This window comes from Amphiura filiformis, chromosome 6 (genome assembly GCF_039555335.1).
Source record: "Amphiura filiformis chromosome 6, Afil_fr2py, whole genome shotgun sequence".
In the NCBI taxonomy this organism is placed as follows: domain Eukaryota; kingdom Metazoa; phylum Echinodermata; class Ophiuroidea; order Amphilepidida; family Amphiuridae; genus Amphiura; species Amphiura filiformis.
Window position 1 is genome coordinate 20,802,309 of NC_092633.1, and position 144,179 is coordinate 20,946,487.

General features: G+C 36.8%; 5 protein-coding genes and 1 long non-coding RNA gene across 8 annotated transcripts; 4 read left to right on the plus strand and 2 right to left on the minus strand.

The window, feature by feature from the left end:
- Positions 1-7,595: 7,595 nt before the first annotated feature.
- Positions 7,596-22,440, plus strand: LOC140154402 (hyalin-like). The gene is made up of 7 exons (XM_072176970.1): positions 7,596-7,728; positions 8,554-8,793; positions 12,629-12,868; positions 14,045-14,284; positions 15,244-15,372; positions 21,155-21,427; positions 22,301-22,440. The coding sequence occupies exons 1-7, from the start codon at positions 7,596-7,598 to the stop codon at positions 22,438-22,440; spliced, it is 1,395 nt and encodes a 464-aa protein (XP_072033071.1).
- A 154-nt stretch (positions 22,441-22,594) lies between these two features.
- On the plus strand, positions 22,595-29,103 carry LOC140154226 (uncharacterized). Its single transcript, XR_011859270.1, has 4 exons — positions 22,595-22,677; positions 23,591-23,842; positions 26,033-26,278; positions 29,007-29,103. It is a non-coding gene; the product is annotated as an uncharacterized lncRNA (long non-coding RNA).
- A 2,878-nt stretch (positions 29,104-31,981) lies between these two features.
- Positions 31,982-52,300, plus strand: LOC140154404 (uncharacterized). The gene is made up of 14 exons (XM_072176971.1): positions 31,982-32,144; positions 34,751-35,038; positions 35,183-35,386; positions 35,946-36,191; positions 36,826-36,960; positions 37,744-37,995; positions 42,777-42,971; positions 44,301-44,786; positions 46,804-47,046; positions 47,288-47,437; positions 47,639-47,926; positions 48,915-49,123; positions 50,974-51,213; positions 51,897-52,300. The coding sequence occupies exons 1-12, from the start codon at positions 31,982-31,984 to the stop codon at positions 49,067-49,069; spliced, it is 2,805 nt and encodes a 934-aa protein (XP_072033072.1). The 3' UTR covers positions 49,070-49,123; positions 50,974-51,213; positions 51,897-52,300.
- Positions 52,301-54,933: 2,633 nt separating this feature from the next.
- LOC140155133 (carboxypeptidase B-like) lies at positions 54,934-68,447 on the minus strand. Its single transcript, XM_072177847.1, has 10 exons — positions 68,270-68,447; positions 67,211-67,292; positions 66,746-66,982; positions 63,317-63,418; positions 62,951-63,058; positions 61,936-62,043; positions 60,522-60,618; positions 58,306-58,520; positions 57,941-58,025; positions 54,934-57,519 (listed from the first exon to the last, which is right to left on the minus strand). Exons 1-10 carry the CDS (start codon positions 68,365-68,367, stop codon positions 57,326-57,328), a joined length of 1,326 nt encoding a protein of 441 aa, XP_072033948.1. The 5' UTR covers positions 68,368-68,447; the 3' UTR covers positions 54,934-57,325.
- Positions 68,448-69,960: 1,513 nt separating this feature from the next.
- Positions 69,961-90,034, plus strand: LOC140155134 (carboxypeptidase B-like). Its single transcript, XM_072177848.1, has 10 exons — positions 69,961-70,049; positions 70,236-70,317; positions 75,373-75,606; positions 76,564-76,665; positions 77,299-77,403; positions 77,546-77,659; positions 80,834-80,924; positions 81,369-81,583; positions 81,909-81,993; positions 89,620-90,034. Exons 1-10 carry the CDS (start codon positions 69,961-69,963, stop codon positions 89,808-89,810), a joined length of 1,308 nt encoding a protein of 435 aa, XP_072033949.1. The 3' UTR covers positions 89,811-90,034.
- Positions 90,035-94,430: 4,396 nt separating this feature from the next.
- LOC140155135 (nuclear pore complex protein Nup50-like) lies at positions 94,431-111,657 on the minus strand. 3 transcript variants are annotated; one of them, XM_072177850.1, is made up of 8 exons: positions 111,541-111,657; positions 106,934-107,045; positions 105,690-105,782; positions 104,170-104,917; positions 102,979-103,069; positions 102,330-102,445; positions 101,498-101,651; positions 94,431-96,607 (listed from the first exon to the last, which is right to left on the minus strand). In XM_072177850.1, exons 2-8 carry the CDS (start codon positions 107,003-107,005, stop codon positions 96,502-96,504), a joined length of 1,380 nt encoding a protein of 459 aa, XP_072033951.1. In that variant the 5' UTR covers positions 107,006-107,045; positions 111,541-111,657; the 3' UTR covers positions 94,431-96,501. The 3 variants fall into 3 exon arrangements, with proteins under 3 accessions (XP_072033951.1, XP_072033952.1, XP_072033953.1); XM_072177851.1 differs by having other exon boundaries at positions 111,557-111,623; XM_072177852.1 differs by lacking the exon at positions 111,541-111,657 and adding an exon at positions 108,235-108,502.
- Positions 111,658-144,179: the final 32,522 nt, after the last annotated feature.

Genomic DNA, 144,179 nt, shown 5'->3' on the forward strand with positions numbered 1-144,179 from the left:
CCTGAGGTTTGGAGAAGGCCAGTGACTCTAAGATCAGACGGAATATGGGGAATATCGTTGTAGTGGCGGGTTATGGGACTGTCATGGTTGTTTTTGCTCACTTTGATAAAGTATTTTTGTACGAAACGTCAGTGTATAATTTTATATTATAACATCGTTGAACAACACCATTTTGTTCAATTACTTTTCACTTTTTACCATGCGATGTTACGTGGGACTCTTAACTTTTTTCTGCACCAAATAACGAGATTTATATATTTTCTAAGTTTAATAATTTATTTAATTTAAAAAGAAAAACGCCAAGTGTTCAAACTTTAAAGCTCTTTTCTCTCTTTCTCGAAACAGCGATTTTGATTTCAAGTTGGATCATTTTACCAAATCAGGGCCGAATTAGGCTGTTTAGCTTAATCATGTGAAGTGACCTCTTAGCTCTTGAATTGATATCACACTGATCAGACTGATCTTTATGTTATTACAGTGAGGCCCACATACAATGTTCAACACAAAGTGAACGATGTTATAACTTGGAGGGCTAACAAACCAACACCGCCAAATTCGACTGACGTGTGTACAACGTGGGAAACTATGAGGAAATTGAACACTCGTTGTCTGATCATGCATGTGTTTATGGTTCGGATAGCGGTTACTTTCCAGATCTCGTTCCGCTTGGGTTTATTGAATACACTCTATATATAGTCATCAATATGTCGTTTCCAGTCCCTGAACTATTGGGTTCAGCTATTAATTTTTGTAATAATTCTTTTACCCCATGCAGCTGATTGGGGTGGTTACGGGTCGTTAAAACAACTAACCGCGAAATGAGGATATCGAACTAGTTTGCCCCGCAGGGCTTAAAAGAACCACAAACCGCGAAATATGGATATCCAACTAGTTTGCCCCTCGAAAAAAAAAAAAAAATCACTCATCGCGAAATAGTTTGCCCCGCAGGGCTACAAAGAACCATTAACCGCGAAAGATGGATATCCAACTAGTTCGCCTCGCATAGCTACAAAGAACCACTTACTGCGCAATATTTTTTTACCTCAAAAAAAGAATTAATATCTACCAAAAAACGTTTCAAAACGTAAAAAGGGCCACAGTTTAAAAATCTTTCCTGTGTGGCTTTTCACCCTTTTTAAACTTGGTCCCATTCAGTAAAGTAGTAATATGAAGAACGAGTCCTAATTTCTACATGCAACAATTAGGTTTAAGACTGTTCGAAAGCTGTACAATATGACGAAGGCTATGTATTATCAACTTCATTTGAAGGTTTATATTTTATTATCTTGCGTGTTCATAAAGAGTAGTAGAGTATTATATACTTAGCAAATTGACTGTCTGTCAACCTGCTATATATAGGCCCTACATCTGTACATAGGCGCAGAATCGCACAAGACGATGAAGAATTTAACAAAGTGAGTATTTGCTACTTTTGCTTAAATCAAAATACATTATAACGTCTTTACGGACGAACATTAATTCATTTACTCTACAAAATGAACACTGACAACTAAGAAAAGAAACAAGTAGCCTAAAGATGACTTCGTATGGGTCTTTAGATACTTTCATAAATGGGACCAAGTTTAAAAAAGGGTGAAAAGCCACACAGGAAAGATTTTTTAAACTGTGGCCCTTTTTTACGTTTTGAAACGTTTTTTGGTAGATAGCCTGTGCCCATGGTGCCGGAGTCTGTGTGCTAGGGCCGTAGACTTATTTCAAGTCACGGGAAACCGTAAGAATACTAGTAGGCCTATATAAATCGCAGTGGTTATCCCGGCCCGTGAGGGGGGGGGGGTGTAATTTTCCCAAGGCGTGCCAAAAAAAATTGCTTGCTTCCCTTCTCGGCCTGCCAAAAAATCTTCGCCTCCCCCTCCTTTGCACATGCCAAATGTTTTAAAATTGCCATTAAAATTGCCATGTAAAGGGACGGCATATTCGTACTATTTAATAGAGCTATTTTATGACTATTAGGCCTATGTGACTATTTTTGCATTTTTCTCACAAACTAATAACACACTGGTAAGGAACTGCATTGGCTTCATGTGTTCCAATGAATTGTTGTTTAACTTATGTTGATTGTATATAAATGTAATAATGATAGGCCTATTGCTCCGTCATATTTATCTGAACTTCTTTCAAATTATGTTCCCACTCGTACTCTTCGATCTTGAAACATGCAACTTCTACAAAATAAGAGCACATGAGTCATTTGAAATTGCAGCTCCAATGCACGTCTATGGAATGAACTGCCTATATATTTTAGAACTGCTAAAAATGTAACTATGTTTAAAAAGATGTTTTAACTCATCTTATGTCGGGGTTTGCTCAGGGAAATTTGAAAATGCCACCAAATAGTGAAAAACTGTATAAAATGTCTAACTTTTGTGTTGATTTGCAAAATAAAACATAGAAAAGTGATTATTTAGCAGTAATCAACCATTAAACAATCAATTCTAGCATTAATTTTAGGCCTGCGATCCAAGATTCTGGCCATAGGCCTAGTTCTTTACAGGTGGACACGGAAAATCACGGAATCGTCCAATTTGCACCACGGATTTTAGATTTTGTAACACCATGAAGACTTATACAGTGGAAGGGTCTAAATATTTAATATATTATTAACAATTATTATTGAGGTGCGCATGGATAGATAATATCATCATCAAAGTAATTGTATTTTCTGGCCTGGCAACCAAGTACTTTCATGCTTTTTCTAATCAACAATCACTTAATTGATATTGCTTTTACGTTGGTTCTATTTGAAAAAAAAAGAGCATCAGGTATTAACAAGTGCCAGGTGTAACACGAGCGATGAAATATACCACTTAAATGGAGATGCAGAAGAGTATTAGAATCATAGCTTTCATCTTATGCTATCTTGAGGTAAGCGCCACGTTTTTACTGTTTATTTTAAATATTATTCTTATGGATAATGATGGATTGTGAATACATGCTTTGATGTGCAATGTTTCAGAAACCCATATATACTTTCTGTTCGTTAGCTATGATTTCGTACTTAATAATTTCCTACACAGGCTTCATTATACTCAAGAATGTTTTTAAGTTGTATTGCTCCAGCGGTTTTGATATGAGAAGCAAAAACGTCAATAAAATAACAATGCCCCATAGGATAGTACATACAGAAGTATGTACTATCCTATGGGGCATTGTTATAGACGTTTTTGATTCTCATGTCAAAACGTTTGGAATTTTGGTGTTTTGTCTTTCTGTCTCCCATGCAACAATCTCAGTTGTTTTAAAATGTTGTCATAGTAGCCACAAGTATATACAGGGTGAGTAAAAAAAAGTGCAACAGAGCAAAGAATCGATATTTATGCAAGAACCAAGTCAAACTTTCCCATTATTGAAAACTTTTATAAATGCCACACTCCAAAGTCACCTTCTATGAAAATATGGAGTGAATCGCGACAACCGTTTAACTTTTATAAGTCATTTTGCTGCGATACCCAATTTCGTTATTTGTCCACGAGATACCATGTATTTTGAATGAGAGCACACAATGCACGGTAAAGGCATTAGCTCTGAAACTGAAATCAACTTAAAAATAGGTTGATTTTTGAGTTATTTTAATTTCTTTTTTTCTGTTCAAACAAACTTGCTAACATTACTTTAAGTCCTGCATACCTAACTCGACTCCAACTCCAGTTTTTTCATCCCAAAATGTCCAACTTACTAGATATTTTGTAATTCACTCCACTTCAATTTGCGCGCATTTTATTTTGACATTTGAAAAAACCCGCCTACAAATTTGTACGTTTTTAATTGAGAATAAACATCTTTAAAGTAAAGGTAAAATGAAAATAACAACAAAAATGTTTCTTTTCCTTAAAAATGACCAAGGGCAATAACAATTTGGGTGCTCCATTTAATTTCAATGCAAAATGGCAGTTGTTCCAAATCTACCTTACACAGAGATTGACATTCAAAGTTTCGATGTCTCTTGGACAAACATTAAAATTGGGTATCGCTATGAAATGTGTCATAAAAACAAAACGGTAAGTGCTAATTCCTTTATTTCTTCACACAATGTTACTGAAGAATATATCATATATAAAATGTTTTCAAACCTAAAAGGTTCAACTTGGTTCTTTAATAAAAATGGATTCTTTTCTCTATTGCACTTTTTTTGACTCACCCTGTAGATACTCTATAATGTAATACATATTATATGAAGTGTACGCATTCATTAAGGTAATCAACTATTTTGAACTGTTACAATTTGGTAGTTCACAGCATCTTGCGAATGGTAGTGAGCTTTGGCAAAAATTACATTGATCATTTCATAGCGAGTGTGTAGAAGAATTCAAATATCACAGATATAGGTCCTGTTGTTCTTGAGTTATGTTGTAAAGAGGGCTGAAACAACAACACTTTTGTAAAACGTACATAACTTATTCACAACAATAAATCAAGCAAGTTTTCAAAGTATATGAGCTGTAGAATGAACTTAAAGTCTTATTTTTCAATAGTATATTGATTTTGATAAATGAAATCGATTTTTTGGCTGCATCGACCAACAATAGATCGCGTAGCCTTAAAACCAACTAGAGCAATTATCGTAAAAGATACAAAAATATACTACAGAAGAGACTCTTGTTTCGAAATGGGAACAGACGTACTAATTGTTTTTTAAATACTTAATTTTACAGATAATACTTGGCGTAGGAATATTGCACTATGAGTTTTAGGTAACAGAAACAGATATCCAAAATGAGACATCATCAACTCTTCAGGAATTTAGTTACCCATCTATCTGTTTATTTACTAATACCTCCAATAATATTTGGTTTTAAAAACTGCACTAAGTTTGGGCTCAGGGAACCGTTACCTGAAGTTAAAAGAAGCAGGTATAGACTGTTACCTAATGTGCACCTTGATCGGCACGAGATTTGCAGCATTTCTTCCGTGTACCAACTTCATAATTGCTTGGCACTTTGCCAAAAACAGATAGGATGTGTTTCATTTACGTTCAACAAGGACAGCAAAACATGTCAATTGAACAGTGCTACATCTGCGAGCTTTCCAGACGATGTTATGAAACAAACTACAGAGTCTAAATATCTTTACTATGAATCTGTCTTAACCGAAAAGGTGTTATTAAAGGTAATACTTTTAATACTTGTAATTTACAAGAAAAGGTACTTAAGAGTAGTTAATAAAAAAACACATTCATTAAAAGTACAAAAGAAGAAAAAAATACAGGGATTAATTTAATTTTCCAATGCGTAACGGTAACACACCATCCACCAATGCCCACACCCACATCTCCACTTCATCCATAGAATTAAACATGGCCACACAACATCCTCCAATGCCCACACCCATATCCCTAATTCATCCATAGAATTAAACATGGCCACACAACATCCACCAATGCCCACACCCACACCCACATCCCTACTTCATCCATAGAATTAAACATGGCCGCACACCATCCACCAATGCCCACACCCACATCCCCCACTTCATTCATTGAGTTTAACATGACCACACAACATCCACCAATGCCCACACCCACATCCCTAGTTCATCCATAGAATTAAACATGGCCGCACACAATCCACCAATGCCCACACCCACATCCCTACTTCATCCATAGAATTAAACATGGCCACACACCATCCACCAATGCCCACACCCACATCTCCACTTCATCCATAGAATTAAACATGGCCACACAACATCCTCCAATGCCCACACCCATGTCCCTAATTCATCCATAGAATTAAACATGGCCACACAACATCCACCAATGCCCACACCCACACCCACATCCCTACTTCATCCATAGAATTAAACATGGCCACACACCATCCACCAATGCCCACACCCACATCCCCCACTTCATTCATTGAGTTTAACATGACCACACAACATCCACCAATGCCCACACTCCCACTTCATCCATAGAGTTAAACATGGCCACACAACATCCACCAATGCCCACACCCACATCCCTACTTCATCCATAGAATTAAACATGGCCACACAACATCCACCAATGCCCACACCCACATCCCTACTTCATCCATAGAGTTAAACATGGCCACACACCATCCACCAATGCCCACACCCACATCCCTACTTCATCCATAGAATTAAACATGGCCACACAACATCCACCAATGCCCACGCCCACATCCCTACTTCATCCATAGAGTTAAACATGGCCACACAACATCCACCAATGCCCACACCCACATCCCCACTTCATTCATTGAGTTTAACATGACCACACAACATCCACCAATGCTCACACTCCCACTTCATCCATAGAGTTAAACATGGTCACACAACATCCACCAATGCCCACACCCACATCCCTACTTCATCAATAGAGTTAAACATGGCCACACACCATCCACCAATGCCCACACCCACATCCCTACTTCATCCATAGAGTTAAACATGGCCACACAACATCCACCAATGCCCATACCCACATCCCTACTTCATCCATAGAATTAAACATGGCCACACACCATCCACCAATGCCCACACCCATTTTTACAAAAGAAGAAAAAAATACAGGGATTAATTTAATTTTCCAATGCGTAACGGTAAGGCACCAGAACCAAATTTGTTCGATCTTTGGATCGACTGTCAATAATGCTACGATGTTTGTTATTAATGAACTAACAACTAATTAATGGGAATTAGTTAAACTAATTAATGAGAATTAATTAAACTAATTAATGAGAATTAATTAAACTAATTAATGAGAATTAATTAAACTAATTAAACTAATTAATTAAACTAATTAATGAGAATTAATTATGCTAAATTTATATTGATCAATATCAATACATATTAAGATTCATATGTTATCACATTTAATAATAGCCAATTAATTAATTTCATAAGTAATAAGGATCGACCTTGCATCGATGATCGATAGAAAGATCTAATTTATTTCTATTGCCTAATGTAATTCTTTCTTATTAGAATTATCTTTTACATATCTCCAGCAATAACATCCTACAACAATTACGTTTTTATTTGCAGCAACGAACCAATGCGTCATTGTATGATCCATGGGACTGTTGGCAATTTGGTATCTCCCAAAAATGGGCGCACCAGCCTTGTTGTAAGTGTAGAAAGTGATAAGGATATTAATTTAAGTGTTAATATAACAACAATAATGCTCATTCAAATTAAAGAATATTACGAATTTTTAGCAGTGATGATAATAACTACTTAGTAAACCTGTTATGACATTTGGAAGATATGCTATCTTTGCGAACCGCTTGGGCTGCGTTATAAGAGCTTCTGCCTCAATAATCCCAATCACGATGTACTTGGAGGTGTTTAATATCCAAGATCAAATAAACATGTAACACAACAGGACCATCTAGTCATCTGATTCCTGCAACACGCACTAAGACTGTTTAATAACTGTCTTTGTTTTATATGTAATGTGCTTTTGGATAAAATTCTTACGTTTCTTGTAATATATTCTTATAGACAATTATCCTGCGCTCATCTGTCTTAACAACGTCACTATAGTAGCAGATATCGGCCAATCAGGACGCAGCAACATACCATGGCCATCATTTGACATCCAGAACAATGCAATGTATGACTACGAGGTCTTCTGCTCTCCCGGACAGGACCATTTCTTTGTGATCGGAATAAATCAAGTTACTTGCTACGCAAAAGACTCATTTATCAAATCTGACCCATGTGATTTTGTTGTTGAAATCATAGGTAAGTTTGATTTTGAAATTCAACTCTTCGACTAAAGCTTCACCTGGAAAAGAATAACGCAGTGTGTTAAGCACTATCTAATCATAATTGAAATAAGATGTTGGTATTTTGTAAGGCACAACGTCTAATTTGGTCATATAGCGCTATCGGCGTGCCTCGTTAGGTACCGATGACTCTTTCCGTCGTACTCCGAACATTTGTATAGTGCGTTCGTTTTTATTTAAATGAAAAACCGCTAACAAAAATGCAAATGTTAAATATTATGATTGATACAATGTATTACATCTCCAGGGTGTGGTAGAAAGAGTCATCGGTACCTAACCGGGTACTGATAGCGTTAGAGGATCAAATTAGACGCGGTGCCTAAGAAGTACATGTGTGCTATAATGAAACACAGAGATAAAAAGACTAGTTCACATATGAAATTCTGACAACTAGACAGAAAATGCAGTACTGCGCAGGTCGGTAACCAATCACGTCGCGATAATGGCCTGACGTCAAATGCGATTTAGTCTCTGTCTTTCATTATAACATAGTCTGGAAGTGATAAGATCGTAAGCCAGGTGGAAAGATAGTCAATGCTGAAGACTTTTGTTTGTACGGACTGACAGCAACGCAATGTTTTCTTGTACTTTCCCTTCTTTGATTGTTTATCCAACCGACAACCAACAACAAAATGTTAATATATTCCTACACATTTTTATCATTTATTCACTGATAGTACATTTAAAACCATGCGATTTGTAAACGAAGCTTAATTAGCCTATTAATTTCGCCATATAGGGCTTATAATTACATAATAATATACTTTTAAATCTTTTGTAGATGACCAGCCACCGGTTATCCAGTGTCCTCCTAACATTACACTTTTAACTGATCCCGGTAACGCGACATCTTTACATGAATGGGCACTACTAGACGTATATGACAATTCGAATTATGCATCTACGACCTGTTCTTCCTCGATGATTTCATATTTTCCTCTTCGACAGACAGAGGTCATGTGTTCTGCGTTAGATAATTCAAGCAACGTTGCAATATGTAACTTTTACATTGATGTTATAGGTAAGGAGCATGGGTTGATTAATAATTCGGAAATCCAAAATGACTTTCGCTATTCGTGGGATCATTCTTTATGCTTATTTCAGGGACAAAACAGAATCTACAATACAAAACTTGTCCCAGTGGTAAAGATCTCCAACCCATCTCGAAATAATAGAATGGGAAAGCCTAATATTTGTTTCAGTAGTATAGTGTATGTCATAGTGTAAACCTAATATGGAGACCAAAGGGCATCGGTGAGGATGAAATTCACGAATAATCTAGAACAGTATGGGAGCGACGTAGCCTCGTTGGTTTAGTTTTTCCGTGTTTTATGCTTACTACATGCACAAGTAGGCAAGCAAATTATAATAGGATACTGTTATAAAACAAATAACATCTACACAACCCCTAAAAGGACCGCCCCTCAATATAAGCACTATCATGGACAAATCATTATGTTTCACCTCCTTTGTCAACCAAATGGACGGCAATAACTCTTATAGTGCGGGATATATACCACAAATTGCCTCAGTCACACTAAATACCACACAAAGTCATTTTTATGTAACTCATTGACCCTTTTGTGCCTCTAGCTATAATGACAGCCTAGGGAACTGTCAACTCAAATCATTTTTTGATCAATTCTCTTCAGGAAGTGAAACCTAATGTATAATAATGACACATTGTGGCCCCAGTTGCCCATGTTGACCATTCCCTAACAGCCTTTAAACCTGTACGTAACTCTACCTCTAATTGTACCTCGAAGAATTTCCGATGTATTCTATTGTATTCTATTGATGCTCTTCTTGGATATAATCCAATCTCCCAGAGATTGATAACAGCAAGATTCCAGACCCAGTCAGGTGCCATAACAGTAATGCAAGTTTATGCACCAAATACTGCTGACAAAGAAGAACTTGTAGACGAATTCTACGACCAGTTACAGACAGCTATGGACAACACCCCTAAAAAAGACATTCTGATAGTTATGGGGGATCTAAATGCAAAAGTAGGCACATACTACACACAATGGAAACAGGTAATTGGACAGCATGGATTTGGAGAAGCAAATGCCAGAGGAGAGAAACTCCTCAACTTCTGTGCAGCAAACGATCTTGTTATCACCAATACCATGTTCAAACAGACCAAGAGTAGTCGTCAATGGACGTGGGAATCACCGAATCAGAAAACACACAATAAAATTGACTACATAATGATCAACAGCAAATGGAAAACCTCCATCAACAACTCAAGAAGTTTTCCCAGTGCAGATGTTGGGTCTGACCACCAACTGGTTATAGCAAACCTACGGCTCAGATTCAAGACAAAAGCAAGACCAAATTATCCCAAACGATACAATGTTCAAAAGCTCAAAGACACTATTACTCAAAACTCCTATGAAGTTGAAATTGGAGGAAAATTCTCCCCATTGCTGGATGATGCTGACACAGATGTAGAAACTCTATGGGAAGGCATAAAAACAGCCTTCAACGAGACATCTAAGAAGGTTCTTGGCAACAGAAAGGCCCAGCATCAAGACCCATGGATTAGTGAGGAGGTTCTCCAATTAAGCGACGAGCGAAAGCAGGTTAAGATAGAAAAAATTACAGATTCCACCAAGAGAGCTCGGTATAATTTCCTCAACAGAGAAATTAAAAGGAAGACTAAAGGATGCAAAGATAAGTGGATCAAAGATCTATGTAAAAAGGTGGATAACGCACACCAAGCGGCAAAATCCAAGGAGGTTTATGCAACTATTAAGAAGATCACAAGGAAATCAAGTATCAAAATGCAAACAGTGAGGAGCAAAGATGGACAAGTCCTGACTGATTTATCTGACGTGAAAGATAGATGGAAAGAGAATTACGAGGAGCTGTATAATAATAAAAACTATGTCAATGTGGATGCAAGTCAAATACCCCAGATGTCTAAGCTGGAAAATGAACCAGACATCCTAAGAGATGAAGTGACTAGTGCTGTTAAGAAGTTAACAGATGGAAAGGCACCGGGTTATGATAGTATAACAGCGGAAGAACTGAAAGCATCTGGAGAAACTGGCATAGATATTCTCTATAGACTCTGTAATCAAATTTGGAAGGAGGAAGTCTTCCCAGCTGACTGGGGTAGAGCAATTATTAATCCCATCTTTAAGAAGAAAGACAAACTTGACTGTGGCAACTACAGGGGCATAAGCCTACTGAGCCATGCAGGAAAGGTATTTGCTCTAATTCTCCAACGTAGAATCATAAAGAGGACAGAAGAAATTCTGTCAGAGTCCCAGGCAGGCTTCAGACCGGGAAGATCAACAACAGATCAACTGTTCACCCTCAGACAGATAGCAGAGAAAGACCTTGAGAAGAAGAAAAGCCTATTCTGTTGTTACATCGACTTTGAAAAGGCATTCGATACAGTGTGGCAGGAAGGTCTTTGGAAAGCGATGCAGTTCTTTGGATACTCAAACAAGCACATACAACTTCTTCAAGCACTGTATAATCAGTCTACAAGTGCAGTCAGGGTGAACGGGGAACTGACAGAGTGGTTTAGAACAACGGTGGGAGTACGTCAGGGCTGTGTACTGTCCCCACAACTCTTCAACATCCTCCTGGAAATCGTAATGCTATACGCAACTAATGACACTACAATTGGCGTCAACATACAAGGACACCTGATAAATAATCTTCGCTTTGCAGATGATATTGTGCTGATAGCCGAAAATGAAAGAGATCTGCAAACACTGACCAACAAAGTGAACCTAAACAGCTCAAATTTCGGCTTGAAGATTAACATCGCCAAGACAGAGGTACAAGTTATCAGCAAGCAACCACAGGACCTAAACATCAACATCAATGGGGTGAAACTTCTTCAGGTAGACAAGTTCATATACCTTGGAGGTACCATTACTCAGAGGGGAACATGCTCAGAAGATATCAGGCACAGAATTGGAAAGGCGCTTGGGGCGATTCAAAGTCTCAACAAAATCTGGCATGCTAAAGACATCACTTGCTCAACAAAAATCGAACTCTACAAAGTACTTGTCCTGTCCATCCTTATGTATGGCTCAGAAACATGGACACTGAAAAAGATTTTTTGAAATGATCTGCCTCAGGAAAATCATGGGTGTCACCAGACTAGACAAAATCAGGAACACCGTCATCAGAGAAAGCCTAGGTCTGAAGGAGACGATAATTGACATAGTGACCACAAAAAGACTGAAATACTTTGGCCATGTCAATCGGATGCAACCATCAAGATACCCAAACATTCTCCTGACCTCCAATATCCATGGTGACAGACCACGTGGAAGACCAGCCAAGAAATGGACAGATTGTGTAAAGGCAGACTGTGCTACTAGAAACCTGAGCTCCCTGGCTGAAGCTACCAGTCTATCACGTGATCGGAGGATCTGGCAAGCCATCCTGAAACAGAAGCCATCACACATTCCCAAAATGGTGTGGACGGCTTAGGTCAAGGTCAAGGTAGGTCTATTGTTGTGTCTCATTAACAAAGCTAATCATTCCTTCTTCATTCTATATGTGTACATCCATATCAAAACGATGCACTTGTCGGCTGCTACATGTGTCTCTTTTTACATAATTGCTGGGAATAAATACCAGACTCATCCTTAAATTTGAGGCAACTTAAAATTATCCCCAAGTCATATGGTTTAGGAATCAGAGAACATTTCTAAACCACATGACTTTGGGATGATTTGATGCAACCTCTACTTGAAGTGAGTTTGGTATTCACTTCTAGCTATAATGTGGAAAGAGACACATGTAGCAGCTGACAAGTGCATCCTGTTGATATGGATGTACACATATGAACTTACCTTGTTCTTTTTTCTTGTTTATCTCAGATCAAGAAAGTCCGGACATTATTTGTCCTGATAACCAGACCCTTGTTACGGATGTAAATTTGCCTGTTGCTACTGTTGTGTGGAATACCAGTGTATCAGACAATTCTGGGTACCTTCCAACTGTTGTATGTATACCATCAAATGGAAGTTCATTTCCGATCGGTAAAACAATCGTCAACTGTACAGCGATCGATTTTGCTGGAAATACTAACGACTGCAACTTTAGCATAACCGTCATAGGTAAATTTGAACATAGGCAATGGTGGCGCTAGGATTTTTTTTTTCGGGGGCATGGGGGAGGGGAAAAGTGAATGGGGGGCAAAATAAACCAATTTTACGCAAAATTGATACAAAAAGTGAAAATATCTGTAACTTGCGTTGTTACTGGGGGCCCTCCCCCATGCCCCCATAGCCGCCACTGTCTATTAGTGGTGGTGGTGGTGTATGTTATGATTCAACCAGTCGTAGAAACAATTACTATGAGTATAAAAACATTGGACTGACCAATAAGCAATTGAACTTCATCTGGCAACTCCAAACATGTACAAGTATATATCCGGTGTAGATCGTTAGTTGGATATCATCATCAATCATCAATATTCCTCGCTGATTGACACGGGACTATCAGTACCGGATAATATCATTTATGTAGTTGCCAAATGAAGTTAAATGAGATTGGACAAACGTGACGTGTCATGTCAAAAGGAGACACTTTTGGGCAGGTTATTTTAAGGGTTTTATATATCTTAAATATAGAGATATTTTGCTCCACAACGCCGTTTTCCCCAACTAAATCGGGCATTCCAAAGCAAAGATATTGGTTTCGTAAGTTATGGTATTATAAAATTGGAAATTGAGATATCGGCGTTTAGAAATATTACTACAATGTTGAGAGTACGAATTACCTTGAAAAATTTCTCCAAAATACAAGATGCCAGTTATATTTCGGTCTGAAAGTCTCAGACAATATTTTAAACATTAATAATATCACAAATTCGCAACATACCCAAAGTGTGAAAAAATCACCCCGGGCAGATTTTTGGCTGTTTCCCCATTTACGATCCTACCCAAAAGTGTCTCCTTTTGACATGACACGTCACAAATACTCCCAATTGAAACAGTCGATCAGTTCAGTATTTTACTCATGATTCCAATTAGCTGTATACAGCAGTAGCACTAGCAGCAGCTGTAACGGTAACGGTAGTAAATGTAAGAAGTAAAAGAAGTAGTAGTATGTAGTTTTAGAAGAAACAGTTGCAGAAGTAGTAGCAATAAAAGTGGGTAATACAGTAGCTTATTCATCAGCAATCTATGCTTTAATCATAAAACTTCTCACGTCACTGACCCAAGATTGCAGAAGATCTTGGGCCAGTGGCCAGTACAATCTGTTCTCTCCTATATTTGCTATATTTTCAGACTTGGAGGAGCCAATACTTACATGCCCCAATCAATCAATTGCAATTTATGATAATGCCATATCAATAATCGCATCTTGGCCATTGCCACAAGCATGGGACAACACGGGCATGGTAGGAGATGTCTTATGTTCGGCTGCAAATTCTACAGTGTTTTCGTTGGGTTGGACGGCGATAACTTGTAACGCAACTGATGGATATGATAACACTGGATTATGTGAATTTCTTATGTATATACATAGTAAGTTTATGGGAATATTTTTAAGCGGTTAGGACCAGAATATAGTTTTGTCGTTGCGTTTCGAGAAACGAAGCGAATTTTTGGCTGCGGCAAAATTGTGCAAGCTAATCGCAACGAAAAACAAACTTTTCTGTCAATAAACCAAATACGCATGTACCCGCAAAAATGTCAGATCATCTACTGGCCCTTATCGTGTTTTTTTTGTGTCCCTCTGTGTTTCATACAACCAGATTTTTAATATTATTTAGGCACAACATATAGTTTGGGACTATGGCGCTATCGGTGCCCAGATGGTACCGATGGTTCTTCTATCTTTCGCTATTGCATACTAAATTTTGAATAGTGCTTTTGTTTTGTATTTAAATACAACCCTATGCGAATGTTTTTAGGCTATTATGCTTGATGCAATCTATTACATCACCGGGGTATGCTGAGGACCTAAATTGGCACCGATATTGTGACGCCTTACCATAATTACTAAAATGCGTTTTTTAAGTAAATATTTTTTCTTAGCTTTATTTTGCCTTGTTTTAGCTGTTGTTTTGTTGTTGTTAACTAATTATTGTTTTAATACTTAAAAAAGAAAAGAAAAGCGCAGTGATTTAAAGTGCGCTACGCACAGGCACAACGCCTAGACGTTGATCCACAAGCCTCAGCACACTTTACAGGTTGTCGCTGACCACTATTGCCCCACATCATTCCATAAACCATTTAACAACAATTCAGGGACTTTGCTGCTTCAAGAGCGCACACCCTAGACATTCCACAAATTAATAACCTTCGCAACCAGGATCAGCTCCCCGAGGTCCAGATGAATTTAAAGCTAACTCAATTTTTCCACGAGAGGGTACTAGGCATCGCCAGGGTTCGAACCCGCAACCTCTCGCACCATAGTCGAACGCCTTATCGATTGAGCTAACTTGACTGATATTTTTTTGTTTTTGTTTTAATACTTACAGACCCTATGACATGCTGGGACATAATGGTAGCTGAACCAGAATTTCCTAATGGAATCTATCGAATTGATCCAACCAAACCCGGAGATGATATTGATGCATTTGACGTATTTTGTCTTCTTAATGAAACAGGTTAGTATGAATTGAGATTGTGTTGCTTTAGATCCTGATTGGAATGTGCAATAACTATTTTTTCTGAGAAATGTTGATTTTATCAAACGTAACTTGTCACCTGCACCTGCCTCATATCAATTTGTATAAGCGCTCTTTAGCAAAGTCATAGTTCATTGAATTTACAACCGTATGACAAAACATGCGAAAATTATAACTTTTTGCACAAGATTTGCAATTTAAAGAGAATTGGCTATTGCTCATTCTGGTGCTTTTTCATTTAATGACATACAATTTGAAAAATATTGTAAGGAACACTTGAGGTTTTGACTTTTAAAACCTACATTTTGGTTAAAAATGTGCTTGGATAGGTAGTTTTCAACATATTTTCCACATTCGCCTTAATTGCTATAACATTGAATTGATTTATCTGTTGACCTAGTAATGAAAATGTTTTTAGGGGGAAGTGTTAGCCTTCGTTTGATGTAAAAAAATCTGATTGGATGAAGGGAACACTTGAGGTTTCAACAAAAACAATCAAATAGGCCAAATTTTCAGGTAGAAGCTGCACAGCTTTTACATTGCTATGCACTTTTAAGTTCGTAAATCAAAGACTGTGTGGAGACAATTCACTGCTTCTTGTTCTCTGCTTGTACCTTTGTCTTCTTCAAACAACATAATGAAAAGCTTGTTTCCAAATCATGTTAAGACCACTACCACGTGTGTCTCATTTACTTGTGTGATACAATCACAATTACTTTGACAAGTTTGACATTGAGTTGTACCATCAACAAGCCATTATTTACCACAACAATGCTACTTAACAATATGTACACTATTGTTCTCATTTGGGAATCAAAGGCCTCACACGTTATTGTTACTGTGCATCCGTCCACTGTTTGCTTTGTAATGGTGCATCCAAAACAATATTTATGCATGACGGTTGACAATAAGAATGCGTGCTTCATTATGAATCAAAATATAATATCATTCAAAATGATAGCTCAAGATTAGCCCATCAAGAAGGAATCTAGGCAGCCCAACCACCCGAACACTGGGATCCTAACACCCAAGGAATAAGACGAGGAAGCCGAGAGCAATGAACGTTCGCTTTGCCCTGGATGCATGTAGAATTCCTTTGACGGATTGGTCAAAAAATAACCCAAATAGATAGAAAATGGATCTATAAATGTCTGTTTTAGTGTGCATTCGCGTGTATATGTAGCATCATTACATCATTATATGCACATTTAAATACACAATGCCATAGGTTCCTGTGTAGTATTCGTATTACACGAGCTTTGGATGTCGACGTTTTCCCATGACGCAGTGCGTATTTTGGCCTCTCCCCTGCAACCGCTGGCGGCGCATCGTACTGTGAATAGCGAGAATTATGATCTACTCTCTAAATGTAAAAGAGTGAAAACCACTCTGAATTTCAGAGTGAATGTAAGTTAGCTCTAAAAGAGTGGGTTTTAGCTCTAAAAGAGTGAAAACAGTACACATAATTTCACTCGCGATTTCGAGTGAGCCTCACTCGCTCAAAAGTGGCGCAAAATCTCACTCTTTCTTGGAGTGAAACTGTCAGCAAATCAGAAGCGCCGAAAATCGGCCGATGTTTGTTGAACTTGTGTTACAAAATGGCGAACAGTTTGTGAATGAATGGCGAAAAGAAAGTGGATTTGATGAAGAAATAGACAGCATACTCAATAGTGATTACATTTATGTGTAGGTCATAACTCGTAGCAAGTATACACTTGGTCTGGAGACAACGGCAGCAGTAAGCTTAAGTCATATGTGAGCAATTTGTTACCGGCCCAGTGCCGGTTTACATGTACGCATATGTAAGCTTATGTAGATTACGCCGCATCACGCTTCTCCAGACTGTGACCGTAAACATGGTATTTGCCAAGTGTTATGTCCTACACCTAAGTGTACTCACCATTGAACAGTTTGACTATTAGCTTCACTAAATCCATAGTTTTTTCATCATTCATCCCACACTGAAGTTCGACACATTGTGTATGTGCTTAAGCTTTAGACCAGTTCAATATTCCTAGACCGGGCCCTACCCTAACCTGGGGCCTAGCCTCACAACAATTTAAAGCACATAGTAGCTGTTATGAACTGCTGTGATATTCTTGTATATAAAATAGGCCTAAATGAATAAATAAATAAATAAATAAATGCTCTTTTCTGATTCACTCTTTTCCGGAGTGATTTTTTTCACTCTTTCTTGAGAGCGAGCTTCACTCTAAAAGAGTTGTCACTCAGATGGCTCTTTGAAAGAGTTAGATTTCACTCTTTTTGAGTGATTTTTTCACTCTTTCACATTTAGAGAGTATGATAGCCAACACGTGATTGAAAGATCAGTCTTGGAAAGTACAAAGATATCGCGTTTTAGAACGGTGATCTATAAACAGAATAATAGATAAACACGTTGGGAAACACATCACGAAACACATGAAGTAAACTCATCACGATTAATGTACTCTCTAAATGTAAAAGAGTGAAAAACCACTCTGAATTTCAGAGTGAATTTAAGTTAGCTCTAAAAGAGTGGGTTTTAGCTCTAAAAGAGTGAAAACAGTACACATAATTATTTCACTCGCGATTTCGAGTGAGCCTCACTCGCTCAAGAGTGGCGCAAAATCTCACTCTTTCTTGGAGTGAACTGTCAGCCAATCAGAAGCGCCGAAAATCGGCCGAAGTTTGTTGAACGTAACAAAATGGCGAACAGTGTGTGAATGAATGGCGAAAAGAAAGCGAATTTGATGAAGAAATAGACAGCATACTCAATAGTGATTACATTTATGTGTAGGTCATAACTCGTTGCAAGTATACACTTGGTCTGGAGACAACGGCGCACAGTGGGCCAGAATCGCCTCAAAGTGTGCCAAAATTATAAACGGACAATCAAACGTTTACAAACACGGTAAAATAAATATACTAGGGGTTTTTGAGGCTGCAGAATTCAATGGAGGCATTTTTTAAAATGTATGACGTCATCAAAATGCTGAACGGTGATTGGTCGATTATTTTTACAACAGTATTTCAAATGATATATGTTAAAATTTTAATTGAAAAAGCAAAATAGGGGTTCCAAGGGGTGCGAAATTCAATGATGACATTTTGGAAAGCGTATGACGTCATTAATATGCTGAAATGTGATTGGTCAATTATTCCTCCCACAGTTATTCAAATGGCTGTGTAGGAATTATTATAAAACTTCCAAATCAGGGGTTTTAAGGACTCCGGAATCCAATAGAGCCATTTTCCAAGGCATATGACGTCATTAAAATACCGAGCCGTGATTGGCTAATTAGTCTTACAACAGGAATTCAAATGTCCGATTGGAAAAGTATTATCAAATAGCATATTTAAAGGTTATACGGGCTGCAAAATTCACTGACGGCATTTTCTAGTACGTATGACATCAATAAAATGCTGACATTTTAATTGTTTAATATAAGGAAACAAACAACCAGCCAAACTAAATATGTGGGGGGTTGATTTCTCTTCCACAATTTGCATGCCATTCTTCCTGCCGGAAATCAAAACGTCGCCATTGTCTTTAAACGTAATTTTGCCCCTAATTTGCAACCCATCAATGTTTCTCAAAATACACAATGATACTGGGCGCTTTCGTCTGTGGTAAAAGCCATCAATTGCTTTACCAAAATTGGCGAAAAGGCACCCCAAAAGGCAAGCACATACGTCAATGGGAGACCCCACCCTGGATGTTACAACTTATTAACCCTCAACACCATCACAAACGACACTAAAATGATGTAATCTGATTTAATTTGTAATTTTGCATTATAAACAAATGATCAGTGATGATACAGTTAGGCCATGTAATTTTGTCGTTCGCTATGCCCATTACTGAAATGTTAATTGGATTTTTTTTAAAGTAGACGTTATACCAAATCTAGATGTCACGTTTAAAATTGGCAGACCATGGGGTTTTTGTGTCTTGAAATTCTATAATTTATATGAATGTTCAAAGCAGAATAAAAATGTGCATGTAATATATGAATGTACGTTTCAATCAAAAGGCTAATGAGGTCAGAATAGGCCTACTCTAATTCCCTGATATTCATTATTTAAAAAAGAAACGACCACAACTTTATCACATGTCCTTAATAACAGCACAAAGCTCAGGGTTTTTCATGAAACTGTGATATTGAGCTACTTTCATAAAATTGTTTTAAGATATCATTATCATGATTTAAAAAGTCACAAAACTAATCCAAACTGTGTGTGTTTTAGCAAAGAGTTTTCACATTGAATGTATAGGCCTATTTAAATGTTATCTGGAAGTTCAATTCTATGGTTAATGCGTAAAACATCCATACATACATGATATGATGGATTTAAGCAGCATAAATAATATCCTTGATAATGATGATATTATTTTGCTTCAATTATCTTGATCAATGATGTGTTAAAATATTGAGACCTTATACTATTTCTTAGGGCATAGAAATAGTGAAAACCGCAAATTCCCCAGGGTATGTAAGCAATATGAGGGCGCTATGCACATGACACGATAAACCCGTACGCTATCCATCAAAATCAGCTGAAAAGTGAGCAAATAGGGTACATTGGATTGACCCTGGAATGCAGGCTGGCAAATATTTGCAAACAAAATTGCCATCAACATAGTTCTAAGACTTGTCTGCAAATGATAAAATTAATTTTTGTACAGGAATCGACAGGAATCCAAACTAAATTTCTATTTTTCCCAAAAATGCACATTTTTACCGTATTTCACCAAATTAGCCTCCTCATTACTCCTGATTAATACAATTATTTATATTTTGACTTTAATTATCTGGTTTGACTACTATTAGGTATGACATATGCACAATGGCAAGACAACAGTTTCTCATTTACTAACGTTACATTAGTTGTTTTCAAAATTCACACTTTTACCATTTTAAGAGAAAATATGGCACTTTTGGGTCAAATTCATGACTGAACGACACTTATGGAATCCATCGAAACATAAATTATGGGCCAAACAATATACTTCAGAATGTTTTCTTTCTAATACAACTGAAAAAATAGGAAATTCCACTTTCACCAATTTTGAATTTTGGCACACTTTGATTCCGCCCTGGCCCACTGTGCGGCGGCAGCAAGCTTAAGTCATATGTGAGCAGTTTGTTACCGGCCCAGTGCCGGCTTACATGTACGCATATGTAAGCTTATGTAGGTTACGCCGCATCACGCTTCTCCAGACTGTGACCGTAAACATGGTATTTGCCAAGTGTTATGTCCTACACCTAAGTGTACTCACCATTGAACAGTTTGACTATTAGCTTCACTAAATCCATAGTTTTTCATCATTCACCCAGCACACTGAGGTTCGACACATTGTGTATGTGCTTAAGCTTTAGACCAGTTCAATATTCCTAGACCGGGACCTACCCTAACCTGGGGCCAGCCTCACAACAATTTAAAGCACATAGTAGCTGTTATGAACTGCTGTGATATTCTTGTATATAAAATAGGCCTAAATGAATAAATAAATAAATAAATGCGCTTTTCTGATTCACTCTTTTCCGGAGTGAATTTTTTCACTCTTTCTTGAGAGTGAGCTTCACTATAAAAGAGTTGTCACTCAGATGGCTCTTTGAAAGAGTGAGATTTCACTCTTTTTGAGTGATTTTTCACTCTTTCACATTTAGAGAGTAGGTCCTTTCACAAAAATATCACATGGAGTTTTACGCAAGTAACATTATTAACACGGCTATTTGGCTAAAGTAATGATATTTTCATAAATTGTTTTACATAGGTGCAACTGTGATTTATCATGACACACCGATGGGTAATTACAGCAGACATGGTACTGTTGTCAAAGACATTAATTATCAGTTTGCCATGAACCAGATTGTTGCACTCATAGATGTGTCTCATAAATGCCGTCAGTTCGTAAACATGGACACTTATTATACTACGATGAATCATAGATATTCTGTCAAACAGTGGATGCAGCGCTCAGGACATTGGATGCGTAATTGGGGCACTCCTACTGGTGTCTACGGATGTACTTGTAGCCTTAAAAAGGGTAGGTTGTTTTGGGAGACGATATAAAAGTAGGTAAACGCAGTAAGCCTAATAATTGTACAGGCTGTATCAAAATGATTGGTACCCATTAGTTTCCTTTGATTATATATAGACTAGGCTGCCATGCCAAAATGCAACACAATATCCACTTAATTTGTTGATTAATGTTATGAGAGGTTATAAAACTATACATTCTGGTCATTTCAACTTGTCAGCTTCTACCTGAAAAATTCTGTATTTGGAAGAGGCAGGCTTTTCAATAACCATCAAAACATATGGGTACCAATCATTTTGATACATCCTGTAGATATAGTATTAATTACACAATTTTAACAGACGAAGTGATTGAACGGGATCAATAGTGGCGCAATCATAAAACGTCATAGTAAAAACGGAGGTCTTTCATTTTTATAGCACTTACATAATTATTAAGTATTATTGCAAACAGTGAAATGTTAATGTTTTCCTCTTGTCAAATAGGGATATTTCAGTGTTATCAAATAAAGTATATGGTATTGTTAAAAAAACTCAGGGGTTGTATTTCTCTGGTCTTGTGCCTATTGTTTCGCATTGTTGCTTGAATATTAAAGGAGTGAATACGTGAATTTTAAAAACATATCAGTTACGCCACAAAGGAGTGAAAACAGTGAAATGTTTTGACAGGGAATTGCTTCTTTCTATTTCTAGAAATCTTGCTTTAACGACAGAATCAGCATACGTAGCTAGACTGGCTTGTGCATTTTGCATAGTGACTGTGTCATGGATGTTTCCATGGACGCAAGCGAGTTTCATGCGTACTGGTAAGCAAACATGAAACAGACAAATATCATTTTATATATATTCTGATATTCGCTTGTATTTCACAATTATATAGCGTGCTCACACCCAGGTTATGTTTGTAATGGTGATCACCGGCAGTATATTTGGCAGACTGACGAGGGGTACCTCACGGACAAGCTAACATTACCAGTTAGAAAATTACATATACAAGGCAAGTTATATTACCATCTGTAATCTATTTTAATTTATAAAATCCTCTAAAATATTAAATAGGTTACCAGTGAAAAACAAACTTTTAATATTGTACAGTATTCGATGTCACACGACAGCTTTGAGTGAAACAGATAATTTTATATCTCCTGAATTCGTCTTTTGCTTCTTTGTAAATAGATGTTAGCGCTCCTCCAAGGGAAGTGAAATTTCGTGTTGGACCTCTTGAGTGTTTCGGAAATCTGGAAACGCTTGGTGCAGGTAAATTCAACTATTATGTAATGCTGTAACATTTCTATACAGTATAGAGGCCAGCCTCATGAAATTTTCGTGTCGTTGGACAGATGTTTCAAATAGATAAATCATATATCAAAATGTTCAAAAGAGTCTGAAGAATCTTTTCTGCTATGTTGTCAATTTTGTAACCCGCGAGTTCTATTCCGTTCCCGTGGCAACGGTCACCCTTTTGAGGATTTTTGTCACTGAGTGTTTTACCCAAAAATGGAACCGATAAACCCAGATATTTCATTTTTCGTCAATCCTAATACCAATCAAATTCCACGTGTGCTTACAGAATATAGCATACAAATAATGTAGCTAAGAATTGTGGTGGTAAAATCATACACGAAAACAATATTATTGTTGCAAAAGTGACAATAAAGTGGTAGCCCCTATTACAGGGGAATTTTGTGAATACGTAAGCTTACAGAATGAAATCAACGCAAGCTGCATACAGATTAATTATTATAATGACCTGTTCATAATATGCAGTCAAATCAAGAGCGAAATCGGGACATGCAGCGGTAATTTATGGCCTCTTGTCACAAAAATCTGCATGCTCACTAAACGTGAACAAAATTGAAACAATTGCAAAGTACAGTTTTGTATGAGATATGAGGTTAAAAATACTAAAATAGTAAACCACAGAGTATAATCTTTACGATGAACTATGATTTTTTAATGTTTATTGTTTTTAAAAAAAGAATTGTTTTAGGCGGCTACGCGCAGCAAATTTTAGGGCACACAAAAAAACTATGCGTAACCTTCGTACACGTTGTAGTTATACAATACACTGTGTTGTCGAATTTTGCTTCACCTCGATGTTCTTACACATTATCGGACATGCATGCTTTGTTCGCATCATACTTTTAAACAAATATTTTGTTTTATCCAGACGAAGAGCCTCCAAATTTAATATGCTATGATGAAATAATGTCAACTCGTTCCCACCATTATAAAAACCAGGCGGCGTATGCATTATTTTGGAACTTTCCTGAAATTTCTGACAATTCGGGTCAAATTACTCGTCTCACATGTGACCCAGCAAACCATGCAAGGCCGCAGATTGGCACGTGGATATCGACGTGTAGTGCATATGACGATGCTGGGAATGTTGGGACGTGCAATATAACTTTACGGGTCCAAGGTAAGAATATACTCTCCCGACGAAATGTCTTTCCGCAGTAACAATTGTTGAATTATTAGTAAATAATACTAACTTGAAATCATCTATAATATTCTTATGATCTCATGAAAAACCTGTACCAAATCCCCAGAGGAAAAGTGACGGCGCTGTGCTTAATAAGCTAATTATGACGTCAGTCCTTGACGACCACCATAACAACAGATGTCACCCGGGGTATTTGAACTCTTTTTTTAAACATGTGATGCATAACAAATGATCAAGGTTATGAATTGTGATACTAGAGGAATAAAGGTATCCCCGATTACAACGGATTAGTAATTTTTATGCGATTATGTTATTTGCCAAGATCCAAAAGAGACAACATCCATTCAGTTAATATCATGCAGCCTCACTACAGGGATTTCATATCTAGCAGCGCATTATAGTTTGATTTCGACTTCCAAAATTGTTCAGTTTTAACATCAGATCAGGCCGGCTCAAAATGCCAAAAATTACCGATCACCAGAAGGGAATAATAGAAGTATATCATAGTGAGGAAAATATAACCGTGAAATTGTAAGATTATTGAATGTTGACGAGGAATCTGTTCGATATAATTTGAGGAAAAAAGGAGATTCGTGGCTCAATGGACACTCACCCGAAATCTGGACGGCCGAAAAACAACAACACCAAGATAATAATAACAACCGAACCCAAATAACGTTTGAATCAAATATTGTTGATGATGACCAGCAGTGCAGTCGGGATAACTGCAAGTCGATCATGATAACTTTTTGATAGCAAGAGGGCATTGACGTCATAATGAGCCTCATTGAACAGCGCCGCCACTTTTTTCAATTACTGTGTAATTTACCGCAAAATACGGATATTTTTTCCTTCTTTATTTTTGTAATAAATGAGGGTTCCAGGTTCCTGCAATTATGACTATTAATGATTAAAGGGTTTATATTTTAGTGACAGGTTATCCAGGGTTGTCAAAACCCGAACAAATCAAATCAAAACAAAAATAGCTAGTTCCACCAGGGCACTCCCCAGCAAACACAAAACGTTTTCGACATCATTCGCAAAAGGTTATAAAAGGTTGTCAGAAAACGTTTAAATGTCGGGTTATATAAAGAGTACATTAATGGTATAAAACGTTCATAACATTAAAAAACATTTGTTGGTAATTTACTGCACAGCAAATACAAATGTTTTACAAAAAACATTTAAATGTCGGGTTATATAAATGGTATAAACACGTTTTAATAATATTCCAAAAACATTTTTGAAAACTTGGTGCAAATCATTCTAAACAGAATGTTATTTTGGGGTTGAAAAAATATTTTGCAAAAAATGTTTGCGCAAAATATTTACAATAACGTTTTTAAAATGTTTTCATGACCTTTATATAACCCGACATTTAAATGTTATTAAAATGTTTTGTAAAAAACATTCTAAGAACATTTCTTTGTTTGCCTGGTGCAAATATTTTAACATAATGTTATTTAAGTGTGGACAAAATATTTGGCCAAAAATGTTTGCAAAAATAGTTTACAATGACATTTCGAAAACATTTTACAAATATTTTTGTAGTGTGTTTTCATACAAAACGTTTTAAAACGATTTCATAACCTTTATATAACCCGACATTTTAATGTTATTAAAACGTTTTTACCTAAACCAAAACCCAAAATATAACTTATTTAAAACGTTTTAAAAACGTTTTTGTGTTTGCTGGGTCATCAAGGTGCTCGACTTAAATGGTGCGAGAAGTTGCGGGATCGAATCGCCCTTATAAAAGCTCCTAAAATCCTGAAAGAAAAAATACACATAGGTTTCTACTATTTTTCGAACTAATTCTGACCTTAAAGTAATCGCTAACAGCCCTCGGTACCTCGCGTGCAGGGAGATGTTGCGGTCATCGGGTTTAGTGGTTATGGAATAGGAAAAGTAGGAATAGTTTGATATGGGACCGTAGTGGTCAGCGACAACCCAACCTGTAAAGTGTGTTGAGGTTTGTGGAGCAATGTCTAGGTGTTTGTGCCTTTGCGTAGCGCACTTTTAATCACTGTGATTTTTTATACAGTAATTCGAGTGATATAATAGTCTCTCTCATACTTGATTTGATGTCTCCCTTAAAAGCAGTTACTGCTGTCCATTCTTGATAAAATCTAAATATGCTAATTAGAGAATGTGATTTGGTTTTAGACTTACACGGACCGCAGATAACCTGTCCACCGAATATTAATGTCCCCACCGATTATGGACATGGAACAACAATCGTTAATTGGACGGAACCACGATATTACTTCGAAAATAGTGGTGTTCCAGTAAATATTACGTGTACGCTGCCATCGGGCTACGGTTTCCCTCCTGGAACTACGACGGGTTCTTGCAGTGGAACTGATCCATCTGGCAACGTGGGAGCATGCTCATTCACTGTCATTGTATATTGTATGTATCTTGAAGCTAGCATTGGCCATAAGAGTCATAACTATAAAACTCAATTTAGCCGCGCTGAAATTAATTTCACATCCCTGTAATTAATTTCGGCGTGGAGAAGTTCTCAACCAATCAAAAAAGTACATTATTAGAGTCACGCGGTAGCCGTGACCAGCAAGTTTTTAAAAAAAAGACTGTTAAAGAAGACTAATAAGATGCTCCCGCGAGACTATATTTACACCTACCATTAAAACACTTGACTTCTATTGTTCTATGATATTTTTCGCTGGGTACAAAGTGTATCTAAAACCATGTTTAATGTTATTTAGAGTCCCAAATGTAATATCTTGACCACTCATTAATTCAAAAAGGGACACCAATCCTACAGGCAACCATTGTTTAATAATAAACAAACACTTTTGCTTCATTTCACCCGGTATTTCATAGCGAAAATTAGTGGAAAATAATGCTGATCCAGAATTTTTGGACAAGGCTACAGCACTAGCGGGCAATCACCTACACACTACTTTTTCAGATTTACTTCCAATTATACTCTAGCATTTTCTGAGATACCCTACACACTAAAAATTCTGAGCCCCATTCGCCAAAAAATCAAGTTTTTCACAATTCTTTTGTTCTTTCCGGACGATGCACCCATTCATATAATAAATAATGTACTTCGACACAGCAATTTATAGCGGAGTCCTGTAGCTCAATCGAGTTTCGGCGTTCGACTCCGGATCCGGGGATCCGAGTTCGAAACCCGATGACCAACTGTTTTTTTCAATATTGTATTAAACAATACTTTTATTGTCATTAATCAAGGATAACACAATTTTAATCATCCAGTGCTATTGTGATATTATTTTTTTTTATCAAAGCAAGATGTTTGATTCTCAGGTTTATTATTTATTATATTAAGGGCCTATTTAAAAAAAAAACCTATAGTGCAGCCGCTTGCAGAACAAATAATAAAAGAAATCTCTTTATTACTTTCTTTATTTATTTAAATCTGAACAACACAACAATCTGAATAACACAAGAAACTAGATCAGGTTACCAATATTTTCTCATTTAAATAAAGTTCTGTCCTACCACGGGCGATTCGCATGATAGTAGGACAATAAAACATGTAATATGTATGAATGGTTGTTGAATCGATCTAGAGACCTGTCCCTCTGTCATCTTCAGCTATCGTAGAACTGTATTCCTACATGACTGTCATTTCAATTGTTATACCGTTCCGGTTGGTTTGTTGCATACACTCTATAGGTGTGAAACATTGTTCCACTAATATGGAAGGCCAGCAGGGACAAAAACGTATCCAAAAAGAGACAACCAAATATGGAAGGCCATTAAAGTCATACGTAAAGACAAATTAGCAAAGCGGCAAAAATACACAAAGGCCTATTGAAAGGAGGGACTGTCCCCACCACAGACACACAGAACAACTTGGCACAGCCTATAGGAATGTGCAACAAGATTTTCCACAGGGCTGCAAAGAACCACAAGCCGCGAAATTTTGATAGCCAACAAGCTTAATCTATTTAATTAACCCTCGATAGAGAGCAGGGCTTGAAGAATGAGGGAAATTAAAATCACAAACCGCGAAAGACCGCCAACAACCGCCGCTCAATAGGGATGTCAAACTACTAGATTGTCCCACATGGTTACAAAGAACCACAAACCGCGAATTTTGGATATCCACCTAAATTGCCCCGCGGGGCTACAAAGAAGTATGGTTATCCAACAAGCTTAAGCTATAAATTACCCCCCAGAGAGACTGCAGGGCTTGAAGAATGAGGAAATTAAAACCACAAATCGCGAAAGACCGCCAACAACCGCCGCTCAATAGGGATGTCAAACTATACATTGAAAATGAATTTTGCCGAACTAAAACACTGGCCGCGGCGAAATTCACCTGGCCATTAGAGTCATAACCAGCTCATTTTTGACGCGGCGAAATTAATTTCACCACGCTGGAAATAATTTATCCACGTGCTGAAATTTTCAGCCAATCAAAATAGTGGTTTGCACACTGTGACCAATAGACAGACACGCTCAAAGTGTGAGAATTAATTTTGCCGAGCTGAAATTCTGAATTTCACTGCGGTTAAATTAATTTATTAAATTATATGTGAGTTATGATTCGGATGGCCAGGTCAATTTCAGCGCGGTAAAATTCAGAATTTCTCCACGCCAAAATTCGTAATTTGGCCGGGCTGAAATTGAGAATTTTGCCGAGGCAAAATTCGAATTTTGCATCTGTGAAATTAATTTTCAAATTTTCAGCTTGCCTTTTGATTGGGTCCAGGCAACAAGAAACTATTTTGATTGGTCAAGAATTTCAAGAATTTCAGCGGAGAAATATTTAGCTAGTTATGACTCTAATGGCCATTAAAAATATATAACATTTTATCTATCATACGATGATCAGCCACTATTACAGGAGTTTTTTTAACTGTTCGGCGTGACCAGTTCTTGCCATTTTGGGGCATTCTTTTAATTGCTGATTAGAAATATCCCGAGAAACCCGCCAATACAGAAATGCACCAATAACGTTGCAAATGTATAATACTAATAGTATGTCATTGGCAGCCTATCAGGTCAGTCAGGTATTTTCAGATAAAATGATTTCTATGTATTGTACATTTCTATAGCAAAAAATATTTGTGGTATCATAAGAAGCTTTGTAAAATGAGTAAAATTTCTTCTTTCAAATCTATGGGTCAAATTTCAGATCGTCAACAAACGTGTTTTACATTGAAAAAATCTTTGGAGCGCGAATTTCCTGGTCAACAACCCGAAGACGGATTGTTTGAAATAGACCCCGCAGGGCTACAAAGAACCACAAACCGCGAAATATGGATATCCAACCAGTTTAAAAGACAAATTAGCCACCGATAGAGGCCAGGGCCTGAACAAGTAGAGAAATTAAAACCACAAACCGCGAAAGAACGCCAAAAACCGCAGCTCACTAGGGATATCCAACTAGATTGGCCCGCAGGGCTACAAAGAACCACAAATCGCGAAATTTGGATATCCAACAAATTAAAACCACAAACTGCGAAAGACAACCAACAACCGCCGCTCAATAGAAACATCCAGCTATATTGCCCCGCAGGGCTTCACAAACCACACACTGTGAAGTATAGTTATCCAACAAGCTTAAACTATAAATTAACCCCGATAGAGGGTAGGGCATCAAGAATGAGGGAAATCAAAACCACAAACCGCGAAAGACCGCCAACAACCGCCGCTTAATAGGGAAATCCAACTAGATCTATAAATCTAAATAACTATCAACTGTGAAATTTGGATATCCAACTAGTTTGCCCCGCAGGGCTACAAAGAACCACACACCGCGAAGTTTAGTTATCCAACAAGCTTAAACTATAAATTAACCCCCGTTTGAGGGCAGGGCATGAAGAATGAGGGAAAATAAAACTACAAACCGCGAAAGACCGCCAACAACCGCCGCTTAATAGGAAATCCAACTAGATTGCCCGCAGGGCTACAAAGAACTATCAACCGAGAAATTGGGATATTCAACTAGATTGCTTGCAGGGCTACAAAGAACCACACACCGCGAAGTATAGTTATCCAACGAGCTTAAACTATAAATTAACCCCCGATAGAGGGTAGGGCATGAAGAATGAGGGAAATTAAAACTACAAACCGCGAAAGACCGCCAACAACCACCGCTTAATAGGAAATCCAACTAGATTGCCCCGCAGGGCTACAAAAACCACAATCATTAAAACATAATTATCTTGCTAAGTCGTGGCACTTAGACGCTTCCGTAGTATAAGCCTTGCTACATAGTTTCAATTTGAAGTAAATCGGACTGACTCTGTGTCTCGCTGGCATCGTCAACATTGGGTATGTGTTGTTCATATTTACATTTTCTTAGTTGCCTTGAATAACTAAAGTATATTAAAATGTATATGTATCCCTATTAACATTACAGTCACGCAGTAGCAGTGACCAGCAAGTTTTCAAAATAAACGGCTGATAAAGTTTTATTAAATTATTTACTGTCATAAATCAAGGATACATAATTTCAAGCATCTATTTTTCGTTTTATTCGTTTTATGGAGTACTTCGTAACCCGATTACTTTCCAAGCTTAGAGCTGCTTGGCTACATTCATAAAAGAAAGAAAATCCACCAAAAAACGTTGACAACGTAAAAGAAAGCAGCAAGTTTAAAAAGCCCCACCTCGGCTCACTTTTTGAAACTTGGTCCCATTTTGAATATCAACAGCAAATTGGTGTTTTTAACGTTTAAACAATAGCATCATTGCCATTAACATGCCTACTTGTTATTCGTTTAATTCAATCATTGGTCATGAACTTAATAATTATTATAAAACAAAACATATATAGGATATTGGCCAAGAACAACATATTAACCTTTCTGATCGTTCCAGAATGCTAACAACTTAATATCGCATCGGCACATTAAAGATACATAACACTTCTGGAAATGTTTTAAGTTGATAATTATGACAAAGATTAAATCAGTATCTTTTACAAATGGGACCAAGTTTCAAAAAGTGAGCCGAGGTGGGGGCTTTTTAAACTTGCTGCTTTCTTTACGTTGTCAACGTTTTTTTGGTGGATATGTTGTAACCAATAAAACAACACGCTCTAACTTTGAAAATGAATTTTGCCGAACTAAAACACTGGCCGCGGCGAAATTCACCTGGCCATTAGAGTCATAACCAGCTCATTTTTGACGCGGCGAAATTAATTTCACCACGCTGGAAATAATTTATCCACGTGCTGAAATTTTCAGCCAATCAAAATAGTGGATTGCACACTGTGACCAATAGACAGACACGCTCAAAGTTTGAGAATTAATTTTGCCGAGCTGAAATTCTGAATTTCACTGCGGTTAAATTAATTTATTAAATTATATGTGAGTTATGATTCGGATGGCCAGGTCAATTTCAGCGCGGTAAAATTCAGAATTTCTCCACGCCAAAATTCGTAATTTGGCCGGGCTGAAATTGAGAATTTTGCCGAGGCAAAATTCCGAATTTTGCATCTGTGAAATTAATTTTCAAATTTTCAGCTTGCCTTTTGATTGGGTCCAGGCAACAAGAAACTATTTTGATTGGTCAAGAATTTCAGCGCGGTGAAATTAATTTCGGCGCCGCTGAAATTCAGAATTTCTCCACGCCAAAATTCGTAATTTGGCCGGGCTGAAATTGAGAATTTTGCCGAGGCAAAATTCCGAATTTTGCATCTGTGAAATTAATTTTCAAATTTTCAGCTTGCCTTTTGATTGGGTCCAGGCAACAAGAAACTATTTTGATTGGTCAAGAATTTCAGCGGCGCCGAATTTCAGCGGAGAAATATTTAGCTAGTTATGACTCTAATGGCCATTAAAAATATATAACATTTTATCTATCATACGATGATCAGCCACTATTACAGGAGTTTTTAACTGTTCGGCGTGACCAGTTCTTGCCATTTTGGGGCATTCTTTTAATTGCTGATTAGAAATATCCCGAGAAACCCGCCAATACAGAAATGCACCAATAACGTTGCAAATGTATAATACTAATAGTATGTCATTGGCAGCCTATCAGGTCAGTCAGGTATTTTCAGATAAAATGATTTCAATGTATTGTACATTTCTATAAAAAAAATATTTGTGGTATCATAAGAAGCTTTGTAAAATGAGTAAAATTTCTTCTTTCAAATCTATGGGTCAAATTTCAGATCGTCAACAAACGTGTTTTACATTGAAAAAATCTTTGGAGCGCGAATTTCCTGGTCAACAACCCGAAGACGGATTGTTTGAAATAGACCCCACAGGACCGAATGGAGTTGTACCACCATTCTTAGCATATTGCATCATGTCAACGGGTAAATATTATATTTGTAATTAAATAATTAACTGAATAAATATTGTGATGCGTAGTGCGTACCCTAAGAACTTAATTTTGTTTACATTTAAAGCTACCGTATGTTATGAAAGACAGGAATCCCCTTACATCATGCTTATGTAATCACAATAACAAAGTATGTCATGACTATTCTTGATTGGGAGATCCCCAAAATGTAAACGGAGATGATATCATTTGTGGAATGTTAGGTTAGGAAAAAATCAGACAGTGACAATAAGGTAATGTGGGAATTCCTATGCAGATTGCATCATGTTGCTATGTTGTTAAGGCGGGTGACTTTCTCGAGCACAATGATTCTGTCCAGTCCGTCATCATTGTCTTGAAATCTTCTATCTTCAATCCTGTGTCTTTCTTAAGGATATTAATGTAGGTATAAAGAGCCGGTCTTACATGCTTCTTTCTCCCATGCTTCGGTATCCAACCGCCTAGTTTGAATACTGGCTCTCCACTTCTAGAGCAATGTCCTGCATATCTTGTTCTTCTCTCCTTGATCTTATCACTGATATTTGAGAGATCACCATATAATACAAACATGTGTGATGTATTGCTTGACAGTTAGAACCGTTCTCAATATGCGGGTATAGCAACCATCTAAACTCTTTTGCATTTTTTGATGAGATAGTCCACGCTTCGCAAGGATCGACTCGACTGTCGCAACAAAAATTCGAAGCTAAAATCGCATGGGTAGAGTTGACTTCCATATTTTTATAAGCTTCCTTCAAGCCCCCAAGCTGCTTGACGTCCTTTTCTATACTCTCCATCCAGGCAGTGAAATATAAGCTCTTCTTCCTTTCCATCAATGGGCATTCTCATAGCAAAATGAAGAACCACTACAAACAGGTATAGGGCTAGGGTGTCTCCTTGAAGAACGCCAGCCAAGATGTCAAATATTTCTAGGTAAAAGAACTTTGGCTCTGGTGTTGTACATTTTCCCAATACTATCAACAATCAGTTTGGATATACCATAGACCTGCATAATATTCAGCATCTGGATACGATGGATTATGTCAAAGACTTTCTTGAAGTCTATAAATGTGATTATTGCAGGCAGGTTGCTTGCATTCAACCATCGTAATTGCAAGTATGTGCCCAATTGTCGGTCTCCCAACCCCAAAGCCATTCTGATGTATATGCAGGTGCTTGTCTAATTCTGGCCTTATTCTGTTCAGAATCGGTCTGTTGTGGGTTTTGACAACTAGAGCACAGAGCTCAGAGCTATAGAGGCTCGGTAGCTGCCCCAAGCTGAGATCTCCCGATTTTGGGGATTGGAACAGATTTAAGAATGGACCACTGGTCTGATTTCTTCCCTTTAGGAGTGCATCATTGCAGACGTCTAATACAATACCATCTCCACCACAACTCTTTCTGTCAACAAGTGAGGCCTTATCCTTTTCTTATTCATCCTGGTCAAATGGCTCAACTTTGATGTTAATGTTAAAATCATAGGATTGGATGTGCATCCTCTATTTCAGGGGGACTTCCAAAAAGGTTCCTAAAGTGGTCAAAACAATTTGACACTCGTTCCTCTTGCGTGTTGCCCTTCAGCTGGCCCTTCCTGCATGCTTTTCGGCCCGTAACGTATAGTATTCTGGGGCTTGACATGGGTTAGGCCCCGGTGCTTAATCTTGCCGATTAACTCTGCGGCGTCTCGGAGCATTTCGATGGCTCTCCTGCGGCTTACAGTTTCAAGCCGCAGCACGCTGACGAATTAATAATTATAGTGTAGCCATATCCCTGGTTGCGAATTCGCGAACAGTTATGGGCATCGAATTCGCAACATCTTGCCATCTTGTTGTTCTGCGGCGCGGTTTGTCATTCATTACTCGAAACCTTTATATTAATGTTTATTGTAGTACTTACTTGAGTTTACTCACCGTGAGCAATTTGCGGATCAGTCGATATAATCCACCATTCATCAACGCACTTAAGTGTTATAAGCCGGTTGCGAGAAATGCATGAGTTGGGCCGATCAACCCGATGAACGGGTGACTGAACATGGCTTTTCATCGAGCAGACACACATTTCGTTTGTACATATCGCAACAGTATTTTATAAATCTCAGCATAGGTGCATCGGGTCTGCTGCTTAGGTTCCGGGCACGCCGAAGAGTTAATCGGCGAGATTAAGCACCCAGGCCTTACAATGTAATGGGATCTCAATACCCGCCTCAGACTCTCCGAAACACTGGCCAGATATGGGATGGTAACACAGCCCTTGACTTGTTGTTCAGAGTCACTATTGCGAACATGCCGTTTGGCATTGGTTTTGTTGGCAGCTGTGTCCATTTGTCGATCCTGTTGATTTCATGGTCAAGGTCCTCCTCCTTTGTAACAATTGAGGAAGCTCTGTCAACGAGGGTATGTAACACACCCAGTTTGTGCTGCAAGGGGTGATGGGAGGCAAGATTCAAGTATTGATTGGTGTGTGTAGGATTGTGATATCTGAAAAGACAATGAGCCTTTCTCTTCGCGTTTGACCATGACGCCAAGCATAATAATGTATACTAGTACATGGCATAGAACTTAGCATTATACGTTGAAAAAGTTATTTTTACTTAATTTACAGGTGACACGATTTTAAATCACACTACATCAGTTTTTGAGATCAGCGGTCCCGGTCCAGAATTCGAAGACGTCATTCTTAACTATAATAATGCCAACTTGACGGCAATGAAAGCTTTGACAGCAACATCGCGATTGTGTAGGCAGTATATAAAAGTGGAAAGTGCAAATTCGCGAGTATTTGATGATAATAAGGAGCCTCTGAAATGGTGGGTGTCGGCAAATTATGAAAATATGACAAATTGGGATGGACCAACCGGTACCATTGGATGCTCATGTGGCATAACGCAAAGTGAGTATTGTTTTGCTGCTAATCAAAATGATCCTGTGATAATGATGTTGTAATATGCACCATTACCTAATGAATTATTTTTTTCATGTAACGAAAATATTTGCTGAAATTTATTATAACTAGTACATTGCTATTACTTTCTAGGTTGTAATAACTCTGAATTGTTGTGCAATAGTGACATTGTCAACAATGGATATTATTCTGATGGAGGTTATCTGGCAGACAAGTCTACTTTACCAATTTTATCAGTTCATATTGGAGACATTTCAGCTAGTGGTCAAATTGTACGCCTGACACTCGGATCCTTGGAATGCATTGGTTCTTCTTCATCAGCCGTCGAAGCACAAGGTATAAAAATATCAAAACATCAGAGATCATTGGCAAAAAGTGCAATATGAACGGGCGAATGATATGCCAAAATCCAATTTCAACTGCTGACAACAATTTTTACTTAAAAGTTCAAAGGATAGATATTGCAAATTAACTTCAAAGGATACATATTATCCATCTGGGTTCAACCGGTAATGTAAAGTCTGACCTGATTTGTTGAAAATCTTGACGTCCAATTTCTGTGTTGTATTCGTCTATGATGCAGACTTGATGAATGGTATACAAATAATGACTGTTTATGAATGCAATGGTGACTTGATGAATGGTATACAAATAATGAATGTTTATGAATGCAATGGTAAGAATATTTTCATGAGTTGAAAAATGGAATGTTCCATTCAACGAAACGAAGCTGAGTTGAATGGAATATTCCATTTTTGCTGTTCATATTTAATCGATATCAGGTTGAAAATGGGAACTCACATCAACTTGCTGCCTGCGATGCGACCCTTTTGATGGAAAAGGATCTATTGCCCTTAACATTAATTTAATCAGTTTTTTTCTTTATTTTCCATAGACATAATAAGACCTGTTTTAACCTGCACGGCAGATACAGTCGTAAAGGTTGGTGACATCGATACCTCAACAGCCAGGATTTGGTGGCCCTTTGTGGACTTCTCTGACGATAGCAATTACGTTGCTAAAATTCTGTGTGATCCACCATTAATGTCAGATTTCACCACTGATCCGACTCATGTCATCTGTGCAGCAAAGGATAATCGTGGACACGCTCAGGAATGCGGCTTGAATGTTCACTATGCTTGTAACGTTGTTTCTGTTCTTTCAATTTTCTTTAACATGCGTTAGTTAAAATATTTATTTATTTATTTATTGTATTCAATTTAATCTTTCTTTAGACACTGTAGCTTCCTAAAAACAAGATAGTACAATATATTTAAATCATAATAATCATGATTAAGTGATGTTTAGCTATTAAAGTAAAATTAAATTAAGAGCCTAAAAGTTTTTGAAAAAAAAACACACGACCGAATAAGAATTTAATTATTTCGATCGAAATAATAGTTGATGTTCAGAACATTGTACGTACATGGCGTGCGGTAAGGTAGTGGCTTAGATTGGTGACATGCGCTGTTTTAAAAATAGCGGTTTTCTTTGTATTGCCTCTTCTGTTCGGATCAAATTTAAACGTGAAAATATCTTACAGTAAAACTAACATTATGAAGAGAAAGACAATTCTATTTCTTATGCAAACGTTATCATTTTAACTCCAATAATTCATAGTGGGAATGGTAAGATATCATTGTAAATGTTTGTCACAATCATGCCAATACAATAAAATCGAACGGTTAAGAAAATGCAAAACAAAAAAAAAACCCAAAAACGAATGTCTTGATAATGCTAGGAACCATGGTAACCTACATGTCTATATCCTTCAGATTCTTACACGTGTCATGAGATTAAAATCCAGCATCCCGATGCACAGAGTGGTATCTATCAGATTAATCCTAGAGGACCTGATGACAATGAGATCGTACCAATCGATGTATATTGCGATTTATCCTCCGATATGGGTAAGAAATATTAATCAATTCATTTAAATATTGGTCAAATAAAGTGGGCATTGGTGAATCCAATGAACGAGGACACAAAACACATCAAGGATCAATAAATGATGCAATAGGATACATTGATATGAACAATAGGAAAGAAAAAGAGCAAGATACACCAACTTGATGTGGGAAAACAAGTAAAATACAGACTAGACACTATGCAGGGGGGCACATTCGCATTAGAAGTAGGCAAATCTAAGGCAAACAGAAGTGCTAAACCTGCAAAAACAACAAGGATCAACTAGAACAAGTGATGAAAATCACTGTGCATAGTAGGCACAAAACAGGCAAAGTTCGATGGCCAAAAATTGCGAATTCCAGAGCCCACAGAAGTGTCAGGAAAAAGTACAAAAGTACACTGGAAGTGATGAAAATCACTATGAACATATAACAGACAAAAACAACCGACGTTTCGAGCAGATAAACTGCTCTTCTTCGGGAACAGACAACAAAATATAAAAGTAACCAACGAAAACTACATGCTGTAGTTTAAAAACAAATTCAAGTCAAAAACTGAAGGCAAGTTCAAATAGAACTCAGTAGCAAACAAGACAACAAACTCAGAGCAAAATAAGCTGCAACTTCACTACAGAGAAATATAGTTTCTTACTTTCAAAAGTAGAATAGATCACTTATAACATACAGTATTGCCCTCCTGCACTCACGTATTGGAGGATCTTTTTGTATGCTTGACACAAAAATAATACGTTTTATAAGTCTGTTGATTATTCGTTATCATTGTAGGAAAAACTATTTTGAACCAAACACTGACCGAAGAAAGCCACATACTTACTGCCGTGTATCAGAATGACTTGGCACAAGTTCTAGCCGTTATTGACCGTTCTGAACATTGCCGACAACTACTCCAAATGGAATGCGATGGGAGTTATGTAGGGCAAAGAGCGGAGAGGTTTTGGATATCTAGATCTAATAACACCATGTATAATTGGGGTACACCAACAGGAACAAGGGGTTGTCCGTGTGGACTTATAGAAGGTTAGCAATATTTGAAAAGTAATGAATGTCATTCGATTTTAGTAGTACGGATTATGCTTATATGGCATACAGAATGAATGAAATGACAGGCATTAAGAACATGTGCTAGCGAAGTATCAGAGCAATCACGAATTTTGAGTTCCTGCGAATCAGATAACGTTAATTGGATTTAAACACACTTAAGTGAAAAATGGATTATCTAAGCTTCAGTTAGTAAGGCTTTGTTTTACAGCGGTAATGGCAGGCATATGACGCGTGTAAATATATGTGAGTGCCCCCATAACATGCAAATAGTACACATTATCATGTGAATATTCCAAAGGGTTCCCTTACCTAAATCATTAGCCTTCAAATAGCCTTCACAAAGCGGTCGCCAATAGTGGTCATCATAGCGGTCGAATGCCATATGACCGCTAAAGTTATTATAGCGGTCATATAGTATTCTGTAGTGAAAAATTAGCCTTCCTATTCGAATACCCTTCGACTACCCTTCGTATGAGGCGAATTATGCTAACTAATGGTCGACCACTAGTGGACCAGTAAGCCGAATGCTATACTTATGGTCGACCAGTAAGCCGAATACTAATAGTGACCAGTAGTATTAGCGGTCGACCACTAGTGGACCAGTAGGCCAAATGCTATACTAGTGGTCGACCAGTAAACCGAATATTAGTGGTCGACCATTAATAACAGGACCGTGCAGTAAATGCTATACTACATGTAGCATAGGATACATGTAAGCTGAATAGGGGTTTGCGTACATGTTTGCCGGCAAATGAGGACACACACAAGATGAAGACACACACAAGACTTACCTCCAACCCAGGACAGTCCTCAGTTCAAACTGCTACGCTAAATGCATATAGTGAAAAATCCCCCATTTTAGTCCACAGTTAGGTGATGAAAACACGATACACACGTCCGTGGTTAGATAGCAATACACACTGTCCTCAGTTGGCGGCAAACACACACAGGGGTGGTGGGGCTTATGTGTTTACGGACAAACAAGGACACGCACATGACATTTCACATTTAAACCGTGGACCAATGGGAGACCTTCCTCAGTTTCGGAGGTCTGCAAACGTATAATGCATTTGTGAGATACCTGACGTGTATTAAATATACCGTCCGCAGTTGCTTAGGTAAAATTGCATCTCATACACGTACACACCCCTACTCACACAAAATCGGCGAAATTGAGTGCATTTTATAAGTTAGCGTTTGTATAGTCCTATTCCCCCGTGGCCATATTTGGAATAACACCGGCAGGGGTGGTGTGTGTGTATTGATCAGGGTTTTCCTAATGCCAAATGAGGCCACACACCAGATTTCTTTAGAAACAAGGACCTATACATGCCATGGGGGATATTGTACGGGTGAAGGGGGCACATACCCCCACTGCCACCCTTCTGCATCATGCAAGCATGACAGATGTGCTGATGCAGTACCCTAGATACAAATTTTAATCAACGTTCTAATCTTCTGACAATATATATCATTCCAAGCAATTAAAAAAAACATTGCCAGCCAGAGGCTGTATGATATGGAGTAACTCATACGTATACAATACATTCCTCCATGAAAATCTTCAGCAAGTAGCGCTATTTTTAACTGGGAAATATTAGCTGCATAATTATGTGAGGTACAATATGTAAATGTAATAATTATTATTAAAGGGGCATTTCGTGATCCACAGCCTCATCCCCCCACTTTTCTCAAAAAAAGTTGAGATTTTTATATCACTGGAAACCTCTGGTTACATAATGTTTATGTACAAAATATTTCTTGCAGATTAATTCGTTTAGCAAAGATATCGTAAAATTTGAATTTCGTTCTGGTGCACCAGAACGAAATTACAACGTATTGTCTATGGAGCAGTGTAATACACATAATCATGCATAACTCGCAAACGCAATATCGGAATCAACTGAAATTTTGGGAATATGCTTTTTTCGTGGATATGTACTGAAAAATGTCATAAAAAGAGGATGCTAGGATCACGAAATACTCCTTTAATATGCCTCAATATAATCTCCTCCTTGCACTAGACAATGCTTATTTCAAGAAACTGCCAACATGTCAACAACTTTATACATACAAAATTTACATTAAATATATTTTAAGCTTACCTATATCCATGCATGTAGCATTTTCGTTTGCACACAATTAGGCCTACTATAATGGATCACATAATTGTTAATTGTCAAGCAACATCCCAATAATTTGTACAACAATTAATGCCTGTAATGCAGCTAAAAACATCCAAAAACAAGAATCCCATATCATCTCTGCATTCACACCAATTCAAAATGGCAGTTATAAATATATTCCCATCATGCTCCAGTCCTTGACCCTGGGGTCGACCATTCAGGAATGTTAGTTGAAGGGTAATATACTTAGAAAATTTTCCTTCTTGTTAAGAATACTAAGCCACTTGGTCTGAATGGTAGTTAAGGGATGGGTTTATATGTGTGTAAATGGAGGAGAAATGGGAGGATTTTGGCATGTTTGCTGTGATTGTTTGCCTAGCAATATTGATCACAAGTACACAATTGATGGTGCATATCAAGGACCAAACTCTATAGTTTTATATTTGAGCACGATCACTTCTGTATTAAAATGGTCATGGGAAATTATGTAAATCGGCTTTTATATTTGATGTTGCATATCGGCTCACGCACTTTTTTTTTGTACCCAGTATTTCACAAAGTCCCTGTACTCTGATGACCCTATGACTTTTTGCTGGTATGTTGAGCACTTTAAACAATTAATTATAGTACTTACCTCATACTTTAGGAACATGCGTATGCCTTAATGTATGTCGACCATGTCAACAACCCAGTGTAGTTTTACATGGTTGGAAAAGTCTATTTCCTTTCGCTATTTTGCCAATCATAATTCATAAATTGTCCAACTTTTTTGAAAAAAAGAGTTTAGCAACTATTCCGCCAGCAAGGAAACACAAATTTATGTGTATCCAGTGCGTCCTTTACGTTTAAATAGTTCAGTGTATTGTCAAGTTGTGCCTCTATACGCCATATTTGCGGAATTGATGATACGAGCTGATACGGAATTTTTGAACCCAAATTTCTTGAAATATACATTACCTTTTTAACTTCTCGCCACGAAATTGGATTCATAAGAAGGTCAAATACAAGCCTTCCATTATGGCTGGTATCATCATCTCGATTGGTGTCTTGTGTTAGTATTATTCCATATTTTGCTGGTAGAAGTTCAATGAAACCCTCCATAATTCACGACTACTGTCACTTGTGTTATAAACTCGATGTGTTTACTACATTGTCGCTCGGGTCCGCGACTAATCGCAGGGACCGGTCTATCATTAGCTATTCTATACACTTTTCAATAGCCTTATTGTGATGTGTGGGAGTTTTAAAAGCCGAGCCATGAACAAAATATAATGCGAGCACCCGGGGGGGGCATCAACTTTAGAGGTGACGGTATGTGCCTGTCAATATATGCCCCTCTTTTGAAGGCGACTATACCCGATGACCAGGCACCTTCAGTTTTCAAAATATTATACCCAATGACCCCTTTTTCATTTTGATTGTACATAATGACCCTTTTTTTAAATAAAAAAACCCAACGTTTTGTACTGATATGCGCCTACTTTGCTATGCTTGTATGCACAACAATTATCTACCCTACCCATCAATTCTAAAGTTGAGTGCCCTGGGGCGAGATGCATACTGCGGGCCAATGAACAATGAGATAGTGGCTTTTCTGATATCGCTTTGAGGAACTGTTGAAGTATAAATCAGCCAACGAGTAGGTGTGTCCAAATTGCACATCTTGAATTGAGACCAAGACATGCTGTTATTTCAATTGTTATACCGTTCCGGTTGGTTTATTACCTACCATTGCCTACGAGATGCAGTTCTAAGGTGACAGAGGGACAGGTCTGCAATTCGATTCCACAACCATTCATACCTTTCATCTGTTTTATTGTATTCATTGCTCCGTGGTACCTTACGGGTACCTGAATTTTATTTGAATGAAGATGACTCTGTCATGCTCGACGTCATATTGCATAATTTCTATAGAGTATATGCAATAAACCAACCAGAACAGTATAACAATTGAAATAATAGGCAGTTCTAAGAAGAATATAACGTCACAATTCTGTATTATTATTCAAGGTTGTAACGTGTGTCTATGCTGTCATGTAGGCCTACCTGGCAACAGACACGCCCCCGGTACAAACAGATGAAATTTGTAGAAAAGCGTGATTATGACAAAAAACATTTAAAAATGATACTTTGAGGTATTGTTTTTTAAATTTTTGTATGGCAGATCATACATACACATGTGCTGAGGTAAAAAAGGTAAAAATTTTGTTTTTGACCCCTGACTCACCTGTCATTCCAAACAACCCCTTAAACACTATGAATAGTAAGAGGAAGGGTAGTTTAGTGGTCCTTACTATTCAAGAAAATCTTACACTAATGGTCGTACTACTATTCGAGGGTCTTGAATAGTAATGACCACTATCAATACAGTATTATTAGAGTTCGAATGGTAGATGAATAGTTATGAAAGGGTATCTTAGCCTTCCTGTTTGGTAAGGGTTCTAAACAAAATTACGCGTGTCGGTGTTGTTGTGGAGTTAGATAATGTAACAGATACTATACTGAATATCTCAGCAAAGAACAAGTCTCGAAGAACAAACGGCTGGACTATTTGAGAAACACGCTTTTCCCTGGGAATTATTTCGACACTGAAGATGAAATAATGTCAATCAATACTTATTTAATCAACAGCTGCTTGCTACAATAACGACACATTTTGTAATTGTGACATTGATGAAGTAACTCCGGGTATGTTAAATGACAGTGGGTATATAACAGATAAAGATACATTACCTGTACTCATGATTGATATTAGGAGTGATCTGTCTATAGATGATTTTATATTGGGACCTGTGGAATGTAATGGAGCAGCCTCAGAAATACAAGGTATGTAATAGATATTGAATTGGTTTTAAGGGATGGGGTATTAACGTTTGGACAATATTTATTGTGGGACATTTAGAGAATAAACGATAGGAATTTTTATTTTGCCTATCCTCTACCGTGTGATAGACGACAGACGATTTTGAGTAGTGGATGCCGGCTACTACTCAAAATATTGGACCTGCCTGTCGTCTATCATAGGTAGAGGATAGGCAAAATAAAAATTCCTATCGTTTATTCTCATTCTTAGTCAGTTAAATATTATTTTAATAACTGTAAACAATTTTAAAAGCAAAAACTAAGTTACCGTCATAAAACTCCCTCATTATAAAATGAACGAAACTTGTTTACAACTTCACGTATTCTGTTGCGCGTACTGCTAGCGCGTTCGCGTATTCCGCACTATTCTACGCATCCAGCGCGATACATACGCGCACCTCTACACGCGTGTTACGCATTATCAAGACGCATGATGACGTGGGGTCGTCTACGGCCTGATAGACGGCACCCGAAATCATTCGATTGTCCAATTAGAAATGTGTCTACGAACTAGACCATTCCTACTGACTAAGAATAGAGCACATCAGACATATCGAATTGTATTCTGAATACGAAGAATGTCCTGATGATATCAAATAATTTTGATTTTTTGAATTTCGCAATGTAATACACATTTTATGGCAAATGATTAAAATTGATATTTTCGATATTTAACAGTACTCGAAGTAAACTTTATAAATCTGATGATATGTACTTTAAAAAATGTATGTAGGTGGGATGAAAAGCCGACGATCAATTGAAAATTTTGACCTTTCGTATTGAAGATATATGGACTTTTTCCCCAAAACACACAAAAAAAATAGGTCTTTGGGAAAAAAATCCATATCTTCAATATGAAAGGTCAAAATTTTCAGTTGATCATCGGCTTTTCCTCCAAGCTACATACACTTTAAGAATATATCATTAGATTTATAAAATTTACTTCGAGGACTGTATATATCAAAAATATGAAAAATATCAAATTTTAATAATTTGTCGTAAGATTTGTATTATATCGTGAATTTCAAAAAATGAAAATTATTTGATATCAGAAAGATATTCTCCGTATTCAGAATGCAATTCGATATGTCTGATGTGCTCTCATGTCCCACAAAAATACTGTCGAAACGCTCAAAACGCTCATTCCCGATCCCTTAACGTATTTTTCTGTTTTCTTTCCTTTATTATTTGCCCCTCTTGTCCAAGTCAATGTGATGACACGGCGATTATGCAACATTGTGATTCAGCAAATGCATTAAAAATCTCTTAATTGTTAAATTATGACTCTTACAGGTGGACGAGTTCCAGGACCAGACCTTACTCTCGGGTGGAATCTTGACACTTATCGTGCGTCAACAGGTGACGCAGGCAATAATGTATTTTTAGTGCACAACAAAGGTTTTCCTCACGATGGCGTTGTTACTCAATGGCGATTTGTAGCGACTTCAACCAACTCCTTCAAAGGCATTATATTCCGGCATATTCCTGGTACATCAGGTCATATTTGGGAAATAGTTGGCATTAATGATATACCAGGCACTGATGTTTACAAAGTAAACACGTATGACGTACCACTAGAAGAACGCATTCACGTAAAGCAAGGCGACTGCTTTGGATTTCACTTTCCAACGCCAGTAGTTTGGATGGACCACAATAATAATGACATCACAGGTGTCCGGTACAACGCAATTTCTCCATTAAACATAAGAAAGGGTTCAAGACTACATATAAGCCGTGGTACGGCTAGAGCATATTCACTACAACTAACTGTCAAGAGTGGTAAATACTGTGTTCTTATCTTCTAATTATAAGTAGTAGCCAATCATGAGCTAGTTAAAATCGAGCCAGGTCATTAGTATTCATATCTATATAATCCATTTTTTAAATCTCCATAAAAAAAAAACCTAGTTGATACAAAGAAAATATAAACACGTATTCATATAAAGTTATCGAAGACATAAATACTAAATATTATAATAACTAAAAGACAAGACAAAGAACATTCCTGGTTTAAAGATTAGTACGCGTAAATCTTTGGATCTAGACCAACTGAACAACAAGGTAACCGTATAAAAGTGCTATTGGAGTAACGCTCACAGGCTGACGTGCCTGTCTATTTGTTTTATTATTTTGGATCTATAGTAATACTAATAATATTAGAGAAGTTGTGATTTCCAAACGCCGTGATCGTACGACCGTCTATCGATTCAATATTACTCTCCTGTATCGAAGCGAGGTCACGTATTTAGCCTGTTTTGAAGATTTAGCACGTATAAATTGAACGTGGAGACAACGTTGAAAATGCACAATATGTGTCCATTTAACAAGGTATTACAGAAAGGCAACGATAATGAACATACGAAGGAAAGTCTTACTAATTATGCGACCTTTTTGTTTGTAAGAAAAATTACAATAAAGTAACAGTGAGGTGTGAAAATTTAATTTTATTCATACGCGATGTTCATACGTACAGATTGTCCATTGAAATGCGTGTGAGATTGGCCGTATTAGTATTCATATCTATATAATCCATTTTTTAAATCTCCATAAAAAAAACCTAGTTGATACAAAGAAAATATAAACACGTATTCATATAAAGTTATCGAAGACATAAATACTAAATATTATAATAACTAAAAGACAAGACAAAGAACATTCCTGGTTTAAAGATTAGTACGCGTAAATCTTTGGATCTAGACCAACTGAACAACAAGGTAACCGTATAAAAGTGCTATTGGAGTAACGCTCACAGGCTGACGTGCCTGTCTATTTGTTTTATTATTTTGGATCTATAGTAATACTAATAATATTAGAGAAGTTGTGATTTCCAAACGCCGTGATCGTACGACCGTCTATCGATTCAATATTACTCTCCTGTATCGAAGCGAGGTCACGTATTTAGCCTGTTTTGAAGATTTAGCACGTATAAATTGAACGTGGAGACAACGTTGAAAATGCACAATATGTGTCCATTTAACAAGGTATTACAGAAAGGCAACAATAATGAACATACGAAGGAAAGTCTTACTAATTATGCGACCTTTTGTTTGTAAGAAAAATTACAATAAAGTAACAGTGAGGTGTGAAAATTTAATTTTATTCATACGCGATGTTCATACGTACAGATTGTCCATTGAAATGCGTGTGAGATTGGCCGTATAAAAATTAGATTGTGATTTGCCTTTTTGACACAAACGCACGATATATACGCACTGTTCACGTTGAAATTGTGTACGGCGTCACGACGCGTCGCGACGGTTCATGCAAACGCGCCGCGCCTAATTTTCACCACGAAAAAGGAAAGTCGTGATACATGGACGAAGTGGTCCTTAATCTACCAATATATTTGTTTTTGGTAACCATAATATTTGGGAAGCACTGAAATACAATTAATTTTAAGCAGCATGTTAACCTTGGTTTTTAGTCAAAATCACTGCGCTTTTTTTAAATCACCGGCAGCTGTATTCATAAACATAAGACCTGGAGACCACTAAATTTCAAGTGCTTCGGCCTCTTTTGACCAGAAAAGATGTTAGTCTTTGTTCCAGCCGCCTTGTTCTCCTTCATGACGAAGGAGCACAATCCAGCTTGGAACCGAGACTAGCAATATCTATGCACGTTTTGAACGCCGTATAAACGCAGGGTCTAATAGAGAGAAAAAAAGGTAAAGAGAAATTGGGTGACACCGTGGTACCTATATACACGCAGCGTCGATTTTCCTGTATTTCATATAAACGAAAAACAACTATATTGGTCCATTTTACTCACTAACAATGCACTATTGTTTCGTTCCTAGTCAATAAGCCACCGGTATTATCATGTCCAGCAGAGGTAACCGAGACTGCAGCAATTGGTGCAAACTCGGCATTTGTATATTGGAGTTACAAGGAAGTATCAGATGATTATGAATCAGTGACACATTTAACGTGTGATCCTGCGTGGGGCTCTGAGTTCCACATAGGACAAACAAATGTCACATGTACTGCCATTGACGACCACGATAACCAAGTGTCTTGTACATTCCCTGTTAATGTTCTGTGTAAGTATATACCGATTTATGCGGATCCTTTTTACTGTTTACAGGAATTAATTTAATAATCAATTTTGAAACAAATTCACGTTTACCATGTTAATATCTATTCTTGATTTTTTTCAGTTAACACAGACCATTTCTTAAGTTTCATGAAAGAGAAAAGGGATATTGTTTATGTAAATGTTGCTATAAACAGCAAGAGTGTAATAATAGCGAGTGTTGCATGTGTGTTTTCGTTCTCATTCAGATTATCCAATATCATGTTATACCTGGAAACAGACTCTAGAACGTGAATTTCCCAATCAACAACCCGAAGATGGCGTGTATGACATAGAGCCTTTGGGAGCAGACGGAAATCCGCTACCTCTATTCAATGTCTTTTGCAACATGACAACAGGTGAGATCATTATGAGGAAAACAATTTTGTTGAATAGATATATTGAGCATTTTGTCACTTTTATAATAAGCAATTTATTTACACACAAAAATATCATCTGTACTGTCTTCATTTATTCTTTGAATTGGTGAACTGGTACTAGTAGTAGTATACTTCTTCGATTTTCATACTAGCATTTCATCTGATTTGTGTATTTAATAGGATTTACAATTTTTCATCACGATTCTGAGGATGAGCACAGCCTGGTTGGTCCTGTTCCAGGTAATATGGATATAACCCCTACATACGACAACACTATCACCGAAATGACCGCGTTGATTCAGACTTCGCAGTTATGTCATCAATATATTGAGCTGAAAAGTTATAATTCTAGAGTGTTCGATGAAGAAAAGCAGCCATTGAAATGGTGGGTTTCAGTGGACGAAGAACAAATGACAAACTGGGCTTCACCTACCGGAATATATGGCTGTTATTGTGGGATTACAGGAAGTGAGTTTAGTTTTTAGAGTAATTTATTATATTTCCCTGCAAAAGGGAAGACTCGAACAGGCACAAAGGCCTGCAGACTGGGAATCTGTTTTCACATATCACCTAAAAGAACACAATAATTGTGTTATTTATTATATTTCGCAAAAAGCACAGGCAAATCCCAATAGTGTTGGAACAGCACTAAATTAACTGGACACCACACAGGAATTAACGATAATAAGGTAGAATAATGGACAACATGGTCTGTTTAAGGGGTGGGGTATATGAACGTTTGGACAGCATTTATTGTGGGACATTAGAGCACATTAGACATATCGAATTGCATTCTGAATACGAAGAATGTCCTTCTGATATCAATTTTTTTTTTAAATTTGCAATGTAATAAACATTTTATGGCAAATGATTAAAATTGTTATTTTGACATTTAACGGTACTCGAATTAAACTTTATAAATCTGATGATTTATACTTAAAGTGTATATAGGTGGGATGAATCAATTCCCCAAAACACCAAAAATAAAAACGGCTTTTTGGAAAAAATCCGTATCTTCAATATGAAAGGTCAACATTTTCAATTGATCGTCGGCTTTCTGCCAGCTACATACACTTTAAGAATATATCATTAGATTTATAAAATTTACTTTGAGGACTGTTATATATCAAAAATATCATATTATATCGTGAATTTCAAAAAATGAAAATTATTTGATATCAGAAAGACATTCTTCGTATTCAGAATGTAATTCGATATGTCTGATGTGCTCTCATGTCCCACAAAACTTTATGTCGAAACGCTCAAAACGCTCATTCCAGATCCCTTAAAGAAACATAAACAACCAAACTCTCAGAGGCACTGGGTGAAACTTAAAAGAACCTGCATGTGAACAGTAGTTGTGATTTTCAGCTCATACGGAATACATAATTGTTTAAATGTAGCTAGAAATAAAAGTTCGGATGGTACAAGCTAAAACTCTTGTGATATTTTGCAGATTGCACATATCCAAATGCGTCATGCAATAGCGATAACTACGATGATGAATGGTATACCGATGACGGTTACCTGACAGATAAATCTACACTACCATTACTACTCAATCAGTGCATATTGGAGATATTGCAGAGGCAACCAAAGAAGTACGCTTGAAAATTGGGCCTCTAATGTGCATCGGCTCTACATCACCATACGTTAATAAACTAGGTATAATATAAATATTGTTCTTTGTACTTAATGTGCACGATTTATCATTGATTTCTTTTCTACATAATTGTTCATTTCTTATTACGACCTACTCTTTATGGTAGCATTTTGATTTATTTAATTTTTCAATAAAGATCACGCCTGGTATTAAAGGGTCACCGGCAATCACAACACTATGCCTTGTATGTAAGAAAAATAATTATCAAGCACGAATGACGTGGTTTTATTTAAGGAGGCTGTGTACTCTCAGACATGCATGTAGTAAAAGGGCAATAACTTTGTAATTATTCGAGCAAGACATATAAAAGTATACATTTTTATGAAGGCAAGACATCAATCAATCAATCTTAACATAAATACAGATTTGGGGTAAAAACAACAATTATGAAGAAAATCACAAAAAAGTAAGTTTTTGGCAATATTTGTTAGGTACATCATAACAAAAAACACTCTTTCCAAAATATTTTATTTTGTTTTTAGCTCAATCTTGAGGCTCCATTCCAAAAACGGTTTTTTAAAATTTTTGATATTGGCCTTATTTTTGAGATATTGACCATATAAGGCATCAAATCGAACTTTTTAAAATTCACAAACGCCTATTTGCACAAAATGATGCCTAAAATCGGAAATAGACCAGAATATAAAAAAATGAGAAAACCGTTTCTTGAGTCGATCATGCTTTTTACGATGATCATATTTGCTTACCTATAGATGCTGTATTTATTGAGTTATCGTGTACCTAAATCGTCATTTTACCGAGAAAATGAACATTGAAATAATGGCCGTTGAAGTTTAAAGTGGTCACATTTTGCACTTTCATCGAATCTCGCAGGGGAATGCGGAAGTTTTTATTCTTCTACCTTACATTACATAAACATCGGGTAAATCCACGGCCCCTGAGAAGTTTGAGCGAAATCCATTCATAACTTGATATTTAAATCGGGGAAAGAACTTGAAAAAACCCACATTTTATCAGCTAAAACGGAGCCATTTGACCACTAGGATTTTGTGCTTCCGTGGTGTTTCCACAAGATGCGCCGCGCATGCAGATAAGCGTCGCGTATGCGTAGCGTATTTGTGCGTTAACAAATTGCGCGATACGCAACGCGATGCGTTGTTGCGCGCGTGTACCCTGCTGGTACAACAAAGATTTTCTTTCCTTTTCAATTTCAAACACGAGTGGAATAGTGAAATAAAATCCTTAAAATATTGCAGATGGAGTTTACAAATCTGGATTTTCATTCCTTGTATTTATAAAAAACATAACAAAGTACAAACATATCAAAAAAACTCAATTTTGCGAAAGAAACAATGTCTAGAGTACACAGCTGCCTTAAAACAAACTCATGGTGACGAAAAACAACCGAATAAAAACAGTCGACTCTCAACACGCGATATTCAAAACTCACGCGTCGAAATTGTCCAAGTGCAATGACGTAATGGTTGTCGTCAGCCTTCACTGTATTTTTGAGACGTCCTTGCACTCGACAATTTCGGCGTCCGGCAATTTTGAATATCGCGTGCTGAGAGAAGGATGTTTTTATTCGGGTTTTTTCGTCACCATGGCATCCCTTGAATTCGTCATCCATGGCATCCCTTGAATTTAGTAGCCTCTGAGCACTACTGGCTTCGACCGAATGTTATAAATAAATTTAAAAAAATTTTGTTTTAAAAAACCACCACATGATTCGTGCTTGATAATTATTTTTCTTAATCTTACATACAAGGCATAATGTTGTGATTGCCGGTGACTTCCTTTAAATATTTCTGTAATGACACATTCTCATAGGTCCATGATGATGATAATTGATTGTATTTTATTTTAAAAATATTATACCTTTTGCTTAAAGATAACGAGCCACCAGTCATAGCATGTCCATCAGATATAACCAAGTCGACGGAATCTGGTTCTAACGGAACGTTCGTTCGATGGAACTACCAAGACATATCCGATGATTATGATGTAACCCGTTTAACGTGTAATCCAGAATGGGGTTCAGAGTTCGTCATAGGAGACACAGATGTTACTTGTTACGCATTTGACGAGCAAGGCAATACTGCAACTTGCTCATTTTCTGTCCAAGTCGTGTGTAAGTTTATGTAGTATTTGAAATAAATAATGGCCAATCGGATAGTCAAATCCCGGAGTCAAATATAGACCCTCGCTCCTTTTTTAAAAAGGGCGATTGCAATCTAAAGGACAAGGCGCTAAAACCGCAAAACTTGCAGCTTTGACAACTACCGTATATAAACCATGAAACGGATTATTATTAACGAGTAGATTTATCATAGACACAGTATCCAGGATAAACTGGACCATGAAATACGAGAAAATAGCCCTTTTACTTAGGCTTTCTCTATATGCGATGCACAACCTTAGGGGGTTAAGTCCACCTAAATTTATTGTGTAAAAAAGAAGCCGTTTGCAAAGTTGGAAAGACCTATTCTTAAAAAGACCCATTGTTAAAAGATAGGTCTGGCCTACTGAACGGTATAAAAATTGAAATGGCAGCCATGCTGGAGGACAGTTCTAAGATAACTTAAGTTCTAAGATAACTTAAGAGTATTATGTTTATACTTTATAAGTATGTTTGTCAAAAGATTCAGTTCAGAAAAAATTGGGTGAACATGCGTATGAGTGATTACTTTTTTAAACATACATATTTTTGTTACTCTAGGACATAAGAAAAATTTACAATATTGTAAGTATTCTATGTCGAGCATAGACAGTATGTGGCAAGTATTATATACTTTATTTTATTTTGTGTTGTAGGAGGACCGATCTGACAATTACATGACACCGTGCTGATACTAGTAGCAACCCACCTGAAGATCCAGCCTAAAACATTATTTGATTCTTTGGCATATCAAAAATGATAATTTATTTGTATGTTGAAAAGATGTCACAAGCAATATGATACTTAGGTCACTTCCGATATGCGATTAAGACATGATAATTAAACAAGGAGAATTGTGTCGTGTAAAGAGAGACAGTGAGCTTATCATTCGCCAGGTGCAAACGACGAATTTCAGCAGTAACTGTCATAAGCAAATCACTGTAGCAAACAAAGCATTAAGTTAAGTTCCGATAGTTTGTGAAATTGGGTAGTGCATAATGTAATTTTTTGTTGCAGCACTTTCATTCAAAGCATATTACTCGGGGAGCTAGAGGCACCTCCTGTGCACCCCCCCAGGACTAAACCAAACCAACTTTTTTAGGTTCCTGAGATGACCCCAAAACAGAATCAGGATGTTCCCAAAAATATAAACTGGCCCCAAGTGGGTTTTTCCAAGATGGCGTCCAAAATGACCCCCAAATGCAGGTAATCACTATAAAAGACCATATATGAATACTTTTTCTGAATCAAACTAACTTTTCTAGCTTAATTAAAGAGCCCAACATGAACTCAAGTTGATATAAAGGATAAAACGTTCAAAAAGTCAGTGTATTTTCAAAATGGCGCCCAAAATGGCTGCCGAATGCAGGTAATCACTGTAAATGACCATATATGAGTACTATTTCTTAATCAAACTAACCTTTTTAGCTTAATTAAAGAGCCCATCATAAACTCAAGTTGATATAAAGAAACAGAATTCCCAACAGTCAGTATATTTTCAAAATGGCGCCCAAAATGGCCACCAAATACTGAAAAAAGACTGTAAGTTATCATATAACGGGATTTTTTCTGAACCAAAAATAAATTTTTGGCTTGATTTAGGGTCTAATGTACTTCTAAGATAAGATAAAGGGAAAAAGCATCCCAGCCATCAGTGTCCTTTGATAGCACCTAAAGTGGCCGCCGAAATTGGCACCAATACTAAAAATGAATAAAAATTCTCAAATATTAATGCTTATTCAGTCAAATATAAACTCAAACTTGAGACATCTTTGACCCTGAATGAAAAAAAAAACCAATTCAAATATATAGCAAATATTGTTTCCTCCCTATTACATCACTAATGATATAAATAAATAAATGGGAGTTTCCTATAGCGGATGTATACTTTTCTCACTATTGCACAGGTTAGCATCAGCAATGACATAAGTAAATAAATGGACATTTTCTAAAGCGAGTGTCCACCGCTTTCTTCTCACAAACATTTAAACCTGTTAAAAATGAATATATAGCAAGTATTCTTTTCTCACTATTGAAGAGGTTAACATAGATAATGACATAAATAAATAATGGACATTTTCTATAGCAGGTGTCTACGCTTTCTACTCACGAACGTGTAAAGCCGGTGACGGGTCAGCCATTGCTGAGGCTGAGGGTGGCAAGCAGTTCCTGTCTTCCTCCGAGTGCTCCAGTGTGGCTTTCTGGCCTGGGAGGGTAAGGGGACGGCTGACAGGGTGGCGTCTGGGCCTGAAGTGATTCCCACTCTGGTTCTGAGAACTGCGGGAGTGGGTTGGGGGGGAGGTTGCCGGTGTGGTCCCATGTTTCAAGAAGGGGACGGGCACTCTCCAAGCGGCTGCCGGCCTGTCTCTCTCCTCCCTGTTCTCTCCGGGATCATGGAGAAGTTGGTCAACGGGGCTGTGTGGAGACATTTCGGCAATCAGAGGCTGATGTCTAGACGGCAGTTTGGTTTCAGAGCTGTCCACTCGACATCAGATGCACTCGCTTATGTTTCCCAGCGTCTCACCAGCGCCTTGGGCAGCAGGGGAGAGGCTTGTGTTGTCTGCCTGGACGTCAGCAAAGCATTCGACCGAGTTTGGCACCCTGGGCTCCTGGGGAGGCTCTCTGCTCTTGGCTTCTCTGGAGGGCTGTTGGTATGGTTGGCTGACTGCCTCTCGGGCCACTCCGTGAAAGTAGTGCTGAAAGCGGTACTGGTGTCCCGCGGGGTCCGTCCTTGGTTCTCTCCTGTTTGTAATGTTCATTGGTGTCGTCTCTCGGAGGCTGACAAATGGTTCCATCTTGTATGCCGACGGTATTGCCCTGATGACCTTTATCGAGTCTAGAGAGGACATACAAGCTGCTGCTGTATCTCTCGGCAGGGACCTACTGAAGATCGAGGTGTGAGCCTCTGCATGGGACGTGCTTTTTGGCCGTGGCAGCTGGATGCCATTCCATCGCGGTTTCCGGCCGCGGAGATTCTGCTGGTAGTCATCCTGGCCTCCAATTCCTTGGTGTAGGGCTCCCGGAGGCGGATGGTGTTGGACGCCTTGGTCTCGCCCTCGGCAGGGATTTGTCTTGGAATCCTGTTGTGACTAGGATGGCAGGGGCGGTGGCCCGGCCGGCGCGCTAGTCTCCTCCTTCGTGCTGCGCCCTGCTTGGTGCCGGCTAGGCTGGGGGAGCATGGTTTTAAGAGTGTGGTCAGATCTGGGATAGTCTGTGTTACAGACCGTGTACCTGTATTATCCATAGGGAGAGAAACTACTGGGAACCACACACTCTCGGAAACCACAGTGGGCACTTTATGTCATTATTTATGTTAACCTCTTCAATAGTGAGAAAAGAATACTTGCTATATATTCATTTTTCACAGGTTTAAATGTTTGTGAGTAGAAAGCGGTGGACACTCGCTTTAGAAAATGTATATTTATTTACATTATGTCATTGCTGATGCTAACCTGTGCAATAGCGAGAAAAGTATACACCCGCTATTATAGGAAACTTATTTTTATTTATTTATATCATCAGTGATGTAAAATTTGAATTGGTTTTTTTTATTCACGGACAAAGATGTCTCAAGTTTGACTTTATATTTGACTGACTAAGCATTAATATTTGAGAATTTTTAGTCATTTTTAGTATTGGTGCCAATGTCGGCGGCCACTTTAGGTGCTATCACAGAAGGATACTGATGGTTGGGATGCCAAAGTTATAGTTTGGTTCAGAAAAATCCTGTTATATGATAATTTATAGTCTTTTTTCAGTATTTAGAGCCATTTTGGGCGCCATTTTGAAAATATACTGACTGTTGGGTATTCCTTTTCTTTATATCAAATTGAGTTTTTGCTGGGCTCTTTAATTAAGCTAAAAAGGTTAGTTTGATTCAGAAATAGTATTTATATATGGTCATTTATAGTGATTACCTGCATTTGGCGGCCATTTTGGGCGCCATTTTGAAAATACACTGACTTTTGAGACGTTTTATCCTTTATATCAACTTGAGTTTATGTTGGGCTCTTTAATTAAGCTAGAAAAGTTAGTTTGATTCAGAAAAAGTATTCATATATGGTCTTTTATAGTGATTACCTGCATTTGGGGCCATTTTGGACGCCATCTTGGAAAAACCCACTTGGGGCCAGTTTATATTTTTGGGAACATCCTGATTCTGTTTTGGGGTCATCTCAGGAACCTAAAAAAGTTGGTTTGGTTTAGTCCTGGGGGGGATGCACATGAGGTGCCTCTAGCTCCCCGAGTATATAGGCATAGCTATACCTCGAATTACGCGGTTTTAATCAGTAAACGTTTGCTTTTCCGTAGACACTGGGCTATTTCAGTTGAAATCTACAAGCCTCCCCTGGCTATGGAAGATATAACCTTAATCTTCCACACAGTGAGTGTGAATTTCAAACGGAGTTACCTGAATGGGTGACCCCATTGAAATCTACACCTCCTGTGTGGGAGATTACGGTTATGCCTTCCATAAGAGATGTGTGGTTTACAACTGGCATGGCCCAATGTAAATGCAGAGTCGAAGATGCTACATCATTTCTTAATTATCAATAAAAAGCACACATGGTAAGTATCAGGATCACAAATAGGTTTCCAACTTTCCATATTCAACTTTTTCAAGCGTAGTTAGATATATCCTTATTATATTATAGAGGTTGCGATTTCCAAACGCCGTGATTGCACGCCCGTCTAGCTATCAAAAATCACGTATTTCCGCACGTACAACTCGACACGAATGTGCGAACAACGTAAAAAATGCACAAAGTTTTCTGTCCTTTTACAATATACGAAGGAAAGTCTAACTATTAATATGGTCCATTCTGTTCTTAAGAAATCTTTTTAACAGTGAGGTGTGAAAAGTTGACTTCATTCATTTGTGTGTTGCATACGTAGATTGTCAATTGAAATGCGTGATATCGACTGTATAGAAAAAGAGATTGCGATTTGCATCTTTAATGGAAACGTATTGAGTAAACGCACGAAGGACTCTTAAATGAACAGTTTTGTACGGCGTCAAGCGGTTTAGGCAATGTGACCAATTATCCGGCAAAAAAGTATCTTTTTGAAAATAAACGCATGTAGTAGTCCTTAATCTACCGACTTATCGAGGGTTCAGAACCAGAAAGCCGTAACTCGCTATGACCAGCTTTCACCAAATGAGCACAAAGTTGGCTACTTGCTATGGTCGTCAAATTTCAATATTTCTTCAACAACAATGTCCTTTGTTTTCTATTGAATTTTGTCATGGTTAATAATGTTAATGGACTGTATCTTCTATAGTGTCCTGGCGACTTTATGTTCATTTTGTGGGAGCAGGTGATTGTGAGTTGAGGCTTTCTGGCTTTCAATCATCGCTGTTTGGGTTTTTTGACAACCTTAATATTCGGGAAGTACATGTTCGTTGAACAATTAATTTTAAGCGTCATATTAACCTTGGTTTATAGTCATAATCAAAAGCATGCTGTAATGAAGTAGGCATAAGACCCGGAGACCATTAGGTTTCTCGTTTGTCACCCTCTTGTGACCAGATCAGATCCAGCTTGGAACCGAGACTAGCGATATGTAACCACGTATTGAACGCCGTATAAACGCACGGTCCGCGCAGGACGCATGAACATCGCAATCTCTCTTTTATACGTATAACACTAAATATAACGTTTGCCTACTAACAAATAAATAAAACTACGGTACGGTATTAAAACTATTTTTTTTTAAAAATTCAATGCTTAAGTATGGTCATAAAAGTTGGTGAGTGAATATTTAATATTTTTAAAGCTAATTGTTCATGTTTCTTACACAATTCGTGATGAGTCTTTGCTGTCTGTCTACGTTTTTATAATCCATGGAAAATTGATGGTCAGATAAGATTGCGAACGTCTCACTCAAGGTCATGTTTGAAGGTGAGTTGCCCTAATAATAATATAATAGTTGACTCCAGTGACAGCTTCAAAATAACTGTCTTCAGGCTTCACATGCAGCGTCTTTCTTGCAGTTTTAATTATTCCCAGCTTTGGTGGTGATGGCTTTCATACGACAGAGACCATACCGCGAAAATTGCAAAGAAGCGCTATCCGTTAATCCATTAAACGCCTATTTCATCTACTACTTTGTTAGCAACAACCTTAACAGCAGCGTAGCATTCCTCTCCCGTTGGAATGATTTGATCTTCAGGTAGGAGAAACCCGTATCTGCCTCTATCACGCAGTTCAACACAAAATGAATATTTAGCTTTGAGTACAGCATATGACCAGTCTATACTGAATCCAGATGCCTCATCTAAATAAAGAAACAAATCGAAAAATGATTTAATTAAGAGGAAGTCCTAAGTATGCTAAGTGAACATGAATGGAGCTGGATATGTAAAATACCGTATTTCACTTCGGTATGAAAAGGAAAAGTGCACATCATTGTAATATTTGTTTTAACCCATTGTTCCATTATTGAACCGATTTTTGGTTACTTTTAAGAATATTTTGTGAACGTTGAACAAAACGCAGTGGTTTACAATAAAATAAAAATATATACAAAATTATATAAAAGCCGTTGTAATGTCATAAATATTACCGACTTTATTACAAACCATGTTGTTAAATGTTTGTTACATAGATGTTTGTGATTTTACTTTTCTGTAACTTGATTTTTCATTAAACCTTTAAACCTTTAAAAATAACTTTAGTGTACAGTAAAGTTAACCTACATAGCGTGGTGGCAGCAGCTCCTGCTCTGAAATCAGTACCATGCACTGTCTTGATAGCTTGTACAGCTGCTTCTGCTAATGCTAACTATAGAAGAAACATAAAGATTAGTGTAAAATTCATTGTCATTCTGTTAGTCATACCAGCAACCGCAGTCGCGATCGACGCACTTGCATAACCGGCGGTTTAACCACGTTCTATTGTTTCAAAAAGTGCACATTTTTCCTAGATAAATTCTCTTACTCTCAAAAGGTGGACTTACCCTCCTAAAATTTACTTTTTCGCCTTAATGGACATTTTAGTCGATTTGATGTGTCGGACACCCCCACGCCCCTGGCTACACCCTTGGACTTGCCCATCAACTTACTTGGTCCGCTGCATCACTTGGTGGAGGTGCCTGTGCTGAATACGACCATGGTGCCATCCAAGCTTGGGAGTAACTGTGCCAGTCAATAAATACAGCAAAATCCTGGGTTTTGGTTAGATTCCTTGTGAAATCAACCACGCCTTGAATTTCAACCTCGGATGCAGGACCAGTGCCTCTGTAAGTTTCATTACATGGCTTTTTACTCGCACGAACTCCTTAGGTGATTAAAATGATAAGTGATACTATGATTAATATACAGTGCACAACTTATAAGTTCCCCCTTATGCTTTTTAAAATAAATCGAAAATTATTTAACGAAATGTAAAACTGTAAAAAGTTATGAGTAACCTTATTTGTTTTACAAATCTGGGCCAATTTGTAGTGTCACACATCATTGCGTTTGGCCACAATGGTTCATTATGTAAAAAAAGAGGGAGTTTTAAAAGTTGCACCTGAGTCCATAGGAGCATAGATTTTAGGAGTCAATTGTCAAACAATACAGTATGTTAGGCCTGTCCATGTGTTTGTAATGGAAATAAAACTTAAAGTCTAGATGTTTAGTAGTGGATGTGTCCACCTGCACTGTTGACAAGTGCATTGCAACGTCGCCGCATGCTGGTCCATGTTGTTGTTCAATAGATGTTGGATTGCTCGGGTTTGCTCTTGCAGTGTTGTGTTTTCATTGATAAGGTGGTCAACATGGTCCCAACTGAAATTTTGTTCTCAATTTTCGAATTGCATTAGGTGCAACTCCCATACGACGAGCAATTTCTTTCACCGGTACATTTTCATCCAGCAAACCTATTGCTCGACCGCGAAGAAATTCGGGCAAACGCGGCATTATTAAAATGTGACTTTTCACATGTGATGAACTACTGGCGATGTGGTCTATTCTCACTGCAGTACATATTCCTTCCATCTCAGACATTAATCATTAAAAAGAAAAGAATAAAACACCTGCTTTGCTTTTCAAGAAGAAGAAGAATACCAAAGATTAAGTTTTCTTTTACAAACACATGAATATCCCTGGCCTACTGTATTGTTTGAGAATTGAGTCCTATGGACTCAGATGCAACTTTAACACTGTTTAAAACGGTCTCCTTTTTTTACATAATGAACCATTGTGACTGAACGCAATGACGTGTGACGCTAAAATTTGGTCCACATGTGTAAAACAAATAAGGCTACCCAATTTTTCGTCAAATAGTTTTCGATATATTAAAAAAAATATGTAGGGGGGAACTTATAAGTTGTGCACCCTATAGTTGAAGCTATTAAAGCGAAAAGAGCTTTGGTGTGGGTTATGATATCTAATTGTCAATCACGTCAACCTCACTCACGTCATGATAGTTGAAACCAGTATGATCTTTTGAAAATGATATTTAAAAAAAATAGGAACCATATCAGCAAAGAGATTCATTTAGTAGGATTGTTGTGATCATATACTGGTTAATTTTGTTAGCCAAATCCAAAAGTTATTACTCACGGAACTTTGCTTTCGCTATCTTGTCTGATGGCTTGGTCACAGATGAACTAGTCAACTGCCTTTCCCGCGAAACTTGGTTGCTAATGACGCATCCTTATTACCCGGAACGTGATGTTGATTTTAGCAGTGGGTCATACATGATCTAAGAAGTATGCACCCTCGTCTCGTTTGAGTGAGTTCTTGCCTTTTTTTCTGATTTGGATGGCCTACCTGACACTACTTAAGAAGGCATTTGAGTCGCTATCCAGTACTTTGGCCCCCTCCCAGTCGATGACATTAGCAACCAAGTTTCACGGGATGGCACAAAATTAACCAGTTTGGGAACCACATCCCTTTACAACAATACAGGTCGTTATTATACTGTCACGATTTCCGCATACTGACGGAGTGACGTGACGAGTACTATCAACTGCCTTATAATGTATAGATCGGTATATGCCTAGGTGTGCAACGCAAAAAACGGAATTCTAGTAAAATACTACAAACAAATCGATGGCTCCCTCTATAGTCATTGTTTTACCAGGGGACATTTTATAATCGGGGCTCGTCATTATGGGAGAATGACGCAGAAGATTTTTCCAAACTACCACAAAGAAGGTGATAAAAGTGGTTTGCCGTTATTGTTGCTGGTGGTGTAGATAGTGCTGTTGGTTTTGATGTCTAAATATACGAGCAAAATACCACAATATTGTGTATCTGGGTATATTATAAATATTTCTTTAATCCTTACCGCCCCATTCGTAAGGCCAATTTCTGTTGCCATCAGTGCCTTTGCAAAATGGATTCCAAGTTGGTGATCGCGTTTTTCTCCATAGCCTATTTTTAGACTGTAAGTAGCAAAAAATACGTCGTATAAATATAATGTATGTAGAATTGCAATCTATCCGAAAAAATGACACATTTTAGAAACAAAAGATCGATGAAGCTCGTGACGTAGCTGGTTTCGTTATGCTGGTTTCATACTTTCTGATCTGCCGCTTGAATTCAATTCACAGCGGTGCTGCCGCCGCGGCAAAGCGGTGGAGTGATCGATATATTGGCTCGCCGCTGGTCACCGCTATCGTTCACTGCGCAGTGAAGTAAAATCATATTCAGAGCGGCAAAGCGGCAAGCGGCAGGAAAGAATGAAACCAGCATTACACGGTTGATCCCCCCTTCTACCGTTGTGTTAAACGAAATGGGAATTGGTCAAAACTTACATATTTCTTAGAATAGAATTATGAGCAACGTTATCGTTATCGACATAGACCCCTTCCTAACGTATATAGCAACCTTCGTCATGATCTTTAAAAGGGTCAGTGTGAAATTTGAAACATTTATATTGAATCTTTAAAAGTAATAATGATAAGTACATAAAAGTAATTTCTAAAATTTAAACTGAGTTTCAGCACAATAAATTCACCTAACCTTGAATTATCGATTTGTGAGACACATCTTCGTCAGACGAAGGCCTATGTATGATGTTGTGCTGGAATTGCCTTTTTTTTTACTATTGGCGACTTTTGGTCAAATGAGGGCGTTGTATACAAATGGCAATTTCAGACCTTGATCGCGATTTAGTTCTGGTGATTTTTTCTTGAAATTACATTAACATTCGTGTACAAAAAATATACATTTCCAGAAAAGAAATGGCGCATCGATTCTAACTGGTATAGCAGATTCCTTATAAAATGAGTATTTTTTTAGAAAAGCGCCAAATTTGCTTTGTCACCTTAACAACTGAACCTAAATTTAAAATCAACCAACACTGCATATTTATGTTACAACTCGTTTTGTTTTGTTTTTGATTTTGACCACAATTTTGGATATTTTAAGGTATAAAAATAGTACAAAGTCCTAATTCAAAAATTTGAGAAAGAATTAACCATTTTTCTCTTTAGAACATAGACATGCAGTTTACATGGATTCGGAATTCTAAGGTAAGTTGTTATTTGGCACTTTTCTTAAAAACCTTTTCTCAAATACAATACAGAACAATGTCTAATATTTCCCACTTGGAGTGATCGTTCCTGTTCCCGTCCCCTTAAACAGCCGATTAGATATGTTTAATATCACTAGAAATTTGCAGCTGACTTTTCAAAAATATTCGTACTTTATGGTTCTAACATAAATGTTTAATAATTATATCATGTATACTGACTAACCCAGGTGTATGCATAGCCATCAACATTGAGCGAAGGTACGATGTAGAAATCTAAATTGTGTAAAATTCTCTGGACATCTGGCTCTCCGTTTCTGAAGTCATAAATAAGCTGCAATTAAACAGATAAAGCAGGTATGAAAGCGAATAATGAAACAGAGTCGACAGTAGATACTGCAGTCCATCACATGCACATCCTACAAATATTACAATACCGGCCATTTATTAGGTACATCTTTGTTTATTTCACACTCACACTCTCTCCATTCCCCTCTTCATCGCCCCTCCCGCTCACTCTCCCGTCTTCCTCAGTCTCATATGTATTCTGTGATACTGGAAAATGTTGAGGATAGCCTATACTATAATGAGGAACATGGGGAGGAGGAGAGATGCAATATCCAACGATCTTAATATTGATCTCGGAATTGATCATATCAATTAGGTTTCACTACCTGAAGAGAATTGATCAAAAAATTGAATTCCCTCCTGAGGTTGGTATCTGTCAATGAGTTGCATGACCAGATTACTAGGCTGTCATTATAGCTAAATGCAGTATATGGCACAAAATGGGTCAATGAGTTACATGAAAAATGTGTGGTATTTAGTTTTCCTGAGGCAATTTGTGGTTCAATGTTGATCCCTCACTACAAATTACCGTCGATTTGGTTGGAGGTGAGACGTGATCAATTGTGTTCAGGCAGTGAAACCTAATGTCAATGATTCTGAGGATTTGAACCAACTGACTTTTGCTAATGTCCAACAATTCTTGGAAAATGATTTATCATCTTCCTCTTATAAGAGGAAGATGATAAACGACCTTTCCTTTCTATGTGCTAGCAACATACATGTCATATCGTACAAGTTCATTGAAAAATATAAGGTGATTATGAGCTTGTGCGTAGATCATAATCTGTCACATATGTTTTCTTTCTCAGTGATTGTCTGCATTTGGGGGATTCATGTGAATGATGAAAAGGGGGATGAAAATTAGTTTGCTACATTTTAAAAATGTTAAATACCTGTTTTGCTAAGAACAATACCGTAGCCGGTGCAATCCATTCCCTGGCATGAATTCCACCTTCAAACCAAACCGACTTTTTGTTCTTCCGACCGTTGGGCACTGAAATCTGGTGATTAAAATACAATAGGAACATTATCGAATTTTTGTATTTACATCTTCATTTTAGTTACAGAAAATAAAAAAAGAAGTTGTTTGCTCTGGGTGCCGGGGATTCGAACCCTAGACTCCTCGGATGCGCTGACCTAGTCGGCGACACTTCGCCATTACATGGGTCTTTCGCTGACAACGAAAGCGGGCCTGTAGGCATTATTGTATTATTCATTTACTGTTGTAAATTCGTTTTACATTAATATGTTAGTATTACCTTCACACCTGCAACTTGTCTGCCTTCATATGACTTTGCAACCACAAATTCCTCTACAATATCACTATGTTCAGAGGAAATGTCTTTGACCCATTGACGAATCTATTAGGAAGACAACAGAAGGGCAAATGCAATGACACTTGTAAAATAACTTAAAGCAGAAAGAAGGCAAAATGAGGTTTAACTGGTGGGCAAATAATACATGCACAGTACAATTTTGTCAGGATTAGCTCTGACAAAACTATTGTATGGACTGTTGACGACACTGAAAAGAGATCTTCAACCATAGAAGTCAATCTCTTGTTCTTACAGATTTTGTATTTAAAAAGGATGTCCATAATTATCTACTGAAGAAATATTATGTTAGGGATGCCTATTTTGAAAAGAATCGTGTGCAAATTGGACAACGTCAGTTTAATATCTAAACATCTATTGTTTTGTTGTTTTACTAATCACACTGTACGATTTTGAACAGTCCTTTTCTTTATGCATTAAATATGTTAAACAATGTTAAAATGAGGCTTATAAAATAATGAAGTAGCTTTGCGCGCTATATATTACTATTAGGATATTCCAATGTCATACTTTAGCTATTATAAATGCATTTACATCATGAGGATTTCATTTATCATGATTCTAACGACAAGCACAAAATACAGTAGAATTCTGTTTACAAGCATATATGCCTCTAAACGAGGGGTTTTTTGACGAAAGAGACGAGGGCAGACACTATCCACAAAAACATTGTTTGGAGTTTGAACAGCTATAGGGTCCACAACTTATAAGTTCCCCCAAAATACTTTTCAAAATAAATCGAAAAATATTTGACGAATTGCAAACCTGTAAAAAAGTATGGGTAGCCTTATTTGTTTTACATATGTGGACAAAATAATAGCGTCACAGGTCATTGCGTTCAGTCACAAGGGTTCATTATGTAAAAAGGAGACCGTTTTAAACAGTGTTAAAAGTTGCATCTTAGTCCATAGGAGTCAGCTCTCAAACAATACAGTAGGCCAGGTCTATTCATGTGTTTGTTAAAGAAAACCTGACTGCTATGGACTCAGGTGCAATTTTAAAACGGCCTCTTTTCTTACACAATTAACCATTGTGACTGAACCTAATGAAGTGTGGCGCTATAAATTGGTCCACATGTGTAAAACAAATAAGGCTATACATACCTTTTTCTATTTTTACATTTCGTAAAATATTTTTTGACTTTTTAAAAAGTATTAGGGGGAACTTATAAGTTGTGGACCCTATATATTACTGATTCGGGCACCTGTACAAACACGTATTATTGTAAGGCTAATCTATTGTTATGTTTTGGGGAGGGTATTTGCCTTTCACCACTTCTGTCAAATAAAAAACCTCGGTTATCATGTTTATAGGCATATATGCTTGTAGACCGAATTCTACGGTAGTAGATTAATACAGTAAATGATGGTAACAAAAGTCCATGACTCATCCGAATATGAATGAAAGATATATAATGAAAGGTACAGTATATGCATTATGTCATAGTTTTATTTTTGTCTATTTAAAATTTGGAATTTTTAGCTGCGGGTATAGCAGCTCTATAAGTCACCATTTCTCTCCGTTAGTCCGTCCGTTAGTCTGTTAGTCCGTCCGTTAGTAACAAACGCTAAAAAATGCTGTTACGTGAACATCGTTTGTCGCATGGCTATGGTACTTGGTGAGGGGGAGGGCCTATACCGGCCCCATACTGGAAAAGAGTTTCGTCCCGAAATATGCTTATTAGGTCATTAAAGGGGCATTACACGATTTTCAACAATTTCTAAAAAATGCTGTTACATCAACATCGTTTGTCGCATGGCTATGGTACTTGGCGAGGGGGAGGGCCTATACCGGCCCCATACTGGAAAAGAGTTTTGTCCCGCTAATTAGGTCATTAAAGGGGCATTACACGATTTTCAACAATTTTCTGCATTTTTGAAATTTAGATTTTTTGGATGCAAATACTCTTCTGGCATTATTTGCATCAACATCGTTTGTCGCATGGCTATGGTACTGGTGCTGAGGAAATTTGGGAAAAGTGGGGAAAATGAGGGAAATTGAGGGGAATGGGGGAAATTAAGGGCAATTTTGGGGGAATTAAGGGAAATTCAGGGAAATTCAGGTGAATTAATTGAAATTGTGGGCAAATAAAGGAAATTGAGGGGAATTGGAGAAAATTGAGGGGAAATAAGGGAAATTTGGAAAAATTGAAGAGAATTAAGGGAAATTGAGGGAAATTCAGGTGAATTACGGAAATTGACAAGAAATAAGGAAATTTGGGAAAATAGAGGAAGTTAAGGAAATTTGGAAAAATGAGGGGAAAGTGGGGGAAATTCGGAACATTGAGGGAAGTTAAGGGAAATTGAAGAGAATTAAGGGAATTTGAGGAAATTCAGGTGAATTAAGGAAATTGACAAGAATTAAGGAAATTTGGGGAAATTGAAGGAATGGGGAAATTAAGGGCAATTTTGGGAAAATTAAGGGAAATTCAGGTGAATTAATTGAAATTGTGGGCAATTAAGGGAAATTGACAAGAATTAAGGGAAATTTGGGGAAATTGAGGGAAATGGGGGAAATTAAGGGTAATTTTTGGAAAATTAAGGGAAATTGAGGTGAATTAATTGAAATTGTGGCCAATTAAGGGAAATTGAGGAGAATTGGGGGAAAATTGAGGGGAGTTAAGGGAAATTTGGGAAAATAGAGGGAAGTTAAGGGAACTTTGGGAAAATGAGGGGAAATTGAGGGAAGTTAAGGGAAATTGAAGAGAATTAAGGGAAATTGAGGGAAATTCAGGTGAATTAAGTCGGTTTCCGAACACTTGCGATGTCAAGACGCTTTTTCTGAAAATCGTTTGGACATCAAAAGTGTCCGAAATCGGTTTCGAACACTTTCGATGTCAAGACGCTTTTTCCCGAAAATCGTTTGGACATCAAAAGTGTCCGAAATCGGTTTCGAACACTTTTGATGTCAAGACGCTTTTCCCGAAAATCGTTTGGACATCAAAAGTGTCCGAAATCGGTTTCGAACACTTTTGATGTCAAGACGCTTTTTTCCCGAAAATCGTTTGGACATCAAAAGTGTCGAAATCGGTTTCGAACACTTTTGATGTCAAGACGCTTTTTTCCCGAAAATCGTTTGGACATCAAAAGTGTCCGAAATCGGTTTCCGAACACAATTTTTCAAATTTTGATTTTTTTTTTGGTGTGGATGGAAATACCATTTCTGGCATTATTTTAAGATGAGCGCCCTCAAAGGTTAAGCTCACAGAGGGGTTACAGGTCAAAATAGGGGTCAAACTTAAACCTGCTTCAAAGACACCATAACTGCAAAATTGAATTCCTTGTCCCGCAGCGACCGCTACGGTTACCAACGGTCCTTGTTTAAAAAGTGGAGGGACAAACAAATATCACAAACCTCTTCATAAGTATGATAAATTCCGTAATCAAAACTAATATCTTTGGATATTGCATCTCTCCTTCTCCTCATATTCTTCATTTGACTTTCAATAATATCCTCAACATTTTCCAGCATCACTGAATAGATCATGTCCCGCTCTTGAAGTAAAGACTCAAATTGACCAATGGAATGAAATGGAAGCATAATATCAACGGGTTGAATTGTCGTTGGGTTGGTCCAGAAGTCGGCTCCCATCTAATAAAGAAAGTGTCATAAAAACACAAACGTATTATGAGTGAAAATATATTTCTACTGTCCATATTCGTCTTTAATTGCAATTTCATGTCAACTTTTAACTATTTTATATTATAATTCATTATTTCAGAAACAGTTTTGCACATATAAAACTTACACACATAACATAATATAAACAAAAACAAGACACAACAAAGCAAAAAATGCAAACAAGAAAAATAAAATTACCTTTTCTTCTAGACGTCCCATAATACCATTTAACCATTGCACATCGGATTCATTTTTAGCGTCAATTCGCAAAACCTGAAAACTGAATAGACAATATATTATTTATTATTATCATTTTTATTCTTATTATTAATTATTATTAGTGTTATTATTATTATTATTATTATTATTATTATTATTATTATTATTATTATTATTATTATTATGATTATTATTATTTTTATTATTATTATTAGTGTTGTGTTGAGAATCTGTGCTTTCACGAAGTCGTGCGAAGTTTAAAATTTAGCCCCAAGATGATCTTCGATTTTATTAGTTTCGGTTTTGACAATAAATCGGGATATAAACTCCATGTCAAAGTTAGTGGCGATTGAAATCAAGGTTTACTCTTAACCATATTGAGAACTGTAATAGCCTACTGCTACGGATTTTGTTCAACCTCGATTTTAATTTTTCAAAACCAGCCTTCTAGCTCTACCTCTTGTCTGGCAAACATAGTCCAAAGGTCCCTTAAACGTAATATAGTATTCAACACTCAATCAGCTCAAAGTCAATAATATTATTAGGCCCAGGCCCGTACGCAGGGGGGGTGCGACCGCACCTCCCCAAATTTGCAAAAGTATACAAAAAGTCGCAAAATTTAAGAATTTGCGAGCGAAGCGAGCAAAAAAATCAGGTTTTTTACGTTTTTGGGGTTTTTTTTGGTCAAAATGGTCCAAATTTGGGAAAGAAAGTCCACTTTCCACAAAATCGCCCCCCCTTGGAAAATAAAGTCCACTTTTTCAAAATCAGCACCCCCCCAAATAAAATCCTGCGTACGGGCCTGATTAGGCCTATACGTAATATAAATGTAAAGATTCTTCCCTGCATGAAACTATAACACTAACAACTTTTCTTTCATGATTTTCGAAAACACACACACCCCCACACCCTCACACACACATAAATAGGGCCTATAGTATATAATACCGTGTAGGCTAGTATATTGTAATATATATCATGCTAGAATATAAATTTATTACTACCGATTGCTATATACTATTAACTATCTACACATACCTTTCCTGAGTTGAAGTATACCTGCTTCTACAGAGTCCTACCAAAAGTATTAATATGGTCGAATGTAAAATACAGCGAAATGTGTTCACTCGAGACATTTTGAGAGTTGGATACTATTTAGTTCAGTTCATCGACAGTAGGCCTACCCTGGGCTACAGTACCAACTTGGTTTTTCTTCTTTTCACTGTGCATATATTGTAAATGAGTCAGCAATAATCTGTACTATTACAATGGCTTGTCGTCATATGTAAGTAAACAAACTAGTATGTCAAAACTCAAAGGCCAAACAAATCACAATAACTAAAGGGTAGACGAGGTATATTGTTGGTCGAAGCATCCAAAAAACATTGTCTAAATTAATTACTGAAAAGTAACACCTTGATGTTCTACTAATCATATACTTTGAAAACTTGATTTATCGTTGTGAATGAATTATGTACGTTTTACAAAAGTGTTGTTGTTTCAGTCCTCTTTACAACATGACTCAAAAACCATATGACCACAGGACCTACAAAAGTATATCTGTGATATTTGAATTCTACACACTCGCTATGAAATGATCAATTCGATTTTTGCCAAAGCTCATAGGCCTACCATCGCACGATGGTGTGAACTACCAAATCGCAACAGTTTAGTTGCTAACCTTAAGGGATCGGATAGCGACGTTTGCACAATTTTTTTTCGGGGGGGGGGCATGAGAGGACATCAGACACACCAAATTGCATTAAGAGGAATATCCTTATGATGGCAAATAATTTTGATTTCTTGAAATTCGCGATATAACACAATTTTTTAACCACATTTTAAGGGCTCGGTCACCATCGCACACCTTTGCATAGTTTTTTTGGATCAATTTTTATAGTTCTTTTGGGAAAAATGTATACCTTCAATACGGTAGGAAAAGTCAAAACTTTCAAGCTAGCTACATACACTTTGGTTAAATAATTGGTAAACGACGTTATATTGCACCTTAGTAGGCTTAGTTAGTCAAATAACTGAATAACAAACGTGAAAATAACAACCAACTAAAACGTTGCTGACTACTTAAAAGTCCTATTTTCACTAATCAAAGAAATCGTCACCAAAGTAATGCAAGGTCGAAATTGATTTTTTTTGTATGAACGTATAAAAACACGAAAAACACGTTAAAATTCTTGGGTGTATTGTTTGACATTCATAACTTGTTGTTCTTGAGTTATGTTGTAAAGAGGGTTGAAACAACAACACTTTTGTAAAACGTATATAACTCATTAACAACAATAAATCCAGTTTTCAAGGTATATGATTTGTAGAATGAACTTTTGCAAAACAGCAATTTCGATTTTTTGACTGCTTCGACCAAAAATACCTAGTCTAAGTACTTCCAACTTAAATTGATGTATTTAAACACAAACATTTGTTTACCCTTCCACCTTATTTCATGTACCAATTCACGACATATGACCAGCAACAGGAGTAGTGGTGTAATTTTGCTCAAACTTTAATATAACCAGTTGATCATTTTATGCGAAGTTAAAAATGGACATTAAAAATTAACAAATTAGTCGGTGGGCCAATTTGTTACAAAAGAAAACTACTATGAATGATCTGCGCACGATCACAACTTTTGGCTCTCAGTTGCAAGATATTACTGATAAGTACAGCTGACAAGATCTCATAGGCATTTGAGCCTTCACTGCGAACGGTACAACATGAGCATGATGAGGTGCTACCTTGTATTGTTTCTCTCATTGGCAGCAGTTACTGCTTACACTTTTTCACCATCAGAACGACATTATGGGTAAGTGAAGACTAGAATTTAGTTGATATTGTACACTACGAATATTTAAGTGCTGTATTTGAGAAAGATAATTGGAGCCTCTATTTTTAACATAGCACCTAACCAATTTATTAGTGAATCACTTTGTTTAAAAACTTGTTAAATTAAGTGGGTTATCTTTTCTGTTTTCTTTTTGAATTATTATAGTTCTCAGGTGCTAAGAATAACACCTCAGAATGAAGCCGATTTAGAGTGGCTGCGAGACTTTGAACGTAATTATGAAAACGCGGTGAGTACTGAGTACATTTATCTCATTGGCAACTTATCGTGTTTTGGACTATGCTAAATTTAGCTATATACCAAAAGAAATATGATTGTAAATGTTTATTGTTTTTATTTTGGTATGATGTAAATTTTGAAGCAGTCGTTTTTTTAAACATTAAAACAAATTGCAACTGGTTTAAAGTAGGCTTATATGTTTGCTAACACTTGTTTGTACATTGCTGGTGCAATGAAATAGATTCGATAAATGTGACTTATTGACGCTCATAGATACAACAAAGTGCAAAAGACATTTTGTGGATAAACACTGCCCATCGTGATGCAGAAATGTCTTTTGCACTTTCCGCCCAGCAAACACGAAAATGTTATTAAAACATTTATTCAAAACGTTCTGATAACATTTAAATGTTGGGTTACATAATGGTCATGAAAACGTTTTTGAAACGTTTTGTAAAATATTTTGGACAAACATTTTTGCAAAATAAAATAGATTCGATAAATGTGACTTATTGACGCTCATAGATACAACAAAGTGCAAAAGACATTTTGTGGATAAACACTGCCCATCGTGATGCAGAAATGTCTTTTGCACTTTCCGCTCAGCAAACACGAAAATGTTCTTAAAACATTTATTCAAAACGTTCTGATAACATTTAAATGTTGGGTTACATAATGGTCATGAAAACTTTTTAAAAATATTTTGGACAAACATTTTTGCAAAATATTTTTTCAACGCTTAAATAACATTCTGGTTAGAATGTTTTGCATCAAGGTTTCAAAAATGCTTTTGAATGTTATTATAACGTCGCGCTTTTAAACCCTTTTGTGTTTGCTGGGTTAAACCTCTTTCTCCTGTAATTTAATTTCTCCAATTAAATAAGTAAGTGGTAACTCTTCATAAAACTCGTTCCACTATATCTAAACCACTATTCTATCAACTAATTGACTACGCAATACGTGCAAAATGCGATAAAGTAGTCTGAATTGCAATGGAGTATTGTAACAGTTTTGTTACATAATATAAATTGATTTTAATTTGATATCATTTTCCACCGAGTTATTCATTTCATACGCTATCTATGGATTAGATTAATTAATTTCCTTATCCACTGTTGTTGACATAGTAAATTTGCCGTTTAAATAACCACGACAACTGAACAAATTCAAATTGAAAGTTACCATACAAACCGACCCGCCCAGGCCAGGGTACAAGAGAACTTGACTTATTTGCTGAGCTGGCTACATACTTTGTAGCTCACACAATAATTACTGGTGTTGGGAATTGCTTTTCTATATTCTCTCCCCAACATGGTTTTTGTGGTTGTCTCAAATTTTCCTTAAAACATAAGTTTGAGAACCTCTGTTTCCAGGCCCGTACGCAGGGGCGGAGGGGGGTGGGGTGGAGGGGTCTGCGGGGGTGCGACCGCACCTCCCCAAATTTGCAAAAGTATAAAAAAGTCCCTAAATCTAATAATTTGCGAGCGTAGCGAAAAAAAAAAATAGGCGTTTTTACGTTTTTTGGTCAAAAAGGTCCACAGTTTTGGGAAAAAGTCCACTTTTCGCAAAATCGTCCCCGCCCTTTGGAAAAAAGTCCACTTTTTCAAAATCAGCACCTTCCCCAAAAAATCCGCTAAAAATACAATACAAAAGTAGTTAACCTCAAGTTCAAACACTAAGGTGAAAAGGATCCCAAGGACTTTTATCATATAAACATATCACACGTAGTATTTGGTTTATAATGAATGTAAGGCACGATAGGCTAAGATATGTTATCGTTTAGCGTGTGTTTACAAAGTATTTGGTAAAAGTTCTTTGTAAAGATAAAGCGGTTTGACTTGAAAATGAACTAGACTGATAGCACACGAATACGTTGTAGTAAACATGGGGAATACCGAAAAATGGCAACATAGAGTATTGTGTATAAATTATTATCATTATCATTACGTTACCACTCCCTTAAGTTGCATTTTCACGTCACAATAATATGTTCCCCTGTGATATTTTTTCTGCTAAGTGATGATGTGATATCACATAAATATGTTGTCATATACCAAGAGGCAGAACATGACCATGCGTATTGGCCAATGAGCTACATAATAAACCCTGTGCAGTCATGTAATTCCTATGAAGTGACCTTCGTCGAAGGTCATTATGCTAGGCACTGTTGGACTACTTCAGTCATTGTGTATCGATTGGACGGTGGAATATTAGTAATTCTGTAAGGCACATGTAACCTCAGACTTGTACCCGAGTCCAGCTTGTCCGAGTCCGAGCCGAGCCGAGTCCACTTGTATCCGAGTCCGAGCCAAGTCCGAGTCCTTTTGTGTCCGAGTCCGGACTCAAGTCCATGTCCAGGGGTGCCGAGTCCGAGCCAAGTCCGAGTCCAAAAAAAATTAGACCCGAGTCCGGACTCGAGTCATGGGTCATTTGGTATAACAAAATGAAAAAGGGGTAATTGGGTATAAAATTTTGAAAGAAGGGGGTCATTTGGTATAACATTTTGAAAAATGGGTAATTTTTTCCAAAAAATGGAGCAAAATTTTATATTTTGTTTCCAATTTGAAAATTTACAATACAAATTTGCTGAAAATAACGGAAATTTCAAAAGTTTCCACATAATTTTATTGCATTTTGATGATAAAATTGTAGGAAAAAAAAGTCATTGGTCAAAGGTCACTCACTACACCACACCACACACCACTCTCCCTATACCATCCACCCTACCAAACCCCACCCTACCCCACCTTACCCCACACAGTTGACATTTCAAAGATTCAACCCAACTCAACCAACCAACCGTACACACATATTTCAAAAACCCATGAACAGGTAACTGACTCTAGAAGCTAAAACCTACATGTATCAGACCACCTGTATCAGACAGCAGTCATGTGGGGGTATTGGTGTGTGCGCAGCGTTGGAAATACCTGGTATCGCGTAGCAAAATGCTACACAATTTTATCAAGTTTCTACACAATTTTGGAGTTGAGTAACATTTTTATGCCATAGACTTACACACTGAAGTATGTGAATGTACCAAGAGAAAAGCAGTGAAAGCAAATTTTGCTACGCATAAGAAAATGCTTTAAAATTTCAACACTGTGTGTGTGTGTGGCACACTACATGTAAACTCTCAGTTCTGGCCCGGAGGAGGCACTCCCTATCTGAAATGGCAGGGATGTGCCTCGGCCATGTTAAAAGTAGGGGGCATTCAGGTCAAATGTACAATTACAAAATATGGGGTCATTCAGTACACAACCTGAATAAAAAATGGGGTCATTTGGTATGAAACTTTGAAAAAAGGATGGTCATTGGGGTAACAAAAAGTAAAATGGGAGTTATTGAGTACAGACATAAATAAGTGCCAAACTGCGTAAAAACAACTTGGCCACCTTGGAAATGTGAACAATCTCATTATTTCTGGAGGAGAACACAAATACCACCTATAAATTTGGGAATTAAAAGGGGGTCATTGGGTATAGCAGGAAATAGAAAAAGGGGGTCATTGAGTACATGAATTTTTTTAAAGGGGGTCATTGGGTAATAGGTAGGACCATAACACAAAAAGGGGGTCATTGGGTAGAAGCCGGTTTGAAAAAGGGGTCTATCCTGAGGCACATGATGCATATCTGTCATGGAAGTGCCCCCCCCCCCGGAGTTCTGGCAACCAGGGACTAGAGAAGTGTCACTAGGCTGTGTGCAGCCTACGAATTGCAATGTACATTCAAATACTATAACATCATCATCATCATCATCATCATCATCATCGTTATCATCATTTTTATCATCGTTATCATAATTATTGTCATAATAATAATAATGCTAACAGAAATTTACCTTTAATTCTAAACATCTTTTCAAAATTGTCCCACACAAATGTGTAGTGAGTAGTGAGCACACACAAACTACAGACACATGTCAGTGTATGTCAGACATCCTATAGCCCTGTGTGGCTGAGTACCAATTTACTGAGATGTATGGTCCAAGGTGCATTTTTCTCTCTTTCAGAAGTTATATTGGAAAGTTCTATGAAAGAACTCTTAGATATTTTTTATATATTCCAAATATTTAATAAAATTATGCATTTAATTAATTATCAATTATTTCATTGATGATAAGAATAATATGATTCTGCTAAGTGACAGATAAATCTAAATAATTTGGTGGATATTAGAATATGACAGATCACAGATTTGACAGCCCCCCCAATTATTTTGGAAAATGGCAAAATAAGTGAAGTCAACAAATCTGAGATCTATTTTGACAGTTTTAGATAATCATTTCACATTTTACATGGATTTAATTGGACTGGACTCGGACCGGACTCGGCTTCGAGTCCGAGTCCTTTTGTGTCCGAGTCCGAGCCGAGCCGAGTCTTTTTGTGTCCAAGGCCCCGCCAAGTCCGAGTCCAACAAAAAGTGGACTCGAGTCCGAGTCCGGACTCGAACGATACATCACTGTGTAACCTATTTGATTACCCATACATGCGCGTATTTTGGGGCGGGGTGGCTTTGGGGGCGCCAGCCCCCCGGGGTAAAAGCAGGGGCGGCCAAAACGAAGGGGCGGCGGAAGAAGAAGGGCGGCAAAAAGAATTAGTAAAGAAAAAAGGGCTGAAAATTTTTGAAATAATTGTACTATACATCAAAATCAGTGTTGCTTTTATGGCGCTAGCGCTTATATTCCTTCTTTTCCAAACGACCGAAAAAATAATTGGGTCAACCTTTCCGGACTGTTGAGGAAGGGGCGGCAAAATTGAATTTCCTTCAGCCCCCGGGGTAGGAGCGGCCACGGTACGCCACTGCCATATACTTTTTAATTTTATTCTTATTATTATCATTCTTTTTTTCTTATTTGTTGCCGAGTTGTTACTGATGTTGATAACCGTTATTTATCAACACTTCATAATTGTCAATAGTTTCTGCTTACTATAGTGCAAAAATATTGGTGGTCAATGTTCTGTAAGTCAAGTAGCAGCACAAGATCATGATGAATACTTCAATCCTGGAATCCACTATTACACTATAATGAAATAACTCAGAGAATATTTTTTATTTATCAAAAGCTTGATTTTTGGCAAGGCCCGACACGATTGCTTAACCGTGGAGTGGATGTTTGGGTACCAAAGTCTATGATTCGTCAAATCAGAGAATTACTGCTTGAAAATGAGATGCAATTCAATGTTATGATACCTGATGTACAAGGAGTCATTGATGAACAATTCACCAAGATGGCGGGTCGAACCAGACCATCTACACTAGCGGATTTCGATTACTCAGTATACCATCCCTACGATGAAGTAAGATTATTTTCCATCCTGCTTTCTTCGTTACATACCGTAAAACCCCGTCTACAAGCATATAGTGTGCTTCTGATGAAGGCTACATTAATCCAGTCGCCATTGTGGAGTTTGAGCAAATCAATTACGGATCCAAGCATATACAAACAAGTATTTTAAGACCGATCTATTGTATTGGTATATTAACGCTTGCTTCGAATTAATTAAGCTTTTATAAAAAAACCCGCTATATATGCTTGTAGACGGGGTTTTACGGTATTGCATTTAGTTTCTGCAAGTTAACCATTTAATTTGGTTGGCTCGTAATCGCAGAGCAGCAAAGGCATTCCAGATGCTGAATTTGCATTATACGTAAAATTCGGGCAAAAAGGGATGATTTTTATTTTATTTTAGAGCCATTTTTCTATAATGGTGGTTACACAGATTTATATGGAGAGGGTACCCGTAACTGCGCTTCAACCTCCATTTTTTGTAATAATTATAAAGGCCAATATCTTTCAAATCACTTCTGCTATATTTCTGAAATTTTCACAGTATGTAGTATGAACATGTAAAAATATAATTAAATAGTTGTCTTATCTGCTCTTCTAAAAAAAACCAAAAGTATGTAATACTGCTGTTAACAATATTTCACTGACCTTTGTCTATGCTGTACGTGTTAATCTTGATTTTCACATACAAACGAATACCATATCACTATCAAACCGCACCCCTATCATAATCCGTCATTATTAGACGAACGGTCATGGTTAAAATGGTGTTGTATTTTTAAATGACGTTAACCTCTGTTATAGCCATTATCATGATTATAATATATTGGAGACGGGCTAGTAATTACACCAGATTCGCCAGTATGTGGGGTCAAAGGTCATTAAGGGGTCACAACACGGCTGTGTTCGTGGTCTTAGACCACAGCTATCTAGTTATATATTTGTTTCTGTTATTTCTTTCCAACAGATAAGGCAGTGGGTTCTTGACATGGCGACTGATCATAGAGACATTGTATCCGAGTTCCTCGTTACTGAATCATACGAAGGGAGGGAAATGAGGGCAATAAAGGTATTATCTTTATATAAAAATAAAGAGCCAAATTTGATCAGATTCTGTTTCAGTCAAATATGCACACATTTTAAACATTGTATTTAATGTTTTTCTGTTTTGTTTTGGATATTTTGGTTGCTTCTTCCTATCGTAGTGTCGTTAAGATCATGTTGCTGTTCTTGTATTTAGTAAGGACTAAGGATTAAACCACGGGATCTACTTTTCTTACACCAAATCTACCACGACAGTTAAAATGATTGGTATTAAACCATATCTAAATTGAAAAAGTAAAGATTTATACACCTGGGTGGAGAGGAGTAAATCAAGGCATTGTGTTTTCCTCAATGACATAAAATTCAATACGTGCGGCTGTGTCGGGGCCATAAGCGCCAATCCGGCTTGAAATGAAATGTGTGTGTGTGTGGGGGGGGCATACGGCCTAAATTGTCAAAAGGTGGCTGAAAAGAACAAAAAATGTGTAATTTTGCCGAAAGGTGGGAGGAGCACGTCCCCATGTCCACCCGGGATTGACGCCCATGGTCGGGTCTAGAACTCACGATCACATGATTACGAGTCCAATGCTGTACACCATCTGGTGGAGAAAATAATGCTTATTTGAGGCAAAATGTTAATGTCTTTTTTTTGTTTCAGATTTCCGTGAAGCCCAATGCGGCCAAGAAGTCGATCTGGTTTGAAGGTGGTATCCACGCACGAGAATGGATCTCACCAGCCACTGTCATGTACATTGCAAATCAGGTATTGATTTTTTTTTTTTAACCACTAAAAGTCATTTTCGAAATTATTACAGATATCATCCTCTCATTTGGTAAAATAACAAACAATCGCCTGATTACTGATATTATTCGAGTTTGTTTTTCTTATACGTTTCGCTTCATAGTTGGTAACCGATTATAAAAGTGGAGATCAACGCGTAGTGAAGATTCTCGAAAGCTGGGATGTGTTCATTGTGCCTTCCCTCAACGTTGATGGTTATGCATACACGTGGGCTACGGTAAGCAAGATTACACATTCAAAGCTCAAAAGGGAGATAGTAGGGGTTATTAACAATAGAAAACTTTTCAACTATTATCCATTGAAATTTGTCAAGTAGAAAAATTATAGAAACCTTCATTCACTACATGCATGACAAATATATCATTTCTTCTCGTGACATTGGGCCTTTTCAAGTTGTCAGTTTTGGTTTATCTATTGTTCAGTAACTAAAAAGATTCGAGTTCAAGAAACCTACCGTAGTCGAAATGTTTTGAATATCGGTAGCCTATGACCCATTGGCTGTGATTAATCATAATGTGATTGGATTCAGTCCCTTCATTCAGATACGCCCAAGTGTATGAATTGATAAGATAAAAAGGTATGTCATAGATGAAGGTGAAAGGTTCATAAGTGATAGTGGGGTTGGAACCAGCCCCTTCATTCAGAGACGCCATATAAGTCCAAATATATGCCAATAATAGCCCTATATATGGTGAACGTATAGTAAGTAGTCAAGTAAAGAGAACAAAAAAATATTGGTAATCCTTCAAGTTTCAATGTGGATGTGATGTATACGGTTCTGCAGAATGAGACAACATACATGTACAGTCATGGACAAAAGTTTGGAATATTTTTTATTTTTGTATCAAATGCAGTTTTCAATCATGTTGGAAACGGGTTTATTGTTCTGGAGTAGTGCTCAGTTGAATTTAATTGTAAGACACAAATGTTCTTTGATGTTTACATCACACAGTTTATCAATTAAACAAAGAATTACCTGAGGAAGCGCATTACAATGGAAGGATCAAACAATCGCAACACCTTTTGACGGTCTCTTTGTATCACAAAATGAGATTAAAGACGCTATAGCAAACTATAGTAAACAAAAACTTAAACTCTCACTGTGGCATGTTCAGATAAGTCTCTTGCGTGAGAAAACAAAACTCAATATTTGGTGTGTCCAGCCATTGCCAGCTCAAGGTCATGTAAGCGACGTGACATTCCCTCGACCAGGTTTGACAAGGTTCCTTGTGGAATATCTCGCCAGCAAGAAATGAGGGCGTGTCTAAGTTTCTGCAGGGTGATTAGTTGTTTGCCCATGTTACCTAACCTGCGGGAGACTTCTGCCCATAAGTTCTTTATACAGAGATGCCAGTCAGTTCACTCAAAAAACCTGAAAAGCGCGTGAATGCAGGCCAAAAAGCCCCAAAACAGGCTGAAAATAAATAAAAACGCGGGAATTTGAACTCACAAAAAACCTGAATTCAGGTTAAAACCTGAAAACTGGCATCTCTGTTTATAGGATCATATACCAGTGCAGGTGTTCTATATACATTCTCATTTCCAAGGAATACCCTCACGCGTAGGGCTCTGTGCGCCGTGGTGTTGTCATCTTGAATCACTTAATTATTCCCGAAGTCTCTCCTTGCAAACGGAAGCATAACTGTATCAAGAACAAGCAGGTATTGGTCCTGGTCAATGTGTCCTTCTAGCATGTAGAGGTGTGATTTCGACCTGCTGTGAAATGCTCCCCATACTGTGATTCCACCACCATCTCCCTGGACTCTCGGACAATCTTCAAGCAGGGCTTGTGACCAACCTATCTTCGGACCTTGAATCGGTCATCTTGTCTGTAGAGGAGGAACCGGGCCTCGTCACTGAAGATCACATTGCGCCAGTGGCCTACTGTCAAATTCCTATGTCTCTTTGACCAAAGGAAGCGCGCATGTCGATGTATTTGTAGAAGCATCTGCTTTCTTATTGGTCGTCTTGCGAGAAAACTTGCATTAACCAGTCTATTGTTCACAGGTTTCCTGGTAACAGGCGCGTTTATGGACCTCAGCCATTCTGTTCGTAGCCGAGATGCAGGCTTCGTGAGGCCATTGCGGCAAAGTCCCAGGAGAGATCGGTCTTCCATGGCGGTTGTCTTTCGGGCCCGACCTGACCTTGGTCTAGGTTTAGTAGTTCCGGTCTCTCGACGTCTCTTTAACATTTTAGAATCGGCACCTTATGTAATTTCTAAAGCGGCACTAATATCCTTATGTTTGTAGCCGCCATTATGTAAGTCAATGACGCGAGCGTATAAATATGTGCTCAATTCGCACCCCGTGATCAGAAATATCATATACAACAGACAGATGCAACAAAGTAAAGCTGGTTGTAATGTAATCGTATGAATCATATCGCTGAAATAACTGCGAAAAGGATGCTTGATGGTTCATAGGTCAGGCATGAGAAGCCATTGTTCTACATTACGTATTGTGTTATATGGAATGGTACCTAAGACCTTGCCAGACACCCGTGATCCATTTTGCACTGCTGAGGGGTCATTGATGGTAAGAAATCTGCACTTAAAAACAGGGCTATGTAAAAAAATAAAAAATATTCCAAACTTTTGTCCATGACTGTATATGATGCACTATATAATGAGAAGAGTTGTGAAACTCCGTTATGAATATTGAATATAAAAGTAGTTTGAAGTAAGAATGCCGAAAAATGGCATTGTGGTAGTGGAGCTCAACTCTTACTTAGTTGGTAATTTCTTGGATGTAGTTATAGAGTGTGTACGTTAAATGGAACCATAGCTGTTCCATGCGTTTTTCGATCCTAGAGAATATTTTGGAGCATACACCTATTATCTAGGCCGCTCCTTATGAGATCCCGCATATCAACATGATGTACATCTACATCCAAGAAATAACTAACTTTAAAAGTTGAGCTCCACTATCACAATGCCATTTTTCGGCATTCTTACTACAAACTACTTTTATATTCAATATTCATAACGGAGTATCATGAACTTATGAACCTCCATCTATGACATACTTCTTTATCTTATTAATTCATACACTTGAGCGTCTCCGAATGAAGGGAATGAATCCAACCCCATTACAACGTACGGAATATATCAGAAATGTCTCGAATCGGCGATTCTTGGCGAAAAGTCTAAGTACTTCTGACAGTTTTTTGTCCCAATTCTTCACCAAGAGAGGCCAAGATTTTAACTATTGTAATTGTTGAAATAAAGTTTTCCGTGCATAGTGAGAACAGTAAATGGTACACTTTCGGGACAAAAGGAATTGCTATGGCTTCAGAGGGACTTGATAACTCGAATAGATATGAATCTGAATCGAGTTGATATTAACTGGATGATCACATTCACAAATACATTATTTCCATACAACTCTTTCAGGAGCGAATGTGGCGAAAAACAAGGTCTCTGAATCCAGATTTCGGATGTGTAGGAACTGACGCAAACAGGAACTGGCCATATAAATGGGGAGGTAGATTACTTTCTTTCTCTCTAAATTTTGACGTGATTAGAACTAAAGTAAAGCAAACTATAATATATTGTAATTTCATCGAGTCAAAAAGTACACAGAGGATCCCGGCAAGGATTAGGCCTATCTATATTATACAGTTTTCACATCTTTCATATTCTGGGTGATTAATATGTAGGCCTACCATCCATAATAGTTTACATGAAGCATGGAGTACAACCTGCTTAGAGTGTAGGGCGATATATTCAAAATTTGTATTCATCTATTGCTATGGTAGTTGATCCTGTTACATCATCACTTCTACGGCGAATAGCCAGAGGCAGAACATGACCCATTCAGTTGGTTGTGTTCCCTTACAAGATTCCGATAATTCTTTCTGTGATGGTAATATGTAGAGAAGATTATTATTAGTTATGTCTTGACGGTATTCTCTCTCACACACTCCAGGTGATGGTGCCAGCCCATGGGCTTGTTCTAATACATATCGCGGTGAAACTGCTCTGTCTGAAGTGGAAATGAAGGCAATTACCAGCTACGCATTGGCTCGAACTAAGGAGCAAGAAATCCGAATATTTATAGATTGGCATAGCTATGCGCAGTTATGGCTTGCACCGTGGTCTTATGACGATGCCGTGGAGTTGCCACCGGAATCACCGGATCAAGTAGGTTACTTATTATTGCAGTTGATCTGATGACAATTTATTGCAAAAACAGAACCTGGGGCGGGAAATGCAAAATACAACATACTCAAAATACAAATAGGACTTTTTAGACAATGCCTTGGCCTATGTTACCCTGGATCACGCATTTTCAAAGCAATGTAGTATTTTATAGGGGCTTTGTATTAGTTATTTAAATCTAAAATCTAATATTGTATCTATACGTGGTAAATTGGGTTTGTATCTCCAGACACTGAGAAATTATGTAGGGGCTCACGGATAGCGAAACTGTAACTTGTAAAACTACTGTCTCAAATTTTCGTTTCAGCTGAAAGCTGCCCAAGCTGGTGTGGACGCCCAATTTGCAGTCCATGCATTTGAGTACATAGCAGGACCATCCGCCAGGATTTTATGTAAGTGCAATTATTACTTTTTCCCAAATATTGTCTATCAAATTCATTTTTATATCAGATTTTATCCGAGAACTTTCCGCGAAAAGTTTGGAAAAAAAGACGTTTTCATTAAAATTTATCGCGAGTTTACATTTACGAGCCAAAAATAAATTGTAGCATATCAAATGACACATGATATCAATGATTTTGACTGCCTGGCCGCACATCTGTGTGAATTGAAGGAATTAAGGATATAGTTTGTCTTGCTATCAGCAAGAGCTTCGACATTGCATGGCCCTTTGACATACATGACAAATTATCTACCTTTGCCTTCACATGTAAGATATTGCAATGGATCAATACTCTTTGAATATCATCCTAAATAGGAAAGAATCCAGCGTGAAGCCAAATAAATACAGGTGTTCCTCTGGGATGCATCCCTGGTCCAAACTTGTTCATCATATTCATAGATGACTAGATTTATCCATCTCCGCTGATGATGTCATGCCTTTCCATACTCCAATGAAGATAGTGAAAGTTTTTTCTTTAATAACAAGTATCTGCAGAAGATCGAATTCTTGGCTACCTCGTAGGATATCTTATTTGGCGTTGCTAAATGAAAGACGAACACAATGTAAAATAGAAGAGAATTTTATAGGCCTTATTAAACTTCGCCTGCGAGCTTTTTTCAGAATTAAATTTTTAGCGTTTCAAACTAATATAGTTTGCTAAAGAAAGATATTTCCCACCTCTACTAAAGGCACATCGCACAGTGTCGACTTCCTATTCGATAAATATAAATTTAATACTCCGTTGGTGAGCGACGGGCGACTGGTATTTCACCGAACTCAAGAAAAGGAGTTCTATCTGATTGGCTAGCAATCGATCGCTTAGGTCGCTTAGTAGTCAACTACAAACTCAAAACTGAGCATCGTATTCAATTCGATTGAAATCGATATTCTATTATTGCCGTAGATAAAGAGAGTGATAGTGTGTCAATAATGTACATTGTATTGCAGCTGGATTTTACATGCATTCTTTTATATAAATTTTTTCTCAAAGAGTTGAATATGATCAAAATTTTTACTCAGGATTTCAAATTTTTTACCCGCAAATTGCAGTTAAACATATCCACAGCAAAATACCGGTCCTCACTAATTAGTGTATTTAATTTCCAGTTAGTGTATTTAAGATAAAACCTGACAACAAATAAAATTTTCTTGCAATAGAAATATCATATGGGATACTAATATGGTAGGCCGCAACCGCCACAACGTGGAGCTGCTACGCGTAGCTGACTTTTTGCTCCGTGGAGCCAAATTGACCAATCATGATCATGTTAGAGTTTTTCATTACTCGGAGGTAAAACTGACTAATTAAGTACGACTTACTCATTACGTGAAGCGAATTTATTCATTAAGAATTTGCCAGACGAGCGTCACGTAGTTGCAAGATATCCTCGGTCACGAAAGTTATGATTCAAAAAGTAGTTTATGAAAAGTACGAACTGACTTATTATTAAGATGGACATGCACTCATAAGAAACTCATACAGTATTGTACATAACTATATAGCTAGGCAGAGTGGTGGTAAACTATGCACACAGTTCTGCGATCTGCAGTGTATCGCCGGGAGCTAATTTGTATAACTTGCGCGGTGTCCCTGCGGAATTCGACCTTCAGCAAACTGCAAACCAGTTCGGATTTACTTTATATACTAGTAGTAGGCCATACATACTGTAGTTACTGTCCGTTTTCCTATACACAATACTCAGTGCGCTCACCATTGACGCGTGACCTCTACAAATAGTGTATGTTAGAAGTATAGGCCATTGCCTAGTTGACGTCACTACTGTGTAAAAAATAACCGGCCAATATTTAAAGTATTCTCTGAAATTCTAGAAAATATAGTTTTGTAACATGTCCTAAATTTTTAGCTAATTTAGGTGTTTGGAAATATTGGTACTTTTGTACCAAAAAATATGAAGAAATTATTTCTAAACCGTGTTAAGTCATTAAGCTTCTCATTTTCAAGAACGCTGGTTAACAATAAGCAGACTATTGTCTCATTTCGTAAACAAAAGCCCACAGTATTGTTACCTTGCGTTCGCTTTATAATCGTTCACCCAACTGAAACTATAATACCAGCTCATTGCTCATTGCACAGGTAAAACAGACACAAGTGCAGTGTGTATTTAACCAGAGAAGATCTGATGTAACATAGTTGAGCCGTTTTCATTGAGTGTTATCTTGGTTTAATAGCTTTTAATAGGGTTTAAGTCCTTCAAAGGTCGTGGTGAGTTCTACTGTAGACATGACTGCATCATGATTATTTTTAAGTCAACAACATTCAACAATATGATCACCGTGATAGTATGAGAGTATCAATACCGTGGGTGTCAGTGATCCTGGCCTGACACAGTAGACAAACAAACAAACACGCCACACACATGACACATGCATGCAAGGTAACATTGACTATACACTAATCAAACAATGGTATTGATCCTGTACAACTGGTCGTGGTTTATTTACAATCGATTCATTTAAAATCCCCATAGTAAACATTAATTTTGGCAAGAGTTTTCTCTCTGGAACGAGGATGCATCCACTGGCTCCGCGTAATGAAAAGATCTAACATGATTGGTCAATTTAGCTCCGCGAAGCGAAAAGTAAGCTACGTGTAGCAGCTCCACGTTGTGGCGGTTACGGCCAGCCATATATTGATCATGCGAAAATCGTAATACATAGAATAGAAACAGTGTGGCAGGCGCTCAAAATCTCAAATTGTATGCTTAGCCTGAGTTGCACGGCCTATCTCGAATAAAATCACCATGCGTAGTTGTTGAAAAACGTGAGGATTCATCGTACTATCACGGCAATTTTTAACACGAAGATATAGGGATGATGACGGTGTGCATCGTGTGGGTCTATACATTATAGTTTTATTTATCCATTTTGATTTCACCCTTTTTCACTGGCGACTGCCAAAATGTCCAACTCAATACTTCATTTCTAATATAACCAGCAGAACTATTGTGGCTTGCAATATCATCCATCCATCATTCCATGGGTATATTCGCGAGTTCATTTTGACAAAATTGGTAGTCGGAATTGAAAAATGGTGCTATGAAAACCGAAATTGACAAAACTATATTTTGCTCACGGTTATGTGCGTTACATATGTGCAATAGGATTTGGAAAAAAATATAGCATCAAGCATTATAGTTTTTCATGACATTTACTGAAAAAATGAAAATTATTGCTTTTTATTTGGCCGAGAAAATTAATTTTACATTGAAAAGGTGCAACTCAAAATTTTACTCATTTCAACACCTTAATTCGATCGTTTGTATTGCCTGAGTGAGCCTTGTACAACAATAGAAATATCGGTTGACTAGAGTTCTGCCTGTAATATATATGGTACGCTAGACAAGCTCTGGGGAGGGGGTGTTGCAATGCCCTAATCACTTTTCCAACTTCTGTGATGCAAATCCAGAGGGCCATCATATCCCTGAGGACTACCTAAGCGCATCATATTGGAGGGGGGCACTGACCATGATTGGGGAGCATCGGATCTGATTGGGGGGGGGGGCAGTTGCAGCGCCTGTGTGGTCGCTTTCACGGCTCTCTGACATTTCCATCATTTTCTGCAGATTTAGACCATGCAGAAAGCTCTAAACTTTACTGATGGAATAACTAACCCTACTGATCATCAAAATGGGTTTGAATGAAAGAAAAATGCTGCCATTTTTCTGCATTTTATGTGTTATTTTGGAACTAGTACTGTGCCAAAATACAACTACAGTATATCAGGTATCTTCATATAGGCCTAGGCCTATCTACCTGTGGAGTGATCATCCTACTCAACCTAAGCATCATCGACCTTCCAGTGAAGTGCTTTACCAACTAACTGTAACTGATCCTACTATTGAATGCTGGACTGAAAGTGATTATCCTACTGTTGATTATTTGACTGTAAGTGATTATCCCTTATCTTGTGATTCTCAACAGCCCATCATCATCATGGAGTGTGATCCACCAGTTTTACAGTTACCTGTGTATGCAATAGCAGGCCTACTGCACTATTCCACCATATTTCTACATGGAATGAATACTACCTATGATGAGTGTCCATTAAGCATTGAAACATGCCAAAACTTGAACTCTTTGAACATATTGCGCAACCCATGTCCAATTCATAATAACTCGATGTCGCTGCCTGATTACAAAGAAATTAGGAAGCAACCAAGAAGACGTTGGCGACATAGGGGCAGCAGAGGTGGCAAGCGTTTACATTTTAGACCTAACCCTGAGCTTCAAGAGGGTTTCTCAAACTTCTCCCAAACCACATCCCAGCCTCATGTTGTTGACTTGAACAGATACCTTCATCTGTCCGCTTGGAACGCTCGGTCAATTAGATACAAAACAACACTCCTTGCAGATTTTCTGATTCAAAATGACATTGATGTAATGTTCCTTACTGAGACCTGGATAAATGAGAACGATGATTCAGTCATTAGAGAATGTACACCACCATTTTACTCTTTCTCCAACTTTCCAAGAGGCACAAGCAATCATGGCGGAATCGGTATAATAAGCAAAGACTCTGTGAACCTTCGTACTGTACAAACTGGTTTTACTACTGTAAATTTTGAACATGCAAGTGTTGTTGATTTAACAAGTGGAATTCAGTATATTGTAATATATAGACCACCCCCTTCTTCCGTAAATCGTTTACGTACTTCAAACTACTTAACTGAGTTTGATGATTTTATTGGTGAGGTATCACTTTTCCCCAATAAAGTGGTGATATTAGGCGATCTTAACATACATGTAAATGAGCCTTGGAAGTCTGAAGTTAAGAGGTTCATTAGATCTTATGAGACTGCTGGTTTTTATCAGTATGCTGAGGGTCCTACACACATATCTGGTAATACCATCGACCTTTTCCTGGCTCGACTTGAGGATGGGATTATTCTTAGATGTGAGTCCCAAGTAAATCTCTTTTCTGACCACTTCATGATGCATTGTTATGTAAACAGAAATAAACCTACTCTAACCAAAAAATCTGTCAAGGTCCGTAACTTCAAAGAAATGGACCAGGTAGCGTTTCAGGCTGATGTTACTAAAGCACTGTGTACTATCTCAGATGAGTTAACTTTAGATGAGTTGGTTACTGAGTATGACTCTAAAGTTATAACAATTCTTGAACAACATGCCCTACGAAGGTGAAGGTGCGTACAAATAGACCCCGTTTTCCCTGGTACAGTAGTGAAATCAAGACTGAAACACAGGTTCGCAGAAAATATGAACGTAGGTGGCGAAAATCTCGAATGTTTGAAGATAGGAAGGCGTACATTGATCAAAAGCAAAAGGTTAATCAACTTATTGAAACTAATAAAACCAAGTATTACAAAGACAAATTATCTGATGCTGACACAAAGGGTGTGTTTAAAACTGTAAACAATCTGTTGAACAAAGATAACCGTACCTTACCATCATGTGACTCAACTAAGTCACTGTGTCATCAGTTTGCAAACTACTTTGAAGAAAAGGTCTCGAAAATCAGAAATGATCTGGACAGTATTGAGTCTGAAACTAATGAATGTACTTTTTATGATGTTAGACCACATCATAATGTTCATAGTTTTAATGAATTCACCATTATGGCCCCTGATGAGGTACGAAGACTAGTGAGGGATTGTAATAGCAAGTCTAGTGTCATAGACCCCATTCCCACATGGTTATTGAAAGAAAATCTTGAAGTATTTCTTCCAACACTCACCATTATCATAAATTCATCTTTGAGTACTGGTATATTTCCTAAATCACTTGGAAGAGCTGTGATATCTCCGATCTTAAAGAAGCCATCATTAGATCGGAATAATTTAAAGAATTATAGGCCAGTATCAAATATTTTGTTTGTGTCAAAAGTTATTGAAAAGGTTGTGACAAACCAACTTAACGACCACATGGCGAAATATAATCTGGGTGAAGTTTACCAGTCTGCGTATAAGTCAAATTGTAGCACAGAAACAGCGTTACTCAAAGTAAAAAGTGATGTACTGAATGCTGTAGACAGACAAGAAGTGGTTTTCATGGTCCTTCTTGATCTGTCTGCAGCATTCGATACAGTGGATCACGATTTGCTACTTGATCGTCTGAAAAATGATATAGGTGTGTCTGGTACTGTACTTAAGTGGTTCGATAGTTATCTGAGTTCTCGATGTAGTAGTGTAAGTATTGATAATGTTTTTTCTGAACAGTCAAAACTAGTTTATGGTGTCCCACAGGGTTCCGTCATTGGACCAGTTCAATTTGTTATATATACACAACCGATGGGAGCTATTATTCGTAGTCACAGTGTTTCTTTTCATTCATATGCTGATGACACTCAACTTTATGTATCATTCAACCCAAAGATAGCAGGTGCTGCTGAAACAGCACTTATGAAACTTGAGCAGTGCATTGTCGAAATAAAGGAATGGATGAATCAAAACAAACTCAAATTGAACAATGATAAAACTGAATTTTTTTATAGCGGGTCATACCAAAGCCTTCAAAAGCTCCCCAAAGTACAGTTAAAGATCGCCGACATCCATATTGAACCATCATGTAACATCCGAAACCTTGGAATAATTTTTTTCTCTATTATGACAATGTGTAAACAAGTTAACAGTCTGGTATCATCTGGAAATTATCAATTACGCAATATCCGCCGCATATGCCGTTATCTTGACCAGGACACACGTCACCTTGTCGTCCGAGCATTGTTTCTCCCCCGTCTTGATTACGGCAATGCCCTCTTGTATGGCGCAAACTCACAAGATCTCGTTCGCCTCCAGTCCCTTCAAAACCGAGCTGCAAAACTGATCTTCTATGCATCCAGACTCGATAGTCCATCACCTCTTCTAAAAAAACTGCACTGGTTACCGGTCACAAAACGTATTCAATTTAAGATATGTCTTCATGTTTACAAATGTCTCAATGACTGTGGTCCTGAATATCTTGCCAACTTACTTGCTCACATAAATCGTCCTTCAACGGCTCGTTTACGGTCTGCAACAGACAAGACTCTTCTTGCAATACCATTTAGTAAGAAATGTATAGGTGAACAAGCCTTCTCTGTTGCAGGCCCATCACTTTGGAACTCACTTCCGCAGCATGTAAGAAATGCCAGTTCAACTGCAAAAAAAAAAAAAATCCTGAAAACTCATTTGTTTTAATCTGAATTTGTATTTTTGCTTTGTATTATATTTCATGTGGTATTATTTGTTGTATTTTGTATGGCGCCTTGATCATACTGGATATTGCGCCTTATAAGAATTAAATGTATGTATGTATATGTATGGGGTGAGACTAGTAAACCAACTTGGTTTACTAGTCTCAGGGGGGCATGTGGTGCCCTCCCCGTGTTCCTATGACACTACGCCACTGTAGCTCCACCTTAACAACTGGGCCATTGCAAAGCAGTAGGGGCATCTACCCTTATCTATATCGGAATCGGATCGAAGTTATAAAGCGAAGCACCGGATCTGCTATTATAATTCCAATTGCCAAGGACTATTAAAATGTTTTGTTATGTAATGTGAGTGTAAAATGGTGTATACAGCTCTGGTATTTTTGATCCATTTTTTATTTTCAGATGAAGCATCTGGTGCAAGTAACGACTGGGGTTTTGGAGGTTTGGGTGCCAAATATTCTTATGTGATGGAGCTTCGAGATACAGGAGAATACGGTTTCCTTTTGCCCGAAGATCAAATCATACCATGCGGTGAAGAAAATTATGCAGCAACCTTAGCACTGGCTGAATATGTCTTAGATAATGACTTCTAAAGATTTTACAACTGCTTACTTATTTGATCATAGTGTATCATGACTTAGTTATCAATTATCAAAACCAGTAAATAAATTAATAAAGATACCACGGGGAGGGTATACCACATAATGGGGAACAAATAATACAGAAAGAAGAATCTTGGACAGCTATCCAGTTATCCTATAGCAATTGCTTTATTCCGTGTGGGAGTAACTGGATTTTTGACCAAGATTATACTCGCTGCGGGGACAATACCAATATAGTATCCTACATATCACCGCAAATTGAATTTGATTCGGTTTCGTGGATACAAAGAAACATACTATTTTGTTTGTCTACAAGCTAATTCATATGTAGTCATTCTTAACTGTTTCTCATGAATACCCATTTCCACGTTTTTTTTATTTACTCAAAAGAGCAAAAGCTAGTTTTGTGCAAATTTACTCAACCCAAATAAAGAAAACATTTGGAATTACGGTAAGTCTCTCTCACAATAGGATAAATAAGACAAATTAACCCTAACATATACTCCGAAACTGGTTTTTAGACCTCGCACTGCTTTTGTGAGCGGAGGGAGATGGAAGAAGAAACAATGACAAAGAGCAAAGTTGCGTTTAGTTGTCCTTTTTGTCCAGCTTTGAACCCCCTACCCCTCAGGTCTCCAGTACCTTGACCGTGATAGCAAGCCAGGTGTGGCGATCTGGTGGCCAACCTTTTCGTGTATGTATGTGCTCAGATAATTGTGCAATTACATCACTCTGGCTGCGTGGGCTCGCAGGAGAAGCGTGTATGAAAATAATAACGAAGCTCATTTTGGTCAAACTTGGAACAAATTGCACTGTGATATGTATTACTTTACATATTCATTCATTAATTTGTAACCAATGAACCGAATTGAACATAAAATTGCACTGATATGCAGGAACCCGGCTGTGCTACATGCTTCTATTTTAACTTTAGATTCCAGTCTGTGCCTTTGTAGTTACAACAAAATAACAGCATCCCGTAATTTTTATTGGGACTCACTGAAATATTTCAAATAAGAATAATACACAATTTAAAAAACGACAGAATTTATTCCTTACGAACTGCAAAACATTACATACACACAAAACCTCCCAATTTGATTGATTGCATCACATTAAAATTCAGAGTACATATTAATAGTTTCAATTTAAGATATATGAAGATAGCCATGTAACAATATTTTTTGGCAATTATGTATAAAAATATTAAATTTCCTTTATTAGTTTCATCATGCTGATTAAATGACAAATATCCAATGAACTCCAGCTGATCTTGTCCATCTAATTCTACAAATTGCTCTACATTTGGTTATTTCCATTTATTCTCTACACCTTGCATGTACCCCATAGAGTGTTCTCCTGAATTTGGTAGGTACCCATGCTTGTTCCAGTGGTACTACATGTAGACCTACTGTACCGGCCTCATAATTTCACCCCTTCCTAGACTACAAGAGATAATAGTGTGAACTTGAAACCCTTTGCAGGGATCCGGGCTAGTCCTTTTTTTAGTCATGGGTACCCAACACAAATCCAAGCCGCGGCCACAAAGTACAATCCCTAACCACATGTGTTTGAAATAGCTTCTAATGTACTAGATAACTACAAACCATCTCTATGATCTGTGAAGACCCTTATGCAATTTGCGGAGCGCATGTAGCATCCATGGTAAAAATGGCTTGGCACTGAGAAAAATCCAATATTGCTGTCTACAGTTGGAAGAATTCATATGGATGGTTTCTAGTTATCTGAGATTTGTCAGTATGAGACATCCTCAACGATATGCAACTCAACAATGTTGGGAATTGGACTTCTTTCCTGGAATTGAAAACAAATATGTGACCAGCTCCAACAAAACTCGGAACAAGTCACCAGTTATGTTTTTGAGGTATAGGCCTCTAAAGATGACATTCCCATCAAAAAAAAAATAAAAATTTGGAATTCTTAATTTCATGGTAATTGACCTTGGGACTGAGTGGATTTTCAAATCCTTGAAAGTACTTATACTTTGATCAGCTCGTAATCGGCGGGCCTTATAACATCGCGGATTAATATCAATATATTCTATTTTCGAGAATTGCCTCGTGACATCTCACCAGAAGCATCACAAATCATTAATTGAAGTCCTATACTTTGTCTACTTTATTTAACACGCACAATATAGACATACTGGTCAACTATAGGGTGCACAACTTATAAGTTCCCCCCTACATATTTTTTTTAATAAATGGAAAACTATTTGACGAAATGCAAACCTGTAAAATGATTTGGGTAGCCTTATTTGTCTTACACATGTGGACCAAATTTTAGCGCCACACGTCATTAGTGCTCAGTCACAATGGTTCATTATGTAAAAAAGGAGACCGTTTTAAACAGTGTTAAAAGTTGCATCCGAGTCCATAGGACTCAATTTTCAAACAATACAGTAGGCCATGGATATTCATGTGTTTGTAAAAGAAAACTTAATCGTTGGTATTCTTCTTCTTCTTCTTGAAAAGCAAAGCAGGCGTTTTATTCTCTTCTTTTTTATTATAAATGTCTGAGATGGAAGGGATATGTACAGCAGTGAGGATAGACCATATCGCCAGTAGTTCATCACATGTAAAAAGTCACATTTTAATAATGCCGAGTTTGCCCGAATTTCTTCAAGGTAGAGCAATAGGTTTGCTGGATGAAAATGTACCGGTGAAAGAAATTGCTCGTCGTGTGGGAGTTAAGCCTGATGTAATTCGAAAATTGAGAACAAAATTTCAGTTGGAACCATGTTAAAAACCTTATCAATGAAAACACAACACTGCAAGAGTTAACCCGAGCAATCCAACATCTACGGAACAACATGGACCAGCAACGGGTCCGAATTTAATAAACAGCATGCGGCGACGTTGCAATGCACTTGTCAATAGTGCAGGAGGACACATCCCCTACTAAACATCTAGACTTTTTCCCTGGTTTTATTTCCATTACAAACACATGGACAGGCTTAACATACTGTATTGTTTGACAATTGACTCCTATGGACTCAGGTGCAACTTTTAAACCTCCCTCTTTTTTTACATAATGAACCATTGTGGCCAAACGCAATGATGTGTGACACTACAAATTGGCCCAGATTTGTAAAACAAATAAGGTTACTCATAACTTTTTACAGTTTTACATTTCGTTAAATAATTTTTGATTTATTTTAAAAAGCATTAGGGGGAACTTATAAGTTGTGCACTGTATATGTCAAACTAAACGTGGGTCTACTTTTCGGCGTAGTTGTAAAAGCCTAACAATTCCCGCCGATTACGAGCTGATCAAAGTATACTAAAAAGAACTATGATAATTCCTATTCAATCCTGTGTAAGGCAGGAAATTAATTAGCACATTACTCAGACTACCTACTTTGCAAAAATATCAAGGTATCATTTACAAAATGATCCATATCTTGAAAAGTATTGATGCTATGTACTGTAAAAGTAGAAATTTTAGCGAGGTTTTTATTTTTGAATTTCAGCGAAGTGGACATAAAATCGCGAAAATAAAAACTCGCGAAAATAACCTTTTGCATTAGGTTTCTATTGTATCAATATCAAAACCGCAAAATTTAATACTCGCGCAATTGACAAAATCTTCAAAATCGTGAAAATATCTTCTCGCGAAAATATTGACTTTTACAGTATATAATTTTGGTATCATTTTGAAGCTTATTGTCCCATGCTTACATTTGTATTCAAATCATGAAATGTCAAAAATGTGACTTGTTCCAGGTTTTGTCGGAACGGATCACATATTACAATATCAGAATTGGTCAATTTAGCAATAACAATTAACTTCCATACCTACGTGTATAGTTCCTAAAATTAATAACAGGTGTAAAAACATATTGAACAGTTAAAGACAAAATGAAACTTTGGGTAAAGCAAACTTTCATACGTTTTGAATGGTAACATTAATTTGATGACTTTTATGCCAACATTCTCTGTATTGTCTACTCCCCAATAAGAGCCTATCCACTTCAGTAGAGTTGCATATCTTGCTTTAGATGTAATTTACGTAAAGACACAACATGCAAGCCTCACAGAATCCCCTGCCCGGCAGCCTGGGACAACCAAAGTTGACATCGGGCAAGTTGGGGCAACCAAGAACACTGACATGTCAGGCTGTCAACCCGGTGGGCAACTAGGTTTAAAATAACAGAAATTAAAATTTTGCAAATTGATATTCCTACATGAATTACAAGCTGTCTCTCAAAAAGAATGTATGCCATCATGCTATGCCTTGTCTGGTACCTACCGTATTGTGTCTTCATAAGGTTTATGGTGAATAAATGTATGCAAAGTGCAGAGCAAGTAAATATCAAGTTGGGCAAATCCAACAGAAATTCACTTGCCCGACTTGACATTAACATGCAAATTTTATAATTCTGTTAGGCAAAAGAGTAATAGTAATTGCTGTCACTTGTCTCTCTCTGTGGCTCTGTGACAATGCTAACAACAAATTCCAAATGGGGGAAAATGTGCAGTAAATACACCTGTTTTGTGCATTGTCAACATTAAAGACCAATGAGTCAGATTGTACAGCCTTGGTTGAAACCCCGTCTTCAAATATTTTCCGGTGATACATATTTTTCAGTTATCTATCAAAACCTACAGCAGCTTTATTATGGTTGTAACCATCTTTCTGCGGCTAATAAAAAAGCAAGTTTATGTCAAAGTGACAAATATAATCTTCTCTTGCAGCCCTACACATTTTGCTTGAGTGGCAACACTTATTTATTAACCACCATTTTCACCATTCTTCCTACTCTAGCTCATATTATTACATTTACATGATCTGTTTAAATAGATCAGTGGAAGACTCAAAAGCAAGTTAATAATTTGCGGAGCATTATGTCATATGGAACACTGAAATGCACAATATACATGTTATTGATATTAGTGAATAACGCATATAGTACTTACACTAGCTGTAATAATATACAAAATCGTAATTATTTTGTGACATACATGAACTCATACGATATATAGATATATATATACTCTTTGCCTTTATGTAACATGTATCAATTTTCTGTTTCATTTTGGTAATTCTGTCAAACCTGTGAACAATCACTGTCATGTACACCCTATGTAATGCGATCAAGCAAAATCAGTCTGAAGTAGGCCCAGGTCAATTTTGGGATTCTTACATTTTCATTTGCAGCGTATTCAAAGCTCAACATTAGTGAAAACCCCATGTCAATTAGAGCTTTGGTTACAAAATTACAACAATTTGAACATCTGTACATTAAAAAGAAAGAAACAAAGAAAATCAAGTACATGTGTACTTTAATCAAGTCATTTTTAGCACACCTAAATTACATGTAAATACATAGCCAACTTTGCAACAATACCTTTGGTTTAAGATATGTATACGAAATTTGCAAAAAAAAACCCGCTAAATCCGAGATTCTATTGGAATAATTTCACAATTTTTGACAATTATCGAAGTTGGATGGGGGGGTGTCAAAAAAGTCACTTTTTTAAAACATTTTCTCTTCGAATTTCAACAAAAATATTTTCATGTGAACAAACAAATGTTTTTCCCTTCCATTCTTGAAAAAAGTCAATTTTGATTTTCCACCCCTACACACATCTCAAACCTAGGATTGCCGAGTTCCGACTGATTTTGCTTGATGCCATCACATAATATGGTACAAGGAACCATAGGATAAGTAATAACTTTGTATAATCAGACAATGAGGTGTTAAAACGGGGATTGCTCTAGAACCATGACAGGGCTTTAATAGGAGCTTAGCAGGACTAACATGATAATTAGTTGAAATACATACAAGTTATCTATCGTCAAAAGTGTACAATAATCCTAACATTGGTATCATTTTAAGAATTTGAAGGTGGCAAGGGAATTCATTGGCAATTAAGTCAAAACCTTACAGGGATTAATTATAAAATTAAATTTTAAACGATTTAAAAAACTGATCAAAAGCACCTCAAAAAAGGCCTGAACATAATACAATAGACTTTTTTCCACATGGTAAGCAAGTTACTCCAAAATAATAAATGTACAATGTATGCAAAAAAAGGAAAAACCTGAAATGTGAAATTGCTCTTTATTATATTCCATCAATTGTTTAGCAGTGTTGATCAAGCCTCAAATTATCAAGGCCTTTTCATTAATATTTCTTTTTAAAAACATTTGTATCATATTGAGACATGCAGGTAAATAAAGGCTGATATCAAATGAAAATGTCAAATTCCTTAAAATATAGAAACAAAAAAATCATAAAAGAAATATATCGCATGGTTATGGTAACACACAATAGGTACTGTTGCATAAATGATTCATCATGTTCTACACTGCTCTCAAAATATTATATCAATGTTTTGCATTAAGGCTAAAGTTTTGTATCCTGCAGGTATGTCAAAACCAAGAATTTGTTTATTTATCTATGGTAAAATTGCCTAGAATATGAACTAATTCCCTAGTAGATCCGATAGGAAGATAAATAAAGGTTACTGTTGGAATTTTATAATTGTCTGATTAATTTTCTTGGCTTTATTAGTTGCCAACATACAAAATTATATATTTTTTATGAAAATATCACAATTGATTTCTCAAAAACTTCCCCTCCAAGAAAATGTGCATGGCCGACAGAAAACAATCTAGATTCTTTTTAACACATTAAGCTTCACACTTGCATCATCTAATCTTTGAGTTTGTTGATTTCCTCTAGTAATTGGTCTGCATCTTCTCCAGTTTTCACTCTAAGTAGCAGTGGTTCTACATCAGGTGTACAATCACTTTCACATCTGCAAAGATATAAGAGCACATATGTCAGCATAATAGTTACATGTATACTCAAATATAACAGAACAAAATACTAAAGTGTGTCTTACCATTCAGGGGGCTCGCAGAGAGAAAAAAAAGGGAAAACTTTGCTCCACTGGCTACCCCAGAATGTCTAGGGCGCACACCACTAAATAATTGTCCCATTGAAATACGTGTAAAAACACCAGTTTTATTTGCTCGTTTTGAGGCCTTTTCGGCACATTCTGAGAAATTTAAGGATAACCAGTCGATTGCAAATCGATGAAAGTTTAACATATGTTTCAATGTATGGGTAGTCTTCCGTCTCGTTTTCCGGTAGGAGCCGCTAAACAGCGCCCTCACTGTTTTGACATGCTCTCATGACTGTAAACCCGTTTCTGCCCATTTTTTAATACGCGGACCTATTTTCTCGATAATTATAAAAATGCGACTTTTTTAGTGATTCAAATTCATGCACAGGCTTTACACTTTTATTTAAGCTATCATTCGCTACTCTTTCTGATTATTAGTCCAAAGAGCAGCCCATTATACCTCAAAAACTTTCTGTATTTTACCAGAACTCAGTAGGGTTGCACAAATGGCGCATTGATTTAGTGGTGTGCTCCCTTCAAGGGTTTCTGATGTTCATAAAATTTAATTCTTTTATCTTTTTCTTGAAATATAAAATGTTTTGAGTAAAACGTTCGCATCAGAAATGCTCTGTGACATTCACTTCAAGAGAAATTCCCTTTCAAAGTTACATGGTGGATTCGAAAATAGGCAAATTTTCAACATTTTGACCATTCATGCTTACTCTTCTATATTTGCATTAAATTCCAATTCTCTAGATAGTTTTTGACCTTCCATCTGATGAAATTCGGTTTTAAATGAGAGTAAATCACGTTTCACAATTGCATGGGTCTACTGTTAATGATTTATAACAATCACCCCCCGCCCATATAAAACCAAGATTTGGCAGCTTTAAACGGCACGCACCGATTTGTCACCTTAAGCCCAAATTGCTTTAAATCCAAGAAATCTTGTTTTCACACAATTTGTGGCAATTTCTTGAACTTTGAAGGCCTCTGGGGAATAATCTTAGCGCTTAATTTGCATCTAAAACGCATTAAATATATTCACTAACATATAAACCATCTATTTAAATCGAAAAAACTGCAATTTAATCAAAAGCCATTTCAATTTTGGCTGAATCTCTGAAAAACACGGTTTTACTCCTAGGCCCTTCAAGGGCGCACACCACTAAATAATTGTCCCATTGAAATACGTGTAAAAACACCAGTTTTATTTGCTCGTTTTGAGGCCTTTTCGGCACATTCTGAGAAATTTAAGGATAACCAGTCGATTGCAAATCGATGAAAGTTTAACATATGTTTCAATGTATGGGTAGTCTTCCGTCTCGTTTTCCCGGTAGGAGCCGCTAAACAGCGCCCTCACTGTTTTTGACATGCTCTCATGACTGTAAACCCGTTTCTGCCCATTTTTTTAATACGCGGACCTATTTTCTCGATAATTATAAAAATGCGACTTTTTTAGTGATTCAAATTCATGCACAGGCTTTACACTTTTATTTAAGCTATCATTCGCTACTCTTTCTGATTATTAGTCCAAAGAGCAGCCCATTATACCTCAAAAACTTTCTGTATTTTACCGAACTCAGTAGGGTTGCACAAATGGCGCATTGATTTAGTGGTGTGCTCCTTCAAGGGTTTCTGATGTTCATAAAATTTAATTCTTTTATCTTTTCTTGAAATATAAAATGTTTTGAGTAAAACGCTTCAAACAGAATTGCTCTGTGACATTCACTTCAAGAGAAATTCCCTTTCAACGCTACAAGGTGGATTCCGAAAACCGGCAAATTTTCAACATTTTGACCATTCATGCTTACTCTTCTATATTTGCATTAAATTCCAATTCTCTAGATAGTTTTTGACCTTCCATCTGATGAAATTCGGTTTTAAATGAGAGTAAATCACGTTTCACAATTGCATGGGTCTACTGTTAATGATTTATAACAATCACACCCCCCCGCCCCATATAAAACCAAGATTTGGCAGCTTTAAACGGCACGCACCGATTTGTCACCTTAAGCCCAAATTGCTTTAAATCCAAGAAATCTTGTTTTCACACAATTTGTGGCAATTTCTTGAACTTTGAAGGCCTCTGGGGGAATAATCTTAGCGCAATTTGCATCTAAAACGCATTAAATATATTCACTAACATATAAACCATCTATTTAAATCGAAAAAACTGCAATTTAATCAAAAGCCATTTCAATTTTGGCTGAATCTCTGAAAAACACGGTTTTACTCCTAGGCCCTTCGAAGGGCGCACACCACTAAATAATTGTCCCATTGAAATACGTGTAAAAACACCAGTTTTATTTGCTCGTTTTGAGGCCTTTTCGGCACATTCTGAGAAATTTAAGGATAACCAGTCGATTGCAAATCGATGAAAGTTTAACATATGTTTCAATGTATGGGTAGTCTTCCGTCTCGTTTTCCCGGTAGGAGCCGCTAAACAGCGCCCTCACTGTTTTTGACATGCTCTCATGACTGTAAACCCGTTTCTGCCAATTTTTTAATACGCGGACCTATTTTCTCGATAATTATAAAAATGCGACTTTTTTAGTGATTCAAATTCATGCACAGGCTTTACACTTTTATTTAAGCTATCATTCGCTACTCTTTCTGATTATTAGTCCAAAGAGCAGCCCATTATACCTCAAAAACTTTCTGTATTTTACCGAACTCAGTAGGGTTGCACAAATGGCGCATTGATTTAGTGGTGTGCTCCCTTCGAGGGTTTCTGATGTTCATAAAATTTAATTCTTTTATCTTTTTCTTGAAATATAAAATGTTTTGAGTAAAACGCTCGAAACAGAATTGCTCTGTGACATTCACTTCAAGAGAAATTCCCTTTCAAAGTTACATGGTGGATTCGAAAATAGGCAAATTTTCAACATTTTGACCATTCATGCTTACTCTTCTATATTTGCATTAAATTCCAATTCTCTAGATAGTTTTTGACCTTCCATCTGATGAAATTCGGTTTTAAATGAGAGTAAATCACGTTTCACAATTGCATGGGTCTACTGTTAATGATTTATAACAATCACCCCCCGCCCCCATATAAAACCAAGATTTGGCAGCTTTAAACGGCACGCACCGATTTGTCACCTTAAGCCCAAATTGCTTTAAATCCAAGAAATCTTGTTTTCACACAATTTGTGGCAATTTCTTGAACTTTGAAGGCCTCTGGGGAATAATCTTAGCGCATAATTTGCATCTAAAACGCATTAAATATATTCACTAACATCTAAACCATCTATTTAAATCGAAAAACTGCAATTTAATCAAAAGCCATTTCAATTTTGGCTGAATCTCTGAAAACACGGTTTTACTCCTAGGCCCTTCGAAGGGCGCACACCACTAAATAATTGTCCCATTGAAATACGTGTAAAAACACCAGTTTTATTTGCTCGCTTTTGAGGCCTTTTCGCACATTCTGAGAAATTTAAGGATAACCAGTCGATTGCAAATCGATGAAAGTTTAACATATGTTTCAATGTATGGGTAGTCTTCCGTCTCGTTTTCCCGGTAGGAGCCGCTAAACAGCGCCCTCACTGTTTTTGACATGCTCTCATGACTGTAAACCCGTTTCTGCCCATTTTTTAATACGCGGACCTATTTTCTCGATAATTATAAAATGCGACTTTTTTAGTGATTCAAATTCATGCACAGGCTTTACACTTTTATTTAAGCTATCATTCGCTACTCTTTCTGATTATTAGTCCAAAGAGCAGCCCATTATACCTCAAAAACTTTCTGTATTTTACCGGAACTCAGTAGGGTTGCACAAATGGCGCATTGATTTAGTGGTGTGCTCCCTCTAATGGGTTGGGTTGGGTTGGATTGACCAATTTGGGTGAGTGATTTGAGCCAGAATTTGTTTGACTGGTTTCCTCCCTTTCAAAAAGCTGGTTCAGCGCCTGTTTCTGTTCAGTCCACCCTCACATGGTGGAGCAAGACACACAGTCAGAATCTGATGGTCTTCAGGGAGAGTTGCGTTTTAGACCTGATAGAGCTGCCCGGGACGACCCTGGACGAAACAAGCTTAGCTTCCCGATGAAATTCAAAGACTTGGATGGAGAAGCATGACCCCGAGATCGATCATGCTTTCAAACAGGAATTTGCGGTGACAAATTTCAAGTGCTTTGCTCAAGTGGTCAATTAGTTTGGTCACCGATTACATTGATTGTAACTGGACTAGAAGTTGGCGTTTTTGGGGGCTCGACTAGAAGTTATTACAAATTATAACAATAGCAACGAGTACCGAGATCAATTCTCATGACGGGCGGTCGTGACGCTCATTTCAATAAATCTGGTTTATGAATGTGAAGTATTCATTATTCAGAGATGATGTAAAGAACCCAGCCCTGTTATGTATAATCGTCTAGCTTGCGGGTCTAATTCGCAATAGTCCCTAAAGGGACATACATGTCAAGATATTCCATACAAAATTATTTGCTTTTACCACTACTCAAATTCATCAATGAGCATTAATAGGTCACTTTGATGACAATAGTCAATGCTTTTCATAGTACATCTCATCAGGTTATTAATTCTGTAAGTATCCACTGACCTATTGTATTACTAGACTACTACATGTAGTATGCAAACCATAAGCATTGTTATATTGACCTCATGAGGACAGGGACAAGAAACTTCTCACTTCTCAAATATGTCTCAAAAATGACACACATCTCTCATGTCCCTTTTAATCTCTTCTTCCAATGAACAAGATGTGATTCTACAATTTTACTTGACCTTACAACATGATTAAGGTAAAAATATATAATTAAATACACTTACTTGTTACTTTCCTGTGGTTGTGGGTACTTCTTGTTACATTTTGGACATTTCTCATTGAGTGGTGGATTCATAGCTGTCATGATCATTACATTATTCTTGCCTTGCCTTGTAGCTGGCATTTTCGGGTGAATGCCAACATTCAAGATGACATTACCTATTTGGAAAAAATGTGACGAAAAATAACAGGAAAATTGGTAAACAATGAAAGCTTTTAGGATATGCAGTAACTTGATAGCACCCATATCATGGCAAGTAACCCCAAGACAAGAAATTACAGTGGAAACTCATTAACACAAAGTTCTGCCAAATTCAAATTTTACTTCTTGTTATCAGGAGTTTGTGTTATCCAGTTCTAATAACATGTGAAATATATGCTTGGGAATGTAAAACATACTTCTTGTTATCAGGAACTTCATGTTAAGAGGGTTCGTGTTGACGAGTTGCCACTGTATTGTCTTTGTGGAAAAAGCTTCTTGAAATGTCATCAAAAAGTCCTGTAATTTGGGCGTACCAATCAGAAATGGAAGAACTGAACTGTGTCTTCTGTTGTGTATAGACTTAGGCCCATCACAATTTTAAATTATTTTTCAGTATACAGTGTCTTTTGTGTCTGCTCATTCATGGCCCTGAAAATAAGTACCCTTGAAATTGTAATTTTGATAGCATGGTGTTTTAAGTTTACTTTAGAGGCAATGAGTATGACTGGACAACATAAACATCTTACAGATAAATCTGTCTAATAATTAAGTGAAAGCATCTAAAATCTAAACTACACATTATTTTCACAGAAAGTATTCCCAAAACAAGTTTAGAGCCCTCAGTTATATCTTACCCAAATTAGTGTCTGCTCTTAGAAGCATCTGGCCTCTGTCCCCAATTTTCTTAATATGTAGCATACCAACTCCCCTGTCCTTAAAGGAACCATCTTTCTTGTAAAACAGTTTGCACCTAAATGGAATCAAAGAGAGAGAAAAGAAAGAGAATTGAAGGCATACAACATACTTCTTTCAATAATTTGACAAATGGTAATTCGTGTGAAAAGTCTATGGAATTGCAAAAGAGAACATTCTGCTTCCCTCCCCACCCCACCCTCCCCAACAACAACAAAGGTCCATCTATTTATCCCAGTACATCCTTCAACTTGAATCAACAGCTTTTTTTGTTTTGTCTGCAAAACATCCATGTACAGTTGATGATGTTGGTGGTCAATAATCTGATGTATGTCTTTTAGAATAATGAACTATGATATGTTTGACACTTTTATTTGCATGTAGTGGTTTTTATTGGTTCTGCATCGTCCTACAAACAAGGAAAGTGAACAGCTATGATAACTGATTGCTTGGTGTTTCGGACTTGTATTTTGTTTAAAATTCCATGACATTTTCTTTTGAATTTCCATGACCAATTATAATATCGACATTCCTCAACTTGTTTTTCAACATATGTATAATTTATCAACAGTCCTGTCTTTGTTTATTTACCTTTTAGAATATACAGCATCCTTTTCTTCTACTTGTTTGAATTCTACTTTAGGAGGTTCATCTTCATCCCCGGCACTTGGTTTTGCAGCTTCTGAAATAAGCAATGCATTAACAGAATAAATACGAGGTTATATGCTATAAAAAATACAATATTTACATGGAATGTACATTATCATGAATGTATCCAGGGGTACAGACACACCCCTACAATCCTGTCTCAGCAATCACAAACCTATCAAAATGAGGACGTCTGACACAACTATTAATCAACATACCCAGGCCCAAAATGGCGATATTTTTTGTACAATACCAACTGCGGTAGGCATTTTTAATGCAAAAAAGTAGGTCTACATATTTCTAAAACTGTATAAACTTGGCATGTAACTGCTTAATTCCGCAAGCCAAGGATACTGACCTCTGCGAGCCAAGGATGGTGCTCATTTGCAGGTAGGTCCACGATTTACAGCAAATCTCGTGTCCTGATTTGCAGGTGCACACCAACACACCCCTGTTTGCCCCCAAATGAGAACCATGCACACAATAATTTTTTCAAGTGCAGACTGGCCTTTAAACTGCGCGGCACCGCTGACATTTGCGTACACAAATTATCTGTAATAATAGTATGACAGGGGAACTGTGGCTGTGCCTAGTACCAACCAATTGTGTCTTATCATCTACAATACACCAAGCACAAAAAGAAACTTGTCAGGTATAGTCATCCTTGCTGTTCAACAACCTGACAATTTTGGATTATTCTGAAATATACATTTTGTTAACTGGACTTTGCGTTCTCATTAGCTCTCATTTGAGACCCTGTTCGTGAAAATTGAGCAAGAATTGACCATGATATGGGCCTCCAAATCCTCAAACGTTGCAATTTTAAAGATTCAATAATGTGCCTGTTACATTGTGTGGCTCATGGTGCTTGTGTGCAATACAACGATTCGTTCCCAAGTTTTGATTTTGGGGTTTGAGGGTTTGGAGGGTATCAAGTGAGAAAGCAAAGTCCAATTAACAAAATGTATATTTCAGAATAATCCAAAATTATCAGGTTGTTTAACAGGTAGGGTGGCTATATCTGACAAGTTTCTTTTTGTGCCTGGTGTAGTACAATATGCCTATTTGGGAATGTGGTCTTAGGTGAATTTAAAATCACCTCAGAAAAATCATGAGCTTAATTCAATTACTCACCAGTTCCTGAGCTGGTTGTTGCTTGAGCAAGACCAAATGAAAATGGTTTCACTTGCCCAACAGCACCACCAGCTGAAGGTTCTGAAGTTGTTGAACTCTTACTGAAGCTGAATCCAGATGAAGAACTGCTCAATGTACCAGCTGCTGGGGTTGGTTTGAAGGAGAAGGGTGCACTCACAGATGAAGCAGAGGTGGTGGTGGTGGTGGTAGATTTGGTAAAGCTGAAGCCTGCCAAAGATGTGCTAGACGCTGTCGTGCTAGATGATGAGGTTGATGTTTTTGAAGCATCGCCACTTCCTTTTGCTTCAGTTTTCTCTTTTTCTGGATACTTGGTTTCAATTTCCTGTAGATGTTTCTTGTAATCTTCAAATACAGGAGTTAGGTCGCATAATGGGTTGGCATTGACGTGCTGCTGGATCCAAGCACTGACCGATTGGTTTAAACTTCGCAGCTGTGAAGAATACTCAGGGTTCATGTTTGCTTGAAAAACGGATGATGACGACGTTGATGATGGGCCGTTACCATTAAGTGACTTGGATGATGTTGTACTGGTTCTTGTTGGCTCTGGGGATGTTTTGATGACAAAGGCTGAGATGACTGGAGCAGTGTTTTCAGCTGGTGTCAGTGCAACTTTTGTCTTGTTTTCCCTCCCACCAAATGCAAGATCCGGTTTCTTAGAAGTAGCAGCAGTGGCACCAAATCCAGAGAATCCTTGAAAAGCAGCAAATGGACTTGAACTAGAGTCAGTCTATAAGGAAAAAGCAAATTAAAGATGCTTACTAGGTGTTAATACACCTGCTACAAATACATGTCATAAAACGCAGGTTACCACATGGCAACTATGGGTTTATCTATGCAAAACGTTACTTGTTCAAGCTAGCATTTATATTTAAAATTAATTATAAGCAGTGACAAAGTAAGTATGTAAATGGAATTTTGAATCAGTTACCACAGGAAGCGTTACAGCTCCATGCATTGCCATCTACCAAGCTATAGCCCTTCCTGTATGTACATGTAGACAACTAAATCCTACTACAAGGGCTATCACCTAACTCCCAGCTACACACATGTAACTCGGTTGTTGAAAGGGTCACATTTTAGATTAGTGCAAAAATTGAATGTCCAGGCCACAAATTTTGTAGTTCGGCTGGCCATTTGCCAGAATTGCCTATCCGCTCTGCAGTATTTACTCAGAGGCTGTATGGCGCAATTTTGGCCCAGTGAAAATTATATTTGGCTCACACAAATTTGCAATGCTGTATTGCAATTAGTAAATTTGAGGAATTACTGAGCCAAAATTGGGCCAATTATTGGGGAAATGCTTCATTTGGCGCACCCAAATTCAAGAGAGAGTAAACACTGCCGCTCGGAGAGTATGAAAGAGGAATTACAGGTAGCCAGGGTATTAAACAGCAGCCCTGTCATCTACCAAACATCATCGCTGCTATGGATATATAATCAAAATCAAAGAAGTAGGAACTCAATCTACGATAAAATTGATCAGAAAATCATTGACTTACTGCTTGTGTTTCACCTCCAGCAAATCTCCTCTTTGCCTTTTTGATTTCTCGTTTTGCTATAATATTTTTGTCTGCAGCTACAAAAACACCTGCCTGATTTAGAGGAAAAGATATGGAAAGTGGAAAATAAATCTGGTTATTGCAGGCTGTGATGAATCTACAAGGCATAGATACAGGGATCAGAACAAGTGACATAATTGCAAATTATTTTTAAAGTAGATATTTCTGAGATGGGGATCAACATTATTTGATTTACCAGGGGTTACATCGCAAAAGGCTACTCATGTTTTATTAATTGTGACACAATTCCACTAATGCATAACATACAGAGCCTTTCACGAGTATCAAAGCGCTTTACATTTATTCTGCTCTTGTTAGAATATGCCAGCAGCCATACAATGCCCAAGTCATTCTCGAACCTTTGGGTGGTGCTCAATGGACAATATTCATAACAGCTCCCCATTTCACCAACAGAATGGCACCGCAGGGCTCAAACTTCGCAATTGTGACGCAGAGCCACTGCCAATTATGACTGTTTGATATATATTACCAGCAATGTGGAAAAAGAGACATATGTAAAACCGAAATAAGGTACCATTGTTTTGAAGGAGCAGAGTTCACCAAGCTGGAATTTTTCACAGGACTTCATCTGGGACCAACCTAAATCATACCTAAAGTAAAAATTGGTGCTCAATGGGTGACATTGATTTTCAGGAGGGGGGGGGGGGGTCAAGTTATGACTGAAATAATAAATTGTCATTTTTGATCAGCCTTAGAGTAGCTAATTGAGCTCAGACAGGTTTGGTGAGATAAACTAAGTTAGTGCTTAATATTATCTACCAACTCCAAAAAATTGGACACTAGTAAAAATATTTTTAGTTTCCGGGCAGAGGTCCCCAAAGTATGGTTCAAAAGAATTTTTTCGCATTTTGGGGCCCTGTAACTTTGTTTAGAAGCAAGATATGGGTATTATATGCTTTTAGCAAATTTGAAATCTACACCCTGAAAACCCCCGAAGAAGAGAATTTGAATGTTCTAGGGGTGTAGCTTGGGAGTAATGGCCTCTAAAGTTGGCCTTTCGCGCAATGACACGCTTTTCACGCTGACCCCCGTAGATATCAAATTGATGATACACGAAAACTAAACAGAGTTAGAGGCTCAAATTTTCAAGTTTTCATTTCTCATTAATAGCTATCAATACCCAAACTAAGAAAAATCAACAAACCAATAACCTTTGAACTCACCTCTTCTTGTTCCTCTTCTTCCTGATCCCAATTATCGTGGGTTAGCTCAGTACCAGCTCTTCGTTTTGACATCTTCTTATGTTAACTTGGATGCAACAGATTTCTTGTATGCCTTTGAATAGAGACAAAGCAAACAAATAATTTGGATACTATCAGTATTTTTTCAAGAGGACATACATTGTTCATTGACTTTATTTCAACAGGGGTCCATTTCACTAAACTTTACGAAGCTTTGCAAGTCTGGAAATTGTTCGTAACTTACGGCAAATCGAGAGTTCTATTTCACTAAATGTACTTATGAACTGTACCCTTCGATGTACCCTTCGTAAGTAATAGGGATTTACTACAGGGACCCTTTGTAAAATTACGACTTGTATTGGGTATTCGTAACTTTACGTAACTTTACGAATGGTGCTTTGAGTTACGAAGGGTTAAGAGTTTAGTGAAATGGACCCCTGATGTAAGATCGCAAGGTTAGTGAATATGTTACAAGGTTTCCTTGTTCGAGCGATAGTAGGATACGAGATGTACATATGTAGGCTAAATCAGTAAGTCTTATACAATAGTACTCTTTTATACTTTTTGAACCAAAATTTAACTTTTCCACCCTATATGACATTATTGACCAATTGTTTGTATGTGTGTATTCCTGGTACTCTAGGCTTGACAGTGATATAGTTTTATAGGGTTTTGATGAACAGTTTATGAATTAGATCCGTTTAAGTACAAACACATGTAAATTGTTCAATTTTTTAGTATGTAACGCATTTGGCCCCCAATTCATGGCGCACGACCTCAACTGTAACAAAAGATGTAACTAATTAATTGCCTAATTAAATGCTAATTAAGACAGTTTTTCCTACATGTTACTGTACAAAGTGTGCATGTAATGCTCCGACATTTTCTAAATGGCCCATCTCTTGCCCGAGTCATCCTGCTTATTCAAAAGTACACATGTATATTTTTAAGGAAATTTGATGAGGAATTCAATTATGCTATTAGTTTTAGTGCCTGAAATAGAGGTAAAAAGTTTTGATTGATGTCATAAAAATTGTAAAATTATTTTACAATTTTTGACCACCCTGTAATGTTTAACACATCAAGGGATACCAAACTCTTTCTTCCTAATTTGTTTGAAGGGCCCATGAAATGTCTTTCTGAATCCATATTTGTGTGAATGGAGCTTTCCAAAAAACGCGGAAAAAAGACCAAGTATCCATTATTGCGTTCAAAGCACGTATAGAAAGCTTACCTACTACCATCCGTATTTCATCATAAATATGAGAAGATTATAAGCTTACATTTCATAGCACAGATGTGAGTATTGCGCAACAAAATTACAATCCTGGTAGCCATGATATATCCTAGCTTGATTCCCTGTGATTTTTATAAACATGTCGTCACACTTTAGATGGATGGATCGGATTGAAAATATCAGTTTAGTTTCAGCTCAGTTCCCTACACAGGGAAACTGGTCGCCACCATTTTAATATCATTCCGATGGGAACAGTTCCAAACACAACAATGAGTACAAGCATGGATTCAAAGAAAAAGTGAACTTCGCAACAATATGTGGGATATGCATCACATGTTTTCTACTCTAATCTCCAGCGTCACAATACGTGTTTGTAGTGTGTTCCAAGGCTCCCGCTGGACGCAATGTTCAACAAATTTCATCAACCTGTTGCATCCAGTCAAACGCAAGTTGATTCAGCCCAAAAATGAGTGATTATATAAGCTTACCAACTTCATCATCATAAAAATCGCGAAAGTTACGTTGACTGATCACTCCTAATTCTCCTAGTAAAGCTTAATTAATATTCATAACCAATGGACCAATCAGTAAACGAGTTATTGACCTTTCACATTTAACCACTCCCATTTTGCAACACTTCCGGGTCACCAGTCAATGAATGAAATATCTTACGGCAGCGAGACGTGATAAGCTTTTGAAAATCCAACTTCCTAAACTATCGTACATTGTCAGCAAGTTTGCATTCACATAATTTGTTATTGACAATAATATTTACATGAATCTTTAAAATCTCATCAGGAATCTGAAAGGAAATAGTCAAATATTTGCATCAAACTGCGATGTAATGCGATGCAATACCGGCAATCGGGGGCTTTGTAAAATTGTATTCCCTGTTGCCCAACACATTAACATACATGTACGGACGCACACACATTTTGTGGGACGCACATTTCCCGACCAGGTTTTGCAGTTGTGCGTCCGATCGGACGCAGAATTTTTGAAGGCTAGCGGGAGCCTTGGTGTGTTCTACATGTACCGTATAAAACCGGGGCTACTTTGCCACATTTTTTGGATGTTGTTGTGCGTCCTCTTTTTATGTTTGCATGAATTGTTACATATAGGGGTTATTAGGAAAGCTATATGCCAGGGCATTTTGCATATGTAGTATGAAAACTATTGGGCCACTCTGTACCCCATTTTTTTTAAAAACATTGGGTGGCAAAGTAGCCCCGTGGGTCGGGGCTACTTTGCCAGGCCTATTTTGAAGCAAGTACTTCCTATGATTGTAGCTTCTTTGCCATCCTTTGGGTTTAAAAAAAATAACAGCAATGATAAAACACCGATCTCAACAATCTAGAAGTCAATACATTGGGTGGCAAAGTAGCCCCATGGTACTGACCTGATCTGCTCTGAAATAATAAGAAATATTAGTATGGGTGATTCTGGAACACTTTTTGAACCATCTAACTTGTAGATTTCATTCTGGTTTGAAGGGTATTCCAGAATTAATCAATATATATATTCGAAACTGTCGGCCTAACATATAAATTAGGGTGGCAAAGTCACCCCGATATCATGGGGTGGCAAAGTAACCCCAACACTTCACTAGGCGAGGGTACAAATCTACAGACTGAGGGTTTTGATATTTTATCTCAGTAGTAAGGACATAATAAAGTATCAAAGTATACATTGGGTGAATTTGTAAAGTCAGTACTTTAATACGGCTGTGGGGTCGATATTTCGCAAAATTAAAAAAACGTGTAAAAAAACCCCAAATTTTAAAAATGATGTTCCAAAGTTACTAACCACCAAATACATGAACTACATATGTCAAGGTATATGGCACATAATATATTTTCACATGGGCTAATTGGAATCCTTGTGTTATTTTTGTGTACTCTGCACTAAAGGCATATATCATTTTACCGGTCGGGTGGCAAAGTTAACCCGGTAGTGGCAATGTAGCCCCGGTTTACATGACGGGTTTCTTTCTTTACTGGAGTTGAGGATGTTGAGAAAAAGAATTCCTGTTAAAAAGGAATACGGCGAGCAATTGCCAAACTCGCGGATTTGAACAATTGGAAAAACACGGAAATGCATGGATTTCTGCAGATTTGGGAGTACGGTATTAAAAACGCGGATTTCCGCGTTAACGCGGAGATTTCATACCTCTGGCTACATAACTTTCAGAAAAGGAAAATATGGGGTTCACTGTATTGTACAAGAAAGATGCTAATTTTGTTGATGTTCCACCCTGTATATTTCTTACCCACCCTGTATTATGATGTTATACTTTGTTGATTTGGCATCCTTGTAAGCTTTCCAGAAATATATACTCTTAATGGTCTAAAATGTATTTATTAAAATTTGTGTTGAAGTGAATCAAAATTGGTGACATTTTCCTCATTTTACTATTTTACATTATCACGATTATGTTACACAAAAGATGACCAATTCATGACATGTGATCGTATGTGACTATACCATGTACAAAATGTAGGTAACCCAGGCAAACCTTAGTTAACACATTTGCTAGTCAGCCAAATTCGCCGACAATGTCAATGCATTTTTAATACATAGAAATTTAAAACAAGTGCCCGAAGAAAGAAACCTACATAAATATGTTTTCTATACTTCACTTGACCCAAATATGTGATTTTTTATGGTGATAAGTCACCCAGACATGGAATTTTAGAGGATTTGGATAGCAGTTCCATTAAAAAAAGCTGCTATCATAATGAGACTTAAGATCTAGAAACACCCCGAAATGCCGCTTTTGGGAATTTTGCTAGCTGAAACTTTTTGATGAAAGTCAATCTTTGACAAGATGTAACTTTGCTACGGAAAGTGCTATGAAAAAATGGTTTTCAGTTTTGGCTTTGTTTACTCAAGGGCTTTAATTTGATATATGAAATGATGCAGTTTGATGGCAAATTTGAATTCACCTAGTATACCTATACCATGGTGATGAATGCACGCTAAATTGCAGCGACACATACATGAGCTCCAATTATTGGAACTACAAATTCACCCCAAAAAAAAGACGCCCCAAAATTCAAAAATATAAATCTTTAAATCAAGCAAAGGATCCGCGACCTTTTTGACGACACCGACACTTCAAACAAGTTAACTTCAGGTCACCTCCTCTGACGTCGATGCGGGATCCCGCTTTGTTAGAGTACTAAACCAGAACCAGAAGAAGTACTAGTAGGGAAGCGAGTTGGAAATGGTAAGCTTAAAAAAAAAACTTGCAAGGCAGAGACGTCATCCTGTTTTCCTGGAATAAAACAGCACTTATGATTACATGTATAATGATCAATACATACGTCCTTTACTCCTGATGAAAACTTACTTAGAATTAGACTCACTGTTTACAAATAAGAGCAATTTTTTAATATTTAAAAACGACCACTTCCACAAATTCATGCGTTCAAGAGCAGCGCCATGTTAGGTAAGTCGTATCTTTTTTGTATACAGTAGAGTTTTTTCAACGTCCAATATATTTAATTTCTTTAATTATTAACAATTAAACATTTTTTATCATTATATTTATTGATACATAAGATAATAACGGCTAATAAGTTGTTGTACACTGAAGTTATTGTGTCCAAAAAAGTAAATGTTAATACTAAAGAGCGTGAACTGGATAAAAAGAAACAAAATAATAATTATTTATTAGATCACATTGATGGCGCTATTTTATTGAAGCAAATAGCCCAGACTGGATCAGATGATCTATTAAAAAAAATGAGTCACATTCATTCATTCATATTTATTCAGTACTCACATAAAAATATTACAGCACATATGATAAAAAAACAAAAACATTATAAATACATACAAGATGTGGTCAATTGCATGAAAAACCAGATATAGCAACGAAATGTATGGATTAGCAGGGGCTATTTTAACGTGCCTCACTCCCGGGCCTCACTGTCACGATCGTGCAATGAGATAAAAGTGTTGATGAAGTAGAGTGCGTTTCAAAAATAAAAAACTTGACATTTTTACCTGAATGTGACCATAAGAAAGGCTCTACCATTGTCTACTATTAAAGCATATCTACTCGGATTGTTAATTGTCACTGCACGAATATTTTATCTCGTCACGTACGTGACAGTGAGTGAGGCACGTTAAAATAGCCCCTGGATTATGGAGTAAACACCAGACGAGTACCAAGGATAGCCCAAAAAGCCTCAATAAATTTCCATTGGGGTCCTTTTAAAAGATAAAAGAAATGGGGGAAACAAGCAGATCAGGCAGCAGAACCAAATAAATAAATAAATAACTCCCAAACCCAAAATATTGCACATAAAATAAATAAATAACACCCAAATCCCATATTGCACATAAATTACGACCAAAAGGAAAAAGATCAAACCCCATCAATACCTGATGAAAGATCTCTGCTCAGTTCTTATGCCTTGATCCATCAGATGTTTTTTGACGTTTTTTTTTAATTGGATCAAATTGGTGATCTGTTTGATGGAATTTGGTAAAGAATTCCAATGTTTGATGCCACTATAAAAAAAAACACGTGTGACTAACATTACCGTAGTTTCTTGGAACAACAAAATTGTATGAGCTATCCCTGGTACCGTAGTTATGCAAAGATTTTGTACGGGTAAAATTGGCACTTAGATAGACCGGGGCTTTTTCATGGAAGATTTTAAAAACTTGATTCAGTTTCAACTGAATCACCCTATCATGAACAGACAACAAACCAATTTTGTTCCGCTCTGCCTGACCACATCACTGAAGGGGCTGGCATTTACTTCGGAAGGGGAGGGGTCCCAAATTTACAAAAAGGCGGCGTCCCCGGACCCCGGCCGTACCACCACCTTACTGGCCCCGGAGGATAGTCTCAGCCGGTCTCAGTAAGTTGAAATCAATCTTTTCAATAAAATAAACACATTATCTGTAGTCATCATAAGACTCCCTACATGCGGGTCATCAAAATTTTAGTGACCGCCCCCATTTTTCTTCAATGTATACCCCCCAGTATAGTTGAGGCCCAACCCCGTCCGAAGAACTAATGAAATGAAGCCCCCCTTCCCGGGCCCCCCTTATCCTTTATGAATCCAGGTCGGATTTTATGAAGCTTATAAAGATCGTGAAAAAACAGACTGCAACAACAACAAATTTTGCTGTAAAATAATTGTTGAAAACATGTTTTGTCATTTATGTTGAATATTTTGCAGTAAGTTTTAGTTTAGTTTTAAAGTTGATGTTATGACAACATGGGCACCCGATATACCCTTTTGAACCCGGCGCCATTCAACGTTTTCTAGCAACCTTTTGCGAATGATCAAATTAATATTAATGAATTATCGAATGACTTACTGGTGAAAACGCGATTCTTGTATAGCTTATAAAATAATAATAAAAACAATGATATATTAATTGTAGACCTAAATGATTATATTTTTGGTACACTGAATATGTTATTCATGTATAGGATTATATGCATTGGTTATACGTGGATTTCTCTATACGCTCGATCGTCATAACTTTAGGGAATGTTGTTACGAATATAGGCCAGCAAGATAATGTAAGATAGTAAATGTAAACCTGTAATGATTTTAGCTAGAGTATCTCGAGCTATAGGCCTATCATGTGTGTACTTCGTAAAATGGGCATACCTACCCTATTCCTTTAATCATTGTTAATATGTTTCGGGACTATAATAGAACAGGCAAATTTGCTTTTCACAATATCCAATTATTCATGTTATTTGGCTTTTAATTTTCCTTGTGCACGAACTTATCCGCTTTTCATATTGTTCATTACCTTCACTTTGTCCACTAGCCCTCCTTTAAACTCCTAAAGCCCTAGCCCTCCTAAACTTCATTTTGTCAACTCACCTTCCATAATTAAGGCCCTAACTTGCCTTTCACTTTGTCCACCGACTCGCTTTGTCCACGTCCACTAAGGCACCAGAACCAAATTTGTTCGATCTTTGGATTGACCGTCGATACTGCTTCAACTAACAACTAATCAAACTTAATGCCAAATTTGTATTGGTCAATATCAATACAGGCAGATATTCATATATAATCACAATAGTTAATTAATTGATTTCATAGATAATAAGGCCAGGACCGACATCGAACTATAATATGTTTCTCTCAGTGTATAAATCGGCAAATCAATCCCCATGTAAACAACACGGTTATAAAACATTATTTTAATATAATTATAAACATTTTTTTTTGCTAGAAAATATTGTGTTTTTGTTCAACTAGGCCCTGTGGCTTGTAAATACCAGAATGGTCGACTGCAGATCCGTCGGATAACGCTTTTTCAATGGAAAATGAACTTTGCTGCTTGGATAATGTCACGATGAGATTAGCATTTATTCCGTATTTAAAAGCGTGTTCCGACGGATTTGCACTCGACCGGCCATATCCATAGTCAGGGATGTGAGAGTATAGTCGGACTCTCTCATCAGCTCTCATCCCTGGCCATATCCGGCCTCCTTTCGGGGAAAGGAATGTAGGTTGTGAAGTAAAGCTGAATCAAGGGACTTCGTGGTCTTTCGGAGCTTTGTTTTGGTCAAATTTAGGGGGTCTTTCGGAGCTGTGAAATGATCCAAAAAGGGGGTCTTACCGGGGGTACATACCCGTATGGTCATTTGTGTTAAGTGCCCCCCGGTCCCCACCCTTCTCCAGCACTGCGACACTAGCACTTATACATTAGCATATACCAATATAGAGAGGAGTGATGGAACATAGTATAGCTCATAGTCCTTCTATTGACATGATCATCATTATTTGTGTCAGTGGCAAACATATCGAACAAACATGTACTTTTTACTGCGGTTTTTGGCTATAAAATATGAAAAGGAACCACTATTCCAATATAGATATCAGGTTTCGACTCAATATAACTCTGAATATTTTGTAAGAGCATAAATAAATATTTGCATACTTCACCTCGACCCAGATAAGTGGTTGGTAAAAACGTTTTGTCGCTAAAATTAGGACTTTGAATCTGTTCCAAGATTAACGCCTTAATGTACGATATCCGTCAAATTTTAATTTTATTATTCTTTTTTTTTTTAAATTAAAATCTTTTATTTTTAAAATTATGACTTTATGTCGAACTTTTCTCTGTTGACCTGCAAAGACAACAAATTTGGCCGATTCCATTTAGGTGCAAGTTGGGATATAGGCCTAATTATGTAAACATTACAAACATGCAAAAAAAAAAAAATCAGGTTTGATAAAATATAACCAATTTCATATTATAAGATCGTATACATTATTATTTGAACGTGCATCGGCAAGAAAACTAGGCCCTATATGAAAAAGAAGTTGAAATTAAAACCCTTTTGTTTAGGAATTAAATCGTACGAAAATCTACACTAGTATAACCTTTTATTAGTGAGTAGGCGAAAGCACTACAATTTGGAGGGGGGGGTATATTTTGCGGTTCTATTGGGACCTTTAGGCGCGCGAAAAAAATTTGAGATAATTTTAGCCCCAAATGTGGTGTGTTTTTCTATTTTGTGGTCCAGTGCGCCCGAAGTCCGCAAAATTGTGCAATTATTTTACATTATTTGGGCCCAAAACACTGCAATTATTGCTTTATTTTTTCTTCTTTTATGATTTTAAATGGGAGACATCACGTCTTGCAAAAATTTAGGGGGCGTGTCCCCCATACACCCCCCCCCCCTCCTGCCGCCTATGGGCGAAAGTGAGGAATAGCAAACACCTAATTCATAGGATTGTAACTACTTGTACAACATAAATTAATCAATAGGAAAGGTAGATGTTGGCTAAAAATCCTCAGCAAAGACCTAACTTTTATCAACACTGATTAATACCGAAGAATAAAAAATGGCAAACGTTGATTTGAAATGACAAAATGGTTACCGTTATTACCCCAAAATTAAAATTACATCTTGCATAGAATAGTACTGCTGGTTGAAGATGAAGAAGGAGCTCGGTGGACGACATTTCCCCTCAAAAAATGACATCATTGATGCTGCAGACCAATTCATAGAGGAGGTCCTAGAATCCTCATTTTCACAGAAGTGATGTGTTAATGGAGTAGGAGATTGTGTTGAAAATAAATGTGCTTGATTTTTAAAACTGACTACTTCTACCTTACGCCACGAACTTATCAATCACCCTTCGTTTAAACACTACAGCAAACCACATAGAACATGATTGTCATGATTGTTAAAGCTGAAATAAGCAGGAAAAGGTAACGCGAAAGTTTAATGTAATCGGAATTGTGACAGTGCATTATTCTTGTTCTTTTTTGTAGCCATTCAAAGTTGCTATAATAGTAATGATTCACGATTCATTCAAACTGTCAAGAATCACGGCAACGTAATTGCCACAGTTACACCTTTGGGACAAGACGCTTGCTTCATTTCATTCCCGCATTTCATCATTTCTGTTCTTTATTTTACATGACCGCGCGCAGTCACTTATTATCGCCATAATGTGCCACGATAGTTAATTTTCTTGTTTGTTACGAGATTTTAGGATAGAAAATATACAATGTGATTATGGGTTGTTACTTCGTGGTATGTAAAGCACTTCTGAGTAAGCACAGTGATAATGTTAGTATGTTGTTAACATTTGAATTTTGTTATAAGATAAGATTGTGTGCAGGACTAAATATCTGGCATCAGGGGCTCTGAGAAATGCTAATGAACTATGTTGTGGAATAAAGTTACTACAAATTCATGAATTTTTGTACGAAAGACGCTGTATTATAGGATTATTATTTTCCTGATCCTAGCATCCACTTTTTATGGCATGTTTCATGAAATATCTACGAAAAGACTTATTCGAAGTGGTAGTTGATTCCGATTTTGCGTGTGCGAGTTAAGCATAGGCCACTGCATTTGTAATTTCGTTCACATTTTGCCAAGCAAAGCAATCGGCAAGAAATATTGTGCACACTCTACATTACGTGGCTAGACGTAGTATAAAAACTTTTTTTTGTTGAGAAAGGTGGGGGTGAGGCTGTGGATCACGAAAGTGTCAGTGATATTCGAAAAGAGAAGGCGGACCATCCACGGTTCTGATTATCTGCACTCATCGTCTCTAGGTTCCAGAGTCCTCCTCGCTTGCCCCTAATAAGGTGTTGAGAAGTATTCAACTAGAACTAGATCTAGAACTAGAACTATAGCTGATATTATTTGGACAAATATTGCGTACACATTAACAACTGGACTTTGACCAACATTGGGGGCGCAATTTGTGTCAAATCTCACAATGCGCCTTTTTGAGCTGATCAAAAATCGGCGGCTTCATTCCATAGTGATTTTTGGTCATTACTTTTGTTGAAAATTAGCACATGTTTTTAACGATGTTCTCTTTCTTTTTTTGCTGAGTAAGTCTTAGCAGCCAAAATCAATTAATATTCGTAAAATCTATTTATTTTACTACAGAAATAATATCAAGTACAAAACATAATGAATGTCTGATTAACACAACTCGATTTTATATTGGTATTTCTTCAAACCCGATTTTCAACTTGTTTATCTGAGGTGCCCTACCTTACGCCACTATGGAATGAAGCCGAGGAAATATCAACAAATGATTATTTCATTTCATCTTTAGAATATTGTCCGCATGACTGAAGTTGTTTGTCGTGGTCACCAGATCACTAGGGGAAAATTGTCTTTATCTGCTTTTGACCATCTATATTGTGTTTCATTTATTTTGTTTATAATACAGGAATATACAACGACAAACAAATTAGTAAATAATAGAAAAAGAGAGAAAATAGAAAGCGAAAAGCTGCGAAACAAACAAAAGGAAGTAAGTAAGTAAGACGTTAACTGTGCTGCATTAGACTGTTCGTAAGATGATACCCAGCAAACACAAAATGTTTTTAAAACGTTTTTAACAGGTTATATTTTGGATTTTTGGTTTTAAATGTCGGGCCCGATGTCGGGTTATATAAAAGTCATGAAAACATTTTAAAACGTTCTGTATGAAAACACACTACAAATATATTTTTTTAATGTTTTAATGCAAAATGTTATTGTAAACTATTTGTTGTAATCATTTTTTGGCCAAATTTATTGTTAACACTTATTTTAACATTTGTTAGAATAGTTGCAGTTGAAGTTATCAAAAAAACGTTTTTGAATGTTATGAAAACTTTTTATACCCTTTATAAGCTTTTATATACCATTTATATAAACCCGACATTCAAACATTTTCTGGCACCCCTTTTTAACCTTTTGTGAATGATGTCGAAAATTGTTTGTGTTTGCTGGGTAGTTTGGAGGACTATAATGTCAAGGTGCATTTGCCAGGAGGCAGGTGAATAAGAATAACCTGATACGAATTCCCCAAGCAATACTGGGCCCCATACTGGGCATGGACATTTCACAACGTTATTCAGTGGTATCTTATGAGCTAAAATATATACACATGATGTGTTTGCTTTATGTACGCATTGAAGCTCATTGAATACGGGTCAAACACGTTTACATGACAGGTGGAATAGATTCCATTACACACAAGGCAGTCTGATGGAATGATGGTCATCTTTTTTTAATTTCTAATACTAGTTCACCCGTTCCTGTGAGAGTTACTGATAGCGATGCTATTTGACCCCTTTGACTTTTTGACATGTTCCCGTCATTCTTTTTACTACTTTTAAGCCCAATTGGGCATACTGACCCCATTTGACCTTCGCCCTCAAGTGACCTCGGTTTGATTTTGTTCATGCTCCCGTGATATTAAAATGTAGCCCTGGATGACCTTTGACCTCGGATGACCTCGATTATATTTTTAACGTGTTCCCCTCATATCAAGGATTCCACCCACCAAGTTTGAGCCCGATCGGACAAAGTTTGAAATTTGAACCCTCCGTAATGACCTTTGACCTCGGTTGACCTCGATTTTATTTCGCGCATATATTCCTCTCGTATCAAGGATTCCACCCACCAAGTTTGAGCCCGATCGGACAAAGCTTGAAATCCCTAACCTAATGACCTTTTGACCTCGGTTGACCTCGATTTTATTTCTGGCATATATTCCTCTCGTATCAAGGATTCCACCCACCAAGTTTGAGCCCGATCGGGCAAAGTTTGAAATTTGATCCCTCCGTAATGACCTTTAACCTCGGCCGACCACGTTGGGGGGGGGGGCATACATTCCCCTCGTATCAAGGATTCCACTAGTCTCCACAGCAGCCAGTTTGGTTCCGCTCCCTCCACACAAACAGTCTGCCAATGATCACGAACTGGTCCTTTTTGATTCGCTAACGGTTTTCTGCCGACGTCATCCAGCTTGACGTCAAACAAAGCTTTCAATTGGTCGATCGACTAGACGGCTACTTTATTATTCATGAGCAAGTTTGACCCGCCATGGCGCGCCATCTCGCCAGCTGACTGAGGTCAATCAAGTTCCCGTATGTACAGCTCTACGGCTACTTTCGTGTAGCTAATCAGAAACGGCGTTATAAGTGGCAATTGGCAGACTGTTTGTGTGGAGGGAGCGTAACCAAACTGGCTGCGGAGGAGACTAGGATTCCACCCACCAAGTTTGGGCCCGATCGGACAAAGTTTGAAATATTGACCTTTGACCTTGACCTCCGATGACCTTTAAAACCACCCGGTCAACATGCTTTTCCCGACACCTATCCATATCCGAAATATCGGATCGATGCGTCGCAGCGCTGCGAAACGCATAGCCGGACAACCAGACAGACACACACACAGACTTCGCTGGTTATTTTAGTATAGTAGATGAGTAATTATTATTATTATTTTATTATTATTATTATTATTATTATTATTATTATTATTATTATTATTATTATTATTATTATTATTATTATTATTATTATTATTATTATTATTATTATTATTGTTGTTGTTATTACTATTATGTAATTATTATTTTTATTTTGCAATTTTGATCACAACGTCGACTTTCCAGCAGCAGGGTACACACTAGGGTAGGACAACAAAAAATCAGATCTTACTGATATTTCAGCGTAGTTTACATCCATAAATTTAAAAATGAATACATCAAATCAATGAATAAACTGAGCTTATATTGACCATTTTCGGATTTTTTTTTGCTGGTGCAAAAACCCGGGCAAAAACACCATACCCCCGGAAACACCGCATACACCCCTACATCCCCCCTGCGCACACCATCAAAACACACTCCCCAGTACCCACACACAAACGCACAATATTGATTGACGTGTATAGTACGTCTATCCCACTCAAGCGTAGGTTGTATTCTAATCATATTAAATCGAAATGATAACTTCGAACAAGATATGCATCTGCTATCCCGAATGACTGAATTGTACCAAGCTTTTCAATAACATCCATAAATTCTATTGGACGAAAAATTATGACAGTAAGTTAATATCAACTCAACTCTAATCAACAGCTCAATATAGAATCACAATTCGAAGAAATACAAACTCTGATCATTTTGGCACGCAATTGGTGATTTCATTGTATCCATCCTACGCAGATCTGAACAAAGTGGGCTCTTCCTTTGATCCTTGAATATGAGTCACTACAGGATTTACCAGAATCTTGCATAACTTGGAGAAAGCGTCCCCTGGTACCTACGCCGGAAACCATATTAATACAGCTCAATCCTAATCCTTTTATAGTTCAAGCAATCTGATATAAACTCGGTAATGTCATATTCAATTCTAGTTTGAAAAAGGTCCAAATTATTCTTTTATTAAGACCTTTACCAAGACTAAATTTCAGGGTATGCATACTGGGTTTTGACAAAGGTGCTTCAAATTCGTCTTGATAACCATTTATTAAAATAAATACAAATAGTGACACGTTTGTGAAGGTCGTTATTCATTAAGGTATAATAAAATATAAAATGAATCTCTTAAAACCTTTCATATGAGCTCAAAGCTACGGGTTTGGACCTTATACTTGGTACGTATTCAGGCTGTCTGTTGATCTGGCAGCAATTGGCCATTGACAAGATGGCGATGCCAGAAGTCAAATATTGAGTCAAACATTTTGGAATGTGGCTGATCACAGAATTGTAGGCACTGCCAAATTGTGACGAAGGCCGCCTGTTGAGTGAAGGCTGTTCTTTCTTGACATATATCGCTTCCTTGACTCCCCTTTCCAGCTCCCTTATTCCCTTTCCCTTGATAAATTGCCACTAGATCAGCAGTGGGCCGATGCACATAGGATATAAAGGTGCGATACCACAGCCTCTCAAAAAAGTAAATCCAGTTGAATGGTTTTAAGAGTTTAATTATATACAAAATAGTGATGTTTTTAAACAATAGCCTATGTATTGGCTCAAAAGTCAATGCAAATCTGAAAATATTTGAATCCATTTTCCATCTCTATGTAATTCTTTACTTGTGTATTTATTTTCTTATTGTTTTGTTTTTAATGATTTTATAATACCCAAGGCCCTGCTGAAATCAGGGTCTCCTCGTGCCAGGGTATAACCCTGGTTGAATAATAAATAAATAAATAAATAAATAAATAAATAAATAAATAAATAAATAAATAAATAAATAAATAAATAAATAAATAAATAAATAAATAAATAAATAAATAAATAAATAAATAAATAAATAAATAAATAAATAAATAAATAACAACATTTTACTCAGGTTAGACTATCTTTTGAATAAAGTGCTCAATCCCAAAAGGGAGAGCGTATAAATTATACGCTCTCCCTTTTGGGATTGAGCACTTTATTCAAAAGATAGTCTAACTTGAGTCAAATGTTGTTAATACGCTCCTGTTTTGCAGTTGAGCACTTTCTGACTATCTCCGATAGACAGACTGACTCTGAATAGTCTTTGGCTGTGTTGACACCATGGAATGTATATTCGTTCACATTCCCAAGTGATGGTAGTCCACCCAAAGCATTTCATCGTGTCGTCTGACGATTGCCTTTTAGGCATGAAACTCAGAGTAACGACTACCTATTCTGGAAGGTCTGTTCTTTGAATTTTTATACGCTCTCCCTTTTGGGATTGAGCACTTTATTCAAAAGATAGTCTAACTTAATAAGTAAAATGTTGTTAATACGCTCCTGTTTTGCAGTTGAGCAATTTCTGACTATCTCCGATAGACAGACTGACTCTGAATAGTCTTTGGCTGTGTTGACACCATGGAATGTATATTCTTCCACATTCCCAAGTGATGGTAGTCCACCCAAAGCATTTCATCGTGTCGTCTGACGATTGCCTTTTAGGCATGAAACTCAGAGTAACGACTACCTATTCTGGAAGGTCTGTTCTTTGAATTTAAATAAATAAATAAATAAATTAATAAATAAATAAATAAATAAATAAATAAATAAATAAATAAATAAATAAATAAATACATTAATACACAAATAAATTGTTGCATGTTTAAATTTGTCCATAAGGGGTTTTACCCGTTTTTCCCAAAAAAATTGTTTAAATCTGTAATTTAACTTGGATTCCTAGTTAGTATTAGGTCAAACAACGGACTAGGATTGAGCCATAATATTTTTTGAATAAAATAATTTACCTCTGTATTTTTCTGATGTCATCTTCTATTTTTTCAGTTTACATGAATATTGCCTAAATGATTCGTGTCATTTTAGTCATCAATCATTGATTGCTAAATATTTCTCTGCAGAAAACAGTTGAATGCCTTTAAGTTTAATCATGTACAAATACTCATGAAAAGTGTATTATTGTAAGATCAGACTCTTGACTGAACTGTCAGTGAGCAAGTTGATAAAATTCGTTGGGTAAACAATTGCGCTTCCAAAACAAACCTACTTGAAGTGCCTGAAAACGAAAAACCACTGTCAATTTTGACAATTTAAAACAAAATTATATTGGCATGTTTATGTTTACTTTGAATAATATACTTAACTTGGTACTAAATAACATTGTGCTTAGAAAGAGCTTTTGGTGGATTTTCAATGATATCCTTACAGTACCGCCGCTTTCGTAACAAGTGTGAAATATTCTTTGAATAAACATGGTGCCAATACACGTAAGGTGTACATCAAAGTGTCAAAGTCTGGTATGAAGCGTGGCCTTTTCCTTTTGGCCAAGAGGGCACCTGCTCTCCTTTTTGCTTTCAATGTGTGTTATTTTTGTTTCATGAAATGCGGCGCCTATAACGACGCCTTTGCCTGGGTGTGATCCTCGTCATATTTGAGCTGCCTTTATCATGTTTACTGCTTGCTATTCCGAACAACTTGAACATAATTATAAATTAATTTGTTAATATTTATCACACAAGCCAATACAAACATACAACAACCTGACAACGACAATGCCACCACGTCTTTCTTCCCGGCCTTTCTTTCCATTTAAACTATCAGTTAAATTTCCTAACCCCCAATGTTTATGAGAATGATATTCTTTTTGTCATGTCTGTTCGTTTGGACTATTAATGCAATTATAAAAGTAAATTTAACAGACATAGAACAAATGTATAGCTATAGAATCAAAAAGGTTGTCGGATTTGTAAATGTAACGCGGTGTATGAAAAAGAGACACTTTTGGGCAGGTTATCAATTTTAAGTGTTTAAAATATCTTAAATATAGAGATATTTTGCTCAACAACGCCATTTCCCCATTTCTAAGCGACGACATTGAGTTGGTAAGTTATATTAATGGTAAACACAACTTCACTCAGTCTCACGTAATGACAAAAAGTCCCTACTTTTGCATGGCTACTCCTTTCCAAGCAAAACATAAATTTGATCTCAACTCCTCAACTCGAAAGTATAGGCATAACATTACATTTCATCATTATGGAGATGCTGAGCTCGCTGAAAAATACATGGACTTAGTATCTTTTGCCAAAATGTGATTTTTTTTAAATCCCCAGGAGAATGAACCAATGAAACTTCCCGTTTAGCATGTTTAGTTTGTGTTTGATTCCACTGAAGAGTTAGCTAACGCCCTACACTGATTGTATTCCACCCACTTTCTGCACATTCATCTGTCTTCAGATATCGCCGTGTTCACCATTTCCCATTGTTCGTCATTTCCCCGCTTGTAATTTGTAAATTTATTGGCTGCAAAATAGGCTTACTTACTGCTTAATGTTTATTAGTAGTACTTTTGCACGTCCATTTCTTAATCGAAAAGGAAATTCGTTAATTTTCGAAGAAAATAACTCACATGATGCATCACACGTATACACACTATAGCAAAACACAATGTATTTCAACATGTTTAAAGAAAGCTGAAGATAAGCATGAAAAGGTAACGCGAAGATGTAATATGTAAACGTAATTGTGAGAGTGACATTCTTTTTCTCTATTGTAGCCATTCAAAGTTGCTATAATAGTAATGATTCACGATTCATTCAAACTGTCAAGAATCACGGCAACGTAATTGCCACAGTTACACCTTTGGGAAAATCTTATACTTATGTTAAGGGATCTAAAATGAGCGTTTATTGCATTTCGACAGTATTTTTTGTGGGACATGAGAGCACCTCAGACCTATCGAATTGCATTCTGAATACGAAGCATGTCTTTCTAATATCAAATAATTTTCATTTTTTGAAAATCACAATATAATACAAATTTTATGACAAATTATAAAAATTTGATATTTTTCAAATTTTTGATATATAACAGTCCTCGAAGTAAATTATATAAATCTAATGTTATATTCTTAAAGTGTATGTAGCAGGGAGGAAAAGCCGACGGTCAATTGAAAATTTTGACCTTTCATATTGAAGATATGGATTTTTTTCCCAAAAAGACCTATTTTTTTTGGTGTTTTGGGAAAAAAAATCCATATCTTCAATACGAAAGGTCAAAATTTTCAATTGATCGTCGGCTTTTCATCCCACCTACATACACTTTAAGTATAGATCATCAGATTTCTAAAGTTTACTTCAAGTACTGTTAAATATCAAAAATATCAATTTTTAATGATTTGCCATAAAATGTGTATTAAATTGCGAATTTCAAAAATCAAAATTATTTGATATCAGAATGACATTATTCGTATTCAGAATGCAATTCGATATGTCTGATGTGCTCTGATGTCCCAAAATAAATACTGTCCAAACGTTCATACCCCAGCCCTTAAGGCGCTATATAAATTCCATTTATCGTATCATGTTATCGTAAGAGGATCTAGGTAATGATATAATCAAAACACGATTATTAAATTGTTTTTAGATTGAAAATCATTAACCTCCTAACAAACACGAATAAACGGGCCAAATGGCAATGTTCTAAATCAATTTTAAATCTAATTTGCTCTTACCTTAAACAAGTAATATTCATTACATTCAGAGTCACTTCTCCCCTCCCCCTTCACACCCCTCTTCTCTGCACATTACCAATAAATGAGAGGAATGATGGGACTTTGGCCTACAGCCTACTGAGATCACATTTGTGTCAGTGACTAAAACATTGAATAAACATACAATTTTCACCTAATTTTGGGGTATAAAATATGGAAAGGAACCACTATTTGAATCTAGATATTAAGCTTGGCCGGGTTTGGACTCAACTGTAAGAATACAAATACATATGAGCGTGCTTCATCCCCAAACCCCACTACCTTGAGGTTTGTCTGGGTATAAGTGGTTGGTCACAATGTTTTTATTTGTTGCTAAAATGAGCGCAAGGAATAGTCCCAAAATTAGCCAGAGTTGTTTGGGGGCTTATTTGAGTGTTTTATGGCAACGGGGGGAGGAAAACTATAAGAAGAAGCGAAGAAAGGAGCAACAATCTTGTTGATTAAAAATAAACATTATCATAACTGAATCAGGTGAGGTGGGGACGCGTCCAACCCTTAATGTTTTAATCATAACAGAAGAAAAAATAATTGCCTTTTTTAGCCCAAATAATACAATTCACATTCATTTTAGGCTTAAATGTCTGACATTCGCGCGTGCAAATGTACCAGTCATAACGGAAGAAAATATGCCCCTTAAATTTCCATGCGTCCATCGCCACTGGCAAAGTGATGGGCGAACACCTTTGACACTTGTAACTTATACAACATAAATCAATGAGTAGGAAAGGTGAAGATGTTGGCACAAGGTTCTAACAAAGACATAATTTCTAACAATTTTAATGGTAAACACAACTTAACTCAGTCTCATCTAATGACAATTTTTTTTGTATGGCAACTCTTTTCCAAGCAAAACATAAATTTGATCTCAACTCAAAAGTATAGGCATAATATTACATTTCATCATTATGGAGATACTGAGCTCACTGAAAAATACATGGACTTAGTACTTTTTGCCAAAATGTGATTTTTTTTAAATCCCCATGAGAATGAACCAGTGATACTTCCCGTTTAGTTTGTGTTTGATTTGCTAACACCCTACAGTGATTGCATTCCACCCACTTTCACCTATCTTCAGATATCACCGTGTTCACCATTTCCCATTGTTCGCCATTCCGTCACTGTCCTCTACGCCCGCCTCTACGGTAATTTGTAGATTTATTGGCTGCAAAATAGGCTTACTTACTGCTTAGTTTATAGTACCTTTGTACATCCTTTTCATAATCGAAAAGAATTTTCTTTAATTTTCAAAAAGAATAACTCACTTGGTGCATTACACGTAAAAGCACTAGCAAAACACAATGTGCTTCAACATGTTTAAAGAAAGCTGAAAATAAGCATGAAAAGGTAACGCGAAGATGTAATATGTAAACGCAATTGTGAGAGTGACATTCTTTTTCTCTATTGTAGCCATTCAAAGTTGCTATAATAGTAATGATTCACGATTCATTCAAACTGTCAAGAATCACGGCAACGTAATTGCCACAGTTACACCTTTGGGACAAGACGCTTGCTTCATTTCAATCCTGCATTTCATCATTTCTGTTCTTTATTTTACATGACCGCGCGCAGTCAGTTATTATCGCCATAATGTGTCACGTTAGTTAATTTTCTTGTTTGTTACGAGATTTTAGGATAGAAAGTATACCCAGGGAGACAGACAATGTGATTATGGGTTGTTACTTTCTGCTATGTAAAGCACTTCTTAAGTAAGCACAGTGAGATTGTTAGTAATTTGTTAACATATGAATTTTGTAACGCAGGTCATGTGTAGGATAAATTATCGCCATAATGTGTCACGTTAGTTAATTTTCGTGTTTGTTACGAGATTTTAGGATGAAAAATATACCCAGGGAGACAGACAAATGTGATTATGGGTTGTTACTTCGTGGTATGTAAAGCACTTCTTAGTAAGCACAGTGATAATGTTAGTATATTGTTAACATTTGAATTTTGTTACATTCATCAAGATTGTGAACTATACAATACATCACTCAGGTGCTCTATTATGTTGTGGAATAAAGTTATTACAAATTCATGAATTTTTATACGAAAGACGTTGAATTATAGGAGTATTTCATGATCCTAACGTCCACTTTTTATAGCTTCGAAAAAAGCTTATTTCGCGTGTGCGAGTTAAGCATACACCAATTTCCAGATGCATTTCGTTCAAATTTTGCCATGCGAAGCAATCTGCAAGAAATATTTTGAACACTCTATATTTTGAGAAAGGTGGGGGGTGAGGCTGTGGATCACGAAATGCTTTGTTAAGCTTAACTATTTCAAATGCTGATATTATTTCGGCAAATATTGCGTACATGATAACAACTGGACTTTAGGAGTGCAATTGGTGTCAAATCTCACAATGCCCCTTCTTGAGCAGAGCAAAAATCGGCGGCTCATTCCACAGTGATTTTGGTAATATTTTTGAAAATTGGCACATATGTTTTTAATGATGTTCTCTTTCATTTTGCTAAAGTAAGTCTTAGCAGCAAGAAGTAGCTAATTAATTAATATAAAATCTATTTATTTTACTACAGAAATTTCACATCAAATACAAAACATAATGAATGTCTGATTTACACAACTCGATTTTATATTGGCATTTTTTTCAAACCCGATTTTCAAGGTGTTTATTTGTCAGGTGTGTTATTTGCGGTGCCCAACCTTACGCCACTATGGAATAAAGTCAACGAAATATCAACAAATGATTATTTTCATTCCATCTTTAGAATATTGTCTGCATGACTGAAGTTGTTTGTCGTGGTCACCAGGTCACTAGGGGAAAATTGTCTTTATCTGCTTTTAAACATCTATATATTCGGGTTATATTGACTTTATAATATAGGGATATACAACGACAAACGAATATGTAAATAAAAGAAAAAGAGAGACGGGAGAGAAAGCGAGATCAAAGCTGCAAAACTAACAAAAGCGGAAAGTAACTGTGCTGCATTTAGAATGTGCTTCAAAAGGTGATTTTGTACACAGGATTATACCTAGCAAACACAAATGTGTTTAAAACGTTTTAACAGGATTTTGGTAAAAACGTTTTAATAACATTAAATGTCGGGTTATATAAAAGTCATGTAAACGTTTTAAAACGTTTTCTATGAAAACACACTACATATGTATTGAAAATGTTATTATAAAATATTTGTTGCAAACATTTTTGCCAAATATTTTGTTAACACTTAAATAACATTTGATTAGAATATTTGCAGTAACTTATCAAAACAGTTTTTGAATGTTATGGACACGTTTTATATCCTTTATATAACCCGACATTTATGGCAACCTTTTCTAACCTTTTGTGAATGATGTCGAATAATGTTTGTGTTTGCTGGGTAGTTTGGAGGACTATAATGTCAAGGTGCAATTGCCAGGAGGCAGGTGAATAAGAATAACTTGATACGAATTCGCCAAGCAATACTGGGCCCCGTACTGGGCATGGACATTTCACAACGTTATTCAGTGGTATCTTTTGAGGTAAAATATATACACATGATGTGTTTGCTTTTTATGAGTGCATTGAAGCTCATTGAATACGGGTCAAACACGTTTACATTATATGACAGGTGGAATAGATTCCATTACACACGAGGCAGTCTGATGGAGTGATGGATGTGGTATGCGTGTTTCTTATGTTTACATCAGCCATCGGTCATCTTTTTATTTCATAATAAAACATAATCAATCCGTGATTATAGCATTACACAATCGAAATAATGAATAAAAAGTATGAATAATTATCACTACTACTATTATTTTTATTATTATTATTATTATCATTCTTCTTCTTCTTCTTCTTTTTCTTCTTCTTTATGTAATTATTATTGCACACTGGGGTAAAAAAAAAAAGACATAATCAGATGATATTTCAGCACAAAAGTAATATATAAAGTACAATTCTCTGAGACTGATAAGTCGAACCGAGAAAAAAGTTTTTTGTGCCACCGTAGCTAGCGTACATGCGTAAATTTGAAAATTAATAAATCAAATCAATGAATAAACTGAGTTTATATTGGCCATTTTCATGTTTTTTGCTAGTGCAAAACCCGGGTCAAAAACACCATACCCCCACAAACACCGCATACCACCCCTACACACTACACCCATACACAAACGCTCAATATTGATTATGTTTGGATGTAGTACGTCTATTCCACACATGCGTAGGTTGTATTCAAATCACATTAAATCGAAATGACAACTTCGAACAAGCTATTTATCTGCTCTCCCGAATGACTGAATTGTACCAAGTTTTTCAATAACTTCTATATATTCTTTTGGACGAAAAATTATGACAGTAAGTTAATATCAACTTAACTCTCATCAACAGCTCAATCAATATAGAATAACAATTCGAAGAAATACAAACTCTAATCTTTTTGGCACGCAATTGGTGATTTCAATGCGTCCACATCCTACGCAAATCTGAACAAAGTGGACGCTTCCTTTGATCCTTTAATATGATTCACTACAGGAGTTACCAGAATCTTGCATAACTTGGAGAAAGCGTCCCCTGGTTCCTACGCCGGAAACCATATAAATACAGCCCAATCCTAATCCTTTTATAGTTCAACCAATCTGATATAAAGATGGGCAATTCCATATTCAATACTACATTTATAGTGTTTGTAATACAAGAACAACAAACCTCAAAGACTAAGACATTTACAAAGAATAATTTCAGTCTATGCATACAGGTTTTTTGAAAAATGCTTCAAATTCATCTTGATAATCATTTATTAAGTAAATGCAAATAGTGACACGTTTGTTAAGGTTGTCGTTCATTATGAAATATAAAATTGAACTCTTAAACCTTTTAGATGGACTCGACGATTTTGAGAGGCTACCGTATGGGACCTAATCCTAGGTACATCTTCAGTCCGTCTGTCGATCTGGCGGCAATTGGCCATTTTGAGTCACACTTTTTAGGAATGTGGTTGATTGCAGAATTGTGGGCACAAATTGTGACGAAGGCCGCCTTTTGAGTGAAGGCTGTTCTTTCTTGACATAGATCGCTTCGTTAACTCCCCTTTCCAACTCCCTATTATCCCCCTTTCCTTTGACAAATTGCTGCTAGATCAGCAGACGAACTGTAGATGCACATATGATGAGGTGCGATACCGTAGCCTCTCAAAAATGTGAATCCAGTTGAATAATTTGAAGAGACACTTTTGGGCAGGTAGTAAATTTTGAGTGTTTAAAATATGTTAAATATAGAGATATTTTGCTTAACAACGCTATTTTTCACAATGAAATTGGACATTCCTAAGCGAAGATATTGAGTTTGTAAGTTATGGTATTATAAAATTGGAAATTGAGATACCAGCCTTTAAAAATATTATTGACAATGTTGAGAGTAGGAACGACCTTGAAAAATGTCTGAAAAAATGCAAGATGCCAGTTATATTTCGGTCTGAAACTATCAGACAGTATTTTATTTGCAACAAACCCAAATTGTGAAAAAATCACCCCGGGTAGACGTTTATGCTATTTCTCCACTTACGATCCTGCCCAAAAGTGACTCCTTTCGATATACTACGTCACAAATACTTCTTATACTAACAATATGCATCATAATTATGGAACACCTGTCGCTCTTTAAATGATTATCTTGACGCATTCGCTGTTATATTGATAAAAATATTTGCAACCATGCTGGCCGCTCATTTGTTATTTCTCGAATTGATTATTGTAACTCTTCGTTATTTGGAATAACTGTAAAAAAAATAAAAACTACAAAAGATACAAAACAGAGCTGTGAGACTTGTTTTCAAGGTAAACCAAATGAAACACATCACTCCTCTGCTGAATGAGCTTCAATTGCTACCAGTAAATGAGCGAATTACCTACAAACTATTTACATTCGCTTATTAAAGCAGACATGAAATAACACCCCTGTACATACAAAATCTCCTAAAAACTCACACATTTTTGATGGTATGTTCCTATGATCACATGCTGATAGCAGTCTGCTTAAGTGTAATAAAACTCACAAAACATGGGAATAATGCCTTCTGCAATTCTGTGCTAGCTCGCTGGAACCAATTACCTGCTAAACATCACAATTCACCTACTCTGGTCACATTTAAATCTAATCCGAAAACCCATTTGTTTCCAAATTAATTGATCTTATTTTTTATATTTTTAGTTAAGTTATACAGTTTATTGTAGCCTAAGATGTAGTGTAAGTTGCTCTTTTAAGGAAAGGAACCACTATTTGAATCTAGATATTAAGCTTGGCCGGGTTTGGACTCAACTGTAAGAATACAAATACATATGAGCGTGCTTCATCCCCAAACCCATCTACCTTGAGGTTTGTCTGGGTATAAGTTGTTTGTCACCATGTTATTTATTTTGTTGCTAAAATGAGCGCAAGTAATAGTCACAAAATTAGCTAGAGTTATTTGGTGGCTTATTTGAGTGTTTTATGGCAACGGGAGAGAGGAAAACTATATAAGAAGAAGCAAAGAAAGGAGCAACAATCTTGTTGATTAAAAATAAACATTATCATAACTGAATCAGGTGAGGTGGGGACGCGTCCAACCCATAATGTTTTAATCATAAAAGAAGAAAAAATAGTTGCCTTTTTTAGCCCAATAGGCTAAAATTGTAAAATATGCACTCTTCGCACGCAATTGTCAAGCAAATTATAAAATTCACATTCATTTTAGGCTTAAATGTCTGACATTCGCGCGTGCAAATGTACCAGTCATACCGGAAGAAAATATGCCCCTTAAATTTCCATGCGTCCATCGCCACTGGCAAAGTGATGGGCGAACACCTTTGACACTTGTAACTTATACAATATAAATCAATGAGTAGGAAAGGTGAAGATGTTGGCAGAAGATTCTAGCAAAGACATAATTTCTAACAATATTAATGGTAAACACAACTTAACTCAGTCTCATCTAATGACATTTTTTTTGTATGGCAACTCTTTTCCAAGCAAAACATCAATTTGATCTCAACTCAAAAGTATAGGCATAATATTACATTTCATCATTATGGAGATACTGAGCTCGCTGAAAAATACACGGACTTCGTACTTTTTGCCAAAATGTTATTTTGTTTAATCCGCAGGAGAATGAACCAGTGATACTTCCCGTTTAGTTTGTGTTTGATTTGCTAACACCCTACAGTGATTGCATTCCACCCACTTTCACCTATCTTCAGATATCACCGTGTTCACCATTTCCCATTGTTCGCCATTCCGTCACTGTCCTCTACGCCCGCCTCTACGGTAATTTGTAGATTTATTGGCTGCAAAATAGGCTTACTTACTGCTTAGTTTATAGTACCTTTGCACATCCTTTTCATAATCGAAAAGGATTTTCCTTAATTTTCAAAAAGAATAACTCACTTGGTGCATTACAAGTATAAGCACTAGCAAAACACAATGTGCTTCAACATGTTTAAGGAAAGCTAAAAATAAGCATGAAAAGGTAACGTGAAGAAGATGTAATATGTAAACGCAATTGTGAGAGTGACATTCTTTTTCTCTATTGTTGCCATTCAAAGTTGCTATAATAGTAATGATTCACGATTCATTCAAACTGTCAAGAATCACGGCAACGTAATTGCCACAGTTGCACCTTTGGGACAAGACGCTTGCTTCATTTCATTCCTGCATTTCATCATTTCTGTTTTTTATTTTACATGACCGCGCGCAGTCAGTTATTATCGCCATAATGTGTCACGTTAGTTAATTTTCTTGTTTGTTACGAGATTTTAGGATAGAAAGTATACCCAGGAGACAGACAATGTGATTATGGGTTGTTACTTTCTGCTATGTAAAACACTTCTTAAGTAAGCACAGTGAGATTGTTAGTAATTTGTTAACATATGAATTTTGTAACGCAGGTCATGTGTAGGATAAACTATTTGCAAAGAATCGATCCTTACAAGCCGACGACGAACGTCGGCTTGTTCTGTCTTCTTCTAATTCTTCTTTCTTCTTCTTTCTTTCTTCTGGCAACCAATCAAAATGCTCTAGCTCCGCCAGGCATTGACAGATTTCAACCATATGTGACCCAAATGACCACTGGGTTAGGCAAAACCTTCCATTTGACTTTGAGCTGGCTGTGACCTTTGACCTTGACCTTATGGTCAAAAATGTTGATTTCACAAAAATGCTACTCCTTCCACAAATTACATGCAATGATCATGTGACTCATGCATATGAATCAACATGTGGCAGTGCTTAAAACCTATCAAAAAGAATTGAGGTCAAAGGTCATTAAGGGGTCATTTCCGGTAAAAGTCTGAAAAATTTGTAAAAAATATTCAAAAAATCACTGTCTTTGCAAATTATATAGCAGAGAGTCGCCATTAACACACATGCATCGCTACTAGCCAGGGTCTTTAGGATGTCTACAGTTTTGGGGTCAAAGGTCATTAAGGGGTTACTTCCGGTCAAAAACTAAAATTATCAAAATGTTCAAAAAAAAATTATCTCTTAATGTAAACAGACCAGAGTAATATAACCATCATACATGAATCAGTGCTACCTGATGTATGCATCGTATTTTTATTTTGGGGGTCAAAGGTCATTAAGGGGTCACTTTCTGTTTTTAGCTAAATAACTTTAAGAATTGTTATCTCAACAATTAAAAATAGTAGAATTCTTTAATTAAAATTGGAACAATGCATTTTGTTGGTGTACATAAGGGTTTTTTTTTCATTGAGGTCAAAGGTCATTAAGGGGGTCAAAAGGTCAATCAAAATTTAAAAAAATCAAAATCCATGTATAAGTTCCGATTAAGCTGAAATTCACCAGGAATCTTTCTTATGACATCTTAAGCACAATGCAAGAGCAGTTGACCCCATCCGTGACCCAAGGGTCAAGTTATAGGGGTCAAAGGTCAAATTTCGAAATTGGTCCAATCGAGCTCAAATTCAACAGGAATTATTCTTACGACATTCTAAACATGTTAAAAATATAATAATATTTATGACCCCAAAGGTCAAAGTTTAGGGGTCAAAGGTCAACTGCGGCGGCTTGTACTCAGAGTCTGTTGACTCTAGTTCTCTCCTGTATCACTGTACATTTACCTATAAATATCAACAAATGATTATTTCATTTCATCTTCTGTCATGGTCACCTGGTCACTAGGGAAAATACAAGCTGAATTTTTGTATCTGTTTTTGACCATATACATTTATTTTGCCACTTATACGGCGATTAAATCAGTAAATTAAAGAAGGAGATGGAGAGAAAAAGAGAGAAACAAACAAAAAGTAAGTAAGAGGTCATACTGCATGTGTTTAAAAAGATGATTTTTGTACACTTGAAAATATTTTGGAAATCTATTGTCAAGGTGCAATTGCGAGGAGGCAGGAGAGTAAGATAAATCCGATAAGTTCCAGTGAATTAAACAAGCCAAAATTACTGGGTATTTTTTTCAGGACGGTATTTGTTTGTGGTAACCTATTTGTTAAATTGTAATAAACATTATGTGTTTGGTCATTTTTCATGTGTGCATTGAAGCTCATTAAATACGGGTAAAATACGTTATTTATGGAAGGTGGAATAGACAGGGCCGGATTTACCTATTTGGGGCCCTGGGCCAGGCCAAAATTTGGAGGCCCCCAAACGCACCGTGAGGAATGCATGTACACTCAAGTGGCCAAGTTTTAAGATTTAAGAAGGTCATTTGCGCGAGAAGCGCGCGAAAAAAGAAGAAGAAATAATAGCCCATTTTAGCCTAAATTGATGCTTAATTTTGCTATATAACAGGCCAGTGCGCACGAAGCGTGCAAAATTGGGCAATTTTTGTACCCTATTTTGGCCCAAAACATGGTGTTTTTCGGCTAAAAGGAGAGATGCACACTGCACAGGGCAATTTGGGGGCCCCAAAATTTGGGGGCCCTGGACCCGGGTCCATTTGGCCCTATGGTAAATCCGGCCCTGGGAATAGATTCCATTACACACTAAGCAATCTGGTGCTGTGATGGATGGGGTATGCGTTTTTCTTATGTTTACATCAGCCATTCGTCATACTTTTATTTCATTTTATTTATTTCATTTTATAATAATAATAATAACAATTATAATAATAATAATAATAATAATAATAATAATAATAATAATAATAATAATAATAATAATAATAATAATAATAATAATATTAATAATGATAATAATAGTAATAGTAATAGTAATTAATAATAATAATAATAATAATAATAATAATAATAATAATAATAATAATAATAATAATAATAATAATAATAATTCTTAATGATATATTGAATATATAACACGAAACAACTTGAACACATTCGAAATATTAACAATTTAGAGCTTCCAATGGTGCAAAATTGCGTGCCAAAGTAGTAACACCAGCCCCTTCGATGCTTCGCTTGGGAAAATACTCGCATTCACATGTCCAGAAATCGACACGCACACATCCACCACCTTCCCGCACCAACCCCCACACGTAGGTGCACTCCAACGCGAGTAGCCCACAATTTGGTATTCAGTGATATGTATATTTGCATAAAGTGGTAAGCAGAGTATTGTTAACAATAAAACCTGCTACTAAAAGCATTACAAATGTACACCATCCATTTTAATACTTACACCTGCTTACCACTTACATGCACCCCACCCCACCTCACCACACACACCCACCCCCTACATCCCAACCCCACGCAAACACAACACTTAGAGTGCAATAGATAACGTTTTTGTTTATAATCAAATTAACGATCATTAACCTATTTCTTAGATTGAAAACCATTAACCTCCTAACATAATGCGAATGAAGATCATACACCCATGAACCTTACGTCCACGGGCCAAATGTCAATGTTCTAAATCAATTTTAAATCTAATTTGCTCTTACCCTAAATAACTTTTATTCGATATATTCATTGATGAGTGTAAATTGTGAACACCTGATATCTTAGAAATCCCACGTATTGTTTATAGGATGAGGTGAAATATGTTTTTGCAAATATGTTTTTAAATCTTACAATAATAGTACATCGGCCCATGGTCTGAGAGGATAAAAAATCTCACCAAAAATTCTAAAGTTCCGGCAGCAACATCCAAGCATCCAAGCATGAAGCTAGTAGAGACTACTAGCTTCATGATCCCAACATCTGCCAGTTCAAATCAGTATCAGTACCTGAAATGAATCACTTATTTGCCATTTTTACTCATAACAAAATTATTTTTGAAATGATCCAATTAAAAATTATTTTCAATCAGAGAGCTGCGTTGGCAAAAATACCGGAATCTCTTAATCAATTATATATGTTTTCCATTGTTTTTTAACAAAGCTTACAGGCAAGTTTTGTGAGCCGAGCTATATAATAGTATATTGTGTAAAAATAAATAAACCAAAGGCTTTTAGGGGCTTAAAATCTTGTCCCTCTTTGTCCCTGAAGAAGAGTTTTCAATAGATTGGAATATATTGTGTGGAGTAACCCTTGTAACATTTATTAAAAACCCTCCAGGCCACTTTGGCGTTCTATAACATGTTATTTTACCTTTGGAGTACAAGAATTGACCAAATCTATGCAGGTTTGCTTTGTACCAGATACTATTTCCATGAGGTCAGAACTGACCCACTGTTTAATTAGACAAACACGTTTGTTAGATTTGTCTGATATTAAATATTAAAATCACTCTCGAGGATCTTTTTTCTGCCTTTATTGCTTTAAGAAAGAATTGTTGTATGCCTTTAAGTACATATAGTACTTAGATGTCTTTATAATCCAATAGATAACCATTGTGCCAATCACGTTTAATTTGTTTTATTTGGCAGAGATGCAGTACTTATCTTTCCATTTTACTGAGGTGTTCATCACATAATTTTTGGCGCTAAAAACTGATTCATTAATATGATATTTAACTCATGCGTTTCAGCAAAATATCATCAAGTACGTTTCTGGCAATAAAATAGATATATAAATATAGACATGCAAAATCCATTTCCGAGGTGTTGCGTGTCAATAACTTAAACAAAGTGTTTAGATAGTACTTCAAAATGCAGCCACTAAGACCATTTAAAGGAACCATTAAAATCGGGAAATCACATCAACCTGTCACAATGGACCAACATGAAAGAAACCCTTTTTATGATATTAGCGGAGTAGCGCAGTAGCAGAAAGCACAAAGATGCAGAAAATAGTAAACGTGCTGTATGATGCGGTCAAAAACTCAATTGAGATTGAGATTGATGTTGCCTAACCCTCAACGTACTAAATATTTTCCCAGGATAACCCAGTTTCTCCAAGTTTTCTTGGAGAACTGCTTAGGACTATCTTTACTCTGATATTCCACGTTTCTGGGCTCGTTATGTAGACGATATATATATATATATCATTGATCATCAAAGTCGCTCTTTTCGAAATACACGAACGGGTAGCTAGCTGATACTGCCAACATGACAATAATAACAATATTTATTTGGTGCCGACTCTTAATTTATTTGATGTCGTTGGGAGAATACTGCGATATATAAGAACATCTGAATGCAAACGTTCATCTTCTTTTGTTAGCTCCTGATGGAGAACACTCTATGAAAGAATAGCACCAAACAATATGAAGTTACAATATGACCAGGGAATTTTGGAAACTTGGTACAGCTTTCGAGTCTGCTGTCCCACATACACACAATGACAATACAATATTGATAACGTTACCTGGCGTGCCTTACTGACAAACAGTGACTAAAGTCATTAATTAACACGTTACTAATGGTTATGTGACCAAGAATGTTTTTGGTTGTGCATAACATGCAATGTCTTTGGTTTCACTATTGTTTAATCAACGGTTGATTAGTTGATTAAGCTGTCTTGCTGAGCCGTATACATTAGTAGAAGATGAGAAAACACCTTCTCTTTAGGTTTCCTTATCATGCTTATTGTACTGCAAATTCTTTGATTTGATTTTTAAATACTGTACGTTGTCATGGTTGCCCGTTTTTGATAATTGGTCATTCAACAATGTTCAAAATAATTCGATGAATGGCCTCAGAGTATTGAGACAAATAAAAGTGACACGTAAGAGGAATGTTATGGGTTCTACACAGGAGATCCCAAGGCTTGACCACCAAATAGTATTATACGGTCGTGCGCCCTGAATGTATTTCTCAGAAAAAACCATGCAAGCATTAAAATGGGCAGAAATTTGCATAACTTTGCATAAAATTTGGATTGGTCATGATTAGTAATATCAAATCTTGCAAGTGTACCACAGATGGGGAGATCGAGTATTTTTTAATGATTTTAAGCAGTCGTTTCTATACAGAAACACTGGCATGATTTTGGAGGTAAATTAGGTAATTCCCAGACACCATAGACTTCGAGGGCCAGTCGTAAAAAATAATGACGGTCAACCTATATTTTCTCTCAGTCAGAGGGATCTGGCTAGGGCTAATTTCAACCATCATAGCTGTCGCTAAGAACTGAGTTGCTCTTGCGTAGAAAAAATGACGTTTTCTTGAGGCAAATTTAGTGTGTATATCTCTATGGGGATTTATTTGGTGGTGTGAGATCTGCAGTACATGATGTAACGGGTATCGTTTCCGCCCATATGCATGCTAGATTATTCTCGGTAAGTATGGCAGGAGTAAAACACTTAAAACATATATGTTCAATTTCAGTATAATTAATTTTTTCCATCAAGTCATACAAAATACAAATATGTTTGTTATAACTATGTATAACTGAGTTTGATAAATAAATGCACAAGGCACCTTGTGTGCTCTGTGGAAAGATAAAAAAAAATATGTTTGTTTAACTTGGGTCCTAATGAGACCTGGCTGAGCCAAGCCTTAAAAGCTATAAGTATGCTTATATGAAGAGAAGCCACTCCCAAAAATCAATTGCGCAGTTTTGCTCTTAGCCTTTGGGTCGAGACGTAAATGCGATTATTAACTTCCTTGAACTATTTCCTATAGACCTTTTCAAATCAAGATCGGAAAAGATCGGAAATCCGCAGTATTTATTCAGTAAGCTAGGGGGTCAAATTGCACAATGAATCAAGCGGAATCACGTACCCTTTTGAGTGAAAATACAATGTATTTAGTCAAAATCAACATCACAAAGAAATATTTTCTAAAAGTATTGAACTAACACTTCCACTATTTGGCACTTCACAATGTGACAGTAAAAGAAAGAAAAATGCAAATGTTTGTCGTCTGCGGCACATTTGATTTGGTTTTCGTGTAGTCTTTGCAATATAAATATCAATCTCTTGCATAAGCCATACCCAATGCTTGACCGTGTCTTTCACGCAGATTTGTGCTCAGACGTAATAGTTGCGTTTGCGTTAGCGTCGATGACCTGGATTTGTAAACGGGGTCATCCATAAAAACTTGGAAAAGGTCTATAGGGCCCGTGTATTGAAGTTAAGAAGTAGACTGCAGTATTTTAGCTAATGGTTAAAACGGGAAATAGGTGGCTTAATTTCTGCCACCCCACTTGCCATATGATATCAGTTTATTTTTCTGTGTTATTAATGATCATCATGATTATTATCTTAATATCTGTAAATGGTAGAATCGAAATACAACCTTTTTATATTCAATGTGCCAATTTGATTTCATTTATGACATCAATAAACATGATAAAGTCATGTACAACCTTTGCATTATAGATATAAACTAATTTAGTCTTTCGTTTTCATGACCTTCACATTTCGACAAACTGGAGATCCACACATGTATCTGCGGGCATGTATCATTAAAAACCTAAGTTACGGTTCTTCATAACCTGTTTTGTGGAACCTCCTGAAGGATTTCTAATCTAGTAGTAGGTAGTTGGTATTCACCAGTGTTCAATGTTTATTCTTCTTGCATATGTTGGATACCCCACAAAGCCTGAAGCACGTTACAACAGTCATATGACCTGATAATCAAGTTCGGCAGATGCAATTACATGAACTCGTTCTTGCCACAACTTTATTGCGTAACGAATAATATGCACTGCTGACCCGATAGTATTATGTGCTAAATGAAGTATTCAATGTTAGATATATATTATAACGAATAAAGACTACACTATAATGTGTTATTGGTGTTGAGGTTATGTTCTTGGTAAATGCATTGTATTTGCGTTGGTGTAAGCCACTCCTTTTGACAATGACAATTACTGAATGAAAAAATTGTAAACAAAAATTAAAAGACAACCGAAGTGCGTACAGCAACATTGTGAATAGAATCAACGGGAATGAAAGGGTTAACGCTCTTGATGAACTGAAGGTGCATGAATTGATAAACCACCTTTTAAAGAATGGAGAAATAGTTTGAATGAGAGGCACTAATTAAAACCCTCTTTGATAGCAATATAATTCTAGCAATAACAAATTCGTAACGTTTTCGCATTAAACATGATTGGATTTCAATTAACATGATTTTAATAGTCAATATACATATATTATACATTTTATGATTTCGTTGGTAGAATGTCTATTACTCTCGTGATTTTTCATTATAGTTGTTTTGTTACTTTTAAAAGTAATTTCATTGATGATTATGAAGTCAGTTTAGTCTGCCTATAGGAGGGGTAGTCAATATGTGATGAGCTTTGACCTTTGACTATATGTTATGAATTTCACAACATTTCTTTATGACGAATGTACCTTCAGTGGCGTAGCTTGGGTTGTGGCACCCGGGGCCAAGGATACATAATGCCCCCCCCCCGCCAATTCTTCATACAATTACGCGCGGGCGCGATAAAAATCGCACAAATACCACGAAGTAATTTTGGTAATAATAAAGTTCAGTGCCACTGTGTACCTTGATTAACTTGCTCACGTAACAACATTAGCATAAAATCAATAGCCTATGGAAACACTTGTAATAATACATGAATCTAAACAGGTCAAAATTAGATTTTGTTTTCATTTTCTCGGCAATTAAAGTATGCAGAGTGCTGCCGTTTGAAACAGCGGTAGAGCTCAAACTTGCAGCTCATAAAACTCCTTTTGGAGTGCTGGACAAGTTTTAGTTTATTCGTTAGTTTTCAAATATGTATTGTTTTTGACAAAAAGAAGGCCCTTTTCTTCCATAAAAAATGTGATATTGCCAATGAGAGCACAAGTGAAAATATAAAATTTTGTGTGATTTCTGTTGAGTTGACTAACCCCTTTGAAAAGGGAATTCCCCCAGAAAATACCTAAAACCATAATTAAAATAAATCTGTTATTCTGATATTGTTACATCAATAGAAAGGTCATCGTTTGAGTAAGAAATTTAAATTTAAATGTTTATCATTCATTTGAGGTTGAGAGTATCGGTATCATCTCACACAAATTATTAAATTTCTATTTACATAACATAATGTCATATTTGAAACCCTATACTAAAACTACGGAATTTCATACATTTCCAGCATTTTGTATCAGTCATCCCACCTACGCATACGCAGATTGTTGTTTGATTTGCATCATTAATCACTGCATAGAATATCAGCTCTTACACTTGACCAGTTATTATATTTTTCTTTGTTTCATTTTGGAGATAGTTATTGTCATAGTTAACAACTGCTTTTTTATTATCGACATTTTTGCAAAAAAATATTGCTGCCATTAAAGGTCTAAAGTTGTTCAAAATGGTGCCGTTTCCACACAAGTTTCATGCTACGTCTCATATTTTATTAAAGACAGACCCGGGCAATAATGTGTATTTCTATCAAAAACTAGACAAATTCATCTTGGACTTTCTTTGTACTCTGACGTTTTAAACACACGCTTTTACTACAATTTAAAAGGACCACGTTTTGCGTGATTTTGTAGTGTTCGTATGCTATTGACTTTATCATATGCTAATGCTGTTACGTAATCAAGTATGTGGTGTAATATATGTATGGTGTGAAAGACAAGGGTTCATTCTTTATGTGATCATTAAGGGGGTACTACACCCCTGGCCAAATTTGAGCCTATTTTTACATTTTTCTCAAAAATCATACCGCATTGGTGACAAGTAAGATATGTATATTACAGGGGCAAGGTCTACAACTACTGCACTGAAAATTCAGCAACTCAAGTCAAGTAGTTATTGATTTATTGATCAAATATTGGTTTTCCCTCATTTTTGATTGTAACTCCATAACTGTTGTCTGTGCTGAAATAAAATTTCCAGTGCAGTAGTTGTAGTCATTGCCCCTATAATATGTATATCTTACTTGTCACCAATGTGCTATAATTTTTGAGAAAAATGCAAAAATAGGCACAAAATTGGGCAAGGGTGTAGTACCCCCTTAAGTAAATTCATCAAAATAATCCATATATGGGGTCACAGATCACATATTGACCAGCCCTGGTCTGTTGAAGCAAGGAAAGGCATAATGTACACTGACGTCAGGACATACATTTTATAATACTTATGTTTCCATGATCTTTGAAGACAAAATTTGACACAGACACATTTTACAACACAGTTTGATCTGTTATGCTTAATAAAAATTATGTTTGTGTTTTGTTTATCAATGACTATTTTTCAAATCCAATGAAGAACTCTTTTCAGAGGTTTTAGTTATCAGTTTTTAGGGCTAAAAATATTGTTCCTAAAAAGAGTTTTCAACAGATTTGGAAAAACCTTGTGGGGATACTTTGAATCATGTGAAGGTGGTGCCCAAAATTATACTTTCTGGAAATAATAAAATAGAGGGATCAAAGCAATTCAAATAGTAGGTGCTTTGATGGATTAAAATCCATACCAACTTATTTCTTAAGTTATGAGGATTCTGGAAAAGTATGGTTTGACCTATCTGTGATATCCCGTTTTCGAATTATAAGCAAAAAAGTTTAATACCACAGTTACCTATTCAACGATTTATCACTACAATATAAGGAAGTCACATGCCCAAAAGTAGCCTGCACCCTTCTATTGAGAAAAGGGGCCAATTTAAATTAGACCATTCAAAGTTTCCCAATATTGTAGCTCCATTTTGCTATTATTAGTTTGCATGTCTATTTGGACTACTATCGTTTCTATTTTGGTCATTTTGAGAACATTGTGTTTCAGTTTTCTGTGGCTTTACTGGAGTCGGAAATGGACATAAATGTTTGTGTCACTAGAAAGCCCATTATTTTTTTTAACATTTTGGTACCAAAATCTTATTTTCAACCCAAATAGAAATGACGCAGTGCTGCGATGAGCCCACATATCCTTTACCTTAACATTTAAAACCAGTCATGAACCCAAATGTGAACTGTACATATTTATCCTAACTGTAACGCTTTATATTGGAACATTTTAATATTGCTTTAATAATTTAATTAATAAACGTCTGGAGCCCTAGGACTGTGCTTGAATCGGGATTAATAAGAGAACAACATCTTTTATCACATACAAAATGTACGGTGAACGTAAAATACGATAATGGGACGAAACGAAGTACATGTACTATATATTTCGCAGATAGACTTCTTGAAAGACGACTTATTTGATTGAGGCAGTTTTAAGCTTAAAAAAGCTTAACAAATTACTACAAAATAACTGTGAACAGTGTATAGGTTGAAGTGAATCTAGTTCACGACATCAGGTAGAGCATGGCAGTCTCGTTAATATCTCACGACAGGTCTGCAATCATAGAATGTTCAATCGATGAATCCTGCCATTCATGCAATCTGTACCTAGCCGACTTGTATGATGTGAGGATTGCTGCAACTACAATGATCACCATTTCTAGATAATTTTATGCACACACTCATAAGTTGCGGTCCTAAAGGCCACAAAGGCTATATATAGCGGTTGTGTTTAG

Bases quoted from the DNA above. Each gene is read 5' to 3' on its own strand.
- LOC140154402 (XM_072176970.1), top strand. From the start codon at position 7,596: ATGTATGACTACGAGGTCTTCTGCTCTCCCGGACAGGACCATTTCTTT. The intron at 8,794-12,628 runs GTAAGGAGCATG...TGTTTATCTCAG, and splicing joins CTTTTACATTGATGTTATAG to ATCAAGAAAGTCCGGACATT. The intron at 14,285-15,243 runs GTAAGTTTATGG...TAATACTTACAG, and splicing joins ATTTCTTATGTATATACATA to ACCCTATGACATGCTGGGAC.
- LOC140154404 (XM_072176971.1), top strand. From the start codon at position 31,982: ATGGGTCAAATTTCAGATCGTCAACAAACGTGTTTTACATTGAAAAAA. The intron at 32,145-34,750 runs GTAAATATTATA...CTTAATTTACAG, and splicing joins ATATTGCATCATGTCAACGG to GTGACACGATTTTAAATCAC. The intron at 47,047-47,287 runs GTAAGTATATAC...GTTCTCATTCAG, and splicing joins ATTCCCTGTTAATGTTCTGT to ATTATCCAATATCATGTTAT.
- LOC140155133 (XM_072177847.1), bottom strand. From the start codon at position 68,367: ATGTCTCGAGTGAACACATTTCGCTGTATTTTACATTCGACCATATTA. The intron at 63,419-66,745 runs GTTTGTGATATT...TCTTCCTAATAG, and splicing joins TTTATCATACTTATGAAGAG to ATTCGTCAATGGGTCAAAGA. The intron at 57,520-57,940 runs GTAGGTTAACTT...TTCTTTATTTAG, and splicing joins AGCTGCTGCCACCACGCTAT to ATGAGGCATCTGGATTCAGT.
- LOC140155134 (XM_072177848.1), top strand. From the start codon at position 69,961: ATGAGCATGATGAGGTGCTACCTTGTATTGTTTCTCTCATTGGCAGCA. The intron at 70,318-75,372 runs GTGAGTACTGAG...ATTTATCAAAAG, and splicing joins AACGTAATTATGAAAACGCG to CTTGATTTTTGGCAAGGCCC. The intron at 80,925-81,368 runs GTAGATTACTTT...CACACACTCCAG, and splicing joins CTGGCCATATAAATGGGGAG to GTGATGGTGCCAGCCCATGG.
- LOC140155135 (XM_072177850.1), bottom strand. From the start codon at position 107,005: ATGTCAAAACGAAGAGCTGGTACTGAGCTAACCCACGATAATTGGGAT. The intron at 105,783-106,933 runs GTGAGTTCAAAG...CCTCTAAATCAG, and splicing joins AAGAAGAGGAACAAGAAGAG to GCAGGTGTTTTTGTAGCTGC. The intron at 103,070-104,169 runs GTGAGTAATTGA...TGCTTATTTCAG, and splicing joins AACAACCAGCTCAGGAACTG to AAGCTGCAAAACCAAGTGCC.